The 144,179-nt window shown below is 45.9% G+C and overlaps 2 protein-coding genes across 2 annotated transcripts; one reads left to right on the top strand and one right to left on the bottom strand.

The window, feature by feature from the left end:
• Positions 1–24,204: 24,204 nt before the first annotated feature.
• On the bottom strand, positions 24,205–29,542 carry EIF2AK4 (eukaryotic translation initiation factor 2 alpha kinase 4). Its single transcript, XM_069653903.1, has one exon. It carries the CDS (start codon positions 29,412–29,414, stop codon positions 24,408–24,410), a length of 5,007 nt encoding a protein of 1,668 aa, XP_069510004.1. The 5' UTR covers positions 29,415–29,542; the 3' UTR covers positions 24,205–24,407.
• Positions 29,543–30,183: 641 nt separating this feature from the next.
• TTC1 (tetratricopeptide repeat domain 1) lies at positions 30,184–134,265 on the top strand. The gene is made up of 7 exons (XM_069653904.1): positions 30,184–30,527; positions 69,872–69,932; positions 87,584–87,696; positions 97,448–97,484; positions 97,966–98,114; positions 98,907–98,961; positions 133,691–134,265. Exons 1-7 carry the CDS (start codon positions 30,273–30,275, stop codon positions 133,825–133,827), a joined length of 807 nt encoding a protein of 268 aa, XP_069510005.1. The 5' UTR covers positions 30,184–30,272; the 3' UTR covers positions 133,828–134,265.
• The last annotated feature ends 9,914 nt before the right edge of the window (positions 134,266–144,179 follow it).

Raw genomic sequence — 144,179 nt, 5'->3', positions numbered from 1 at the left:
CCCGCTTGGCTGGCGCGTTCTAAGTGCCCCAATTTTGTCCCCGTTGTCTGCGAGCTTTGCAGCCCAAATTGAGACATTTAATTTTTGGCGGAAGGTCAGGGAAAGTATAAAGTACCACAGGAGTTGAGTTAAAAGTGAGATTTATTGTTTGTTTGTTTTATTATTTGCAATACGCAAGCCTCCCCTCCGTTAACAGTGCGCAGCATTTACATTTACATGAGATGAGACATGAGAAAAATATATACATACACATATGTGAGGTGAATAGAGAGAATTCAAAGATGACACCCAGCTTGTTCACCACCCATGATGGTGAAGGTAGGGGTTAGGTTTACAGGTACACTGTACAATAACATTTATTTACAAAAAGACAATCGTATTGCAATAATTTAAACCAGGATTTGTACTTCCCAATCGGCTGTGCTTCGGGTGGGCATGGCACAGTCGCAATGTTCGGTGGCAATGGATCACTGCTTTGCACAGAAACGTCCAAAATTCCATATCTGTGCTTCTCTAACACAGCAACAATAAGGCCTTTCACAAAGTCGAACTGCATTTCATCATAGACTGGTTTGATCACCCCTTGCTTACTTCGTTTTGAAAGCACCTTAGTGTAGCGAGGCATCCTTACTTTACCGCTAGTCCTAGATTGTTCACTTCCGACATTGCTGTTATGGGCCAAGACCGCTAGTAGAGTGCGATGTTTCATGCCCCGAAAGCTAAAATGCAAGCGCTTTGGCCTGTACTTTAGGCACATATTGTGGAACACCTCCAAATCTCCTGTGTGACAGAATTCTGTCAGTCCTCTCAAATCTCTTGATAGAGTTTTGTCGAAAACAATCTTCTCAATGGCTTTGTGTGTCGGTGAAGATGGAATCAACCACTTCTTCTTCCGTGCCTCCTCTGGGGACAAAGGGCCATGTTCACATTGGTGGATCAGTGACCGCCATTTTTCAAGTAGTATTTCCACTGACCCCTCACAAGTTTTTGAGCTCCACCAAAGATGGTTGGTGATAGAATGTGACCACTGCAAAATACTTTCAAAAACTTTTTTTTTCCCTGCAGCCCAGATTTTCTTATTGATTTATTTAGCAAGATGCCATATGTCAAATTGATGTTTAATATGTGGGAACTTCTCTCTCATTGTCTTGGCAATTGAAACGTGTCTATCCGTGGCTATGAGGTCGATGTGCATTCCCCTCGATTGTAGATATTCCACTGATTTTATAAAACCTAGTTTCTCCATGGCCACTGCGGATGTACATTGTGTTACCTGCACGACCACCGAACTCACAATTTTCTTACTATCCATGTCCTGAAAGTGGTAGGTGCAGTACTTGGCAGAAAATCCAGGGCTGTCGCACTGTCCATCGCCGGCTAGCCTGAATCGTTTGCCTTCGAATGTACTTGCTAGAGACAATTGTTCAATTTTCCAAGCATCACTAATGGCCGGAAACAGATAATCATGTTGGTATATGTAGTACAGCGCTTTAGAAATGAAATAGAGTCCCACAAACTGAAAGAAAGCCTCTAACTTTCTAAAACTGGAGCCACTAAAAAGTGATGCAGCTGCACAGAGTAGATTGCCTGCTGGCAGTTTCCCCAGCATCGGTTGTGCAGACCATGAGAACCTATGATTTAATCTACAGGCGGCATTTATTTTGACATTACTGCCTTTTATTTGACGAGTCACATTAATCATTGGCTTCCCACATACTTTCCCTCTAATGGAATGCACACATTTCAGCATACTTATAATTTCCATCAAACAACTGTCGAATACAATGTATTTGCTCTCTTTCATTAGACTGTCATCCTGCGTCAACGTTGTTTCGGCCTTTGACGTTGTGGAGATTTCAACACATTGGAAAGTACTATCGCTGATATCAAGTTCTGATGCGTTTATGGATGCTGCGGCTGGTTCATTCTCTGTCATTTCAACATCTATTACTTCAACATTGATGGGAGAACACAACAATGTCGACAGGTTTTTTGGTGGCAAATTTTTGGCGGGCGTAGATTGTGTAAATTGATCTGCAACTACTTCAGAGCTATCTTCAATACATTCAATAACATCTTCTTGTGGTGGTGCGGTCGCACTGTAGCTATGGTCCAATGCAACTTTGCTGTAGTCTCCAAACACAGTTAATTCATGTTCTGGCCATTGGACATGAGCATCTCGAGCCTGAACATGCCTCGCCTCAATTAATAGTTCATCCATAGTGTACACGGTCTGGCAAGCCACATCTCTCATTCGCTTCACTGTCTGTGTGTGTATAGTTCTGACACCCACGGGTAACTGTAGGAGAGATTGGAAAAGGGATGTTCAGTTTAAACACAAGATGGAGTGTAGTAGAATTGACTGGACAAAAACATAAAATAGTCCCCAGCACAAACATTTTTTTAAAGTTATGAACTGTTTGTAACTAACCTTTTTTTGTTTTTTTTCTTTGCAGCTTTTTTGACTCGACCTTCAACATCTGCACGCTGTAGCTCTGATTCGTTTCTGCATGTCCTCCATTCCTCTTGCGCTGCAACGACTATTTTCTGTATCCGCATAGACAGCATGGAATGAGGCTCCATCGTCTCCCTGAAACATAGTACTTTCATTACTATGTATCAAAATATTGTTGCCATAAAACACACGTGAGGACGAACACACAAGTACATCTCAATAGCCAAACACAATTTAAACATTGTGTGCAACAATCAAACGACAAGTATTCGACCTGTGATGATCTATTTCGATGGAACTGTCAGTATCCCTACCTCTGGCTCTGCATGGACTGCCATGAATGGTTGTATTGGAGAGGAGGCATCAGCATCTCCCTGAAACACAGTACTTGCATTAGTATGCTTTTCAATATTGGAAACACAACACACACTTGGGGTCGACGGCACAGGTACATATAAAGAGATCACCACAAATGATGCATTGTCCAAAAGAATCAAGGAAAATCCAAATATGATTGCATTTCATCGACTTATTTCAACGATTCCTTTACATCTGCATCATCTAAATGAGATGTTGTGATTGTGGTGGAAGCTCCGTCGTCTCCCTGAAACACAGTACTTGGATTAGTATGGTTTTCAATATTGGAAACCTAACACACTTGGGGTCGAACGCACAGGTACGTATAAAGAGATAACCGCAAATGATGGATTGTCCAAAAGAATCAAGGAAAATCTAAATATGATTGCATTTCATCGACTTATTTCAACGATTCCTTTACATCTGCATCATCTAAATGAGATGTTGTGATTGTGGTGGAAGCTCCGTCGTATCCCTGAAACACAGCACTTGCGTTAATAGGGAAGAAAGTATAGCAAATGGAATCACGTTATATGATCACGCATGATGGAGCTGTCATTATCCATACCTCGTGCTGCTGAAGAATATCTATGGATGTTGCAAATGTAGTGCGCACTTCCGAAAGCTGTTGCGCCGATTCGTATACGCATGGTCCCGCTTCCACTTCCCCTGGAATTACTTGAATGTCAGGCTCTGCATCAAGTGCAGGGGTTGACGCTCCATCAACTGCCTGAAACATAGTACTTGCATTAGTGAGGATTACAATAGTGAAAACATAACACACACCTGGGGTCGACAGCACAGGTACATATCAACGGCTAACCACGAATGAAACCTTGTGTAGAACAATCAAACGACAAGAATTCCAGCTCTGATGACGCTTGATGGAGCTGTCGGTATCCATGCCTCCTGCTGTTGAAGAACATCTAGAAATGTTGTAGATGTGGCGGACGCTTCAGCATCTCCCTGAAAGACAGTACTTGCATTAGTATGGATAACACTAATTATAACCGAAAAAAAACACCAGTGGACAATAACTAAGGTGTATATCAATTGGAAAGCACTAACGAAACATTCGGTAAAATGATTACACGATAAAATAAAAATATTACTTGACATGCATAAAACAGGTCTGTAGCGGATTAGCCTATTAAGATTACCTGATACGCGCTAGAAGTGGTTGATAACTGCGACCACGTCAAGGATGTAGAATGTTCTTGCTTCAGATTCAAGGGATAGTCAAGAAGTTGTAAAGGTAAATTAATGATTGATAATGAAATGCCAATATTAAAAATAGCCATGTAAGGCGACAGAATACTTGTAAAATGCTCAATACAGCACAGTTCCCTGTTCCCATATATATACATTGCGTTTGTGGGTTATGAAATCGAAAAAGAATATATTGGTAAATGTCATTATTCAAAAAACTATACAATCATATCAATATCGAAATTATTACAAGGGATAGAACACCTACAATATCAATTAATCCGTTCGGATACTTACACACTACCGCAAGGCCTAAAGCTAAATCCGGACACTTGACTCACCGGTGGCGGAATGTGGACGAAGAGAGTGGGAATAGCGTTTAAGCAATTTCCGTGTCGTTCGCCGTTTATTCTTCTTTGTTACCCAAGATGTTGTGTACATGTCCAAGGAAAAGTGCCGGCTGCAGATGCGGTATCGATCACCCCTCTTGTCCTGTAAGACTTGTTGGACTCTACTTTCCAACTCATCCAGTGGATATCCGCAATGTCTGACCCATTCTCTTATTCGATCAACAGTTTTCGGGAATACATGCATTGTAGTGCCTTCAGATTTCGCATGGGTCTTCGAAGGGCAACCGCTAATCGAACAGGCAGGCATTGTTGATAAATCTGAAAAGTAAATATCGACATTATTATACAATCTGCAAGAATAAAGATTTGATACAAAAGTAAATGAATCATACAATGATCAATGCAAGGTTTGTTTTGGTTGCAGGAACTATACCAGTTCATTATGTGCGGCTTAGTATTTGCATAAGTTGCAGAAATGTATAAATGATGTGACTAAAAACTGAACATGTGACTCATCCCTTGGATGTTCTGTATTGCACGAGAAGGAAACATGCTTACATCATAGACTGGACCCCCGAAGGATGCAATTCGATGACAATTGACACAGATGAAAATAAATAGATCTATTCTTAGCATAGCAATGGAAATTCAAGTCAATAGCAATGAGACCAATGAACATAGCACTTTTGGGTACTCTACTCGCAAATAGATAGAAATTTAAAAATCTGCGAAATATGACCAGGATACATGGCCTTACCTTGACCAACAAACAGTTGGATTCAGCAAGCAGAGCAGTATGTTGCGGGAGAAAAGGTGGATGGCCACAGGTAGCGCACTGATGGGTATGCTCGAAGCGGTCACAGAAGTTCACGGATAGCACGACGACGAGCAGATTAGCATAGATCTCAGTGGTTCCCAGGTAGCACGTTCAGGAGTTGACTTGCAAAGCACAAAGATGTTCTCATGAGACATATTGAGTGGTTTTTAAAGTATTAGAAACTGGGGTGTGTTTGTGAATGAATGACGTATGTATGTCGTGGTATTAGGGGGGCGGCCTGCTTCAAGGGGAGGCCTGCCTGGAGACACGGGGTCTGAGGAGACCATGTGAACAAAGGCCCCTTGGCGTGGGACACCTTTTGAAGTGTACATGTAGTTTGGCACCTTGGCCTTTCGCGCCCCTGACAGCCCCCCATTCCAGCGCGCATCCACCGGCGCAAATCGCCTTTGATACAGGGGGTGGGATGGATGGGCCTGGGGCGTGCAGATAAGGCACAGGAAGACTGCTGAATGGAGACACACTTATGTGGATTGCAGGGGGCGGCCTGCCTCAGGGGAGGCCTGGCTGGAGACACAGGGTCTGAGGAGGCCATGTGACCGATGGCCCCTTGGCGTGGGACACCTTTTGAAGTGTACACGTAGTTTGGCACCTTGGCCTTTCGCGCCCCTGACAGCCCCCCATGCCAGCACGCATCCACCGGCGCGAACCGCCTTTGATACAGGGGGGTGGGATGGATGGGCCTGGGGCGTGCAGATAAGGCACAGGAAGACTGCTGAATGGAGACACACTTATGTGGATTGCAGGGGGGCGGCCTGCCTCAGGGGAGGCCTGCCTGGAGACACGGGGTCTGAGGAGACCATGTGAACAATGGCCCCTTGGCGTGGGACACCTTTTGAAGTGTACATGTAGTTTGGCACCTTGGCCTTTCGCGCCCCTGACAGCCCTGCATGCCAGCGCGCATCCACCGGCGCGAACCACCTTTATATCAATATATAGTATATCGCCTTTATATCAATGATAGTATATCGTTGCTTATCAATAACAAATGCCACATACCGGAGATTCTTGTGAGCACAGACACACACTTCAACCGGTGTATTATAGTGGTCAAGACCCTAAGGCCTGTATAATCCAATGGTAATTGTTAGTATAGATATATGTGTGACTTTTATAGAGACATAACCCACTGAAAGACTTTGAACAAGTGTTATTTAGTGCATGCATTATCGAGAATATGTTATGTTAGCCTAGATAGATCGTGACCACCCTGCTTCACAGCGACCAGACCTTCACCCATTCGGAGCACAGATGCCTGACGTCCATCCTTGAATGGAGACACACTTGATTCATTTAAAAAATCGAAACAAACGTTGTTAAAATATATGTGGTGTTTTATTTTGTATCTTATTTTCATGACACAAAAATACAAGACTTTAAAGATTATACAGGTCAGGTTGCAGCACAGCGAGAGAAAATCCCCTGTACTGACCGCTGTCACTCGGGAACGTTTCTCTAATGGCACGAACGGCACAGGCGGTTATCACTCTTCGAACGCGGTGTCCAAGCCTCCCGTGGAGCCACCATGTAAAGGAACGATAGGCCACCAGCCTGTACCACCTGTGAAAAGGAATAAAACAAACTGTTTTTAAATGACCAAGATAAGTTTAATAAACGTTTGTTGTCAATGACAATTCTTGTAACTAATGGCATTCTGCACGGACAAATGCTATCTAGACAATGCACACTATTGAACGACTTACATGCGTTACAATGATATGTAGATGTAATTTTGGATATAGTAGAAGAACATGAAATAGGAGTGGCATGACAAGCAGAGTATACTTACTCGTTACTCGGATTACGAGGACGAACAGTTGCGCGAAGTTCGTGCATAAGCACCATCATTATTCTCAACACGGCCCGTGTGAGACAGGCTGCCCTGAAGTCTGGCAGCTCGGTGATGCACTGCGGTCGTGGCTCGCCTTCCGAAATATGGGCCAGGCATCCCGAGTTTTCTCGGCAGCAGCAGTTCTCGTCCTCAGTTGGCATTAGCTCGCACCGATTGCATGTGCACCAGGTGGAGATGCCGTCCATTCGACTAGGCCCAGGCTCTTCATCTGTTGATTTGTCCTGCCAACTGCCGTCCGAATCCCCATCGTTTTCGCGTGCTTCACTTTCCAGTAGTTCCTCCTCGGTATACTCGGGCTCGTACATGTAGGGCATTATTGTAGCCATTGTGTGTTAAAAAAACTAAAATAATTTATAGAGGTGGTACTGGTATCTGTTCACACGGGCTACAAGCGGCGAAGGTAGCTGACCAGAGCACTGAAACGAGTCACAGAATACTCAAAGTAACACAGAGAGAGGAATGGAATCAAAATTCTGCTGCTGTGTGTTGTGAAACGGTCTGTTTATACTTATTGAGGAAAGCAGCGCCCTGCCATTTCCATGGCGACACGTCATTAGCTGAAGCGCATCGAATGTTGACACGAGACGTGCTTTAGCGTTGGGAAATGGGCGGTACAAGTCTGCTGATGACAGGCTCAGGGGCAGGCAAATTGATCTAGTGCCGCAAAAGCAGGTCAGCCAGGGCGATCGGGGAAAAGATAGGATTATCAGAAAATGGCGGCTCCCTGGTGCTTGTTTTCGTGTGCGTTTAATGGACGAAAACTCGGGTAAGGTCCATAGGAAAGTTTTCTAAAATCGAGCCACTTAGGCTTAAAAAAACATGGCCGACCCATAGGGACAATAAACATTTTTACTAGACCATGCCTTTAATGGCCAGCAATTGAGTTCTATCGATCAGACTCCAATGAAGATGAAGGGGGCTCTTGAATCCAGGTTTGCTCAGCAAGCTCTTTCATAGGTATTGGATGCCACACAAGATGCATAAGATTGAACTTATATACACAAATTGTCAGGCGCCCAAACGGCAATAGATATATGTCGGAGTACACACTATGGTTTTGGGGTGATTCGGGAGGGAACAGCATATAAGAGAAACAGGGTACATACCAGGCTGATTTCTGCAGAGACAGTCATAGGAACTGTGGGGGCAGGAGCTGGCCGAAAGCAAAGAGAGAAAGAGAAGGCATGCACGTATACTGGGTGAAACAGATTGATCAGAATAAAGGGTGTACTGGAATATGATAAGGGGTCTCCAGGGGGATTAGGGAAAGCCCTTGGGTTTGGTACGAGCAGTTTACTCTTAACAACAATAATTCAGCAATGTCATGGGAAGGACGTGCTGATGAGATGGTTGTGCTCAGTGTAAGGTTAAAGCTGGAGACCATATGCTGAGACAGGTAAGACTCCAGCGGACTAGAATAAGGAAACAGAAGTCTTTCTCTTATCTGATATTAACAGAGACAAGCCCATGGGCCACACAGTATAGGGATACAGAGCTGAGACACAGTGGACCAATTTGTAATCAAGACGGAAAAGCAGAGTGGATAGAAATAACCAAGTACAGGATAGGCAGAGAAAGGAAGCAAAGAGCAGAAACTGTAGACAGAGGCTGTAGAGGTGTCCCGCCAAAGTTTCAAAAAATAGTTTCGAAATACAATAGTTTCGAAACAAAAGCATAAAAAGAAAATTAGAATGCATTTTATTATGGAAATTGTTTTTTTTTTTGTTTCGTATAGTAAGATTAGTGGTTTTTCCCAAAAAAAACAGGGGATTGGGGGTGGGGGGTCCCTCCAAAAAAATGCATTTGAAAAAAAAGAATCCGATGCTTTTGAGTCGAAACTGTGACTGTCGAAAAAATAACTATAAACCGCTGTAGACAGAAGCTACATAAGCACTACTTAGAAGGCACACATGAAGGCTGGCATAGAGGAAATCATGGACCAAGAACCAGGACAGGTATCAGGGATTTAGGCAAGGAAAGTTTCCACAAAGAAATTTGGAAACCTAGAGTTGTAGGAATATCATGAAACAACACATTAGTCATTGAAAAGGCAGTAGGTTACTGCCAACTCCGTGAATACATGTTTCAGGAAACTCAGTGCACTAGTCACAGGCAAGACAAGAGGTTGCTGAAAACTCATCAAAATACGTGGATCAGAAAACTATGTACACTAAAGAGCAGATGCTTCCACTATGGACAGAAGTCTAGTAAAACAGCAAAGAAGAAATAAACAGGAAAGCTTATTCACTCCAGGATGCTGCTAACTTCGCAATTACGTGGAATTGCAAACAGGTGAAATTGACATTAAAGCAGGACATTTGTATTGCATAGAGAAAGGGGGGGTTGCTCACAGGAAAACAAAGTCTGAAGAAAGCTAAAAAGGCAGCACAAATACTGTCAGATATATAGCTTTAACAGCAAACAGGCCGGACGCAGAAGAGCAGCTACAGCAGGCAGGATTCTGTGGTCAAAAGCAAGATAGCATGGAAAGGTTAAGAAACCACATAAAACAGGAACTCCCAGTAAATGAAGTTGATAAAACACTTGCTACTCCTCTGAGTGAGCTTATGAAAGCCCTCCCAGCCCACAGCCCAGCTGTGAGCTAACTGCAGTCTGAGGCAGCTGTGTCCAATTAAGCCCAGTCCAGGTTTCAGTAGATTGCAGCAATGGATTGTAATTAAGGCCTCTCCAGCTCTTGGTAGCCTAGCCTGCAGTAGATCTCAACAGGTAAATGTAGCCAGGGTCTCTCCAGCTTGTTGCAAGTGAATGTATTTAGTATGCCTCCACTAGTCCTCTGCCTCTTAGACAGCATACATCTACCAGAATGCATCAGCTGGTTTAACCCAAAACCCAGAATGGAACATGAGTCATAAACAATGCCCAGCGGAAAGTTGTATAATCTTTCAATTTAGTGCTTTGATCAGGAAATGCAGGGGGATGATTGAGGGGACTGTAAAGATCTATCCATTCACAAGATACATCAAAAGGACCGACAGGTGCACTGGAAAGCAGAACTGTATACTGTGGTGTCTCAGTAAATTTGTTTGTAGAGGATTGCACAGACAGTGTTTCTTCTTAGGATAATGAAGTTGTGAAGGCAACTCCAAATGAAAGCAACATGTTAATTTCAGGTGGCTGTGGCAAACCGGTGCCGGGTTCAAGGATTTCAGGAAAGTACAGGTAATTTCGTCACCACTAAACTCTGCTGTTTGGATGGCATCGCTTCAGCTTGTGTGGCGGTTTCATTAGGCAGAATGTGGTGTTGTACCCAGATAGCACACTCATGCAGTCTTTGCCGACAGGATCAGAGTCTTCATGTACCCAGGCAGAAGGTACAGCCAAATGCAACGATTGAGGGAAATAAGCCAAACCTTTTCACAGTCAATGAGTGCAACTACTTCTTTCTACTAATTCAGATGGTCAAACAAAAGAACACGAGTAATAGTACTGATCATAAGGGTCTTCAAACAAAGAGGGGGTCATCACGGGTTAGGCAGAGTGGTAAAATTTCAGGTGTAACTATTACTACTGCATTACCGCTCTGCCCAATCCAGAGTTTGGCCGGAAAGTTGGTTTACCTCCAGCTTTCTCCCTGTTCAAATCTTCCTCAATCTGCCCAGAGTCAATCTAAAGCCTTCTTCCCCTTCCAGGAAGTGTATGTGCAGGAAGCTAAGCCCCACCCACTCTAGCCACATGGATCTCCACAATGACCAAGGCAGGCGCCCAGTCTCCCCGGACCTGTGTCTGAAGGTAGGTTTGCATTTGGAGTTTTGGCTCCCTTTCTGGGTTTCTTGAGGTCCTGTGATGTATAATGTGACTCACAGTGCCTCGCTGCCTAAGTATTTGTATTTTTGTATTTGTATTTTGTATCTGTTTATTATTTGTATCGCGCACCAAACCCTGGGGTAACTGGGCGCTGGAGAAACTTGGTGGTTACATACAGAGAAGTGCAATACATTCATGTTACAGTCAAATATAGAAGACAGAGAGGGACCCTGGTTACAGGTGGATCCGGTATGAGATCAGAGGCATACAGTTTGGTATGACAGATAAATGATTGACAGATCAGAAGTCATGACAAACAAGGAGTGGCAAGTCATAGATAAGCAGTGGTAAGTTTACGTGGTGAGGTCTCTTAGTGGAGAGACGTCTTGCTCAGCTGAGGAAGGAAGGTTCCTGTCTGAGGGGGATGGGAATGGAATTCCAACATTTGGCGGCCTGTACTGGGAAGCTAGCCCCTCTGGTTGTTTTGAGATTGAATCTCGGTACCATCAGGTTGTGGGAATGAGATGATCTGGTAGTGCATGTAGGTTGGTGTTTGCAGACTTTGTCCGCCAGGTATTTCGGAGCTGAGTTTGTGAGGCATGTGTGTGTGATGGCCAATGTGCGTAGTGTGATTCTGTCACGGATTGATAGCCAATTGGCGTTCTGTCTGTGAGAGGAAAAGTGGCAGGATCTGGGAAATCTGGGAAGGTCAGGGGCTGCCCTCAGAGATTTATTCTGAAGTATCTGGAGTTTATTTAGGTTGTGTTTAGAGGAGCCCAGGAAGAAAATGTTGCAATAGTCGGGTTTAGATAGAGCAAGTGCTCTAGCCAGGGTTACAAAGCTGCTTGTGGAGAGGTAAGCTTTGCAGCTATAGATCAATTTGTTGGTGTAGGCCGTGGAGGTGGCCAAGCTGTTCACCTGTTTTTTTAGAGAGAGTTGAGTCAAGGTAGACCCCCAATGTTTTTATTTCTTTGGACACATTGATAATATTGCCATCAATGACGAAAGATGAGTATTTGATGTTTAGTTTATTCAAGCGTGCTCGAGTCCCCACGATCATCAACTCTGTTTTGTCGTCATTGAGACAAAGACCATTTGTAGCCATCCAGGCCTGGATTTCGAGGTAGATGGTGTTTACTACTTTGTAATCATGGTCGTAGCAGCCAGTGAGTGGGATGAGAACTTGAGTGTCATCTGCATAGTTAGTGTAGATGACACCCAAGTTGTCTAATCGGTCGAAGAGTAGCTTCGTAAATATATTGCAGAGTGTGGGCGATACACAGGATCCCTGTGGGTCACCACAGAGTTTCGTGTGGGGTTGGCTGAAGCTGACGGGGAGATGACTCTAGTGGTCCTGTTTGATAGGAATTATTTAACCCAGTCGGATGCATTGGCAGAGGAGGCTGCTACAGTGTTAAGATGTTTGGTGAGGATTTGGTGGTCGATGAGGTTGAGGCAGCGAATAAATCTAGGAGTAGGAGGATTGCTAGCTTACCATTGTCTTTGTCTTTCACCTCGTCCATTTGAATCTTAAGATACAGGAGGACTGTCTCAGTCCTAGTAGTTCATTTTCCTCTAGGTGTTTCTGTATTTGCAGATAGGCCACCCGATCCAATATTTTTAAAAGGAATGGGATGGTGGTGAAGGGCCTGTAGTTGGTGGGGACATTCGGATCAAGGTTGTTTTTTTTTTTTAGTAGGGGCATAACCCAGGCTTCCTTAAGGTTGTTGGGTACTTGGTTGGTGGCGAATGAGGAGTTAATTAGTGCGGTGATGAAAGGGGCTAGGTTTTTGGCACCTTCTTTAATCTAGGTGGCAGTGCAAATATCTCCATGGCAGTGAGAAGGTTTCAGGCTTTTTATAATGTCCTCAACTTGCTTTGGGGTGACTTGAGAGAAACTGAAGGGAGTGCACGGGAGAGGCGTTTTCTCTGGGTCAGAGGCATGTTGGGCTCCCTTGGAAAAGCTTGCTTTTTTTAGCGCTGATTTTATTTTGGAGCATGGTGATTTTATCAGCGAGTGCTTGTTGGATTTTAGTGCACCACTCTGTATCCTTGATGCAGTCTTGTGTAGGCGGTGCAGGGGATTTGAGCTCTTTTAGGATGCTGAATAGTTCCTTGGAGCTGGAATTTGCATTCTGGATTCTGGAATTGTGTGTTTCTTTTTTGGCTGCGAGGATAGCTGCTTTGTAGGTAGCAGACGCCGACATAAGTGCAGTTTTGTTTATGATGGAGGGGGATTTGCGCCAGGTGGATTCAGATGATCTTTTAATATTTCTGAGACTTATTAGTTCGGGGGTGAGCCAGAGGTTTGGCTTTCCTGAGTTTAAGAGGGGCTGCAAGATCCAGTGCAGATTTGAGAGTGTTATTGTATAAATCTACCAAATTTGGTGGATCAAGGTTGCTGAATTTGGTCTCAGTAAGGATGTCACTGATAAGACACTGGTTATGTTGCAACAGTTTCTGGCTAGCGTCGGAGGTGCTAAAGTGGTTTTGGTTGGAGAAGGTCCACGGATGGAGAATAGGATGAGATGATGGTCTGACGAGGCTACGGGTTCATTTAGGGTAATGGATATAGAGCAATTCAGGTCGGCGACCCAGTCCAGCGTTCTACCTTTGGGGTGGGTGGGTGTTATGACTATGTATAAAGCCAAAGTTAGAGATCAAGTTGTCCACAGCTAGGGCATGATGATCATTAGGGTCAAGGAGGCCAAGGTTCATAGCTCCTAAAAGGATCGTTTGGGATCCAAGTTTGGTATGAATAGAAAGGAGGGTCAGGATGTCCTCCTCAAAGAAGGGAGAAGGGCTGGGGGGGGGGGCGGTAGATGAGATGCAAGTGAATTGTTTCGAGGATGCGAGGGTAAAGTACAGGGTTAGGCTGCATCAACATTGGCACAGTGGGCAGTTTATAGGCAGTGGTGTAATTTGAGATATGGCTTAATATGTAGGGTACACACAATATGCTGGGTTGAAGATAGTGCGATTTGCCAGATCAGTTCTGTGGTGCTACTACAATAGAGTGTAGCCCTGTTAGCTAGATAACCAGGAAATCAGTGGTGGTAGTACTACAATAATGATGATCGGTACATAGTGCTGTCTGGCTTTTTACAAACTGCTATTTAGAATTGTGAGCCGTGGTACAGGACAGTGTTGACATTTGTTAGGCGACAAATACAGGTAAGTCAATAACGTGGTTTGGATTAGGTTGGAACAGGGAAGAAGTGAGTTCAAAGAGAGATGGTACCTTTGGTGGAAGTATGGAACAGGCAGTAAGCGGAGAACAAGGCCTTTTTCCTTCTGGCCTTCTTCCTGTCTGGCTTTTTACAAACTGCTATTTAGAATTGTGAGCCGTGGTACAGGACAGTGTTGACATTTGTTAGGCGACAAATACAGGTAAGTCAATAACGTGGTTTGGATTAGGTTGGAACAGGGAAGAAGTGAGTTCAAAGAGAGATGGTACCTTTGGTGGAAGTATGGGACAGGCAGTAAGCGGAGAACAAGGCCTTTTTCCTTCTGGCCTTCTTCCTGGGGCCGGCTTCCTTCCGCCTGCCAGCAGCTTTCCAGTAAAATAAACACAGAGGTTGCTTAGCAATCAAAGCGAGCTTCGCTTTCGGGCCGCGTTGCGCTGGCCATTTTGTGGCCAGGCGCGGGTTTTTGAATAAAAGAAGCAGCCGATTTCTGGATCGCGGCGTCGGCTGCAGGGGAGGCACACAAGCTGGGCAGCAGGGCGCTCACCTTGGAGGTCAGTTGCTGGATAGATGGTGGGGGATTCCAGGCCCAAACGTGGGGATCGATGTGCCTCGTAGCATGTGGCTCGTGGTCTGGCTGCGATGTGCTGCAGTTGCAGCAGGACATGGGCTCCTGCCCTCTCTACTCCAGGTGGATGGAAGGGGAAAGGAAAGTCACTGAACGCTACACTGGGAGCTGTGATGCTACATAGTGTCTGTTCTGCTGTCTCGGTTTCATCCCTTCTCCGTTACCCTGATCTCTCCTCACAATGGCGCTTGACGTGCTGGATGGCTTGTCCTCACCACAATTTAAGAGAGATGGACAAGCATTCCTGCCAGTGAGTTGAATGACCAAAGCCTGTGACCAATCTTCTAGGCACAATTGAGGGCAATGGACCATGGGCTTCTCTGGGGTACCCTTCCCACCTGCCAAGGCCACAGGGCTGGCCTGGTCACATTGGGTAGGGACTACTTTTTCCAGGATTTTGCCAATAAACATGAGGTTCTTAGGTAGTTGGCCAGGTCTAGGGTTGGTTTTTTTTAAAAGGTCCCTTGAGACCATTCTTGAGGGTATCCATGAGTGACCCTTTGGTGATGAAGGCATATATGATGCTGAGGTGTAAGTGGAGTGCCAGGCCTGTAAATTGTTTATTGATGGATGCCATTTTCAGAGTAGGCGGTAGATTTGAGGAAGGCAAGCAGTTTTAGGAGGTTCAAGAGAGGAGAGTTCAGTCCAGAGTGGCAGTGTGCACGCTGGCGTCCAGGAGTGGCTAACACTGGAAAGCTTTATTTGATGATCTGTTGGATTTTGCATATTTTTCATTAAAAAAAGTTGTTAATTCAGTCGGATGGCACCTAGGGGTCAGGTGAGCAATTGGTGCAATGCTTTACTACTTTGAAGAGGGCTTTGCTCCTGTTAAGAGGCTGCCACAATGGTGGTGTAGTATGCAACGTGGGCCTCACTGGCCAGAATCATATAGTTGGCGCAGAGATTTGAGGTTGGACAGATCCCTGGGGTTAGTTTCTGCAATACCATTTTCTAGGGCTCAGATAGAGCCTTTGTTGGAGACAAGCTCTGGGGTGTACCAGGGGGCAGATGGCTTGGTTAATTGGTTAGATTTTCACTCTTCCTTGCATTGCTTACCTTACTTTAATGTTCCATTCTTTAATGTGGCTTGTTTTGACCATAATGGTACTTTTCACACGGAACCCTACCACAATGATACTTTTCACACGGAACCCTTTGCAGACGATGAGCCACAGATGACAGTGTCCTTCTCCCACGTTAATGAAACTGAAGCCTTTTCTGCCAATTAGCCTTACCTTAGATCTCCTCTGTCTGAGCATATTTCTCTAAAATATGCACTATGTGCGGAGAGCTGGAGAAGGGACGCTGGGGGCCTTATCCAGACAGTCTGCCTTATGTTTAATTCCTCTGCCCCAGGTGGATCTAAAGTCACCAACTATTACCAACACTGCATGTACGGTCAGAAAGTAAGACGATTTTAAAGCTCAACTGAACCATTCTTATTTCAAGTGAACCAGGGCTTTCCCTTTCCACATCAGAGAGCTCGTTTCATTCAAGAAGTTGTTTGATACTGGGTTGAACACACAATCAGTTGTGGACGAATATAAAGATGGTAATGAACAAGGGATCAGAGTGGTTGTGCCAGGAATGGTGAGTATTCCCAGGTCAGTGGGTGAAATGCATGTTGGGTTACAGGAAATGGGCAAGGAAGATTTTCAGAAAGTCAGTACCCTTTTGAGATTATTCTGCACACACACAGTGTGAAGAGGGCCCACTGCCATGCAATCCTGTAGATATTGGTGGCAATAAAATAATTGAGGTTTAGGAGTAAAAGGGGGAATTTGGGTAGGTCCTCTGTGTCTATGTACGACTCACTAGCAATATAGGAATGTGTATTGGAAGGGCAATTAGGCCAAACTGGCCATGGTTTCCTACATGGTTTACATTACTTTTAGTTATTAGTGAACGTCATGTCCAGTTTTTTCAAGGGCGAGCAAAGTGACGAATACCCATGGGAGTAGAAGGAGGACAATGGCAGGGGCAGCAGGGTATTTGACAATGTTCTTAGGACAAAGTTATAACTTATCCAGAACTACTGCGAGTCACACGGGTGAAATGAGACACTATGTAATTGTACATATCACATAAGGAACTGGAATAGCACGTTTGCTTTGTTTCTCATCTACAACACTCATAAAAGTTTTTAAAAAAGAAGAAAAAAAACAATTTACTGGTATACCTGTTCCCAATTAAGGAAAATGATTGTCTGCTCAATCCTAGCATATCCGTATGGATTTCAGGAAAGGTTCACACCCATTTTGAGAAATCAACTACAATTTATTTTCAATGAAATTCTCTCCTCCAGAGTTTGACAGTTATTTACACCCTTTTCACTGGCATGTCAATTCGCAAGCTTTAGATAACTCGTCAAATGTTCAAATGGGGAATCCTTGATACCATCAGAAAACCACTCACACTCTGCTCCAGAGACCTAACAAATAACCCTGCAGTAGAAGGAAGACGCGGCCTACGCCATGTGGGGGTTGATTAGTGCAGTGAGTCAATGCATGCCAGTTGGATACATGAAGAAGCAATGAATGTATTCAGAGCTAGCAGAGCACCATAGGAGGCATGGAGAGCAAATTGTGCCAGGTGTGAATGCTGGGAAGCCAGGAGTGGATACCATTTTAGAAGTGCCAAAGCAGAGAACTGAGTGCATGTGGTTCATGGAGCGCACAAGATGAGGCTGAAGTGCATGCTGTGTTAGGAGTGCGCCGGGAAGAGTTTCTGAAACATACCTAGGAGGCTGCTCAATGTCTTTGGGCCTTCGACTCCCACATTCTAGCACACTGTATCCCAGATTTCAGAAAAACACCTGGTCCATATACTTTTCCACCCCAGGATGTATCCCATTCTAATATGGCAAGGAAAAGATGCAGGAGGAGCGAGTGCATCAGGCTCTATTTTCTATGTGCCAAAGAAGATGCATGCATGGGCAACTCTGCGTCTCCCTGGAGGATCAGACTAAAAGAATAAACAGGGAAAATGCAGGTCACCTAAGGGTGAGGGGAGCGCAGAACCCACCCAATTGGATGGATTGGGGAGGGGAGATGTGCTAGTGGCTTGTTATGTATGGTTGTGGTGTTAGTGTAGGTATTTCCCATGCTACAACAAGTAATCCTCCCGAAATCCATTTAAATATATATTTGCTGGCTCCAAACAACACTTCCACAGCTGAACCGAGGGTATGGATCTTTTATGTAGATGCCATGGGGACTCAAGTGGCCCGACAGTGTAAACCCTAACAGGTGTTAGTTATTTGTTGCAGGTGGGACACTAGGACTGCTAACAACTTCAACAACAAGCAAGTGGAGATCCTGGGAGAAATGTTCTCCTGATTGGGGACGGCAGATGCACTTAACTTTCAATACACTACAAACAAAAAGACAGGACTACAGTTTGGTTACACAGTCATTGAGTGATCAAGTAGGGAGCAGCAGAATGTTCTGCAGAGGTTCCTAATCACAGCGTACAAGATGTTAAAGCAACAGAGAAGCAGAGCCTGGGTCCTTTAATCTGCAAAATCAGGAGGACTACACACTACTTCATTAAATTATGGTCATGCACAGACATTTTGTCCACTACCCCAGTCCTCGTGGTGTGTGCACTAGGCATTGATGGAGCATGTGTGGCATTAAGGAAGCTTCCTTGCAGATGCCATTCCATTACTCAGGGTATACGAGACATTCCACTTGCAAGGATTGCCATAAAACACAAACTCCTCGTCATACGTAATACTCCTTCTCTTTTAAGTGGGTGTCTTTCAGCAGGTATCTTCCAAACTAGTAAGTTAACTATTACTGACGGGACCCTGAATAACTACAAATGGATTCCTAAGGAACCCAAGTATATGGGACAGAAATAAGGCAGCTGGAGTCCAGCAGTTACAAGTCCTCCTTTTGCTAAAGGACCAGCTAAAATCATTGAAGAGGTTTGTAAGATACATAGCATTCTCTATGTATGCCATACCAGGTTACTCTGCCTGGTCAGATTTTGTATTTTATCTATAAAGGGTGACCTCATTATCAGTTCCTTGGTCTTCTCTAATTACAGGGATGCCGTCGATGAGATGTCTGGGTGGCAACTACTGTTGGTAAATGTATCCCACATGTGCTACCAATTCAGCTATGGACATCTTTAGCCAGTTTGGAGGGGAACATATAGCTTTTGTGTATAGAGGCCCGACAAGACTCCCAGACAATGTCCAGTAGTAACCGGACCCACAAGATAGCCCAGAAATTGGGCTGATCAATGGAGTGGGAGAGCAAAAGGTATGCCTGTAAGGGTTGCATGTGATAATGTCTCCTGCGAAAACGTCGCCAGGTATTCTAACTCCAGTCCTAGAATGTTTGGGGAAAGAGCTTGATTTTCATGGGAGTGCAAATTTGGGTGAATGTCAACCCCTTGTGATCTTTTCCCAGGCAGCATTACCACTGGATAGTCCTAAAAGTTGCCACTAAATCTCCCTACCAACCCCTTTAAAATTTGGTAAATGGTGCCTTGGATTCTTGTCAGCTGGCATACACTCCATTCCTCGTCTGCTCTTGACAAATTCAATAATTGAAACAGAACAGGAATCTTTTCCCAAAAGATTCAACACGATGTTGCAACCTTAACTCCACCAGAGTATTAGTTGCGAGGATACTATGACAATGAACTGTTACTGCATAGAGCCAGAGGTATTTACTACCAACTAGTGATCATTTTCCCTCAATGACATGGATTAAAATTGCTGAGTGGTCCACTCTACCAAGAACCTTTCTTCGGCACTGTGAAGTGAATCAATGACCTTTGGTGTCGTGTTTTGTGCTACGGGAAACACTAGGACAGTCAGCAGCAAAGATGAACTGGCAGAACAAGCTGAATAAAAAAGGAGATTCCCGGACACTAATTTTTTCCGAACGGCCTGTGACCAATGCAGGGTTCAAAACTGCCAAGAGCAGGAAGCCATTTAGCTCATGCTTGAATCCTAGAAGTGCCAAATTAGTTTGACCCCAACAGCTACCAGGAGATACTTTGACTGCCCAGGCTAACTGATGCAATACAAACATTGCCAGGTGATATTAATTATGGGTGTTTGGAAAGGCATCTAAAGAAGCATTATAATGAGTCATATGTAGTGGACGTAGGTTTATTCAGTTTGCCTTTCATGTAGAAGATAGATTTGCAACTCACTAGGTACTAGCTCTGTGTTCCCCAGAGATAGAGAGAGAGAGAACCTGCTAACTGGGTGGTGTGGGATACTCGGGAGCTACTTTTAGCTCCTGCTCAACAAGTCCCTTAGCCTTTATCCTCTACTCGCCAAAGTATTTGCTTGTGTCAGTCAAATATGGTCCATGCACGGGAAAAGCATTGTAACCGGGCCATTGCTATGGCAGGGCCCAAGATAAAGGGTAATCACGAGCACACAGGGTTCTTCTACTGAGGTGGTGTGGGCTCCTCGCCTAATTAAGGGGCAAAACATGGATACTTGTTCCCACTACAAGAGGTCGAATGCAAATCAAGGGGGTGTTTTCAAGTTGCAACAAGTTTCTCTGGAGCGCCCAGATTGGTCACATGTGCTAAATTGGTTTCTTAAGGGCCCAGAACCACATTGGGAACAAAAGAACACTGCATTCCTCACCATTCCAGCAATTCTCCAGCTGCAATCCCAAGATTTCATTGGCAGAAGAACTCTGTATATGCGAACTGCTATTTTGATTCTTCTACTATTTGATGTGTAACTGTGCACATATAGAGTGCTTCTTTGAATAGGCTCATGTAGAATGTATATTTCAGATTTGTTCTTTTGGCCAGATTTCATATGTAGCGCAGAAATGCACACACAAAGCTTGAATCACCCACCGACGATCAGAGGCATGCAGACTAGCCAGCAGAGTTCCACATATATAAGGGTTCACTCCTAAATTCGGTCTCTCGGATGCCTCTCAAGGGTCATAGTGCAAACAAATCCAACATAGGGAAACCAACATGTGACAAAAGTAGCTCTGTGTGCATCTAAGAAACATGTACCTATGAAGAGAGAAGTGTCCCCCCACCTTCTGAAAAAAGGTCTTCTTATCTGCAGGTGCTGTGGTATACAAGGTGGTGATGATATAGTGCAGGAAAGAATGATTAATCATGAGTGTTATTTGATGCTCGTCCTTCTAAACCTGTCCGGGACTTTCAATGTAGTGCCCTTTGAAAGGTGTAAATATATACATGGATTCAATAGACTACTTGATATAGACACATAGGTGTATACGAAGAAAAGGCTCATCATTTCATAAAAAATTGCCACCTAATAACTCAGTGACTGACAAGCACCTTTGTTAAGGCAACAGTTTACTGCTTGGTACTCACTGACACACCGCCTATGAGCCTATCTGATGAGGCAGACAAGACTTCTACTCCTGCCGATATGCCGTAGGCTTTACAAAGGGTATTGCAATTTACCATGCAACTGGAAATTAGGTGTACATCCCCATCGACACTGCAATAGCACCACATATAACTAACGTTAGAGAGCAATATTTTCCCACAATATTTGTGACCATTTTCTATACTATGGGAAGCATTCCATTCGTTAGAGCTCCTTGTTGCTTTTAACACCACTTCAGAGTGAGCGAGTTGGGTCAGCATGCGCAAGAGTCGTTCTCTTTTGATAATGGCTTTAATACAGGAGAGACATCTCCAAAATAAGGATTGGTGTAAAGCTTGGAAAAACTGGACTGTGAAAAACTCAGAAATAAAGCACCAGAAGTCAATCGATTTACTTTCTTCCGTGGCTTTCCTATTGTTTGGTTTTGTATTTGTGTTACCCAACACATTTGCATGTCTTCTTCTAAGGTAACATGGGGGTGTTTGTGCAAAACCTGCAAGCAGTCGTCATTATATGGTACATTTAGTTAGCGTCCCCCATTTAGAACGCAGTGTCCATTGACAGTGAACATGGCCACTTAGTGTTGCCTGTGTCAAAGTGAAGAAGGGAACGGTACTGAAGCAACAACACATCAGTGGGAATGTGGCAGAGAGAAAAAGAGCAAGAGAAAGACAGTGAGGCACCGTGAAAACATGATATAGCAGCTGTCTGTAGAGGCTAGGGGTAGGGCAGCCTCATATGATTGGTGAAGCCACCATAGCGTATGTACAGAAATAAGATCATTTATGAATCTCACAAATGGTGATTGGCATGGTTTAAAAGCCAGTAAGATAACATGAACAGCACATAAAACCATAGACGATGACATTTGTGAGATGCAAAACGAAGCCCCTCATTATCAGCCAAGTAGAGGGACGTGGAATGAGACCATTAAAGAGGGCTTGTGTGATGTTACAAATTCTTCAGATAAGCGGCTTAAACTCCACTTTTACTCCACAAAAAAGTCATATACTCTCCTAACAATAAGTATAAGGAGTAAGGATACAAAACAATTAACATATGGTAATAAGATATCCATTCCAAAGTTAAAACATATTTTACATGTCCAGAACAATACTCTGATTTTAAGTGCTGTTTTTTGAATCCCTAAAGAATCATTGTTACTGCCAACTAAAAACAAATAGGAAGTAAAATACTCCCATTTCAAAATCTTATCTAGAATCGATTGCGCCTGATCTGCCATCTACCATACACATGCACTGCTACTTAGAAGCTCATAATCCCTCTACCACAATCCCATTGTATCTTCCCAATGCGCTAGCTATGTGCTTACCTATTCTAATCCAGTTTCTCCCTGCCCCCACTTTTTGCCTCGTTTTCCTTTCTTCTTCCTCCACAGACCTGTCTCGTTGCTCTGGGAGGTGGAACAACGTCATTTTCTAGGACAAGGTACTGTAATACCATTACAGTGGTGAATGGTGCCATATAAAAGTTTCATAAAGCCATTGGCTACGGGTTAACCGTTAGGGGAATAGAAAATACACAATCTATGACCTATGTGATGCAACACTTCCAAGGGCATGCTGGTTCCAGGGACACAACCACCCAATATATTTAGAAAACAGAAATGGGTACGGGGGACTCCATTTTTCATATCCTGTGGATATTTCTCTTAGCCAAAGAGCCAATGCCACCCACAACCTAATTTTTATCTTTATATTAGATAAGAAATCAGTATTCTTGTTCACTTGTCACAAAACGTAGGTTCGGTATCCTTCCACTTAAAGCCCTTAGAAGTAGCTGGAAAGACACCCCAATGATTGACGATAAAAGGTATATGTGGATCTGGTGCAATTGAAGACCTAATGCTTTTATGTCTCCTATATAAATCTTTAAGGAACAGAACCTTTTAGTGGTACTTCGGTCAATGCACTTCAGGCCATGTGGCACTGCGTTGATGTTTTTAGCAATGTGCAATACTCCATTGGAGTGTTAGTCTATGGAAAGTTTTTAACCAATGTTTTTAAAATAAGGGCAAGATCAGAAACCTTACGGATGGAACATTTATATTGATTTTCATGTTTTACTTTATTTTGTATACGGATTCTGCTGAGGTATGTACTTTTAGTTGATATTTATTAATATTGTCAAGAATTTTCTATGTATTGCTTTTATGGAAATGTTATAATTTCTTTCTGAAATAAAGCTTACGTTAAAACACATCAACAAACCTAAAATGGAAAATAATCTCTGCAAACACACCATGACTACGTGATGTACAAGATTCCGCAATCATACAAGATCAGTGCCCCAAGTGTTTGTAGCTGAAGGAGGTGCACATGTAACATTACATAACATCAATATTAGATAAGTGTGAGTCATATTTTACAATGCATCTCTGAGCTCTTTGGCAATTGATGCAAGATGTACAGCTTCTGAATGTTACTCAAAACTCTTATTCAAGCGAGATTGTTTAAAAGGTGGAATGATTCTGCAGAAGGCAAGAAATTGGTGGGTGGAGGGGCAACGACAAGGCAGGGACAGAAGTAATGGTTAAATACTTGAACTACATCATTTGACAGTTCAAACAGATCAAAGGAAATCCAAATTAAGTGCAAAAAGACTGGTTTTGCCACAACCAATGCCGTACAAGTGTGTGGAGGCATCTATTCTCTTTTCCACCATATTTATAAACACCAGAAGACTGCCCCTCTATGAGCCAATATGTCAGCGATATAGCATCATTCGAGACTGCCTTATTTAGAGAAAAAATGAAGTTCAAGGGCTTGTGAATGGAACATGTTTTACCCCGTGCATACTTTCGGTAACATTTATTGAACACTTTTGTAAGAAATGACCAACAAAAATCAGTTCTTTTTGAACATCCAAGGCAATACCTCATGGCCTACTAGGACAATGTTTAGCCCCCCACATCTGCTAGGCAATTTAGTCATTGATTTGTTTTTTTTTTTTTTTTAAGTAATTTAACAATACAAAAATATTTTGTACTAAAATAAAGGAGCAGCTCTAAATCAATATTCTGCATATCTGCATTCAAAAGTTAAATGTGGGCTCAAAGGCTTATTTACACTGCGTGAAGCCCTCACCTGCTTGTGAAATGTTATTTAAACTACTAGTCTTCAAATTGCCCAAATGAGAACACTGAGCAGCCAGGTTCGGAGAACAGATTGTTCCCGCCACAATGCAGTCAGTACATAAAAATGGGATATAAAAGTAACCTCTTTGTAGGAGTATAAGCGGGTGCCTGTAAGTGGGCCATTTTAACAACTGTCGAAAAAAATGAAGGAAAGTAAGCATGAATGTGCATTTTCTGACATGGTCATAGCTTACATTTTAAAAAAGTAACTTAAATCGAGGCTATCTTATGAATGTGTTTCAAAGCCTGACAACTAAAATAAGACTTTGTATGCGTCATCTCTGTAACTGTACAGAACAAGCATTGGCACACGCTTCTCCATTTTGATAGTAAAAATCTCATCACAAACGGATTTCAAGTATCTCTGTTTTGGCAATCCTGATAATAAATGTTTCACAGAAGCATAAAAAACGTTCTCGTCTTTTTCGCATTCCAAAGATAACAAAGTCAGGATAGTTTCCTTTGGAAGGTCAAGTGCTAAAATTTCTATTTCAGTGTTCTTCTGGAGAAAATTTGTGAGGAAATTCTGAAGTTTTGAAAGTACTTGCATTTCTGTCCGCCGCCGCAAATTCGAAGACAGCTTTTCAGGAGCTATGACAGTCACATTTGGTGTTACAGCCACAGCTCCGTGTTGCTCAGACATGCCTAAAGTGCTGACAAATGATCCCTTGGAGTTGAGCAGTGAAGGATTCTCAGAAAGGTCTCTTGAATTTTTTTCATCACAGACTTTGGTCCTGAGTTTCTGAGCAAGGTGATCCACTAGATCGGACTCTAAAACACGCTTCTCGCTCTGTCGTTCTTTCTCAAAGGATTTTATCTTTACATGGCTTCCTTCTTTATCTGAGACAAAGGCAATAATGGCAATCCCAGCAAACCTGCAATACTCCTGGAGTTCTTCCTGGGACTGAGACCAGTCGTACATGATCTCGGCAGCGATTCCAGAAATCCACAGCTTCTGAATGATACCAATTGCTCTTCCCATTGATACCTGCCCTACGCTCACAACCAGCACATCACAAGTGCTCAAGGGGCAAGGTTCCTCTGCACTGGAAAAGGCCACACATATCTTATCCAAAGCAATACTGACACCAACTGCCAAGGGGCAATTCAATGGTCCCGTTTGCGGCCCCCTATACAGCGGAATCAGTTGATCATATCTTCCACCAGCTGCAAGAATTTCTGGAACAATCTTTTGTCTACGCTTGATAGATGCTACAAATTGAAAGATGATTCCATTATGTTGCTCGATCTTGTAGACAAGTCCAAGATTTACAACCACTTGCTGTTTTATGCAAAGCTTCTTTAAGATGCCCAAAACTTCCTCAAGGTCCTTCACACCCTGCTTAGCTAAGAAGCAGACTCCCGTTTTCTGTTTGGTCAAGGTGTTAATCATTGGCCCAATGTCTTGCAAATCTCCTTTTTGTTCCATAAAGCGATAAAGTCGAGATAATTGGAAACTACTGGGAGAAAGCGATAAGTTACAAAATTTTGCCTCAACTTCTCTTCTGCTTAGTTTTTCTGTCATGGCATCATAGAGTATGCTATAAACTTGATGAAGTTTGTCCTCGGGTACCCCACAGTGCAAGAGGATGGCTTTGAGTATTGCTGTATGATTAAGATAAACACTGTAGTTTCTATCCTGCAACACTGGAAATTCCTGAATAATCTCAGATATTAGATATATTGTCTCAGCTATTGGCATGTAGCTGTTTGTAGTTGGGGTGACCACATCAAACGCACATTCTATGAGCTCCTTTGGATGATATCTGTGCAGTTTCCTTGGCCTAAAAACTCGCTCAATACAATACCTCTTTAAATTTGAGACATTATTTCTGGCAACAAACCTTGCAAATGGAGTCCGTAGATCGTATGGAAGAGTCACTAACATTCCACTATGGTCCATAAAGCATGTAGTTTCATTACTTTCGTCCATTTTCTTGTTTCTGGGCATCAGTAAAGGTGTGTGCAACTTAACAGCCCCATGCCTTTTAAAGATCCGGCTAACTACTTCGCAGACATACTGCTGTGTCTTAACCAGATGAGGCGAGAAAAACCCCTTCAAGATATCACTGTCATATGTATAATCCATGGCTGGAGAGACGCGCTGGGAAAATATTTGACCCATCATTGTCCTGTAAGCTTTACCATCAATATTTGCTAGGGTGTGATGAAGCACTTCATGAAGCTCGGACTCTTCCATCTGTGGAGGGGGAAGGAGGTCACTTTTTAGCAGCTCCACTGCAGTTGGTCGGGCTGCAGGATCATGGTCCAAAAGCCAGGTGATAACCCTTTTCTGCTTTTCATTCTTTTCTATGGAAAAATCTTTTGGGAAGTTTAGAGTAGGCTGTCTTAAACTGCTAAGAACAGAGATCCTCTCAGAAGTTGTATCCATGGGATGATAACACATTTCAAAAAATATGATGCCCAAACTGAAGAGATCTACTTTTTGATTATATGTGGCCTTTGTGCTCCCTTGAACCTCTGGACTCACGTACAATGCAGTCCCAACCATGCCTGTCAAATGGACTTCCGGATCAGTTTGGACGGTGGATTCACCACACTGGTCTTCATCACCAGGTTTCGGATCGCCCGAGTAAGCTGGATGATCTGTAGCAAGGCCAAAATCTCCAATTTTCACATGATCTTCAGAATCCAAGAAAATATTCACAGGTTTCAAATCTCTGTGGATCATCCCTTGCTCGTGAATATATGCTAAGCCATCCAAAATTTCTCTGAAAAGTCTCCAAAGTCGACTTGTGTCCAGAAAAAGATTCTGATCGATTGTGTCCCGTAATGTGCTCTTTTCACAGTATTCCATCTGAATGTACAAATAATGTAGAGTAGGAACTGACTCAATCATTACTGCTTCATGGCTCTTTTCTGGATAAGGTTCATCATTACACTCTTTCCCTGAAATTTTTGGCGCAATTTCATCTTCATTTTCAAAAATAACTTCACTGTCCGAGTCGCTATCTGGCAAAAAGGACTGTGAAAACACATCCACATCATCATCATCCTCATCATCACTAGAATCTTTATTTGCTCCAACACAGCTTGCGCTTGAGGATCTTTCACAGGAGGTGCTCCACTCCACAGAACTTGTTAAAATGGGCGGTGGAGCATTTGCTTCAACATCATCAGATAACTCCAGCTTATTTTTTACATTTACCTGTGTCTTTGCACTATTTTTACTTTCAGGTGTTTCCATTTTGGATGGGCTAAGAGAGGGCCTTTCATGTTTTTCAATCCAAGCATTGTAGTAACGTACAATATTTTCATGGTTCAAACGTGAAAGTAAGGTCACTTCTCCTTTAATCCTTCGAAAGTGCTTGCTTGCAGGATTGATTTGAACACGTTTCACAGCATAGTAGCAGCCATCTAGCTTATTTTGGACTTTGAGAACAGCTCCGAAGGCCCCTTTCCCGAGTAACTGTAGCTCTTCAAACTCATTGAAATAACGTGAAAACTGGTGTTGCGTTTCCATGGGAAACGCAGATCCACTCACTTGAATGCGGGGCACAACTGTCTCAATGCAGTCTGCCCCAGAGTAATCATCAGGGCTGTCTGGGCCTAAGGGACTTTGCGGTGGAGGGTTAAGGAAGACATGAGCTAACAACTGTGAAGCACTCCACCTTTCATTGTCTTCCAAACAAACACATTTCCTCAAGAAATCTTGGAAATTACCTGGTAAGTCTGATGGAACAATTACTGGATATTCCTTGGTTAGCTCCCCCTGACACAGGGAAAGCAGGAGGAGACCCAACTTCCATATGTCACCCTTCTTTCCAGTCTTGTTCGGCAAAGCATCTCCACTGAATCGAACTTTTGTTTGCTCAAAAACATCTTCTTTACAAACATCTGCCAGTCGTTTTGAAATGCTATAGTCGGTTAGCCTAACCTTTCCTTCTGTGTCCACCAAGACACTCGATGAACAAAGCACTTTATGCACCACTGAGTTGCTATGCAAGTATTCAAGAGCAGACAGTATTTGAGAAGCATAATGGCGAAGTTGATCAAGTGGAACAGGTGTTTCTTTACTGAGGAAGCTGGAAAGGTTTGAGCCATTCACATGTTCAACTAAAATGTCAACCACAATAGACTCCTGCTGCTCGTGGGTGCTCATTGCTAGATAATGTACTACATTGGGATGGCTTAATTTAATGAGGGAATTGAATTCAGTTTCGGAACCGGAAATATGCTTTTTGCATTTGTCAACCTTGTCCTTTTCTTGACTGGTCAAGAACTTGCCCATTTTCTTCTTCCACTGAAGGACCCATTGATAAACGATGACAAAGTTACCCGAGTTCATATCTAAAGCATTGTAGGTTGACTTCCCAAGCTGTTCGCTCTGGCCAATGCATTTTCCCCTATGTACTGTAAGTTGACCTGCACATCCAGTGCTGAAGTGCAAAAGCCCATAGGATGCAGGTGCATCCTCGTTGCTAGACACTGAATACTGTCGGTCTCTCTTTGACCGCCCAGCAGAACTTGTCCGAGGCCTATTCACACCATGTTCTGTAAGTAGTCCTTGTGTAGTTGTGGGTGACTTCAAACCAACATGGTGGTCTCCAGCTGCCCCGTCTGAATTTGCAGTCCCTGAAATCTCTATGCTCTCCTGTTTGACCACCTCTTTCCTCTTGCGTTCTTCTCTTTTCTTCTCTGCCTCACGCCTCTGTATCTCGTCGAGGATTTCCTGCTTCATCTGTTCCTCTTTTTCTCTTATTTCTTGAATACGGCGTTGCTCCTCCTGCGCCTGCTTCTCCTGTTGCCTCTGCTGGTTATCCATCATCTCTTCGTGGAAAGATTTCGGCGGAGGCTTATTGCACTCACTGAGGAAGGACTTGGCATAGTCGGCAAGTTCGAATATCATGACCTCGCCCCGGCGCTGCTCAGCCAAGTGCTCAAGTCTGGTCTTCAGCAGTCTGACATTGTCATTGGACATGCCCCTCGCGTTGTGCAGCTCAATGAGGGGTGCCACATCAGGATAAGTGTGCGGGCATCGCACCTGCAAGTCCACGCCAACATAGACTTCACCTTGCCCCTGAGGGCGCAGAGCGAGGCAGATTTCAGGGGGGTTGTTCAACGTCCAGGGAGCCTCCCGTTTGAGATAAGTGAAATCCTCCCCGTAGATGGCCTCCAGTACCTGCAGCTCTGTCTGCTGCCTTTGGGAGTTCGGCTCCTTGGCTGGGCTGTCTGCAGGGTCCGTAGGTGGAACCTCTGGGCTGGGGGAGAGCATGGCAGAGCCTCTGCCCCCTGCCATCTCGGCATATCCACTACATGCCACCCTGTCGAGAAGACAAGCTACGAGACATGCAGTTAAACATCCCACAGCCACCTCACACGGGCAGCTTCCAACGGAGCAGCATAGACACGGTAGACGGACTAAGCGAGAACCCATAGGACAGGGAAACGGCCAAGAAGGCAGTAGAAAGAGAAAAGAGACAATCCGTCAACGGGGCAGTCGTTCGTTAATTAGAGAAAGTGTCATTGAAAGCAGAGAGCGTTCGACTTCTTCCGTTTTAGGTAGCGCATCGAACACCCTGAATAACACATTTGCTCATTCACTTAAAAAATACACGAAGGGAAATATTGAAACAAAGGAAACACGGCCTATCCCGGATTTGTCGGCCCGACTTAGATTCTGTACCGAGAAAGGCTGCTGGTTAAATTGTACCCCTCCGCTCCAACTCGCAGGTATTAAATGCATTCTGGGCTCCGACTATACGATGGCTGCCTGCTTACGTATCACTTTCGTTATAATTCGTTTATCTCCATAAAAAAAGAACGATCAGAAGAGCAGTAAGTCATAACAAACAAATTGATGACAATTGTGCATTTAATGCAGCCATCCTCATATTGTAATTCTTGTGAAATAGCATGACCGCGAACCTTCTATAATTCTGTCGTGGTCCTATTTATGCTGGCACGTTCCTCTCGATATGGTTATCTTTCATGCGTTAATATGGCGCTGGGATATAGTCTCCCCTGTCACGTTACTGTAGTCAAGTCTTTCTTCTGTTGCCTTTACAACGTCTGTCAAGCCGCTGTCTGTCTTGGAACGAAACTGGATTGTGCACACATCATTGCTCAGAAACATAGAGGCGGTTCACTGCTAATAATGGAAGGAGAGACAGCTACGGGGGATGAAAAAACAAACCCTGGGGCTGTGGAAGATCAGCTCCTGGAAGGAGAAACTCCCCTCGATCTTGCTCCCCTCGATCTTGGGGACACGGAGACAATTAACAGCGCTGCTGGACTTCCTGATCCCGGGGAGGGAGATGAAGAACCTGAAATATTCCATGACTGCAACCAAGAACCCGACGAAGAAACGCTGCAGGAGCTGGAAAAAGAGCTGAGTGCGGAGGAGCTGGAGGTGAGGGATCGAGAAAGAGTTCGACGGAAATAGGGGTGCAGGAGGGTAGCCCTACAGATAAGCGCTGTATCGGGCACTTTTACTCCCTAAAAGTTGTCAACTACCCCCCAAAAATAAAAGCAGGGAGTACATATACTCGCCAGAAAAAATCGGAAAAGACTAATAGGAACCTGCTCTCATCCACACAGCTCCAAGAATATGTTGGGCCAGTAGAAAACGTAGTTCCACAGAAAGCATTGTAACTGCCTGATGTGAAGAGGTAAAACTGTTTTCTAATGTGCAGGAATACCTTTTGTACGAAGAAATATTAGTTACAAAACAATTCTATTTTACAGTTAGAACCTATTTTAACCGCTTATAAAATACTGCTTTTGGGAATGTGACTTACTTTTTGACTCGCTAAAAATTATTTTACTTCCAATTCCCTAAAAAATGGGGAGTAAAATACTCTCACTACAAAATCTTATCTGCAGCTCTGGTGGAGGGCATAAACACTGCAGTGAGAAAGAAAATGTAGTTGAGATATGATTTGGGAGGATGTGAGAGCAGTTATGGCGAAGGGAGAGACGTAGGACACTGAAAGTGCGAGAAGAGTGACAAAATAATGGAACAAACGAGGAAGTGATAAATATTAGTAAAGCACGAGGGGTGGTCAGAGTAAATGCCATCTAGGTTTTATACACCACTTGTTATGGTGCATGTCTTCCTTTTGGAACCTGACCTGCAACAACAGGAACAGACAATCTGCTTTTCATGTTTGTTTGTTTATTTGTTTGTTAATGCGCACCAAGCCCTTAGGTAGACGGGCGCAACAGAAGCAAGAAATCATAAAACTTAGTTGCAGTATAAAGGTAGCAATACATAGAGCAGTAATTGCAGTAGGAACAGAATTCAGGTACAAGATACTTTAAATAGAAAAGCAGTAGTCTAGGTCAGTCAAAAAGGAGGCATTGTCGTAGTTAGGTGTCGTTAGTATGTAACCAATTGAGTATTTTATGTCTGAATATTGGGTAGGGTTGTTCTAGTCTGAGATCTCTTGGTTATTTGTTCCAGCATTGTGCCGCTTTAACAGGGAAACTGGTTCCTCCTGCAGTCGAGTGTTTATACCTAGGAGTCTCCAGCATAAATGAGTTGACAGATCTTGTGGGGCGAGTGGCTGATCTTCTAGTAATTTTATCCATCAGGTATGGAGGTGCTAGGTTATTCAGGCATTTGGAGTTGAAGGATGCTGTTTTGAGGAGAATTCTGTCCGTAATTTTCAGACAATTAACCTCCTTTCTGAATTCGGTAATATGTTCTCTGTAAGGGATGTTCAGTGCAGCCCTCAATGCGTTATCCTGCAGTCTTTGGATTTTGTCTGTAATGTATTTGTTGGCTCCTGAGTACAGGGCATTGCAGTAATCTAGTCTTGACATGATAAGAGCATTGGCTAGTGTGGTGCAGCTCGCTCTCGAGAGGTAGGGTCTGGCGGCTCTAATGAGTTTGCAGGTGTACGTTGTGGATGAGGCAAGGGAGTTAACTTGCTTTTTGAGATTGAGAGAGGAGTCCAAGTAGAATCCTAATGTTTTGACTACAGGCATCACCTTGATAGGGTTGTTATCAGTGTTGAAGGATGTGTAGTTTGGGGTTTGTTTTTGGATGTTGGCTTCAGAGCCTAGAATAAGTAACTGTTTTTTCATCGTTCCCAGGATTCTTTAAGATTAGCCGGTACTGTATTAGTTTTAAATGAGTTTATTAACTTGAAGATAAAAGGAGCTAGGTCTCTAGCTGCGTCCTTTATTATCTGTGCTGGGCATGTCGCCTTTGCAGTTAGGTTTGAGGGAGAGTATTATTTTTTTCTGTTTCAAGTATGCAGACCGTCTTGAATCTAAAGGGTGTGGTTGTCCTGGTCGCCAAAGGTTGGTTAGTTTGTTGGTCAGTGAGTGGTAGTGAAGCCTTTTTTTTGCAATTTTGCATTGTAAGGACAACATTTTATTTGATAGTGCGTTTTGAATGTTAGTGCACCATGCTTTGTCTTTTGGGGCATTGTCTACCGGTTGAATTGGGAATTCTAATTCGTGGAGGATGGAGAATAGTTCTTTTGTGTTAGATTTCGCTTTCTCGATCCTGTCATTGAAGGTGTTCTTTTTAGCTTTAGTTATTTCTTTTTTATACATTCTTGCGAATTCTGTTAGGTTGTTTTTGTTATTTTCAGAGGGGGACTGGCGCCAAATAGACTGGAGTTTTCTTTTTTGTGATCTTAATGATTTGAGTTGGGGGGGGGGGGGGGGGGTGAACCATGCATTCAGGTGCGCTACTTGCCTAGCTTTGCGCAGCTTGACGGGAGCAATTGTGTCTAAGCCCTTAGACATAGCATTGTTAAAGGTATTTACCAGTGCGTCAGGGTTGTTATTTTCCATTCCAGCAATGGCTGGGAGGAGAGGAGGGATACGTTTTTCAGCAGTGATATCTTTCTTACTTCTGGTGGGAAGAGGTGGTGCCACATCATTAGACTTGGGGCTGAGGAGGTCTAAGGTGGCAGAGAAATTTATTAAGTGATGATCTGTCCAGTTTTGTGGGACAATATCGGTAATGTTGATGTTACAGTTTAGTTCAGAAACCCAGTCTAGGGTTCTTCCTTTGATATGTGTAGGTGAGAGGACTTTTTGGGTAAGACCATAGTCATTTAATAAGGCAGCAATAGATTCAGCGTGTTTGTTGTCAATATCATTGAAGCCTAGATTGAGGTCTCTCATCAGTAGAGTTTGAGAGTGGTCTTGGGTGTTGTCGGCTAGCAGACTAGTTAGGTCGTCTTCAAAGGTGCCTAGAGGCCCAGGGGGTCTGTATATCAAGTGGATAGTTAGGGTCCGGTTATTAGAGAGGGGCAGTTTGGCGGTGAGTGTTTCACAGGATATGAGAGGGGCTGAGGTAAAAAGTCTAATAGGGTAGGTGGTTTTGAAAATAATGGCTAGGCCGCCACCTCTGGCATTGGGCCAGTCCACTCTAATAATTTGGTAATTGTCAGGAACTACTAGCATGAGTGTTGGTCCTGCGGCCTCATGTAACCAAGTCTCGGTTATGGCCAGTAAATCAAGATTGTCGTTATTTAAGATGTCTGAGATTTCAGTAGCATGGGCTACCATAGATCTAAAATTTATAAGGGCTCCTGTTAGCACTAGGGTGTTGTCGGGGTTGGTAGTTAGCAAAGTTTTGTGAGAGAAGGTGTCTCGGGAAGTATGATTTTTAGGGGGAGTTTTGTCCGTGGTAGTAGTAATTTGCTTTGGTGTAGAGGAGGGGTTCTTGGACTGAGAAGTAGTAATATTATTAGCGTTAATAGGTAAGATACTGTAAGGTTCATAGATAGGAGACCATCTAGATCTAAGTCTCCAGTTTCTGTCCTTGGGAGGGTTTATTGTGATGGCAGTGGTCATGATGGTTAAGATGGCACTGGTAAGTAGTGCCGTCTGGACTAGTGTGATCGAGTAGGCAGCGGTCATTGTCATGGCTATGCTAATGTCATGCTAACATCTAAGTGTTAGTTCAGTGTAGATGGAGGGGGGGTATTACCTCTATGCTATACCTATCGGTTAGTTGTAGTTGGAACACATCTCGGCTAGTCAATACAAAGTATACGTAGGCTAAATGCAAATTATAGGCAGAGGGCACACTAAATGCAAGTTATAGGCAGAGGGCACACCTGGCTAGTCAATACAAAGTATACATAGGCTAAATGCAAATTATAGGCAGAGGGCACACTAAATGCAAATTGTAGGCAGAGGGCTATTCAGTGTAGCCTAGTAGCAGTAATAGACTAAGATGCATATGAACATTTCGCTTAAATAATAGGCACATATACGTATAGTAGGCAGTGTGCGGCTTTAGGTAGATGTTACTGGTAACACCGTAATGCGTAGACTAATTGCCATGATCCCTGTGGGGGCTAGTGAAACCATAGCAGATGTAGCTGTTGTTAATACCATCTAGGACAGTAGTTACCAGTTAACTCTTAATACAGTAGATGTAACGCATTGGGTAGTCATGGTGCACTGTACAGGCACATGATGTATTACGCGCACTATTAGTGCATGTTGGGCAGTAGAGGATCGCAGTGCAGAGAGAGCAGTTCGTATCTTAGAGTTAGATGCGGATAATGTTAGAATGAGGGCTCACAGTAGATTACTGGCGATAGGGAGCGAGTTTCTTACGCTTACCATCTCAGCAGGAGCGGGCGGTGCGAGGATCGGGGAGCAAGGGATTCCTGCATAGCCTCTAGCCATTCTCTGGACAGGCTCAGGACAGGTCCTGCTCCTTTGTGTTTGGTCCTTCGTGGGCTGGTCCAGCGAATCGCCTTCCGGCGAGCGATTGGCTAGGATAAAGGCAGTGTGGGCCAATCAGTTACACGGTGTAGAGCAGGGGTAGGTCAGGCATCTGCACGGCAAAGCCCGGTGGCCATCTTGGATCGGGGGCAGCCTTGTGTAAGGCAATGGATGCACAATTTCTGTGCTCAGCTTTCTTCTGGGGGCAGTTTCTGGCCACGGCAGTAATTTTACATGCCTTGTTGTCACATGTATGCTATTGTAGGCAGCGTTTTTACTGCTTCAGAAAAAAAATGCTGGGGGAAGGCAGGTATGGTATGAAAGGCACATAGCCTACCTTGCACTGGCATTGGAGTCCCCGGCTCTAATCCGACACGGGTCCACTGCTCCGGCAGTGTAGGAGCTCCTGCTCCTTAGGAGGGGGTCAGGTGGGACAGACAGTGGGTGGGACAGACAGTGGTCGAAGTGTAAACAACAAAAAGTACTGGAACTATGTTCCCCTGCCCCACCTTCTACTCACGCTCCTCCAACTCTCACAATACAAACACCATACCTTCCTTTTCTCCACTGCACCCCACACTGCTATGTTTACAACAGTAAAGACAGACGAATTGCCACAAAAGAAAATGCAGCATTTAAATAACCACCATTAGTTGATCATTGTCCCCCACAGCATGCAGCTTTAAGCAGCCTCCCTCTTCAGTCACCCATCATTCCCACCTCTGAAGAAACACGCCTAGGGCTGTAGCCAGACACGCCTGCCATTACCTGTACAGACACTGTGGCTGTAGGAATCCATGATTAATCTCAGAAGGCACAAACCAGTGCGGATAACTGGGCTTTGTGACTGCTCGACAATTAACGTTATGTCCCAGGCAGTCGATACAAAGGAACAGCAACCCAGCATCTGCTAGATCGCTCAGCATGGTGTGCCACTGGAGTGTTGCCCGCACGACCCAGCTTCAAATCCCCAGCAGGGAAGATGTTACTAAATACATAAATGAAGGAATCCATCACTGCTGTCCTGGAATGGTGCTCTGGGTTAAATAAAGGGAATGATCACTGATTTACCAAAATAGTAGGTGAATGTCATACCCTTTAGTTCCTGCCCACTTTGACCTATGGCTATAGAAGGCCTACGTTTTGGAATATTACAGTACCAGACTGCCCCTGTATGTGCGGTTACAAGATAGGATCCCGTTGTTCCCCTTAATGTGTCACTCACTGGCCTCAATTAGCTATGACTAGTTGTGACATAATGGCTGCTAAAGTGACATAATTATACAGCCACACGCATGGTATCTCACATTATCAGCTTGGTGAGGTAACCTAATCACCGCAATGGCCCGAGGCCCCAATAGGTTTGTGGAGCCTGCCATCCCCTCCCCTACTGCTTTAAAGGTAGAGGGAGGCGACCGACAGGCAAAGCCACAGGGCGAAGGCCCAGGGAAAAGGCCACGTCGGGAGCTCTCGTCTGCTCTATGCTGCTCAAGGGGGCGCCTAACAACACAAGGTAAGAGCCCCTCCTCCCAGCGGCTCACCGTCCTATTAGCGGGGAGGCTATCTGGATTACGAGCCCGCACGACAGCCCTACCTGCCCGCACTGCTCCCTTGTCGTGGCGCTGCAGAAATGACCGCCTGTGCACCAGGCTAACCCTCCCCTCCGCTGCACGTCATGTTCCGACCACCCTATGGTGGACATCTGCCCCCTTCCCGACCTACCACCACCACCACCACCCGCCCCCTCTACATCATGGCCACCCGCTAATGGTAAGGCCCCCAGCACCCTTGTCCACGAAGGAGGCATCCCAGCACAGGAGCCTCCTCATGCATGACGCCGAGTAGGGATAAACTGTGTTTCCCTGCAGGGCGCCGGCCATCAGCACAGAACCTTGAAAAAACAGTACAACCTTCAAAACCCACAGGTATCACCGCCACCATGAACTCCTCCCCCCCGCCCCGGACTACAGCCACTATCACCGCCACTGCTGAGCATGATGTGTGCACCTCCACTACTGCCATTGTGAATCATATGCCCCACCATTATTGCCACCATGGCTACTATTGCTGTTCATGACATATATGCAGCCGCTATTGCCAATGATGTTGTACTTGTAGGCGCCTCCAGCATTGCTACTGTTGAACATGGTATATGCCTCCCTACTGCTAATGATAAACCTGATGTGTCCACCCCCAGCACTGCTACTGTTGAACGTGGTATATGCGCCACTACTGCTAATGATAATCCTGATGTGTGCACCCCCAAACCGGCTACTGTTAAACATGATGTGTCCGCCACCGCCATTCTCACCAAGGCTGCCGCCTTAACTGCTACTGCTGAACATGACCTGTGCGCTACCTCCAGTGCCTCCAAAACCACGTCTGACCACACTACCAGCCCAACCACTGTTGCTCATACTGTAAATACCAACTCTCCTAATGGATGTCCCCAGGCGGGTGTTGTCACTAACAACAAGCCCACCGCACCCTCCCCCCCACCCCCAACTCGGCGAGCCCAAGCAAGCCATCCACACTCAAGTGTGCCCTCATCAAAGCGCGATCCCTCTGTGCGCACGCTCTAGACATCCATGACCTTCTCTGTAAATCCAACGTGGCCCCACGAAGCCTCCAGCCCAGCACTGGCCCTTGCCCTGTCCAATGGTTACACAATGTTTAGACAAGACCGGAATTCACAAAAGGGAGGGGTGGTTGCACTGATTGCAAAGCAATCCATCCCCATCCTAAGAATCCAAGGAGACCTTTGACATAACTGCGACTACATGCTCATCAAAATCAACCCCTCGCCTAGCTGCACCATCACCGTCCACGTCACCTATCGCCCACCAGGACCAGCGGCAGAATTCCAAGAAGCACTCCTACCTGCCATCAGTGACAACCTCAAGAAAACCACCATGTCCATCCTCCTCTGTGACATGAACCTTGGTCTCAATGACCCTGCAGATGGGAATGCCGCCTCCCTCAATAACGCCCTCGCCACAAGTTGCTTCAAACAAGCAGTGTTAGAACCAACCCATAGCAAAGGTTGCATCCTGGACTGGATCAGCCAACACAACTGCCCGTTATCGATCCCAGTCATCACCCCCATTCCTTGGTCGGACCACTCCGTTATCCACTTCAATCTCAACGACGCCAGAACTCCTATCACCTCCCAAGAAACACTGCCGCCCGCCCTCACCAGGAGCGCTAAGCAACTCACCAAGTAAACACTACTTCCACACCTCCAGGTCCCCGAACTTGAACACCACCCTCGCAGCAACCTACAACTCCATTATCACCAAAGCCATAGACACCATTGCACCACTCGCGCAAAGGAAAGCCAAACCCACCAGAAAAACAAACTCGTGCTTCACCCAGGATCTCCTGAAACTACGCTTACAAAAACGATCAGCTCTCTCAGCATGGCAAACGAACCCCAGTGACACCACCAAACAAGCCTTTAAAAACATCTCTAAACAATACAAATCCGCAAACATCACAGCCAAAGGTAACTCCTTCAATGCCAGGATAGCCAACGACAAATCTGGATCCAGAGAAATCTTTGCAATCTTCAGAGAACTGGATACTCCTACTCCCCCCTTCTAACCCCTTGAATAAAGACAAAGAATGGTGTAACAACACGACATTCAAGATGCCATGCTCAATAAACTGAACACCCTACAAGAAAAAATCATCAGCCACCAAAAAGCCTTATCGCTACAACTATCTGACCTACACCAGAACATCCCATCTGAAATTCCAGCTTTCTCATTCCAGGAGATAACAGAAGAGGAAGTCCTACCCATACTCAACTCGATCAAGCCCTCCAACTGTAAGGGCGACTCATGGCCGGCCCAGCTAATCAAGGACAGCGCCCCCACACTGGTACCATTCTTCACGGCCTTCATCAACGCTTCTTTCAAATCAAACCAAGTGCCTTCCTGCCTCAAAGAAGCATGGGTGCGCCCACTCCTGAAAAAACCTACACTTGACCCAAAGTCACCAGGGATGTAAAGACCCATCACGACGGTTCCCTTCCTTCTGAAGATTTTGGACAAAGCTTCATACCTCCAAGTACATAAATACCTTGAAGCGCATCACCTGCTTGGTCTCCGGCAATCCGGCTTCCGCCCCAACCATGGTACAGAAACCGCACTATTGGATCTCAAGAACCAAATCGATGACCTCAGAGACGTAGGCAAACCGGCCCTCCTACTACTCCTTGACCTCTCCGCGGCTTTCGACCTGGTCGACCATGACACCCTCTGCCACCACCTCTCAACAGCAGGCAACTTCATCAGACACCACTGCATGTATCGCATCCTTCCTCAGGGTTAGAGAAATGAGTCTTTTCAGACCAAGCCTGTGCCCAACCTCATCTAATTAAGTGTGGGGTCCTGCAAGGGTCTTGTATATCTCCCACACTGTACAACCTATTCACAAGGTCACTATTCAAATATCTCGATTCACATAAACCAACTACACGGACGATACACAGGTCCTCATCCCTCTTACAGGCGATTACGAGGCTGACCAAAAAACTCTGAACTCCACCTACACCACCATCCAAACTTGGATGGCTGAAAACTGACTCTGCCTCAACAGTGAAAAGACAGAACTACTTATCATCGGGTCTCCGATCACAATCAAAAAAGTGGGATCCCAATATGACTCCTTTCTCATTGACAACTCCCGCATCTCGGTATCCCAGTCAGTCAAAACTCTGGGCGTATACCTGGACTCAAACCTCACCATGAATAGCCAGGTGAATGCAATCACTTCAGCAGCAGCCTACCACTCGAAACTTATCACTGCCGCAAGGCCCTTCCGGTCATAGCAAAACTCCCTCACCATCGCCAGAGCAATCATAGGTTCCCGCCTAGACTATTGCAACGCACTCTTACTAGGCACTTCAGCAAAAAACATCAAGAAACTTCAGACGGTGCAGAACAATGCCCTCAGAGCAGCCACCGGAGACTCAAAAAGAGACTACATCTCGGCCACCGGGAAATCCGTCCACTGGCTACCCGTCAAGGAATGTATCCTTTTTAAGTCACTGGCACTTGCCCACAAATGTTGCCACGACACAGCACCTCGCTACCTTGCGCAAAGATTCTCTGTGCCCCCCTCAAACAGACCCATCAGATCAGCCACACCAACCGACTAACCATTCCTAAAAGCATCAGGACTAGAGCAGGCAGCTCCAGCTTCCCAGTTCTTGCAGCTACCAACTGGAACCTGTTACCCCCCTCCATCAGAGGCATCGAGTCCCACTCGGTCTTCAGAAAAGCAATAAAAACCATGTTGTTCGTGTAAACCCCACGTTGGACCTGGTACCGAATGTATGTACTTCTCATAGCTCCTCTTCCTACCCATCTCAGGGGTAACTTTGGAGCGAAACTACTGCGTGTTCCAGGCCTACTGCAACTGAGGTCGTGGTACCCAAGACCCTGCCAATCAAAGTGACAGAACCACTGTAAGAGCCTTCCACAAATCTTCCTGGTTGAGAAGGGCAGAGGAAATTACTCCCCTGAAGCCCTGGACTGGGTTTCTCCGCAACTGCAAAGCCCAGGAAGCACCTCAAAGTCTGTCTTCCCATTTCAAGGCTATTTACATTCTGGTTCCACTATGCTCAGCTCACTTGCACTCCAAGTACTTTGAATTGCTTGCCTGTTCTAGACGTCAATTCGACCCATTGAGGCAGACCGCCTCAACTCAATTACTCGCTCGACACCAGTGAAAGCAACCAACTCTGTGTCCCCACCGCCGACTGGAAACCATGTCCTCGCCTAAGGCAGATGCTGGCTCGACTGGTTTAAAGATATCGACTCGCCATTTTCGAACGCCGACTAGATATGCAGGGAGTTGCATTTCAGGCCATCTCATCGCCTATTCACCTATGATTATGAACGACTTGACTGCCTCACCACCATTTAGACTGCAGTAAAGTACCTACAGGCCCAGCTTGTTGGGCAGAATCCTGGCAGGTCCCTTGGGGACCACTGCAAGAAGATTAAGACTACAGGAGTAAGCGGTAAACCCAATTGGTAGGAGTCTGTACCACCTAGGTTTACCTGGTAGCTGTGGCTGAGCAGTCAGACTTCTCTCAAGAAGAATAGGGCAGTATATAGAGTATACACAATAGGGCTAAAAACACAGTAGAGCAAACAAACACTGACCAGAGCTTTGTACCAAAAGTATATAATTATTTATTTAAAACACACTTTAGGCAATACTCTAGCACTGTAAATCAAAAGCAAGTTAAAACACAGTCAGGTAAAGTATACACACCTCCCTTGATAACTATTAGACAAGTCGGAGTTAAAACACCACGATTTGTTAAAACAGATGTGAGCGCGTAACCTAGATGGCACTCCAATAGTTAGAGGGAGAGAAAAAGGCAGAGCATAGAAATAAAACGGGACCCAACACTTTTAGGAGTTCTCAGCAAGGGACTAAAGGCAGTATACACTGTAGAGCCAAAGTTCATAGCCCAGGCCCACTTTAAATGGAGCAAAGCGAAATGTGCCCAGGATCACATGGTTTAAAATGCACTAAAAGTCTTTGCAGAATGTTCAAAAGAGGTTGGGGTGATTCAAGAAGGTAAAGTTAGAAGGTCTGGGGACAACCCAGTTGGAAAGCCAAGGATTTAAGGGTCACCTTGGGCAAACCGAAGAAAGGGAGGCCAGGCAGAACACAGTACCTTAAAGAGAGAGGAAGCTCCAGCGGTTGCAGTTGTTCCTGGCAGTGGTTGCAGTTCATTGTTTCGACCAGGGGAAGAGAGGATCTTGTCGAGGAGGAAACGTGGAGTCGATGCACTGCACAGGGATGAAACCAGCCGCGGAGTTCGTCGGTAAAAGGTGCGTTCCTTTTATTCGCAGTCAAAAGTGGTGAAGCTTGGCTATCCGGCCGCCGGGGTGCTTGGCATGGGTGATTCAACCAAGAGACATCTTTGGAAGGCGAAAGGGGCAAACTGGTTGGTCCCACCAGCTCAGAGGAAGAAGACTCGTCCAGCAGAAGATCTTCTCTCGTCGTTGGGAAAGTGGTGAGTTTGTTGCAGCAGGGCTCCACCGGTGGTGTCGTCGTTGCAGATGGCTCAGCTTCTCCCTCTTCGGATTCTTAGGTCCTGTGGCGACTTCTGAAGTTCCAGTCCCAAAGGCCCTGCTTTTATGCAGAAAACCCCCCATTCAACAGCCTAGCTGTCACTCACACATGCTAACTGGGCCAATCAGAATAGAGTGCGACTTGAGTTGCTAAGGCAACGCAGTCAAGGGTGCCAATTCCCCTCTCCACACATCCTGTGGAACCCAGACAGAGTGGCACCATTTGGAGGGCTTCTGTGGAGAAGCCCGCCAAAAAAGTAGAACAAAGGACTCAACCTTGGTTAGAGTTACAGAGACGGACACGAACGCCATTTTAGAAAAGAGTTCTGGCAAAAAGACCCAACCGTTGATTTAATATTAAATAACTAAAGCGGCGGTATCTTTAACATTGCACCAAAAAGTGGTGCGTTTAAAATCAATGGGAAAATCCCATAGGAAATATTCTGGTGGAATATTTTGCGTGGTAACCACTGCCACCAGCCAGAAACTCGACAAGGGGGGAGTGGACAGTGCCCCCTTGAAAACAGACCCAGGGGCAATCAAATTAACCCCTTCAGTACTTCAACAATATGATGGTTTGTACTGGTTCTGTTCACAATTTTGGACTAGTAAAGTCAATGGTGACTTTACATGGTCTGGGAGACAGTAGTCAGTCCCAGGGTATGGAGTCTATGTTTGGGGGTCATTATGACACCCCTGTGTTTCTGCACTGAGGGTGCTCTGTAACGCACATAAAAAAATAAATGATACCCTATGGAGTAAAAGACCCCATAGCCCATAAGCACACAAAGAGTCAGACATACCTCAAATCATGCCTAAGAGTGGGAGAAAAAGAGTCTCACTCTTGGTAGAAGAAAAAAAACAAACCCCAAAAATCCAGCAAAGCTGCTCGTGGACTCACTAGGTTTGGGAAATTAGCCTTATAAGAGAATTCTCCCTAACACTGCTCAATGCTGGTGAGCCCATAGGAGAAGAAACCAAAGGTATTTAAAGAGGCCCTTTCCCTGGGTTCGAACTAAAGGCCCCAAGTGACTTTTATGCCCTCTTTCTCTACCTTTTTTAAAGAAATCTTAATTAACTTGACATGTTGGTGCTGAAAGCTTCGCCTATTTGCCTCTTGTCCACAAACCCAGAGTACTCCGTTATTCTAAAGTCTGCTTTCTCTGTGTTTTCCTTTACAGGCATTGTCCAGTAGTGTTTTTATCGGTTGTGGGCATTTTTTTTAGGTTCAACAAATGTCCTGCAGATCGCAGTTTCAAATTCCAGCAAGGCCCACTCAGCCTTTCATACTTCCAACGTCGATAAATGACTACCAATTTTGATTGGGTAATCATATTATTATGACTTCAGAGTCATTGCTTGAAAGGGGCACTCTGGAGAGGCCATCTTCCGGCTTATCTGTCCGACTGGGACAGGGTGCACCGCATCTCACCCTCTAGTCTAACCACCTCGACGTACGGTTTACCCAAACTCTGTAATGAGATGCCTACACTGCAGAATCTGAGTAGAAGAAAAGAATTGGAAGCTGCCATTTATCATTCAACTAAAGACTTTAAAGGAATTCCGCTTTCTCACCTCAGGCGACCACTAATAGCCCTTATCTCTAGATATCTTCTGATACTGCCTCCTGATTAGCGCACGTTCTTTCTCCAGAAACTCCTGACATTTTTTTTTGTTTACCTGCTCTTCATCACAGAAACCTGTCTCTGGTCATCTCTATCCCATCAGACCACAAGATTATATGTGCAAATTGCAATAATAGGAGGCGGAGGGATAGCAACCTGTCTGTAGATCACCAACTTCAAACTATACTTCGAGATTTCTGGCTGGAGAATGAAGACGACTCTGCCTTGAAGTTGCTCAGAGCTAATCTCCCAATTGGTTAAAGGTCCCGTTCACATAGCTGGTCACGTTCTGGATGGCATGTTTTGCAACTAAAATATAATCTCAGTCTGCTCTTCAATACACCTTTCCAAAGGAGACAAACTAATCATACCATTCAGAATATTCAAACACCACCCTATGTTGAACTGTCAAAAGAGCCATCAACAATGACCAAATGCTGCAAAGAAATACAAATCAACCCTCTGCTAGACATTGTATGTGAACTCCACAACATTCATAACTGATCATTTCCGCCTTTTGTAAGTATCGCCCCTAGAAAACCTTTCAAAAACTCTCCCAAAAAAAGAAACTAGCTGAATGCTAAACTGGAAAAAATCTGGAGGAAAAACAAACTATAAACTTAATCATGTGCCCATCATCAACAGCTACGATGTATACAGAGCAAAAGTAATTGAAGCAAACCAAGCACACTACTTCACACACATAGAATCGGTACAACAATCCCAAAAAAATGTATAAGAACATCCAAGAATTAAAAAAGGCCAACAGCCTGCAACATTAATTCCTACTAGCAATGCTCCAAACCCAAATGATTCTCGACATCCAAGAATACCTTGACAATAAAGGACGCTCCAATTTGTATGTCTCAAATGACACTAGATTGATGCCTTGCACCACGTCCTCCACAACCTCTCTAACCTCCTTTTGCCTTGTCTCAGCAGAGAACTTGCTCGCTAACATCACCTAACCAAACTGGATCTCCACAGGATCTGTGTTCTCCCAATTAATACAAATCCATCATGCAATATCTTGAACTAATACCTATTTTCGCTACCCTTCCTTAATGACTCCATCAGCACAGGAAGCGTCACTGCTCTGTTGAAATCTGCATGCATCAGACCTCTGCACAAAAAGGCCATAGCAGACTCGAATGAACCAGGTAGCTACTGCCTAATCTCAAACACTCCTTTTATCGGGAAACATTTGGAAACATTGATGTACAGTCAACTCCTGGACTTTATCAAAACCAACAATCTGGATAAGGCACAGCATTTTAGATAATTCTTGGGCACAGAATCAGCTATGCGTTAGATCTGGGACACTGTTCAGACTTGATGGTCGTGCAGATTATAGAACCTCCGTCCCCAAGTACCACACGAGCAGATGGTAAATAACTGCTCGTGCAGTCCTTGAATCCACAGGTGTAGAGTGCTGTCGGGCTGGAACCAGGAACGCCGGAAGGACCCCCCCAGACCACTGCAAGGCAATCAATGAGGTTAGACAATGGCAAGACAAGCGGTTCAATAGGACAGTGGAGGAAAACAAGCAAGAGGCTTACCTAGTCAGAATGGTCAAACCGCCCTGATGGAATACTGGGGTGGGGGTCAACAGATAACCGACAGCAGCAGTATACAGGGTAGGAGTTTAAGCACTCTGGATGTAATGCACACATCTGTGCCGATGGATAACAATGGCCAGAATAGCAAAATAGGGAGATCCGTTAGCAATCCAATAAGCAGTCTGAGGTCAAAAGCTGGGAAGGTAGCGTAGTTTCCTAGGGTAATCCAAATTCAGTATCCAGGTGGGAAAGCCAAGTTCAAAAGTTCCAGGAAAATCAAGCAACAAGTCCAACAAGAGGTAAGGAGTCCGTGATACAGTCCGAGGTCAACGAAGTGCAGGAATCCAAAACGTAACGCCAAACAGATTTGCATGAAGCAGCTGTGAAGTGTTGTTTTCTTGTCCTTCCGGCCTTTTTGACTGGAAGGATCGCACACGTGACTGAGTCACGTGACGCGTGCTTCGTCGCATCTCTGCGTTGGCAATGGCATTCGTATCCTAGTCACATGATGCGGAAGCTTCCGCGTAACCAAACGATGCCGGTGTCTAAGGCAGAATGTCGGGGACCGCCACGGCAGCTGCCAATGGAGGAAGGGACGTAAGGAACCCAGACGGCTGCCCAGGCTCCTCCTCCTGGTATGCTGCTGCCGTCGGGTATGCGTGGGTGCTAGGGATCTAGAGGGGAGGAGATGGAACGGGCATAACCGGTAGGAGACATGACAGAGCCCCCCTCCTCCCTCCCCCCCCCCCCAAAGGCCCACGACCCAGTGGGCAAGAAGGGTAATCCTGATGGAAACGGGCAACCAACTGAGGGGCATGGACATCCCGAGAGGGAACCCAGGAGCGATCTTCGGGTCCATAACCTAGCGAGTCCACGAGATATTGCAACTGCCCCCTACAGAGACGAGATCCCAGAATGGCACTAACCTCAAACACATCCGGAGCCCCCACAGAGACCGGGACAGGGGAAGGAGTAAGACTGGTAGGAGCAGGACAAGGTTTGAGTAGAGCGGTATGAAAAACCAGATGGATGCGCCAGGTGGTCGGGATGGACAGGCGATAAGCCACCGGGTTCAGGACCTTGGAAATCCGGTAAGGACCAACAAAGCGGGGGAGTAATTTTCGGCATCCAGGGATGTGTAGATGACGGGAAGATGACCACACCCGCTCCCCCACATGGTAAACCGGGCCTCCACCCGCTTCCTGTCAGCAGCCGCTTTCATAGATAACTGGGCTTCCCGTAGATGGATGAGGGTCTGTGCATGGACCGTGACAAGATCGCGGGTGCAGGCATTAGCGGCAGGAGTACTGGAAGGGGGAAAATCAGGGAATGGCAGGGTACGAGTGTGCTGGCCATATAGGGAGTAAAATGGAGAAAAACCAGTGGAGGAGTGTAGGGTATTGTTATATGCAAACTCCGTAAGATGCAATAAACTAAGCCAGGATCTCTTGTACTGGAGGGAAAGGCAACGTAAGTATTGCTCCAACGCCTGGTTCATTCTCTCCGTCTGTCCATCACTCTCAGGATGGTAGGCCGAGGAGAATCGGGCATCGATACCAAGAAGTCTGGCAAGGGCCTGCCAGAAACGGTACGTGAATTGTGTTCCATGATCTGACACTATAACCTGTGGCAGCCCGAATAGACAAAAGATCGACTTGAAGAACATCTGGGCCAATGTGGGTGCAGAAGGAATCCCCTTACAGGGTATGAAGCGAGCCATTTTAGTATAGGAGTCTACCACTACCCAGATAGTGTCAAAACCCTGCATACGTGGCAAGTCCGTAATCAGATCCATGGAAACCGTATGCCAGGGTCTTGGGGGTATTGGTAGGGGTTGAAGCAGTCCTAATGTACAGCCCCTACGTGACTTACACTGGGCACAAACTGAACAGGTGTTCACATAGTTTTCCACATCGCGTCTCATCGACGGCCACCAGCACCAGCGTTTAAGGAGGTCTAAGGTACGTCGCTGCCCTGGGTGACAGTTGATGGCCGCATTATGAGACCAGTCTAATGCCTGGTTGCGCGTGTCGCTAGTAGGCGAACAGGACAGAGCATCCGCCTGTCCATGGACCACCCCCGGTCTGGTTTTGATCAAAAAGTCATAAGCGGCAAACAGATGCCAGCGTACTTGCCGGCTGTTCACACATTTGAGGGAAGCTAGATCTTGTAGGTTTTTATGATCAGAGTACACAATGGTTTGGTGTTTTGCACCCAGAAGGTGGTGCCTCCATACTTGAAAAGCATGCTTGATTGCAAGGAGCTCATTCTCGGTGACTGTATAATTATAATGGGCTTCCGTTGGCGTAAACTTGCGCGAATGATAAGCCACATGGTGTAGGTGGCCTGTAGTTGGGCAAGGCTGAGAAAGGACTGCACCCAGTGCATACGACGATGCGTCTGCTTCTACAATGAAAGGGAGCTCTGGATCTGGGTGTTGGAGGACTGGAGCCGTGGTGAAAGTTGTTTTGAGGGAATCAAAGGCAGCCTGATGGTCATGAGACCAGTGGAAGGGAACAAGAGGACTGGTTAGGGCTGTCAAGGGCGCAACAATAGAAGAGAAGTTGGCGATAAAACGCAAAATATAAATTAGCAAATCCTAAAAAGGATTGGAGTTGTTTTAGGTTTTCTGGTACAGACCAATCCATGATTGCACGGATCTTAGACTGATTCATTGCCAGTCCCCCTGGAGATATATGGAAACCCAGGAAATCTACTTCCTTTGTATGAAATTGACACTTTTCAGGTCTGGCAAACAATGCGTTTTTTCTGAGCCGGGATAACACTTCCCTGACGGTGATGATATGTTCCTCCAGGGAGGGGGAAAATGCAAGGATATCATCCAAGTATACGACAACATAGGTGTCCAAGATATCGCTGAACACGTCGTTTATGAAGCGTTGGAAGGTGGCAGGAGCGTTACATAAGCCGAAGGGCATTACAGTGAATTCAAACAATGCTTGGTGAGTGCAAAACGCTGTCTTTCACTCATCTCCCCCCCCCCTACGCATACGAATCAGGTTGTAAGCTCCCCGTAGATCCAGTTTGGTGTAGATGGATGCATGCGTTAGTTTGTCTAAGAGGGTGGAGATGAGGGGAATAGGGTAGCGGTTCTTGATCGCGACAGAATTCAACCGCCTGTAATCTGCACAGGGGCAGTGGTCCCCTTCCTTTTTGGGGACAAAATATATGGAGCTTGCCGCAGGTGACGAAGAGGGCCGGATATGGCCCCGAAGCAGAGCCTGTTGGATGTATTCCTTTAGGGCCAGTTCTTCCGAAGGTGACAGTGAATAGATACGCCCCCTTGGTATTGATGCTTCAGGTCTTGGGTCAATGGGACAGTCGTATGGCCTGTGTGGCGGTAGCCCCTCAGCCGAGGCTTTGTCAAAAACAGCTTGGAAATCGTGATATGCTGAGGGTATACCAGCGTGGATCGCACCTACCGTGTGTGGAGTTCCCAGAGGCACCAAATCCTCCTCGATGGACATAGAGGCCACCGCTCCAAGGGCTCTTGCAGGGTTGGGCATACCTTCGGGTTCAACCAGACAGTAGTGCTGACAGGTTTCTGACTCAAAAAACACTTGACCAGTACCCCAGTTAATCACTGGGTTGTGTTATTTCAGCCAAGGGAGCCTAATATGATCCCGAATTGCGGTGTGGAAATGAGGTCGAACTACAGTGTCTCTTTATGGTTGCCCTGAATGACAAGCTCCATAGGGCGGTTTGTTGTTTGATTGGGCCGGATGCAAGGGAAGTCCCATCAGCCTGTACTGGTTCGGGATCTTTCTTAGCAACCAGTGGTAGGTTTAGTGTATTGGCTAACATGTCTATGAAGCAACCCGTCGCCCCTGAGTCAATCACTATGTGTACGGAATGTGTGCAATCCCTAGAAGGATGTAGCAGGGCCTGCACTATGACTGGTCTGACAGGGCCAAAAGTTTGGATAATCTCTAAGGGGGTCTGTGAAGTGCTCGCACTTACCCCCGACCTCATGGGCGAGCCTTCTGAAAACCTGGATTTTTGTTCTTGAGGCGGCGTTGACATTCCTTAACATAGTGTCCATGGAGACCGCAGTAAAAACAGGCATTATCTGTTCTTCTGCATTCTCATTCAGCATGGGTTATGGGACTGCGTATTCCCCCTATTTGCATGGGTTCACTGGTCGTATCTGGCGGGGAAAGGGACTGACTGCTAGAAAGGACGGCTTCTGCCCGACGTTCATTTCTCCAGGCGTCTACCTGTAGGGCCAGATCGACCAAATCTGAATAGTCAGCTGGAAGCGATGGTACCACTGAGAGGGCGTCTTTCATTGCACCGCACAGAGTCCTTTAGAAGACTACGGCCTTTTTGTTTTCGGGCCAGGAAGGTTCAGCTGATAACTGGTTAAACCGTGTTATCTATTCTATGAGGGTCTATTTGCTCTGAGTGAGATCTAATAACTCCAAATCCCGAGACTGGGCCTTGTACCTAGTGTCAAAAACTTTGGCCATGTCACTCACTAAGAGGTCAAAGTGGGCTGGGTGATCGCTCTCTAGCAAAGGGTTCGCCCAGGTTGCTGCCACCCCTGTCGGATGGGAAAGCAGAAAGGCGGCCTTGGCAGTGGAATCAGGGAATGCCTGGGGCCAACAGAGAAAATGAAGTTTGCACTGATTCAAAAAGGTACGATACCGCCTAGGATCACCTTGGTATCTCTCCGGGGCTGCTAGTGGAAACGGGGTGGGGACCACCACAGGAACAGGAGGCGCGGGTGGGACGGAGGGACCTGGATTTTGGGGTGCAGCATCCGCGAATTCGGCATCTGCCGGTAATGGGCACTTTGGAGGGAGTCAAGGCGGTGGTGGATTGCAGTTGTGGCTGCGCCCATGTCTGTCCTAAGGGCTGCCACTGCTTGCATTAGAGCGGTCACAGGGTCCCCTGCTGAAGGCTCCATGACCTGGACGACCAGTAGGCTTCACAGTCTGCCCAGACTTGATGGTCGTGCAGATTATAGAACCTCCGTCCCCAAGTACCACACGAGCAGATAGTAAATAACTGCTCATGCAGTCCTTAAAGCCACAGGTGTAGAGTGCTGTAGGGCTAGAACCAGGAACGCCGGAAGGACCCCCCCAGACCACTGCAAGGCAAGCAATGAGGTTAGACACTGGCAAGGCAAGTGGTTCAATAGGACAGTGGAGGAAAACAAGCAAGTGGCTTACCTAGTCAGAATGGTCAAACCACCTTGATGGAATACTGGGGTGGGGGTCAACAGATAACCAACGGCAGCAGTATACAGGATAGGAGTTGAAGCACTCTGGATGTAATGCACACACCTGTGCCGATGGATAACAATGGCCGGAATACCAAAATGGGGAGATCCGTTAGCAATCCAATAAGCAGTCTGAGGTCAAAAGCTGGGAATGTAGCGTAGTTTCCTAGGGTAATCCAAATTCAATATCCAGGTGGGAAAGCAAAGTTCAAAAGTTCCAGGAAAATCAAGCAACAAGTCCAGCAAGAGGTCAGGAGTCTGTGATACAGTCTGAGGTCAACGAAGTGCAGGAATCCAAAACGTAACGCCAAGCAGATTTGCATGAAGCAGCTATGAAGCGTTGTTTTCGTGTCCTTCCGGCCTTTTTGACTGGAATGACCGCACACGTGACTGAGTCACGTGACGCATGCTTCGTCGCATCTCTGCGTTGGCAATGGGTTTCGTATCCTAGTCACATGATGCTGAAGCTTCCGCGTAACCAAACGATGCCGGTGTCTGAGGCAAAATGTCTGGGTCCGCCACATGGAGGAAGGGACGTAAGGAACCCAGACGGTTGCCCAGGCTCCTCCTCCTGGTATGCTGCTGCTGCCGTCAGGTATGCGTGGGTGCTAGGGATCTAGAGGGGAGGAGATGGGCACCGGAGGGGGTTTTGGAACGGGCATAACCGGCAGGAGACATGACGGACACACTTACAAAAAAAAAAAAAAAAAAGAAGTTTGAACACTTTGAAAAGGCTCTCGTCCTACTGGACAGTGCAGCTGCTTTTGATCATCAGTCGATTGTCCTAAAAGAACTTGAAGATATTAGTTAAAGAAACCCGTGTAGGACGGATCACCACCTAGGATGGTTCGCCGGGCCATAATGGTGGTTTTGGTTATGCTGGTGAGAAAGGTATCCTCGGCAGAACCAAAACCACCATCATGGACCGGCCCCTACAATATGGCAGCATTGCCCACTAACCTGCAGAGTACCACAGGGACCCACTCTCACTTCTCTTCAACATCTAAATAATACCCCTTCTGGATCTTCCATTAGTTCTAAAAGTATGCAGATCACACACAAGCTACAAACTTTGAGAACCACCCCTACACCATTGCCATGGGTATTGAAAGATGTCTAGATTGCACAAGTAGATGCAAGAATTGCAGCAAACTGGCTTAAACTCAACCCTACTAAAACTGAACTAATGCTCTGCAATGCAACAATTGCCAACACTACCACAGTCTCTTGGCCTGACGAGATGGGCCATTGCCCAGTATTGTCCACAACAGTAAGCAATAGCGGCACCCTCTCACTTGAACCGCAGGTCAGAGCCCTCAGCTGAAGGTGCTTTTGCAAATTCTCACTCACACAGCTTACCTTACTTAACATTTTCCCTAGGGCGGGCGATATATCGAGTTTTGAGATGAATCTATACATTTTCATAATCAATATAGGTTGAGACGATATCGTTAACATTGAAATATATACATATACTAGCTTAAGTACCCGGTTTCACTCGGGATATCCATTCTCAGATAATTTTCATATTTCACAGAAAAAGATGAACAAATATTGTTGTTTGCCACAAAAACACGAGGCATGTTAATTTCACAAATTAATTGAATACCACATTTTCATTTATCTATGATTTTAAATTCTCACATGAATATCATATTTGTATGCTTACGCTAATTATTTGCAGTGTTGTTAGCATTGGTGGCCATTGTCGCTGCTAAACACACACTGCAAATAATCAGTCGGCATACAAATATGATATTCATGTGAGAAATTAATTTGGAGTTAAATAAAAATATGTACAATTAATTTGTGAAATTAACATGTATCGAGTTTATTGCAAAAGAAATCAATGAAAAGCAAGACACTCCTAAAAAAAAAAAATAAAAAAATAATAATAATAATAATTAGAAAACAAAAAAAATGCAAGACTAGTTCAGCACAGATAGCGCGATGATGAGCACTTTCTACAAATGAAATTTAGGGGGTGCGCGGAACACCAGAAAATGTAATGCAGAAAAATGAAAATAATTATCTCAGGAACGGGATGACATATCGAGCAAGAAATAGTTGCATTAAATCGGCAGTGAAATAAAGAATATTCCATGAAAAATTCATGACGCCAGACCTCAGTTCATGAGGACTTACGTCCCCAAGATCAACGGCACGTACAAACCCACAAACAAACACGACTTTGTTTTTATATATATACATATACATTATTACATATGCTACAATTTTCTTGTTTGCATTTCGATATTTACACAGCTGCAGGGTTTGAAATTGAGGGGAGATGGCAGATATTTAGCTCCTGATTCTAGCATAGCAGATCCTGGTTAGCTTGAAACCAATAGCTACCAGTAGCTACCTTTTGGCTCCTAGGACCAACTGGTGCTTTCCAAACATGTAAATATGACATTAACTTTGAGTATTTGAAAATACTAATAAAGAAGAATTAGAACACATCTAATCTACATTTCAACTCAGTGATTCATACAAAATGGCAAAGAAATCTAGGAGGCTGCTTCCCTTGTTGTAGCTCTTCCAGACAAGGTGATGCCTGACACCCATAAGATGGATTTGGCTCCTGCGCAGCAAATCTCAATTTCGAACCTTGCAGCTGTGTGTATTCTCAAACAGGAAGAAGTACCCTGTGTTTGCACTTTAATTTGATCAATCTCTTATAAATGAAGATGTTTGTGACATCTCAAATGTAGTTGGTAGCTTACAACTGAGCATTTAACCCACATCAACAATATTAAGATATATATCGTATAATCACCATTTCAGTCAAGAAATATAGGGATATGACTTTTGGTCCTTATCGCCCAACCCTACACAGGACCATGACCACAATTGCACTATTACTATCCAGATAACGGCCTCTTTCTCAGACTCCTGGACTACCTGATGATGTAACTTCAAGTAGTCCAAAATGCATCAGCAAGACACTACTCCTTAGAATTAAGAGATTAAAGCATATCACGCCAACACTATGTATTCGCCACTGGCTTCCAGTCAAGAAAAGGTTTCATTAAAAATGTGCATTGCACATCACTCCTACCATGGAAGGCCCCCCCTCCTTTAGAAGGATGTTCCAGCACTACACTCCTTCACAAACCCTAAGGTCCAGAATTGCTGCATAAGTTCATACTTTAATTAGAAACGACAAGGGGGATCCTCCTCTATTTGACCACAAAACTCTGGAAAACCCTACCTTAACATCTATGCCTTGAAGTGAACAAACTGGAATTCAGGAAACTGCTTGAGTCTTAGCTCTTCAACCAACTTGAAAGATATGAATGAAAACTGCGACCAACCAAAAACCTTTCAAGAGATGCTCTCCCAAATATGGCACCATGCCAAATAAATAGGCATGCAGTGTATCGTGCCACAAAAACACATCCTTTTGTGAGAGCAACTCCCTTTTTTCCTGGTAGTGAGAAGCATTCAAACCCAGCTCCTCACTGTGTAATATGAATGTGCTATCTGCATAATAATACCTCAATAAAATACTCACATGGACTTTCAAACCATAATCCTCTTAGATTCTTGACTACCATTCGTGGGATACCCCAACCATTTTGTTGATTGCGTGATATTCAAGCACACTGGAATCTCTACAAGAGATCTATATTTAAGATCCAGTAAGTGACAATAGCTCAACCCCTCCCCCGCCACCCATCTCTCTCATGCCTTAACCCCTCTTTTACTAAAAAACTTGGAATCTCACACTTCACTCGCTTCATTGAGACAAATCTGCATGTCGAGCATACGTAATAGACCCTTACCCTATATGTCTTAGCCTATACTACTTCTATAAACAACCACTCTCTCAATCGATGCTTCGCCACTCAGGGGCTGCCCTTACAGCTAACTTGCCTTTGTCCATACCAATCACAAAGAACATATCAGCTCACATATAAAAGGTATATGATATGATGGGTTATTTATAACGCACTTAATACCCAGAGGTTTCTAAGCATGGACCTGGGGATTGAACCTGTGGTGCTCCGTGTCGTCTTTCTTCCAAGGCGAGCACTTTCCCTGAGCTATCCTCCCGAGACTTCCGGCTTGCACCCATCAACATTAAGGTTTTAATGCATCTTTCCAGCTACCAAACTAACGCCCCCCACCAGACTGTCTTACACAGCCTGGGCCAGCGCAGCAAGGCCAACATTATTGGCATCTGGGTTCTATATAAGACCGCTTACCTTAAGAAATGTCAGAATTAATTTCCTGTAGTTGTGGTAACATTTTAGTTAATCTGGTAGAAACGTTTTTGGATCCCATTAAGAATGTGGATCGGTGGCTTGTGTGCCATACATGGATGGAACCGTCTACCCCCTGTCAGAGGAAATCTCATTGGCCCATGCACAAGCGAGCATCTGCTACTCCATTACCGGATAGTTCTTACTGGTGCCCGTTAATGACTGGGATGAAAATGCAACTACATTTTCACCTACCTTTTGCTTTCTGTGACATGTACACCGAGATAGATAGAAGGCACTTCGGTCCACTGCCAGTGTGTTGAGAGCTTTAGGCTGCAAGAGATGTTGGCACAGTGCATCAGTATGTCGAGTTTCTAATCTAATGGAATGCAGACTGTGCAGGCAAGGTCCAATGAAATATGAAGTTTTTCATTAGCATGTAGTGGTTACGTTTTAGTGGAAAAGAAGTGCTGCACACATGTTGCACAATATTCTGTGAGACCCATGAACCATCAACTTTGATCTGTGGATAATGGGAAAGGTGCATCTTAAATGACTTTCACAAAGGTCAACTTTGGCAGTACTCCCTAGTGGTAAGCCAAATACTCAATTTTGTCATTGACGAATTCCCACTTTTCTGCTGAAAGAGACATTCCACTGCATTGTATTGTTTTGAGGACTAGTTTTAGTCTGCGATTGAACGTTTCTGATAACAGCCAGAAGAGACTCCTTAAAAAAGTGCAAAAGTCATATGAGTGTCTTGAAACACACTGGCCCTCATTACGACCCTGGCGGAAAGCGACTGACCGGAGCGCCACAGCGTAAATAGCGTTTCCGCCATTGCACGAAGGAGCAAAGTGCGGCCCATTCCGACCCATCGGGCACGAGCACCACGGCATGGCGGAAGTGCAAAGTCCGCGATGGCGGAAATGACCCCAAAACGGCCCACACCGCCGCCGTACGGCGCCCCAGGTGCAATACCGCCACCCCTCTTAGCGGTCACCGCAGTGTGCGCCTACCGGAAAGAACGGTGGCCGGAAATATACGGAAACGGAAGTTAAAACATGGGCCCGGAACGGGAACCATCCCGGCGTACACCTATAAATACACTAAAACCACACAACCACTAAAATCACTACCCTGAAACACACCCCAACCCGTCAACCACCCTAGCGAAACCAAGAAAAATGGGAAAAGTAGCGAAGAAAGCGTGCGACCGCAAGCGGCAGGTCCACTTCTCCCGTGAGGAACTCACCGTGCTAACAGAGACCCTCCAGGAGAATGCTGCCGTCGTCTTCTCCACGCAAATGACCAGGACGGCACTTGCAAACAAGAAGGCCATATGGGCTCTGGTGGCACAGCGGGTAAGTGCGGTGGGGACCGCACCCCACAGCAATGCCGCAAGCGATGGGACGACCTGCGGATACGCGTCCGCAGCATACTCTCTGCCAACCGCAACATTGCCACAGCCACCGGGGGAGGTCCTGAATCACCCATCAAGTTGACCCCCTGGGAAGAAATCTGTGCCTCCACCATCGGAATGGAGAGCATAGAGGGAGTCGGAGGGATGGAGAAAGGAGTGCAGACATCCGAAGATACAGGTAGGTGGGCCAGGAAAAACAATGCCAAATCCACACAGTCCATCCATGTGAAGTACCATGCGTCCACATAGTGCAACAGAAACACATCTCCAGGAGAACGTCCACACACATCGGCCTGATAGCGCACGTTAAAACCCACAATAAATACATAAATAATTAAAAACCCCTAATACACGCACTACACGTGCAGCAGGCACACCCTAACTGCAGGCTGCCAAACAACTGCACCCTCACTCCACACACAAATCAAAGCACCTCCAAGGGCCCGGCCCAAATCACCCTCAGGTACCACCCCAATGCATGTGACACAATGCAATTCCAATTCCCACAGACCCACCAATAACCCTCGCCCTCCTCTACTCCACCACAGGGTCCGATCCAAACGACGAGCTACAGGACAACCCTACCAGCACACCTGCAAAGAGGGCCAAGACCAACGGCCAGAGACCCTCCACCTCAGCTGCACGCATCAAGACACGGCAGCAGCACAAATCAGGTGGCAGCACAGAGGAGGGAACATCAACAGGCACCCCAGCAGCCAGCATGCCCACAACACCACCACCACAGGTCCCCCCAATGGATGCCACAGAAGGCACTGCCTCCGGTGGCAGCAGCACCATAGGTGACACCCCATTGATGGCAGCATGCTCCGACACAGAAGACGGGGATGCCGAAGTCAGATCCATCCATGACCTGTCCCAATCCCCCTGTCTGTCCCATCCCGTACAACATGAGGATACCACGCAGGGGCACCCACAAGACGACGACTGGCCATCCCCCACAAGCCCTGTGGCAATGCAACATGAGGACAACAGCCCCTCTGTGACACCCCCGCAAATGGCCTTGGCCCAGCAGAGGCAACAGTCCCTCGACCAGTTGATCGAACAACAGCAGCAACTGGCCACGCTCCTCAAGGACCATGCTGATGAATGTGGGGGCACTAAGGCAGACATAGAAACATCAACTGAGACACTTAGGGCACAAATCGAGAGTAGCACCGAGAGCCTGAGAGTCCAAATGGAGAGAAGCACCGAGAGCCTCAGGGGGGAACTGCATGCGACGGCCAAGGACGTATGTGCCGAACTTGCCGCAGTGCGCCGTGTGCTCACTGAGCTCTCGCAAACCCTTAGGGACATGCATGGACGTGAGCAGGCAGACACATCATCCGTTGCAAGCTCCGTCCAGGGCAGCCCCCAACGTAGATCTGGAAGGAACCTGCGCTCCACAGGCAGGGGTGCCCCTGATACCCGCAGAGGGGGCCTGCAATAGCGACAGCCCACTGACAATGAGCATCTTTGGACACTGGTTTTCGGGGGGGAGGTAGGGGGGTGGAGGGGGTGTGTTGGGCTCACTTGGGTGGCGGGTCGATAGGGTGTTCAACATGACATCACATATGCCATAAAAAGTGCACGATCAACCAATGAGATGTGTGGACATTGATCTTTGTGTACTAGGCCATCATAGGCGTACAGTCCATATTGTGCATGTCCCAGACACACGCAGTGCCACGAGTCCCGTGTCCATGTATCAGCCACCAGGCGTGAGTGCTAGAAGCATACATCAATGAGATGCTGACGAATGTCACGGGCCTCCGGTGCCTCGCAGACTCCATGAGGTGCTGCCACATCCCCACCCTCATCATGACCATCATCAGGTGCTTGCAGTTCTGCGTCAGGGGGCATGGGCACATTTCTACGTACGCACATGTTGTGGAGCATGACACATGCCATCACCATCTTTGCAACCTTCTCATGGCGGTACAGGAGTGCCCCGCCAGACCTGCTGAGGCAGCGGAAACGGCCCTTCAGTAGGCCGAATGCCTGTTCTATGACTACACGGGTACGTGAGTGGGCATGGTTGTAGTCCTCCTCATGCTGGTCCCGTGGGTTCCGGACTGGTGTGAGGAGCCATCTCTTCAGTGGATATCCAGCATCACCTGTATGTGGACGAGAAACGTATGATGTGGAATGCCATTGATACGTACGCACACCCCCCCCCCCCTTCCTGCCAGGTCATTGCCAATTCACATACCCCACATCATCATGCATGTAATGAGACTCACCGAGTAGCCAGGATCTGTTCCCTGCGTGTCGCTCCATGTAGCGTGGTATTGTAGAGTTCCTCAAGACCATAGAATCATGGGTTGATCCAGGGAATCGGGCACAACAATGTGTAATGATCCTGTTGGAGTCACACACCATTTGTACATTCAGGGAATGAAATTGTTTTCGGTTGCGGTACTGGGCCTCCATGGCATGTGGGACGACCAATTCCACATGGGTGCAGTCGATGGCACCAATGCAACCCGGTATGCCGCCAAGTGCATGGAATCCCACTTTCGTGTTTGTAATTTCCTGCTCCGAGCGTGGTAGGCAGATGTAGTCGTCTGCGTGCTGCAGGAGGGCATCGAGCACTTGCAATAGTGTCCGTGAGAACAGTGGCTGAGAAATGCCATGCAACTGTCCGACTGTGTGCTGGTAGGTGCGTGTGGCCAGGAAGTGGAGTACAGACACCACCTTCAGTAGGGGTGGGATGGCGGTTGGGCTATCTATCATGCTGACAAGGTCAGCCTGTGTCATGTCCACAATGGCGGCTATGGTGTCCCGGTCCAAACGGTAGAGGGTGTGGATCTGCTCATCAGTGAGGTTGAACGGATGTGCTCGGAGGCGTGGGATTGCGGGCTGCCTGCGTGGTGGTAGTGGCTGTGCTGGTGGGCCTTGCTGGCCCTGCCTTGCCCTCCTCCTCCTCCTGCGTCTCCTCCGTGCGGCCGGTTGTAGTTGGTGTTCGTCTTCCTCTTGGAGTTGGAGCACTTGCAGCGCTATCAGGTCCCCCAGGGCCAACATCGCGAGTCCTGCCGGTAGCATTTCGGTGTGGTTGTGGGAGGAGACTGGCTGTGCAATTCATGTGTTTTCAGGCTGTATGGCCTCCACCTGTGGTGATTCATTCCACCTGTGCAAACTGCTCTCCCCTTTGGCCGAGCACGTCACGCGCACAACGCTGCAATTCGGGGAATGGTATCTTGCTATTGCTATCATGTATTTGTACCCGATGGGCGTGTTGGATTGGTTGTTATGTTCATTCGGCTATGGTCCCATTGTTTCCCATTCCATCTGTGCAGTCGCGAACAGACTTGTGAAGGGTCAGTGGAACGTAGTACTCGAGTAACGGTGGGCCCTCATGCATCACTGTACCGAGTTGCAACGACGGGCGGGGCGTCCCATTCGTGGGTGAAGGCAGTTGCCATTTTCACACACAGCCGCACTCGATGGAATAATTAGTGATTTCAAACGGCCACAGATGCCTTTTCGACGTGATGTTGCAAATGAGGAATTCGAAGGGCGGCGCTTTCGGTTATCAGCTGGCGGCGAGGAGATGCCCACAGGTCTGACTGCAAATATAACGTTCTATTGTTCAATGTCCTTGAGACAGGGCCCATGGCGAGGGAGCAATGATTGATATGAATAGTTTGGGATGCGCATTAGCTACGTGGGCGATGAGGCCGGCCGTTCCAATATACATGTTACTTCACAACACTGGAAATACGGGCTGGGGCACTGTGGATTTTGCAGGCTGCATAACGCACAGACTCCATGGATGTTTCTAATGTCATGTGAGTAATTATTCAGGCGTTTTGATCCCGGGATGAGGGAATGATGAATGGATGCATGGGCAGGTGATTTGATACAGAGTTTGCCATGTACAGGGCTTCTTGGGATCTATCCGCCTCCCCTACGCTATGTGATGCAGGCCTGCCATAGTGGGACCATCGTCTATCTGGCCTTGTTGAGCCCTCCCTGTCTCGAGGCGCCCTCAGACACTTGTGTCCATGCACGTTGACATTCCCATCTGATGGATTCTGTTTTGACAGACGCATGCACAGGTACACTCGTTAGTGATGGTGTTTGCACCTCGATATAGATGGTTATGAGTCGCAAGTGGTTTTGGGGTGGTGATGATCCTTTTGAGTGGGCTAGCATGCATATGGCTGTGGATTTCGTGTGATCATTGAAGTGAGTTGTTCGAATGTAGTTCTGATGGCCATTCTGTTCTTTTTCTTTTCTTTTGGTTGACAGGTATCTCCTCCCCTTTTGCCACTGCCATCTGTATGCCACTCCTGCAGATGGATTTTACTCCCGACACCTGCTGCTTCGTGTTAATCGGTGGAGCAGCATTACGATCTTATGGGACGATCGCCAATGGCCCACATGCCCTTACGCAGTACTGGTGTCTCGGAGCAACATTTCGGCCTTTCAGCTGGACTAGTGCCTCCCCATTGGGACAGCCCTGCGGTTCTGTGCGCTTCCATGTTGCCTTTTCGTACGTGAATGTGGCTCTGTGTACCATGGGGGTACAGGGCGACACACAAGTAGTGGCTGGTCATTTCTTGCGGATGCAGCCCACAATGGTGATTAGTGTTTTGGAGTTCATGGCCTGATGGCTGTATGGGCTTGGTGTCTTTGATGTGCATAAATTGCTATTCTGATTTGGCCCGTGTAGCGTTTTTCTTTGCAAGTGATGTGGCATATGCCTATTTGGGGGGCGATGTATTGTGAGGAGATCTGCATTGGGTTCCAGCTTCGGGGTTTAGTTGCGTGGTACTGTACTGGGCGCGTTTGCCTACTAAGCCCGTGAGGTCAGGGATGGGGGCTGCCTATATGACAGTTTGAATGTTGTCATGCTCAGGGGCGGGGGATTGGGTTTTGTGTAACAGATGCCGGTCAGCCAGGTGGACTGGTGGAATGATGTGATTTTCGGAATGTTGCTGGGCACAGGTGCCTGTGTTTGCGTGCGTTTCTTGGTGGGGGACTGTGGTCATGTCCATTGGGATGGCTTCTGTATTCGTGCCATCTGTGACCTGCAGCTCCCATTGGCCCCTCTTGTGTTGCTTTTGTTCGTTGGCATGCATGGGTGCTTTGTACATTTCAATGGTTGCATTGTGACTTCATTGCACCTACAGGGAGTTGTACTTTGTGGGCAGGGAGCGGTGTACAGGCACTCAGTGGGGCCGTTTACGGTTGATTCGCGATGCCGTACTTCTCGCCATGGCGGAATGGTACATTCCGCCATGCCTGATGGCGTTAGGTACATGTCCGCTAGGGTCGGAATTGGCGTACCGTTGCACCATGGTGGTGTTTGCGGTTTGGCATGGCGCGCGCGCGCGTGCTTGGTGCAGTTAGCGTTGGCGTTCACTACGGTGTCGCTAATGGCTTCGTACTTTGCGGTGGCGGGTCATAGTCGCACCGAGCGCTATTCGATGGCGGTATTGCATTTCCGCCATCGTTTTTCGATTTCCGCCAGGGTCGTAATGAGGGCCACTGTCTGGCGTAGCAAAACAAGTGAACACTTTCATTTCAGAATGTGAGCGAACTTGGAGGTATGCACTCATGAGATTTAGTTTTGTGAAGTGCTTGTGAAGTCACAAAGTGCAATTCCTTCAGAATCAGGCAGAATGCAGAACAGTGTCAAGACCACACACACTTAAATGTAAGAAAGAAGATGGCATCATAGGTAGTACTGAGCTCCAAGCAACATTTACCTAGCAAACTACCTCTACAATAGATCACACAGCCGCCATCCACACCCACCATTCAGTAGTAGTAGTAGTAGTACAAGCTCAGTGAAGATGTGATTGTATTACTGTGTAGTCTCTGAAGATCAACACACAAACTGAGACCCTTTCAGTTTGGCTTGATAATGAAAGTATGGGGCTGGGCCACTGCATGGCTTCTGTGGTGAACCAGAAAAAGTAGTCGGACTAGGACTCTGCATGGTCAAAAGATTTTATTTAAATAAAAAATAAATCTGCCTTTCTAGCCCTATTGCTATAATGGCGTTTCCGTACCTAGCAAACAAAATGTCAAATGTCCAAATGAATATTGTCCTCTGTCCAAAACCTACTTGTTTTCTGGCCCTCAACTTAGAAAAAACATAACAAAAAATAGACCAGACAAATAGCCTCTCCACTTCGGCTTTGCTTGGCCAAACTACTTGTGTTTCCTCCCAAAGAAGGGGTTTTCAAATTGTCAAAGTTCAAAATATAGTTCTCCAGCCTTTTTGCAGGTTTTTCAGGTCAAGTCATAAGTCTTCACACACATCAAACACTTTTTTTTTCTTAAAGGGTTATGATTTATTTTATTCATTAGCTGGCAACCCGTGCAAAGAAGTATTAAAGCATTTGGTTTGTTTTGCACTATGTCAGAGAAATAGGCATAGCTTTTTTCTTTCAGGAAGGCGATAGGAATTGTGGGCTCTTTAAAGAATTTCTTTATTTAAAAAAGCGTTATTTTAATTAGTTTGCACCATGTACAATATTTGAGCATCATCAGTTTTTTCTCTGCACACCCTTCAGAGACAGTTAACCCAATCGCCATTCCATATCTCTGTCACCCTCCCACATAGCCTAATTATTTGGGACGATTTGATTAAACCCCTCCTCCTGTAATGGACAGGTTAGCCTTATTACAATTGGTGTCTTCTTAATTGTTGCGTTCAGGTACATTTGCATTCTGTAAATAGTTTTTAAAGTCGCCCCATATGTCCTTGGGCCTACAAGAAACGGGCATCGTGCCCACATACAGTTTCTCATTGTTATTGGCCCATGTAATGTCTCGCGGCCAGCTTTCCATTGTAGGGGGTCTCCTCGATTTCCAGTGTTGCAATATACATCTCTTTGCGAGCAAGCATCCCAAGTTAATAATCTGCCTCTTGACTTGAGGCTTATACTTAAGCAGGCCAAACAGACAACCCCCAGGGTCGGGCTACGCCCGTTCACATGTCATCGCTGATAGCTTCCCACATATGGTGACCCGGAAGTCTCATTGTTCTGGGCATTGCCAGTTCATATTCATATCATCTGCTTCCTCACTCTAGCACCTACGGCATCTCCCATTATCTGCATGAAACATCTTAAGTTTCACTGGGGTGTAGTGCACTCTATGCAGCATTTTGTACTGGATCAGCTTACATTTTTGCCTCCTGCGAAACTTGTTTCGTCAGGCTACACTTGTCTCCATACGTCCTTAGATATGTTCCTTCCCAGGTCCTCTCCCCATTCTTTTGGACCCCGGGTTATCGTGCTGCTCAAGTGTTCTTGAAGCGATGTATAAAGTGATCAACTACCCTGCGACACCCAAAGGATTTGGATATGTATGCGGCACAGTGGTCTTCAGGGGGTTCCCATGGGAAGGAGGGTCATTTTTCCTTAAGCAATGTACTGTAATGCGCCCCAGTGTCTTTGAATTGCCCTATCTTGAGCCGAGAGTATGTCCGGGAATCCCCACAGGGGCCTTTCTTTATAGTAGAGTACATCTCTCCCCGACCTGCTGAATATTTTCTGCCACGCAAGTAGTACTCAATCAGATCGAACTGACAGTCAGCCTTGAATGTCTCACTTCCAGTGTCCTTTGGTCTGCTTCGCCTGCCGCTACTGTTGCTAATCTCACATATTGGGGTGCATGCGCTGCGTCGAACCAGTGGGAGTCAAACTGCGCCTAGGCAGCTAGCCAGTACAGCTCCAAGTCTGAAGCAGCCATGCCCCTTTTTGTAAGGCCTAGCAAGCACCTTCCATTTTGTCTGTACTGTCCCTGTGTGCCAGAGGAATCGGGGCAGTTTTATGTGCAGTTCCCCAAACAACCACTTCAATCACAGATCGGGTTGTTAGTAAAGATATACAGCATCTTGGGTAGAACTATCATTTTAATTGGAGCGAGCCGCCCTGCCAGTGATAATGGGATATGTTTCCATTTTTGAAACCTATGTTCTAATTGGTCCACATAGACCACATATTTATATGTATAGAGGAACGCTTTCGATCAAGGTATCTGATCCCATCCAGGGACCACTTTAAACTATAGTTGTTTAAGTTTAGCTGTACCTACTGTGAGGGGGTAAAGCTCGGATTTAGTGTAAATTACTGTGACTCCTGAATGCTTCCCAAACCAAGTTACATCCTGCATTATCTGGTCAACGTTGCCCGCCGGATTCTTGACAAATATTAAAATGTCGTTATGCCCCTGCCAGCATGCTGGGCCCGGAGCAAGTCCGCTAGCGGCTCGATCGCAATTACAAAGAGAAGAGGCGAAAATGGACATTTCTTTCAAGTGCGCCTACCCAAGGTTAATGGATTGTATACTTGCCCATCTTCAGCATGACGGTGGGCTCCTATATATTAATCGCACACATTTCACAAAGCTAGGACTGAACACACTGCCCCAGCAGGTCAAATTAAAATTGCCACGACACCTTGTCGAAAGCTTTTTGAGCATCCAGAGAGATCGCCACCAGCATGATCTCAGACATTATATTGAATAACCCTGCTTGGTCCTGTTGTATTATACTACTAATTAACGGTAGAAGTCTGTTCCCTAGTATTTTTGTATATATCTCAGTCTGTATCCATAAGTGATAAGAGTATATAAGAGCCCCATTCAGAGGCCAGTTTGTCAGACATTAGGATAACTTTTATTGTTGCTTCTCTCAAGGTCATTCAGAGAATCCTGGTATTAACCGATTCATCCCATACTTGCAACATATACAGGGCTAGTATTGTTGCTCGGGACACCAGCCTTCTGGCGTCTTGCTAGTGATCTGCTCGCTCTCCATGCTACTGCCTTCTCCCCATCAGAGGCTCGCCTCTGCGTAGGAGTCTTTCTCCTCCGTTCAAGTATTTTCAGTTTTTTTTATATAAGTTACTAATAACGAAAGGAGTGTGTTGTTCCTCTTTGTTGGTTGCAGGGGGAATCCAGCATTACCTGAAGCCAAAGAGATTGAAATAATGGCACAGCTATTTGAATCCCAAACAGAAGTAACATCAGTCCTTTTGATTCCCATATGCAGACAATGTGTTCTTTATGGGGAGTTCCTCATAGGAATGGGAGTCCTTGTCCCCTAGAGGGGAGCTGCTCTTTAAAAACCTTCAAAGGTGGTGGCTCTAATCTGGGGAGAAGGGAAAATAGTCCAGATTCATCACATACCTCTCCTGTTAAGCAAGTGGCTCCCCCTTCAATGGGAAGAGGGAAACTGTGTTATTTAACTTTGTGATGTTTCACCCAAAATAAAAGGATTGAAGATATAAAAACCATCCCCTAACCCGGGCATTGGATTCTTTCCTTCGACTCATCCAGGTTAGCGGTAAATTGTCTGTCACAAGCCGGAATCGTCTTCCTGTTAGATAGTAATGCAGGCTTGTTATTCTCCATTTGATGGCTAGGGTTTTTCCAATTCAACTATTGCATAGGTTCTTTAGAGAACCGCTTCCGGCTTATATACTAAATCGGGTGTTCCTTGCCATAATTTTCTTGTGACAACAAGACTCCCAACCCAACCTTCGAGGCATCGGTCTGAAGGATGAATTCACTGCATTTTCAAGACAAGCTCTTGACACAGTATTTGTATTAGACCCCCAAAGCTTTGTTGATCTTCTTTTTCCCACACAAGCTTTTATGGGTGAGAGTTATTTCGTTTGTCTGTAGGATTGGTGGAATAGTTGGGTATAAATGGTGGTAATAGCCTGTCAATCCGAGGACAGCTTGAAGGTCTCGTTTTGTCTTGGGTACAGGTGTTTGTTGTGGCGCCTTAACATTTTCAGTAAGGTTTAATCTGTCTGTTTACCACAAAAAAAAAACACATCCTTTACAGCCGGCTGGGCCAGATGACATTTCTTCGGGTTGGCTATCGACCTGCTCTCCTGAGGGCTCTTGCAAAATTATATAGATGGTGCATGTTTTTGGGCCAGGTCTTGCTCTGGATGATATCATCCACGTTTGCTCCATTTTTAAGATCGTGTCCATTAACCTCTGCAATGCAGCAAGAGCTCTGTGTAAACCAAATTTAAAGTACTTCTGTTTGAACAGTCCTTGTGGAGTGAAGGAGGTCCTTTCCCTATCGGTGGGGTTTAGAGGTGCCTGCCAGGACCCTCTGGTTGGGTCAAGAGTGGAGATATACTTGAATGACCCTAGCTTCTCAATAAGTTCATCGATTCGTGGCATGGAGTAGTTATCAAATGTAGAGGTGCAGTTCAGTTTCCTGAAATCTATACAGCTTCTCCAAGTCTTGTCAATTTTGGCCACTAAAACAATGGGGGAATACCATGGGCTCTCTGAGGGATCAACGATGATAGTCTTGAGCATTTAGTTGAGCTCAATTTCAATGATTTTTCTCCTTGCCTGCGAGATCTGGTAAGGTTTTAGTTTATCGTCTGCCTGGCTGGTGTTCATATATAATGAACAAAACTGACTCGCTCTACCTGGCTGTTCTGAGAAGACCTCAGGAACTTGTCTAACAAATCCTGAAGGTTATCTTGTTGGGAGAGTGGTATGTGGTAAGGGATTGAATGGTTTTCTAGATCTTGGTCTGTAGGGAGGGTGGCCATGCTCATTGTAGTTTCCTCTACTGGGTCGAATTTCCACTCTTTAACACGTTTACATGGTATATCTGGGTCTTCTGCCTTCTATCTGGTTAGGCCACTACATAATTATGGGGACCATTTCTTTCCAGAATGTTATACCATTTAGAAATCATCTTATTCTCTCAGGTGGGAAGGAGAACTAAGACGGATTCACTTATGGAGAAAGATCTGTCTACCGCATGTTAATCATGCATAGCCTTCTGATGTTCTTGGACTCTGCCTAAATGGTTTTCACAATTTCTCTAACAGCAGCCATATGACTTTGAGTTTTTGGGCTGTTTTGGAGACGGGTAGGGTAGCCTGTTTCTTCCCATGTCTCTTTCAGCGTGTCGAGTTCATCTCAAGATTCCCTTCCATTCAATAATTCGGTGAGTATTCTAGAGATTTCTAAGAGGTGTTTTTCTAACTGCGAAGAGAGCCCAGGGAATTATTACGTCCCAATTACGGCCATCAGTCTCTTAATTTGTGGCCGATTCTTGTTTAAGGTTTCATTGAAACTTTCCATAAGTCCATCGATCTGAGGGTGCTGTAACGATGTATGTAAAGTTTTGCTGTGTAATATTTCTTGACGTCCTGCAAAATCTAGGGCATAAAGATGGTGCCTTGGTCTGTAAGGATTTCCCCAAGGAAATCAATTGTGAGAAAGGAAGGAAAGTAGATGTTTTAATACTTGTTGACTGGTGTTGTTCCTAATATGTCCATTGCTATGGGCGAAAAGGGTACCTCAATGATTGGTGGAGGTTGTAATGGGGCCTGGGGTACCGGAGTAGATGTGTTTTCTTTTAAGAAGAATAAGGGCTGGCTTGACTTCCGCCATGTTCTTCCAACATTACACTTCCAAAGGCCTCTATAAGAGCTGGGTCAATCGTTTGGGCAAAGGCAAGGTTGTGTAGTTGTGCGATGTTCTCAGTTTCTCCTGGGTCTAGTTATCAGATTTGTCACACTTCGATTGGCTCAAATATTTCGTCCTTGATGAGCATCTTCAGGAGTACAGAGAATTCTTGGCAGTACTTCAGTGGCACAGGTCCTAAGGTGTTTTTTGAGCTGGGATGCATTGTGACTTAGCACTATTTTATGTACGATTCGTGGCTCAAAATTGGCATTCATCACAAGCCGCTGGCTAGTCGCTTTTGGCTATTGGCATGTCGAAAATGTTGTGCTATGTACCCATGGAGAATTGTGGTGGCAAGTGACTTTTTTATTCCTGGCGAATAGATTACAACGTGCCTGGCTTCTCCTGTGAAATAGACATATTTTGGATTATTTTTTAAGCAGATGTTCATAAGAAAGTGAGTCGACCAGTAAGACCTGTTCTGGTGAAATTGCATCTAGTCTGATTTTAAGTGAACACTGGTTCTTCCAGCCAAATACGGATGGTCATTTTTTCATATGTAGTCCTTCCCTCTTGGTTGGTCTGCCTTGAATGTCACGGTGAAGCACTTGGCCCCAATAAGTGTATTTTATGACTTTCATGTGCATCTCTGGGGAAATGTTGGGATGTAGCAGTGCTTTGGTGCCACTGGAGAAAAGATAATGGCAGGATGCAAAATGTTCACCGGCCGCTAGTGTCAATTTACTCTTGGCGGGTAACAATGTATATATGAGGTGGTGAGTGACTTTTTATTGTTGTCTTGTAGCTTGCCACTTTAAATGTTTACCCCTGCTGATGGTATAGTGTTAATGATCGTGTTCTCCGATCCAGAGTCAGCTAATAATTGCATCTTTCTTATTGAGCAGAAGACACGGCCGAACACGGCATTATATGTATTGTCACTAATAAGAAGAATAAGGGAAATGTGCACTGGCATAGAAGTAAACTATCAGCTGAGAAGAATATATCAAACACATGCCCGAATAGGGTCATGTGGAAACTATCGCGCTCTGAATCAATAGAGATTTGAATACCCTGGAAACTATACTAAATAGCCTTGAGAAAGACCACCGGGTCAAAAAATGTGTTGGCTTTTATGTTGCACATAACTTCAATAGCACTACTAAACGTAAATGGACAAAATGTGTTTTTGAGAACTATAATGAAAGGTCAATCCTGAGAGTAAAGGGGACATGAGCGCATATGAGGCATACACTCGTACCCTTTAGTGATAGTTTTATCTCTTTGCCATACAATGTCCTATGCAGTATGGTGTACTCCACTTTGTGGAACCTCAGCGGGGACGTTCTGTTCAGCACGAACTGCTCAATTGATTCAGTGCAGTCGTCGTGGGAGTTCGACTCCACCGTTGCTTATGGCTTTAGCATCGGGACGTAATGGATTTGCAAAATTACCCACTTTTATAAAACACTGAGCATTCAGCCGACCTCACTGGACACGTGCTGTGATTTGCATTAAGATTGCTGCAGCCACATCAAAAACATGCCAGTTTGAGCTCGATTTGTTATCTTTATCAGTAGCGGTAGAATACTGTTTATTTTGTCAATTTGAGTATGATTTCAGATTACACACACTCCATCTTTAATATCCTTCTTTACTGCCTTTCTCATTCACCGGTTGCAATGCTCCATATTTTTCGAAACTATGATGGCTATTTGTAATGAGATTCTCGTGCATCCCTAAAGTCACTTGTACTTTGGGATGATGAGAATGTAATATCAAATGGTCCCTAACGAGTTTGTCTTTCCTGTCTGTATGTAGATGGTGGGTGTTGGTATGGGGAGCAGTTTCTACCTGTATGGGAGGATTCATTTAGGTGCCCTGGGGAAATATGTCCTGTCAGTATGCACAAGTGTCATGATGGTAACACTTCTTTTCTGTTTACAGAGGAATCCCGCAGATGCACCATCATATTCTCTCTTCATTCACACTGAAAAAGCTGGTACCCTAGGGAATGTCCTCTCTGAAAACATACCGTACATCTGGGCGCATTACAGACGATTCATTGTTGCACCTGGGAGCATTTCCTCTCATGCACCCCCCTAGCCCCCTACAATACAATATCATACCGTGGTGATGCATGCAGACTAATCCTGTCTTGGAGCCTCTCCCCTTTCTCTTTTTTTGTGTGTCGAGGATTTGTGCACTTATCAAAAGCGCTACCTTAATGCATACGATGTATGCAGCAGGTTCCGTTGCACATTTTCTGCCAGTCTGTATACAGAGGGTTCATGCCACTAATTCGTGTCTTATCTTGTTTGTGTACTTCAGTATTTATGCTGATTACAGTAAGTATTTCATGTCTATATACCCATAATTCACACTGATATCTAAGATAATCTCTGCTGAGTTGTGTGTTTGGGGAGAATAGGCTTACATACAGTGTTAATAACTGTTTCTCTGTGGTGTTGCAGAAGCGGAAGGAGGAGAGTGGAAGGTTAAAGGAGGAAGGAAACACAGAGTTTAAAAACGCAGGTTTGTATTTTTTCTTTAGTATTCCTCTGTATGGCCTGTACACCTGCACTATCTTCCCTGGGTCTGGCCAAACTCTGCTATATGTAGCACATCTCATTCTTTGAATGCTTGCTTGTTATATCGATCAGGTAATGTAAACCCCGACAATTTTCCCCCAAACTGAGATGAGTAAAACTTTTCACTCCTCACAGATAAATGTTAGGAAATTAATTAAAATTGTATTAATTGGTATCTGCATCTGATATCAGGAAATTATGTGCACGGCCTATGGAGGGTTCAGGAGAACTTGTTTAGTTGCACACTATTGTCTTCATGGTTTCGGCTATAGCAACAGACGTGCCTGAGGTCCATGGCTTGTGATCCACTCATGTGGACAGTGGGGGAAAAAAGTACAGGCTTTAAAAAAAAATGTTTTAACCCGGCCAATCCAACATCCCAGCGCTAGTTTGAAACAATTTGCAAAGCCACCTAAGTCTGTGTTCCCCATATGGCCAACATGACACTACTTGATGTTCGGGGGCACTATAAGGAAGGGGAATAGCACCTCATTATAGAAGAAATTCATCCCATCACATAATGTAAAGGTGACTCCCCTGCCTAAACCTAAATCTATGATGTTGTTTGCTTATATAAGACTTCATGGAAATGGATGAAAAGATCGAATCTAAAATGCCGAATGCACGTTTAGTGTGCATTCTGTGTAGATTAGATCGAAGCCCATATTACCAAACAGGGGAGCAGGGGTGTCCCCCTCTCTCCCAGTTTGGTATTATGGGCTGTGGGGGTGTCTCCCGCATACATTGTCAGTGCGGGGGCAAACAGGCAAAATCCCAAAAGATCGAATTTCAAAATGCGGGCAAGTGGGCTCTGTAAATTTGTAATTCGAGAATGAGAAGTTGTCCTTCCAAAACGTCCTATCTTGGCCATTACACTAACAAATAAAACAACAAAAGGTGCAAGGAAATGTCTTTGTCTTGATGTTAGCAGAAAGTGTTCAAAAATCAAAAATATCAGAATAACTCCAATGAAAATGTTCTCCAAGGAAAAGTTCCTTGGATCCAGAGGGTGTTTCCCTTCCCCTTCATTCTTTAAAGGGGATAGCAAAAAGTGTCTCTTGAAATTACAGTTCCTTTTGGGCCTTCTCTGAGCCCACAACGTTCTGGTTTAAGCAATAAAAGTTCTGTAGCAGTCTTTCTGTAGACTTCTTGTCAAATAACTGATCTTGCTGCACTTGTCGGAACGCTCGGTGGACTCCAGCTGCTTTGGGCAGACACACTTTGCTGTTCGAGCGTTTCTGATCGTGATTGCGGATATGCAGTACTGCTTATTCACCCACTTTCCTCCAGCTCCGCGATATCACACCGACTTCCCCTCTTGTTCCGGACTGAAGATCGCAGCCTCTGCGAGTGGTCTGACCTCCAGGAGCACCTTAGCGGCTCCCTGTGTCTCTGTGACCCTCTTTGCTTGCCCGCGTCTCCTCCTCAGTTCCAGCGGCCTACTCTGTGCCTGCCAGCCTTCTTGTTCGCGTGTTTCAGCCGGGAATGGGGCGTTCACTTCTGCATTGCAACTCCTCACAGTGCAGTAACCATTTTTAAATGTCCTGCATACTGGAAGTTTGGAACAACAACTAGTCTGTGTTGTAGTTTGGGCTCCTGTCACTTGCATACACTCCTTCGTCCTCCTCCTCCTCGTCTCAGTACCTAAGTGATTATGGGAGTTGGAGTCCAGAGTAATTATTGGACTTAACTCCTGCATGAAGGAATTCTACATAATGGCATATTGGAAACAAAAAGTGTGTGCATGTGTTAACTCTTAAGTGGTTTTTCTTGGGGATTTTACATAAGAGTATACCTGAAACAAAGGGTGCCGGTTGTGGGTAATTGGGTCAAAGTTGGGTTTCTGACCTTCTCTATGCGGGGGGCGGTTAGGACGTTAACTGACAACAGACCGTTAAGGTCTTGGGTATTGTATTAGTCTTCGAAATGGGGGAATACTGTGTCTTCTCCAGCAAAGTCCCCATATCTTCGTGGTAATTGTCTCCTGCCATGTGGTCCTCCCTCATATAACCGCGCCCAGGATCAGGATCAGGTAGCGGAAGCCTTCCCCTGGCCACATGGGAGAAGGTCATCGCCGGGGAAACATTGATGACTCCACTGGATTCATCACAGTACCCAACACTCTACATCCTCCATCTAAAGCTTCAAGACATGAACTGTCTCAGCAACAGAGTACATGCTGAACCAGTAAGCTTGTATTACACAGGGAACATGTATGAAACATACTTCAAAATGTAACGGACAAATAGCCAAAATTCAAACCAACGTGCTTATTAGAAACAGTCAGATAAGCAACTGCCTCAAACTCTGACCGCCGGTCTGTTTCTGGGATTTAACTATTCTAGCTGAACACAAAGTCAATATCATTAGGAAACTTAATGTTTCAGCTGAACATTGTGTTCCATGCCCAGCCGCTTAGATCAGGGAGGATATAACCAGTCTTGCAGTACCACATACTGAGTTCTGGAACATTTAACTAGCATATGCTAGCATTCATACGTTCCTTAAAACTGTCAAAATAACGCCTCTCCTAAAAAAGGAGGTTGCTGACCTGGAGCTACTAAGAAAATTGCAGGCCAATATCTAACAGCCTTCCGTTGCTCAGTACTGGAAAGGATAAGTGCCACACAGCCTATCCATCACAGTAAAGAGAATCTTCTACTTCATTTTGTCCAGATGGATAAGTCCCCTTTTCATGAAAGAAGAAATTCTGAAAGCACTTGCCAGCAAAATACCAACAGCCCTTGTGCCCTTGAGCCTATTAGATGCCTGTGATATAGTCAATTGTCAAATACAGATGAGAATAGGCTGGATTGGATCACCAACTAGCTAGACAATCGCACAATGTGGGTCAAGCAAGGGATTTCAATTTAGCCAACTTTGCTTTAACATGCACTGTCCCCCAATATTCTATCTACACCCCATGGCTATTTAATGTTTATTTAAACATTTCTTCCAGCTATACGCTGATGATTCACAGGTACTACTGCACGTGGAACCTGATAACCTTCATTTCACTGAGTTCCCTCTGAAAATCCACCATTGGACTATAGAGGATACTCTCTAATGCCTCTAAGATTGACTCTTTTGTGGGATCCCTTCCACCACAAAGTTATCTTTCAAATGAACCACCCCTTATGGGTATAGCACCTACCCCAACAGACCAGTTCCTCATTGCAACCACAGATAAACTGACAATTCAGACTTTCAGCTCTACATCCTTAGAATAATGGTTCCCTAATTGGAAATGCAGAAACAATCAAGGTTACTTGAGCACGCAACCTCTCACGCCTGGACTATTGTAACAGCCTCTGCCTAGGGAATAGTAAGATCAATTGCACCTCATCCAAAACAAATGAGCAAGGGTTGTTATGGGATTCAAACCCTGGGACTATATCTCACAAGGTCTGAAATCTCTTAATTGGCTCAGCTTTACGAAAAGAATCGCGCAATCAACATCTACTCACTTGTTCACCCAGGCGTTCAATCATCCACACAGCATACATGGAGGTGATACGAGCCTGGAGAAGTAATCGGTGTAGTTCCTTCACAGTAGAAGAAATGTAGTCCATGAAACACCTGTGTATAGGCGCGTTACAAATACCATATCATATCATATATCATAGTCAAATTTCTTCAATCTTGCAATGAGACGTGCTGTGGCGTGCTTGACAGCTTTCAAGGGGGCCAGAGTAGTGGTTGGAACACGTCAGGAGGGTGTTGCCACCATCAGAGTGGGAGTGCGCCAGGTCCTGGACGACGAATCTGAAGTCTGAGGCAGGGATGAAGGGTTTGATTTGCTGCAGGAGTGGGAGCTGTACCGTGCTAAGTGTGTCTTTTTGCTGATTGGTGCTTTGAAGGACTGGTCGCAATTGATGTCAAAGATTTGGTACTTTGCACTAGGCGCGAGTTAGGGGGAGAAGTCATCAAGATCCATCTTTGTCATCCAGTTTTTAATTTGGGTGCATTTGGTGGCAACCCTGGGGAGGATCAATGCCATTTTGCTAGGGAAGATAGTCACTGTAGTACAGGACACCAAGGCTTGAATAGTGGAGTGTCAGTTTTTCAATTGATGTAGTCGAGAAAGGTGACTTTAGGGAGGCGCTGTTGGGCGGCATCAAGATGGCCGCAGCCTGAAAGAGCTCTGGCTCTTAAATCCTAGTTTGATAGGATGGAGGCTGCACCTCCTGCCCCATCTGTGCAGCCCAGACACTCACAGCTGAACGTTGCAGCATTACCCCAGACCCTCCTTGCTCTCAAGACTAGCACGGACTCCCTGGGCACAAAGATAGACGCCTTAACAAATAAAGTTGCTGATATAGCTATGATTCAAATCGACAAGCTGTCCGGGCGGATGTCGCAAGCCGAGGCCAGGATAGGCGAGGGAGAGGACAAAGTGTCGACCTTACAGCGAGAAGTTGCCCTTTTACAGCAAACGGTTAAGAACATATCTGCAAAAAATGATGATTTATAGAGTCGCTCTCACCGGAATAATCTGCAGATTCTTGGTGTGCCAGAGTCTACTATGGAGCAGTTTGTTGACACTTTTGAAGAAGGTGCTGGTGACCCTCTGGTTTCTAAGATGCTCCTTGTAAGGGCGCACCGCTCCCTGGCTGCTAGACCACCTGCAGGGGGGCCAGGAGCGCCCAATAATTGCCCGGATCTTTAACTACCGCAACGGGGATGTCCTACTGAAAGCTGCCAGGGAGATGGAAGAATTGTTATGACAATCCGCTACGATACGCCGGTTTCCTGATTTCAACCCTCTGTGCAGGAGCAAAGGAGGTCCTTTCAAACAGCCAAGAACATTCTCTGCCGTAAAAGCATTCGTTATGCAAGGATTTTTCCAGCTAAGCTTTGTGTAATTCATATCGGGACGACATTCTTCTTCACAGCTCCCGACGCAGCAGAAATGTTTGCACAAGGAGCTGCCTGATCAGCGACGTTCCCCAGACTGCGATACGTGAATGTATGCTCTCTCCCCATTATGGTTGACGCCGGGGATCTTCCCATGCCATCTTTTAGTTTGGTCTTGGCCTGAGAGGACCCACATTGTTAAGGAAGGAGGCAGAGCCACTGGAGCCTGTCCGCCACCAGCGGCTCCTTGTTTCTACAGTCACTGCATGCTTTGTTTTATTTTCTGGTTGTTATTGGGTATCTAGTTGTATATTAGGATCCAAGGGATGGGTGTATCTGCCGGTATGTTTAGGTTGTGGGCGTGGGTGGGGGTGGGAAACAGTTGGCTCGACTGTCCCTACTATGGGTACTACTGGGGGTATTTCCCCTGCAGTCACTCTAATCCGATCCTGGGTAGCAGGGCCACTTGTTCATGGCAGTGATCATGATGGGAACAAAGGATGATATCTCAATGCTCACTTGGAATATCTGGGGGTTCACTAACAAGAAGAAAAGGCTCATAGCCAACTATGCACGGAATCCTAATATTCTGTGTCTCCAAGAGACTCGCCTACCACACGACTCACCTACCACGCAATGCTAATCCACTGACAATGCCGTCTTGGGGAGGGTCCACAGATATGGTTCTTCCTTCACCACACACGCTAGAGGGGTAACTACTTGCATGCACCGCACATTGGCCTTTAAGTTACATGAACAACTGGGGGACGCTGAGGGTTGGTTCCTTTTTCTGGCAGGAGGAACTAGGGGACTGAGACTCCTCATTATAAATGTGCATGCTCCCAGCATCGACGACCCTGAATTATTCTGGCAATGCGCCTCCCACCTTCACAGATACCCCCCCCCCCCACTACCAAATAATATGGGCAGGTGATTTTAATGTTGCTCTTTCTCTGGGCATGGACAGGTCCTCAATGACTCAAGTCTCTTCCCAAGGCGGCTCAGACCTGGCTGGACATAGCTGAATACCATTCACTCCACAACGCTTGGCGGTTTATGCGTCCAAATGTCAGAGAATGTACTTTTCATTCCAGAGTCTGCAGTAGTTAATCTAGAATCGATTATGTTTTGCTATCGTCAGAATTTCTCCACATTCTCCTGTGTGGCTCTCCCTGACGGCCCCCTATTACCCCTCCCCCACACAGCTTCGCTGGAGGTTTCTGGCCCGCGCGGTTCAAGGTGTTGCGTTTTGGACTGGCATTGCCCAGGATATTGACACTCTTTTTTCCGGGTTAATGTAGGATCCGAGGATCTGTCCCCGATAACGGGATAATATGGGAAACCTTTAAGGGATACATCAGGGGGGGGGGGGGTCCTTAAAGCTTCCAGCTCCTCCATGTCCTCCCTTGAGAGTGAAATGAAGGACCTTGAACGACAACAGGGGACAGCCGACTCACCGTTGCAGCATGAACTTGGGGGGGGGGGGGCCAAGGGGGAGCAATGCTCCACATATTAATGGAGAGAGAGGAGAGGTTTCTTGGGGATCCGATCGCAGCTGCAGCTTATGGGGAGGAGGACCACCCCAGCCACACACTGGCTTGGGCCATTAGACGGAGCAGCATTTGGAAGACATCGCCGAGATTGACACCCCATCGGGTGGCACAACCCGGATTCTAGGGCGTTTAATGAAGCCTTTTGGGATTATTACGACTCGCTGTATACTTCAAGGTCCACAGTCGGCCCGATGCAATTGAGCAATATCTCAACCAGGTTGCCCATGGTTGGGTGGGAGTCTGAATGTACCCCCCCTCTGAATAAGAAATTGTAGCCGCAATCCGCTCTCTTCCTGGTGGGAAGGCCCCCAAGTTGGACAGTATCACTGCATAATTTTATAAGGAACACTGTGATTTAGTGGTCCTGCATTTGAGAAGCATGTTTGAATCCTCATTCTCTTCAGGGGTCCTGCCCGGATCTATTAGGACTGTGTTAATCACGGTCCTGTTGTAACCCGGAAAAGACCCCGGCAAGTGATCAACTCGGATAACAGGATTTTCGCGAAAATTCTAGCAGACCGCCTATTGCCCCATATGTCGGCTCTCGTCCTCCCTGACCAGGCCGGTTTCATACCAGGTAGGTCCACGCAAAATAACCTAAGACGTCTATTTATGCTGCGGCATAATGTCAATCCTGGGTCCCTCTGGCTGTTGCCGCCTTGGATGCCAAAAAGGCTTTCGATTTGAGGTTCTTAGGATATCTGAGCTCGGTCTAGTTTAGCTGCAATGGCCCAGGCTGCCCTATACAGCCCCCAGTGCAGCAATATATACCAACCAGCTGCAATCCGCGTACATCTTTCCCACTCGGGGGACCAGCCAAGTGTGCCCTCTTTCCCCTATCCTGTTCGCTCTAGCTATGGTTGCATTCTTAGGGAGTACCACGTACACCGTGGAATTAAATTGTACACACATCTCCATCGTGTCCCTGTACACGAACGACATGTTACTTTACCTCAAACACCCACCTGACAATCTACAACCATTAGTACAAGCAATCACACATTTTGGTGATCTGTCACGCCTCAGAATAAATTGGTCGAAATCCGAGGTAATGCCTCTGACGCTGTGTGTGCTCCAGAGTGACATCCCCGGGGACTTCAGATGGTGCCTGCAGGGGATTCGTTACCTGGGTCACCAGTTGCTCTCTACACTGAGAATTATTTGAAAACTCTGGTATCTCTAGAGGGTATTACCCAAATTGGTCGTTTACAATTGTTCGAATGAACAATTGACCGAATTTAAAGGGTCATAATTGACCTTTTCACAATTGACCGAATATATGTATATATATTATATGGGTTTTGGGGGGTTTGGCGTTGGGTGGGGAGATGTGGGGGGTTTCCCCCCACATATATGGTACAATTGACCTTCACAATTCGGTCAATTGTGAAAAGGTCAATTGTCATTTGAGCAGTTGTAAAACGATCAATTCGTATACAACCTCTCTAGAGGGCAGGGTCAAAGGGTGGATACTACTCCCGCTGTTCCAGGCGGCCAGGATCTTGTTGGCTAAATTGGTCCTCCTACCAAAATTATTGTACCTATTTAATAACGCCCCAGCCTGGCCCCCAGCAGAATTCTGGTCCAGACTCTGGACACTGTAGATCCGTTTGCGTGGGCAGGCAGACAGGCCAGGGTTGCTTACGATACTCTGTGCCTTCCGTACGCTGATGGTGCGATGGGATACCCCGAATTGTACTGCTACTTTTTGGCAGCCCAGATGCAATACTCTGCATGGTGGTGGCCCCCTCCCCCAATCTGCCCCACAATGCAATAGAGAGAGCATTAATGTCATCTTATGATCTGAGGGGGCTGGTGTGGGTGGGCGCGGTGGGCCCCCACCCCACCTCCCGCTCTCAAATATAGCCAGTTGAAAATACTTGCAGAGCTTGGCAGTGTTTGGGTAAACTGAAGGATTTAGCAGTGTCTCCGCCGCTATCCCAGTATATTCTGTACGAGGGGTACCCGTTACACAGGAGTGGATCTTTCACCAGCACTTGGAGCGACTGGGGGTTTATACACTAGGAGACCTGCTCAATTCGTCACCTGGGATACCCTAAAAGGGAGGGGTGCCTGGAATGCAATCACAATGTTGCTGTACTATTGGCTCCGCACTGACCTTCACTCTAAATGGCTCACTTTCTCCCATGCCCCACTCCCCCTCCTTGCTTCTTCAACATGTAGCCTCTCCTGGGCACACCTCGAAACCTGTCTCCTCTATATATAAAAACATCAACTCTCCAAACCCCCCTCCCCACCCACCAATATCCTCAAGTGTAGATCCCAATGGGAGACAGCCCTAGCTAGGGGCTTCACTGATTCCCAGTGGAAACTGATTTGTATGCAGACAAAAGACCTGTCCCTCAATAACCGGTAACGACTGACCCACTCCAAATTCCTCCATCAGGTACACTAGTCCCCAGGCAGGCGGCACTGCTTTTATCCAGATCGTCCCTCGTCTTGTTGTAGGTGTTCAATGGAAGAGGTTGATTTCCCCGTGGTCTGAGCGTGCCCTGTTATACGGCGGTTTTGGAAAGCGGTGAGGAATGCGGTTGATGAAATGCTACTAACCCTGCGGGAACTCCCGCCAGAGTTATGGTTGTTAGCCCTGATTGAGGATGGCCCCCGGACTGCGAGGCGGTTTCTCGGCATGGCCTCGGTGGTGGCCAGATCTCTGGTTGCCAGGTCCTGGGGTAAACGGAGTGCCCCTGGCATCCAGGCCTGGCTAAAGAAAATGAATATGTGCGATTTGAGAGAGACTGCATACGCTGCCTCTGTCCCACCGAGTGGCAGACCGCTGGTTATTGGGCCCCCCTCAGAATGTTGTAGTTCATGATCCCATGTGAGTGGACCCTGTATGAACAATCTGTATAAGCCTGACTAGGTTGATATGCAAATCTTCTACCACCATTTTGAATGCTACTGTGCCAATTGCTACTCCATGTGTGTCCACCACCACTGAAAATGAGCCCCCAATGCAAAATCTGTGTTATGCAAATCTTCTACCCCCATTCTGAATGCAACTGTACCAAACGTGCTTCGACATGCGCCCACCACCTCACCCTCTCTCCCCTTTGTCCCCCCCCCTTAGCTGTTACACAACCCCATCTCAAATGCGCCATGATCAACGCCAGGTCCGTCAATGCCCACGCTCTGGACATCCATGACCTCATAATCGCCCATGATCTTGATCTGCTCATGATCTCAGAAACCTGGCTACATTAGGCCTCCGGTCCTGCACTCTCCCTTGCACTGCCTTCTGGCTACTCCATCACGAGACAAGATCGCCTTTCTAAAGGTGGAGGTGTAGCAATCATTGCCAGAGACTCCCTCTCCATTAGAAAGATAGAGAAATCCCTGCACAACAACAGTGACTACCTCCAAGTCAAAATCAACCTCTCACTGCACCATTGCTGTTCACATTGTCTATCGCCCTCCAGGCCCAACAGGAGACTCCAGCCTCTCTCATCCACCTCCTTTCTGACAACCTTAAAAAACACTCTAAAGCCATTCTCCTTGGGGACGTCAACCTAGGTCTCCTTGACTGCAAGGACTCAGCAGCTAAATCCCTTGACTCAGCCCTCAAGGCATTAGGCTACAAAAACACCATCTTCAGCCCTACCCACACCCAGGGCCGAACTCTCGACTGGATTGCACAGCATAACTGTCCACTCGTCATCACTGGTAACACGCCCACCCCGTGGTCTGACCACTATATCACCTTTAGCATCCCCACCACCAGCCCCGACACCCCAACCCCTGCCACCCTGCCTCGCAAGAAGTTCCCGTCAGCTGACTAAGGAAAGGCTACTGCCCTTCCTCCAAGGCCCAGCCTTCAGACCTCCTTTCTCCAGACCCAGAAATACTTGCAACAACATATGACAGTGCCATCAAAGCAGCTATCAACTCCATTGCCCCACTCAAACCTTGCAAATCCAAACCCACCACCCACTCCAACTCCTGGTTCACCCCGGACCTTCTCACACTCCACAACAAGAAAAAGGTTGCACTCACACAATGGCAAACATCCCACTCGGACACAGATAAGATGATCTTTAAAGCCCTCTCTACCAAATACAAAAAGGCAATCACCCAAGCAAAGGCTAAATCCTTTGAATCCAGAATATCGCAAGCCCAGTCTAGCACTAAAGAAATGTTTGCCATCTTCAGGGAGCTAGAGACTCCCACTTCCGCCCCCCAGAATTTCACCAACGACAAAGCCTGGTGCGACGAAATACGAACTGCCATGCAAGCCAAACTGAACCTTCTCCAAAACGAAATATTAGCCACTAAACAAGCCACGCCTAATACACACATCCATGTCCCTCCTCCAGCCTCCGACCCCCCCCCAAACCTTTCTCCTTCAAACCCATACAGCAAAAAGACATCATCAACATAATGTGGAATATCAAACCCTCTAACTGTAAAGGTGATGCATGCCCAGCTACCATCATCAAGGACTGTACTGAAGCGCTAGCTCCTTTCCTGACTGCCTTTGTCAATGCCTCCTTTGCCACAGGGAAAGTCCCCGCCTCCCTCAAGGAAGCCTGGGTTCAACCTCTATTAAAAAAAACAACTCTTGATCCCACCTCCCCTAACAACTATAGACCCATCACCACTGTCCCATTCCTTCTCAAAATACTGGACAAAGCAGCCTATCTGCAGGTTCAGCATTTCATTGAAGAGAACAAACTCTTAGGTCTCCGACAATCTGGGTTCCGCCCCAAACACGGGACTGAAACCGCCTTCCTTGATTTGAAATATCAGATGGACGACGCCAGAGACATGGGCAAACCAGCACTTCTCCTACTTCTTGACCTTTCAGTGGCCTTCAACCTCGTAGACCAAGACCACCTCTCCTCCACTGCTAAATTCTCCCCGGACGCCACGGCATGGATCACCTCCTTCCTACAAGACAGAACCATGCAAGTATTCTCCGACATAGCCTCTGCCTCACCCACCATCATCCTCTGTGGTGTGCCCCAAGGCTCCTGCCTCTCCCCCACCCTCTACAACATCTTCACACGACCCCTCTTCTTCATCCTCGACACCATGGATATCTCCTACACCAATAAGATGACGATACCCAGATCCTCCTCACCCTCACTGGCAACTATGATACTGACTCCTTGACCCTCAACAACCTCTACAACACCATCCAAGCCTGGATGGCAGACAATGGACTATGCCTCAATTCCGACAAGACCAAACTCCTCCTGGTAGGTTCCCCCGACATGCTAAAAAAATCTAGACTCCCAATTCAGTCATTTCACCATTGACTCCATTAAAATACCTGTCTCAGACTTGGTCAAAGCTCTTGGTGTCTACCTGGATTCCAACCTTTCCATGGACAGACAAGTCAATGCAATAGCCTCCTCAGCTGCGTACCATGCCAAACTAATCAACGCAGTCAGACCCTTTCTCTCCAAAGAGAATTGCACAAACATAGCCAGAGTAATCACCGGCTCCAGGCTAGGTTACTGCAATGTACTCTTCTTAGGAACTTCCAACAAAAACCTGGAAAGGCTACAAATCATACAGAACAGTGCCCTCCGCGCTGCCCAAGGCATTGCTAAAATAGAACACATGTCTGAAGCCAGAAAATTAGCCCACTGGGTACCAATAAAGGAAAGAATCGTCTTCAGAGCTCTGACACTGACCCACAAGTGCATCCACCTCACTGCCCCGGTCTACCTCTCACAAAGGATCCACCCCGTCTCCTCCACAAGGCCAACCAGATCACTGTATACCAACATGCTCTGTGTGCCACTAGTAAAAAGAGCCAGAGCAGGCAGATCCAGCTTCCCTTATCTCGCACCAACACACTGGAATGCCCTACCTCCCACAGTCCAAGGTGAGCCCTCCCTCATTGCCTTCCGTAAAGCTATGAAAACCATCCTCTTCACATAAGGTCCCTCGGAGCACCATGATTGCCAATCAAATGTCTGTAATGTAATGACCAAAGATGCATGAGCTGTAATGACTACTATGTAGCAATCATAATGTGCCAACGACTGCTACCATTCCTATACCCCCTGTAACTAAGCTCCTGCAAGTAACAGCGCCACAATGCCCCTGGGCTGTCTGCACGCTATATAAATATACATTTTTAAAAAAATTGATCACACACCAGTGATGTTCATACTGTTTTCCCTATTGTGGCCAATGCACAGTAGTGATAGTATGGTTCTTCTTGCCCCTTTTGTTCCCCGTTGAGCCCAAGGAATGCACAGTTCGAGTTTGGGGGGCGGTTGAATGGTTGAAAGGGCCGGTTGGCCCCTGGGTGAGCGTGTTGTATTTCTAGTTGTATTTACAACCAATAAAAAACAAGTTTAAAAAAAAAAAAAGCTGACTTTAGATATAGCTGCATGTCATTGTTCTACTGGTGGTCAAATTCCATGTGGGATGACAGCATGTTGAGTAACACTTTTAGGTTAACTGTGTCAAATGTATCGGAGAAATCAGGCAGGACCGGGAGGCATGGGTCATCTTTGTCCATGATGAGGAGTGCCTTGGCAAAGACCTGGATGGCAGTCTTGGTGCTGCATCTTGGTCACAAGTGAGACTGGTATTCATGAAGTAGGTTGTGTTGGGTGACCTTTTCATGTTGTTGGAGTCTGATTTTCTTGATAATCTTGTCAATGATGGAAAGATGAGTGATCGGGCTAGTAGTTTGCTAGGTTGTCTGGGTCGAGTGTGGGCTACTTTAGTAGGGTTAGGCGTAGGATCTAGCCAGTTTTCAATGCGTTCTGAAAGAGGTCTTTCCTGAGGACTTGATGGTGTGGAGGGGATGAGTGAGTTTTCTGTGAAGTACTTCAGAATGGAGGCTGGAATGACGACCTCATAGGAGGTGGCCTTGAGTGATGATGATAGTTCTTCTGACCATCTTGGGACATGACATGGTGGTATGGCGGGATGGGTAGGGTGGTGTTCATGTGACAACAGAGCTTGCTGAGAGTTCATTGCATCTCATTGAATTCAGGTACTTCAGGAGCTGATGTAATGTTTGACAGCCTTGAAGATGGCTCTGCTCTTGTTGGAGGCTTCGGCTATGATGCTCAGTACTTTGGCTGAGAGGAGGCTTTTTGAGGTTACGAGATCTCTTGTAGTTGTATTTTTCTCCAGATCCTTTCTTGTTTGCTGGTGGCTTGTTTACTGTCTGCGAGTTCTATTGTATACCGGTGCCTGCAGAGGACTAGCTTTTGTTTCATAGTTCCAATGGTGCATGGATGTTGGCCAGGTCAGAGTGCAGATGAGGTGGTTTGAAAGCATGTTGATGTCGGAGGATGGTGTCTGGAAGCCAGCTTGGTTAGGTTTTCTTTTAAGGCATTCAAGATCAGGTTTTTAAATGAACGCCAGTGTCTTTGCTGGTTTCAGTTGTCCTGCATGGGTGAGCTTTGACTAACTGTCCTTTGAACCTGGGTACTGTTGGTTGTTGCAGTGCGATGATCAACAGTCCAATCCTCATGGGATAAATGTGAACATATAATATTTAGCTAAATCTCACTGTGCACAAGTCTCATTATGTTCTACTGTACTCAGTGAAAGGAATTAACTAATGTAACACTGCTAGTACTCACTTTTAGGGAACTATTCTGGCCGGATTATGGGGGAAAACTAATCGCACTCCCTTATATGTGAAAATGCCATACTGTACTCCAGTGAAATGAATCCAGTACAGGGACTGCTACCTCAAAGAGATGCCCCTTCGATATTTTCATTTATCGCCGTTTGGTCACCTTTCTCACGGTATATCATTTTTTTGTTACAATTGCTGTACAGTATCAATTTATGTTGTTTTGTTTGTCACTGCCTTTTGATTTGTTGTAAAACCACACTTTGGAACTCGGGGGCCGTGTGCTCTGCTTCTAGGAAATGCTTGGCCATGGGAGCCATCAGGATATATTTCTTTATACATGATGCATGTTCTATCATGCATGTTTTCAGTCTTTTCTGTTTTTTCTGTGTATCTGAATCCGCAGACAGTGAATTAGTTATTACAGAGGTGGCGATCTGTATGGCTATGCAGATGAGGTAGGGCTAAAGCATACATATAATCGGTGACGCAGACTGTATCAATGAAGTATTTATAGCGATGGTGCCGACTACAGTGGGGATCGCTCAGGGAACGTTACCATTACAGTTTAGACACAGTGCCGACTTTTTATTTTTCTTTTCTTTTTTTTTGTACATCTATTTTATTAACAATTCGTTACCAGCGACCTCACCTACTATGCTCTAATGTTCAGGAAAGAATTAAAAAAGGAGAAACCAAGGCAGCAGTTGCTTAGATCTTGACCGTTCCATTTCTTACATAAAGACAACCTGCCTAGCAATATTCTAATTTCCCAACATAATCCGTTTATTGTAACCATGACCTCAATTCGTAGCCTATCGGTTCGATATATGTATAATGTGTCTGGGGTGAGGGCAGGGTCTTCTTACTAGATGGCTCCTATATGGTGTCCAAAAAGCCCTTGGTCTGGTTGATGCCTAAGTTCTAGCCCGATATGAATCTTCCATTTCATAACAATACGTAATATCTCGCACCCAGGCATGTTTAGGAGGACTACGTTCCTGCGCTTTCCCAATACATCTTCTAGCAAGAAGAATTACAATCTGGCCATTTAATATCTCTAGTATATCGCATTAAGCCAGTTATTGGATTTATTGCAACGTTTTCTTTCCAAATTATACTAACCATAGCAAAAAAACGTCTAACCAGAATATATAAATTCCTTTACATTAAGCTAGAAAAAAAAAAAAGTCAGTTGGCCAAGCCCAAATCTCTCTGTCCTGTGAGATCTCAGGGTAATATGTATTATTATTATTATTTTTTGTATTTGGTTAGTTCACACCTTTACAAAACACATAAGATCAATGACAAACAGAGAACTACATAATAACAAATAAAAATCAGCAACTACTGTTTCATAACACACATAAAAAGATCAACAACTACTGTTTCATAACACAGATAAAAAAAGGAAATGCCACCATAATAAAAAAGAGAGCCAAAAATTGCATCAGTTCTGCATCCTGTTGTAAGGCGATGTGCTTGCGTGATTTACAACGGTTCCTGTAGGCCTGTCTCACCTTTCTAATTAGGACATTGCATATATCTTGCTCAGGGTGATTGTTCCTAATCATACGGATCTCTCTCCTCATAGATTTCTTTTCGTCAGCAGCTACTGAATTGAAGACATGAGTGTGTCTAATCGGCGACATACATCTACTCCCCTGAGCCTCCCCAATATCAGTGACTATGCCCTCCACAAGGTTTTGGAACTCAATAGAGTTAAAACATCCCATATTCCATTCATAAGAGGACTGGTCCAGGGCACTCCTTACCCTTGAATTGAGCTGGAGTATATTCCGATTAGACCACTTGACTGCATTCCCAGCCACATTAGACGTTACAAGAGGCTGGGTCATGGAGACCCCAGTGGTATGGAAGCAGTCGAATGTGGCCGTCGGAATAGAATGGTCGCTCCAGACAGTAGACATTACCTCAAAAGAGAAACAGTGATTCATTAGGAAGGAGTCAACAAAGATGTAATCTATCATAGAGGTGCTGGGGCCTCTATGCCATGTATTCCAATCCACTGTGACGTTTCGGTTAGAGTTGACTCCTACAAGCGGATGGAGACCACGCCCCTCCAACCCCAATCTCCATTTGCAGCCTTGTGATCTTTTTGCTGACACCCCCTCAATTATGTCATCCCCATTCCAAAGGGGTTCATGTTGGTCACAATCAGCATTAAGATCACCAAGCACCATAATTCTTCAGTTCAAGTTTCTCTCGGTCCAAAGATCAATAATATTCCCAATAGTTACCAGGAACTCAGCTAAGGGTGCTATCCCTTTATGCCAATAAATGTTGATAACTAGGACCTTACTCCTATTGTTGCCCTTACATAGTTAAATTCCCAGGACCACAAATGGCAGATTTTCAATATTAGCTCCCTTAAGCCCCCAAGAATTATCAATGGCTACCAGCAGTCCCCCGACGGTCTACCCCCAGGTCCTTGTTTACCAGGCTGAGCAAAAATAGTAAAACCATGTAGAGTAGGGGCAGAGATAAGCCAAGTCTCCTGTAAGCACACACAGTTGGCTGATCTTAGTTTGTTAACACAATCCTGATCAGTGAAGAGGTGTGAATTACCCTGAGAATTCCAAGATTTTACCAAAAAGTGTGGTTAAAGCACCTGGCAACTGAAAATGCGACCAATTTCTGCCACAGAGAGGAGATTATTGTTGCCCAATCCACATCATTCATTACTCCCGTGCCCCCTCTGTTCTGTAGGCCTACTTTACCCAATCAGTGTTTAATCGAGCGGGTGAGTAATGCATTCATTTGGTGGAAGAATTTAAGTGCATAAGCTTGAAAGGATGTATATCTCGTTTGTGCGCAAATATGTTCTCATTCTTTATCAGATATACTGCAATCTAGTGATGATTTCTTTTTTCTTCCATGTTTTCCTGCCACCATCCAAGCATCCCTCCTTATTTCCACCTATTAATTTTGCAACTAGCCCAGACACCAATCAACCTTACCCATTCATTAGGATAATTTACTGTAATAGGTAATTTGTTTGCGTTGTCTTGAAACAAGTCGAACATTAATTTAGTGTATTTTGTACCCTAAAGTACAGGAAGCTGTCTTAATGCTGTCATCCCGCCACTTTATTTATATTCGTTTAATGGGATTAGAAGGCCGCCCTTATAGAATCTTCCATCTGAACAATTCCCAGCTTAGCCATGGCTTGTATGTATAACTTTTTTTATTTTGTTATGTCAATGGCATATACATGTGTGGCACAGATTAGTGACTAGTAGAGGTCTAGCATTCCCACGTTAGATAAATGCAGGTCTATGCACAACAGGTGCATGCTAATATACTAATTTTGTTATATTTGATTTCTTGTCCCTCTCAGAATAACTGTTCTTAATAGTTCTGGGGCTGCTATAGCCCGCTCTGTCTGTACATATGGGTTTGGTGTGCTGTCTTTATGCATAGAATTGAGGTGGCGAGTGACGTTTTATGTTTGGCTTACAACTTGAAATTATGCTGCCTGACATTATCGATGTTAGTGTTAAATGGTGTGAGAAGGCCTTTGCGTGCAATGTGGCATTAACACAGTATGGTTACCAAGATTCATTGACCATTACTTCAACTTTTCAGATTACGTAGAGGCAGAAAACTCTTATTCAAAAGGGCTACAGATATGTCCTGCTTGCTACCAGAAGGAGAGGGCAATCCTTTTTTCGAACAGAGCAGCTGCCAGAATGAAACAGGTAAGATCTCTCTAATGTCTCCAACTAGCCGGTAAGATGGCTCAGCGGGTTAAAATATCGTTACTGTGATTTGTTTGATCTACAGGCCGCAGGGTCAACTCCCAGCGAGGCCAACTCAACTTTTCATCCTTCCGAGGTCGATACATATGTATAAATGTTGATTGATTGGGTAACAATAGTAATGTATGTAAATTGCTTTAGATTAAAGCGCTATAAAAAACCACATTTATTATTATTTTATTATTATTATTATTATTATTATTATTATTATTAATGTGCTCTGTCTTGATATTACTGACCCATAACACCCTGAACCAAGATTCTCAAATTTGTTTTCACATTCGGTCATACAGGTTTGCATCTAAATTGATACCCGAGGACTCTTTTGTGTCATTGCAATTGGGGGCTGCTTAGTTCACCTTTTCTTACAGCAAGGGGGACATTTCTAAAGACAATCTGTAATGAAATTTACAGGTGCTAGAACAAGGCGAGACATGTATGCCTTGTATCGAGAATCCACATATTTCCCGGATAAATACTACAATCCTTAATGCACTCTGCATTGAAAAAATGCAACTGACAGATCTGTTAACTGCAAATCATAGTTACTTAAACTGATACAAAAATCTCTAGTGGGGCTAGGATTGTTACCCGACACTGCTTGTGATGCCATTTCTCACACCAGCTGAATGATCCAGTGACTGGGTTGGTGGTGAAATCACTCGTCGTTTCCTGTAGACCCAAAGCCATTTGGTGGCATTGTTGAGGAGGTTTGAGGGGCTCTTTTTCCAGGCCCAGACTTGACAGTGATGTACTTGAGCGGGCGGTGGGGAAAGGAGCCAAGGTTTCCCCATGGGGAAGCTCCCTTACTTTGGAAGGGAGACCCCCAGTAATGGCAAGACTAGCCTGTTAATGCCCATTTTTGAGTAGCTGAGTGTGGTGCTGGTAAAAGTGGGGGCATTGGCAGGCTGATGACTTGGTGGGGGAAGGTGGATGGGTGGTGGTTGCATTTGCCAATCTACGCAGTAGTACAGGCCTTACAGAAATACACTTTCAGGCATAGTGGTGTGCTGGTCTACTTCAGAGTCTTAGCTTTTTTGTGCTTTACAATGCAGGATTTCATATTTTATATTGTTTAAATTGTCTCTGCTAAATCATTCCTACGTTGAGACTATTGGAAGCATGGGGAAAGCTGACAAGTCACACTCTGAAGTAATATCTGAGGGTAGAGGGAAGAATTCTTTAAGGCCCCTCCCCACCCCACAGTACCATTTGCAGGGGAGGCATGGTATCACAAGTATGACACTGATACAATAGGTACAATTTGTAAAAAACGTTTTTTAATTTTCTGGGGTTGGAAAACCCCCTACTTTGCCCAATAACTAAGATGGGAGTAGTCTCAACCATCAAGCGATAAACAAACCGGTCCTAGTGGAGTCCGTCAAATTAAAATGGCCTATACTAACAAAACTGAATGCCTTCCCTATGTCTTGTACAAAAGGTGTATAAAGGAGAAAAGTATGCAAAGGAAAAATCAGTGTTCCAAATAATCAATGTGGCTGAATCAGTTCCCCTCCCCACGTTAGACAACACAGAGTAAGACGGTCCCTGTAGGCAGGATGACACACTCTGCCTGGGATTTTCAACACAATAAACCGTTCCAAAACATGGATCGAGGCCCGTCTGTCCTGTCACGTTAAAATCTCTTTTCGCTTCCAAATAATGTTTCAACAAACCGTTCATATAGGTCCCCCTCTGTCGGGCTCAGACCTTTTCAGAACCAAGTTCAACAAAACCTGCCAGGGGACTCCCTTTCCCAAGCTTATTCCACTTCGGGTCTCCCTCAGTTGGGCTAAGACCGCTTTCGACCTGCTGCTCTAGTCCCTTGGTCCGTCGCTCTGCTCCAGTAGGTTTGCCTTCACCCCGGAAGTTGTGCTCATACTCATGTTTCACCTTGCTCAGAGTGTGTCTCTAGTTTAAGGAACGGAACTCATGGTAGCACTAGTAAGACAGACAAATGATCACAGTTCAAGGGTGTTTATTGAACTTTCACAAGGGTGTGATGACCGCCTATCTAAACCTAAATCTACAGATGGGAGCAAGCTACAACCATCTAATAATAATAATAATAATGCAGTCCTAGCAGAGTCTTGTCAAAATAAAAGGGCTTATACTAAAAAATAACTATTGCCAATCCTTACCGCTAATTTACAAATAGTGTAGGGTAGTGTTCATGGAAAAGAAAGAAGTGTTCACAAGATGATACGTCAGAATGTTCGGCCCGGTAGCCTCCCTTCTCCACGTTTTCAGCACAGGGCAAGGCAGTTTGTTTGTGCAAAGCACGCTCTTCCTTCTGCGGCACGAGAATACAGTTCCATTTTCACAGTTCAGGACCTACTGTGTCCAAGCCTCTTTACTTCTTGCAAGTCTCTTGACTCAGAGGGCCTGGTGTACAAAAATAATAATAACACACAAATGTTCCTTTCCTTTTTCCGTTTTCACCCTGGATCCCCCTCTTCCAGGCTCTGATCCCTTTCACTCACTCAATTAGTCTCCCTCAGCCGGGCTCGGACCAATTGTGATGTACATGAACTATCGATTTGCGAACGTGCACAGGGGTTGACTTGACCCGCTGTTTGGCCACTTCGATCTTAATATTCCTTTTTCTCACACTGTGCATCAGTTGGACCTAACAGACTTTTGAATGAGCGCCCACGCGGCGCAAGACCACTATGTGTATGCTAACTCTTCTTGGCCTCCCAAAGTTCAATTACAAAGTTCAGCTACTCCTTTTGGTTTCCAATTATTTGTGTTGCTCCTTACAAACGCCTCACACACTGTTCACTTTATACAATGTTACTGCTTGCAACCTTAGTTCAATAGACAAGCTGGCTTGATATCCGTCTCTCCGACTCACCGGCTGCGCTGTCTTTTCTGACACTGTTTTGTTGTAGGAGCCAGTGAGAGTACCACAACGAAAATCGTTCCTCCCTGCCTTGGTCATCGACTTAAAGGTCAAGGGTATTTCCCTCCTTGCAACCCTCTCCAGTCTTGCCGTCTTTCTCCTTGTATTAAACTGCCATCTTGGAACAGCTGTTTCCTCGTGTCTCGCCTCGCTCAGTGTGTGCTTTCGGGCTCCGCCTTTTATGCATGTGGGGAAGTGTGATGGAAGTCAGGTGTGTAATGATCCCTAATTGCCTGACCGTGGTGTTGGGACATGTCAGGTATGCGGCTCTGAAATTACTGTTGTCACTCACAGTGAACTGTCTGTAAGAAGGTGTTCTTGTCAGGAAAGGGGGTTGTGGGGAGGGTGGTTGTGGGGAGGAAGGGAGGGATTGAGTTGCTAGGTATCCTACCTGTTAGGATGGGGAAAAAGGTGTTAAAACGAAGGGGATACCGCGTCTCACCCTCTGGTGTCCCACTTCCACTCCCCGAAGACCCCTCATCCATGTGATCCTCACGCACTGGTCCACCCCCAGGAACTGGATCCAAAAACAATGGCCATGTCCTGGCCACCTGGATGACAGATCCCCGGGGACTAGCGGGTGAGACACCTTCAGGTTTCTCACACTAGGTTCTGCCTTTTATTCGTGTGAGGAAAGCTAATTGGTATCTGGTGTATGCACTTGAAGTCAAGTGTCTCAGTTTGCCTAACCCGGTTTGCGGTAAATGTCCAGTAAGATGTTTTGTTACTCTGTCACCCTCTTCCTCGGCCCACCGTTTGTGAAAAAAACTGTGGGGGTCGGGACCTCGGAAAATCCTAAAAAATAGGATGGGGTAGATGAACAAAAAAAGGGGGAATACAGCGTCTCACCATCGGCTGCCTCACCCACACTCCATGAAGACCCCTCACCCAGGTGTTCCTCCCGCACTGGTCCACCCCTAGGTCTGGATCCAAAGGCGATGGCCGGGCCCTGGCCACCCGAGAGCGAGATCCCCGGGTACTAGCGGGTGAGACAGCCTCTAGTTTCTCACACATTACAGGCCCTTACTACATCTCCAATCAACCTTACCTAGCCTTACCTTACCTAGTCAATGGCGAGGGATCAATGGAGTCCTAGTACAGAACCTCTGGGCAGCTGCAAGTTGTAGATCCACACCAGTGGGGTGGTGTCCTGGATTCTTAATGGAAAGGTAATACAGCATGAGTGTCCCCTGTCAGCAAAGCTGTTTGCACTTGTTGAGCCTTAGATGGTCCTCATAAGGAATAAGCACAAGGACAGGAGATTTTTCTATTTGCACAAGGATTCTTATACGCAAATTATATTTATTCTCTTTTTGTTCAGAATCCTATTCGGAAGCTTGCCATTTGTGACCGAATTCTAAGTAATTGGTTTGATATTCTAGGCTGAAAGTAAACCTTAGGAAGCCTACAATTCTGAGCTCATGCCTCTATCGGTTTCAGAGCGGGTTGATATGGGAGAAATTAAGTACTGGAGATTTGTCATTTGCCTATACTTGCATCCGGTGATTCATGTAAAATTTAGGGGTGACTTTGCATGAATTGGAAGACTAGGCCAGCTGCTGGGTCAAGCTTCCCTTTTGTATTATTTGTGTCACAGATGGCACAAGAACTGCTACTCTCAAGAGATGACTCAAGGGTTTTGATTGATGCTTTAATGGGCCTAGGGCTGTTCCTGTCTCATCGGTATGCACCTTCTACCTAGCCTAGATGTCTTTATCCCCACCGTAGTGCTAGCAATTGTTTTTCTTTGCATGTATTCTATTCTAGATGAGTTGCCTATACTTGCATCCGGTGATTCATGTAAAATTTAGGGGTGACTTTGCATGAATTGGAAGACTAGGCCAGCTGCTGGGTCAAGCTTCCCTTTTGTATTATTTGTGTCACAGATGGCACAAGAACTGCTACTCTCAAGAGATGACTCAAGGGTTTTGATTGATGCTTTAATGGGCCTAGGGCTGTTCCTGTCTCATCGGTATGCACCTTCTACCTAGCCTAGATGTCTTTATCCCCACCGTAGTGCTAGCAATTGTTTTTCTTTGCATGTATTCTATTCTAGATGAGTTGCAGTGAGAACCTAAAGGCACTTGGCCTTCTCTCTAAGCTCCTTCTGGGGCGTTTGAGCTTTACCCTACTGTAGCTGGTTGTTACTCGTCAAAATGGATTTTGGGAATTGTGCTTTTCAGACACCCTGTAAGATTCGAAATTACCTTTCACGCTCACTGCTGCCTTCTCGTTTGTACTTTAATCTCTCTACACTCGCTCTCCAGTCTTCCTCTCTGTGCTCTTCTCTCTCCCTCCAATGTCTTCTACATCTTCTAGGTTTCGTCTCCAGCCATTGATGTTACTCCTTCCTCCTACTTACCACCACTTGCTCCTCCACACTTCTCCACCCCTTCTGGGACTATGACTCCACCCCTTCTGGGACTATCACTCCACCCCTTCTGGGACTATGACTCCACCCCCTCTGGGACTATGACTCCACCCCGCCATTGTGCTAGGACTCCCTCGTCAGTACTATTACCCCACCTCCACACTACGACTCATCACATTCCACTCCCCATGCCCCTCACTACAACTACTCTATCCCCTTGGCACTACTACCAAATCCCCCCGACACAGGCTACAACTCGCCCTCGCCCACCACGCTATGATTCCCCCCTTCTCACTGCGACTCCCCATCCCACACTACTCATACACCCTCCTTTCTCTCTGTATCATCCAATTCACAAGCACCCCTTACACTAACTCACATGATCACACTCTCCACTCTAGCATGCACACTCGCACTTCCTAACCAATACCTAACCTTGCTCAAATCTCCAACGATCTGGCATGTCTTCCGCCTGCTGGTATCTTGGTCCACTAACCTCACCCACAACTTCCTGTTTCCTGTCTGCTCTTTTATGCTCCCACCTCCTTCTGCCATTGGCTCTCTTGTCCTGGCCAGTCTGGCCCTACCTTTCCCACCCCAGAGGTGTTACAATCAGCAAATTGATCATCAAAATAAAGGGATAAGCACAGTCCACTTTCTCCATGCGGGCCTACCATGGAATAGCTACGGCGTCCCGAGAAGGAGATTGACACAGTTCATGGTAGTTGCCCTTTGCCAGTTAAGCCCAGACCTGGTGGGGGTCTGTGCCCCTCTGTTTCCTCCATGGTGGTCTACGGGAATGGTATGGTGCAAGGGTGCGGGTCGCTGATACTTGGGAATGGTGCATGGTCTGCTTTGCAGCTGTGTAGACCTCATAGTAACATCTCTGCTCTCGGTGTGTTAGCTCTACCCATTAGGCTTTTAGTCAATGCAGGCCGCTGGAGGATTCTTCTCTTTAGGGCTGATGGAGGTCTCTGGTTTCTCAACACGGCTACAGAGTGGTGCTGAAGGTCTGCTCTCTTTCTAGAGGTTGACTAGAAGAGACTGGCAGGCATTTTGACTTGGAGGCATGGTGTGGGACATGGTTGTGCTGCAGAGCAGACGCATGCTGGTACAAGTGGGGGGCAGGAACTGGGCCCCTCCGAACTGCCACCATCCACCTTAGGGGTAGGACTGGCTCTGGGTTACTCCTTGGGAGGTCTCCCACCCCCATCCAGTCTCTTGACAAGGACAGAGTGCTAGCCTTGTAACGGTTGTTTCTACTTCATGAAAGCGTTGATGATTGCTTAATTTGTTTATATGTTCCTTTAGGTTCCAGTAGCACTTCCATGTTCCTTCTCATCTTAATGAGCCGTATTCAGAGTAGATTAGTGTGGTCGATAAGCAATTTGAAGTTAAATAGTAGAGATTCAGGATTCTTTATGCTTAGGGATGGAGGGCTGCAGCTGGCCTAGAGGTGTAGCACAGGCTCACTAAGCTTTGTATTGCTTCTCTCCTGGCTCTCTGCAGCAGCAGCATGCAAGAGTTGAGAAGCCATTTGTTTAAACTTCACATGGATAGATTTTTGGAGGAACCAGGATTTTACGGGTGAGGTCAAATCACAATGTCACAAAAGGCCTGTCTTCAGATATTGCACTTTGTGACTAGATGAGGGGTACATATCAGGCGTTCAGTACTGCTGCATCTCTTCACAGAATTTACAAAAACCGACAAAGGGGTACTCACACTCGAGACAGTCCTAGATTCTGTCCGACATTCAAATTAAATCTCCATAGTAATTTAAAGGCTAGTGTTTGCGAGGCAAATCACTGTGGATACACCAAGGGAGCAGTCTGAGAAGTGCTAACCATAAATTTATTGTTGAAAGCATATTTTTTTTGAGATTTTACACAATTTCTAAAGCAAAAAATAAGTAGAATAGAGCAATTGAAAAAATAAAGAAAAACAGAACATTCATCACAAATATATCAAGTGCAAAAGAAGGGATAACATATTAATCACATCAAGATAAAACAATTATTACAGGCTACCCATAGTTCCTGCAACATAAGGCCTACCAGGGTGTATAAAAAATTACCCTGGTAGGTATGTAAAAAGAATATTATTTTAGCTGAGTTTGTATATTTAATCTGCCAACGTGTGGGAAAGAATCAAAGGTTCGTTCCTAAAGGGAACAACATATATATAAATCACGTTTCGGCATGCCAAACTGGCATCAGTAGTCAGAGCCTTCCTCAGGGCAGGATGGAGGTGAGTTGATAGTATCACCCCAGTATAGATTAAAGAACGGAGTGCAGTCCGTAGAAGGCTACTTTTCCAAACCTATTGAACTTCGTACGCTGTGTAACAATGCAGCCAAGTAGAAAGAAAAAGGTAGAGCGCACCTGGGTCACGCTTCTGAAAATGCTTAGTAGTGAAATGCTCCGGGTAGAACTTGTGCGAAGAGTTAGGTGGAAAGGAAAACACGTCCGTCTTCAGTAAATAAAGCCAGATATATTTAGCTGCCTGTGGGTTTGTTTTTCCTGTTTTGATTGCAGCGGATCTTTGTGTCTCTTCTGGGCTGGTTAGGTGTGCTTGCTCATTATAGCACCCTTGGTGACTACTGACTCCATCTTTATTTACTGAAGACGGACGTGTTTTCCTTTCCACCTAACTCTTCGGACAAGTTCTACCCGGAGCATTTCACTACTAAGCATTTTCAGAAGCGTGACCCAGGTGCGCTCTACCTTTTTCTTTCTACTTGGCTGCATTGTTACACAGCGTACGAAGTTCAATAGGTTTGGAAAAGTAGACTTCTACGGACTGCACTCCGTTCTTTAATCTATACTGGGGTGATACTATCAACTCACCTCCATCTTGCCCTGAGGAAGGCTCTGACTACTGATGCCAGTTTGGCATGCCGAAACGTGATTTATATATATGTTGTTCCCTTTAGGAACGAACTTTTGATTCTTTCCCACACGTTGGCATATTAAATATACAAACTCAGCTAAAATAATATTCTTTTTACATACCTACCAGGGTAATTTGTTATACACCCTGGTAGGCCTTATGTTGCAGGAACTATGGGTAGCCTGTAATAATTGTTTTATCTTGATGTGATTAATATGTTAGCCCTTCTTTTGCACTTGATATATTTGTGATGAATGTTCTGTTTTTCTTTATTTTTTTAATTGCTCTATTCTACTTATTTTTTGCTTTAGAAATTGTGTAAAATCTCAAACTATGCTTTCAACAATACATTTATGGTTAGCACTTCTCAGACTGCTTCCTTGGTGTATCCCCAGTGATTTGCCTCGCAAACACTAGCCTTTAAATTACTATGGAGATTTAATTTGAATGTCGGACAGAATCTAGGACTGTCTCGAGTGTGAGTAACCCTTTGTCGGTTTTTGTAAATTCTACATACTTTGCCCCCACTCACACTTGCACACAGGGGCTCCCCTATTGTTTGTTGCATCTCTTCACAGAGACCTCTGGTCAGATATAAAGTATTTCTTATTTAGTGAGCTCTCCTCAGATATTATGTTGGTGGTGTATAATTCAATTCCAAGACATTAGGGGACCTCGAGGCTTGTTCCTCATGTCGGGACCGGTCCTTCTACGACCACATTGATGTTTTGCCGATATCCGGCACCCGTCTCATGTGGGAAGGTGCTGAAATCTGGGGAAAGAGGTGGGGTGTCCAAATGTTATGTAGCAGTAATGTCCGGAGGGTCCTAACGGGCAACTATTCCAAATTTGGTGCATATTTGGTGAAACAGTGTGGAATTGTATAAGGAACAACACTTCGCTACAAATCCCACCACCAGCAAACACATTTGGCTTTTAGATATATAGAGGGATTTATTATTAAATGGTATGCTTTGATGCCTTGATGAACTGTTTTGTGATTGTTTGCCATATTTAATATATTCTAAATGGCAGGACCTAATTACAAGTTTGTCGGTGTGCTAAACCAGTGGCAGTAATTCCGTTACTGCCACTTTTTTTTGGTGTTAACGGAATTAGCACCATTCTTACTGCACCGCCGAATTCAGAATTTGTAGGAAATAAGGAAAAGTGGAGAATGAACCTCCAGCAAAAGCTGAAGGTGAATCCTCCACTTTTCCTCTAAAAATCGGCAGATTTGCTGCCGTAGAATTACGGCTCAAAGTTAATACCCAAATGAAGTCCTATGGGCTCCAGAAAGGGGTAATGACTCTACCCTACCACCACACGTAATCCTATAATAAGCCCACGGGACCAAGTGTCGGTAGTGGTCAACGATTTTGGCAGTAATCCTACCAATGAGTTAAGGGTGTATTTTAACAATGCTTTTCATGAACTGTTAAAGAATATGATTGGATAAAAGAAGTTTTAAATACATTTTAATTGAATTATGAGAAAAATACCAGCATTGCTTTGTTTCACAGGACATGACGGAGTCTGCTATTAATGACTGCAGCAAAGGTAAGCCACCTATGTTTGATCAAAGACTGCAGCAAAGGTAAGCCACCTATGTTTGATCAAAGACGCAAATGGCTAAACATATTAATGCATTGCGGAGAGAAATGAATCATCTGGACAGCATGTTATAAATCTAATTGAACAATGGTCCTTAGTGCAATATGAAAAGGAACCAGTAATTGGGACACTTAAGTTCATATCTGTGAGCAAAATCACTGCTACAAGTGTGCTCTTTGGAAGCGATGAAGCTAGTCCATCAGTGGGGTATTGAGACTACTAACAGCCCTGGGGGTTTTATTGAAAGACTTAGCAAAGCAGAGAGAGAGGGCAAGAGAGAGAGAGAAAGGCTTATTGAATCTTGTATATCATTTATTTCAGCCCAATATAGTTTCGTAAAGAGATATGTCTACGCTTCAGGAAGCCCTGGAATAGTGTTCTATTAATAATGTAGCTGAAAATGTAACGTTTTTGTTTTATTTCATAGCAATTAAACTAAATCCTGATTACATCCGAGCGTTACTGCGAAGGGCAGAACTCTATGAGAAAACAGACAAGCTGGATGAAGCCCTGGAAGATTACAAATGTGTTCTGGAGAGAGATCCCTCTGTGCACCCAGCCAGGGCAGCTTGCATGGTAAACAATTGGTCCTTCCTTTGGTAACTCATCAATTCCTTGGTTCAGAGCAAGGCAGGTTTTTTTTTTCTTAAGAACAATCTGCTGTGTTCATTTGCTTCAAAGAATGTGGACAGACCCTTTTAACATGATGAAATATGATCATGTATTCCTAAAAAATAGTATCTGTTCACACCCGCGCCATTTTAAGCTTCCAATTCTAAAGCTGATCCCCAGTTCATTGATGTGACCCATCATATTCTTCTTCCTTTTTGCCTACGATTTTCTTTTCTTCATTTCTTCTTTTTTTGCTGCTTTGTATAAAACTCGTGCCACCGAAGCTACTGCAATTCATTCTTTCAGTAGGTTTTCTACTTTGCTTCCAAGTGGAGTTTCCTAAATGCCTCCTGGTTATTGGTCTGTTTTGAGGAATTAAGTTCAATTACGAACATAATTAATATTTAATATATATATTTTATTGATGACATTCGCTAAACGCCTCCTGTGAAATGGATCTCACCTGAAAGCGTTAAAATGCCAGCAAACACAGGGGATATCAGTTTTTGGCCTTGTTGAATCATCACCGGCATAAGAAACCTTTAATATCTGCAAACAGCAGATTGCTCAATACCCTGGCCTCCCCTTTCTACCACCAACTAAGTTTACGAAAAAACTCCCTGCATTCTTGAGCCTGATTCACTAGAATGAAAATGCCCAGTAGGTGCACCTTGTGGTTTAAGCATTTCTAATTGGCTTGTAAATGAACTTGTATCTGCCTATGGAGAACCTTTCTTTTTTTTTTCTTTTTCTCAGCGATTGCCGAAGCAAATTGAAGAGCGGAACGAGAAAATGAAAAAGGAAATGTTTAGTGAGTATCACCGTGGGTCATAATGTGCACTGTTCTGCCCCTAAGGAAAGGTTGCTGAAAGTCATGCAATGCACATTTTAGTCCCTAGGTTCTCAGAAATAACATATGTTTTAGTGCAGATATTGTGCTGTATGTGAAAGGTACAGTTTGATTGCCACCGGCATAGGTAGATTGCTGCACAGGAGAATACGTTGAATTCAATTTCACCAATTTTTTAAAATCGAATTTCACTAATAATTAAAGTGGGGAGGAAAGATGGGGATGCGGGAGTCATATTTGCGGCAAAAATGCTTAACAAAAAAAAAAAAGACATTTGTTGAAATCGAATTCCAAGAATTCTCCTCGACTAAATCACATGGAACCCTTGCCACCAACCATCTGTCTCCGTTCCAGAGATTATTGACTTGAGAAATCATTTAACTCCTGGCGCTAAGGTTGTATACGAATTGATCGTTTTACAACTGCTCGAATGACAATTGACCTTTTCCCAATTGACCGAATTGTGAAGGTCAATTGTACCATATATGTGGGGGGGAAACCCTTTGTTCATTCGAACAATTGTAAACGACCAATTTGGGTAATACCGGCGCTAACATGCATGTAGGGATGTGCGTATGCTACTGTAGTAGGCCTTTTCAAGTCCATGTTGGCAGTTGCCATCTACTTAAATATTATTCCACAAGCATGAACCCGTGGAATTTGACCTACTACACTGCATTTCATATGCTTGCCCTTAGAATTTGCCCACTTTTCTAAAAAAGTTTGCAGTTTCCCTGAGATTTGAGCAATGCTGCAAACCTTTGCTAGATTGATGCCACTCTGTTAGAAATGTGAACATCCCTCTCGAAACAAACCGTTTTCTTTGTCAGAAATTATCTCTATACGCAATGCCTCACTGGGGAATACCACTTTCTTTGTAACAGTGTTGCTATTCATGTAACTATAATTTCAGTCAATTTGACATGCAAGGTTTATTGAAGAAAATGCAAGACTTCAGCAATACAAAATATCAAGTACATACGGTAAAATAGCCTTCCGTAACATTTAACATCATTGCAAACCGTATGAAACCTATAAAAAGAAAATCAAAAAATCAATTAATGACCCGTTGCAGCACAGGCAATACGAAAACATAAGAAGACGACGAGCAATAATGTGGCACTTCATGAACATAACTCGGGGAGCGCGGGGAGGGGGGAGTAATAACTGAGATCAAGAGTCCGAACTCAGTACGCTAACTACTACTACTACTACATAAACCCTTCATATTACTCACACTTATTGGCTCCTTCGGCAGCCCCTGCCTGCTTCCTCTGCATGTCCACCGTTTGGAAATGCATATATGTAATTGTACTTTGACTACATTGCAACTGCAATTTCGACTATACCATCTATGTCTGTAACTATTCACCTGTGACCTAATTGTATTCTGTCCACATTGCCTGCAAAATGCTGTATTTTGACCACTCTGCCTGTAACAAATTACTTGTAACCACATGTGCCAGATACCTCAGGGTCAGGTGCGCTATAGAAATAAAAAAAACAACCAAAAGAAAAAGCAGTCCAACCAACATAATCGCCTTGCAGAGATCAACCCCAGAAAACCCAGGCTTCATATGTCATATCAGTGTAAAAGACATCATGAGATTTATAGTGGAGTCCCGGATTATAGTTCTGAGCAACTAACTGAATGAAGGATTTCTACACAACAAGAAATTGAGGCATGTCATCTTTCAGGGCAGCTTTGATTTTGAACATGGCCGCAATGAGCCACATTTTATCCCACCATTCCTTTGTCTGGTGCAGTGGGAGACCTCCTATTCCGTGCTATTACTATTCGAGCAGCCATTAAGAAGTGTATAAGCAATTGTGCAGCTTTAGTGGTCACCTTATAATGTCCCTCTGGGTCCTCACACTCAAAGACCACAACATGAGGCTTACTACAAAGAAATGGAAATAGCCAGTCACGAGGTTCAAATATGCATTTATTCACAACCCGGGTTGGGGTCTAAGCTGTTAGGGAGAATTCTCTCTTTAGGCTGAATTTCCTAACCTAGTGAGTCCCCCAGCAGCTTTGCTGAATTTCTGGAGTTTGTTTTTTTTCTCCTGTCAAGAGTGAGACTCTTTTTCTCCCACTCTTGGACATGATTTATGGTATTCCTTTGACTGTTAATGTGTTTTATGGGCTATGGGGTCCTTTACTCCATAGGGTCTCATGTGTTTTTACTATGTGTGTTACACAGCACCCTCCGTGCAGTAACACAGGGGTGTCATAGTGACACCCCACCATAGACTCCATACCCTGGGACCGACTACTGTCTCCCAGGGCATGTAAAGTCACCATTGGCTTTACTAGTCCCAAATTATGAACAGAAACTAGTACAAACCATCATATTGTGGATGTACTGGTCGGGGCAATTCGATTGCCCCGGGGTCTGTTAGTCGAGGGGGCACGTCTCCGCCCCTCCTGATCCGAGTTTTGGCTGGTGGCAGTGGATACTACTTTTTATATTCGACTGCGAATATATCCCTATGGGATTTTCCCATTGTTCGAGCCTACCAACTTTAATTATTTAATTCTCATAGCCTCGAACATACCGCTGGTTTATTTATTTAATATTAATTCACCGGTTGGTATTTTTTGCTGCGACTCGATTGTAAAATGGCGTTTGTTCTCTTCTGTGACTCCAACCCAAGTCGAGCCCTTTGTTCCACTTTTTTGGAGGGCTTCTCCACAGAAGCCTCCAAAAGTGGTGCCACTCTGTCTGGGTACCACAGGGGATGTGGGGGGGGAGGGGGTTAGGCACCCTGGACTGAGTTACCTTGGTAACTCAAGTCGCACTCTTGTGTGATTGGCCCAGGCCGGCTCACCACTTAGCATGTTTGATTGACAGCTAGGCTGAGTGAATGGGGGTCTGCTGCATAAAAGCAGGGCTTTGGGGACTGGAACTTCAGAAGTCGCCACAGGACCTGAAAATATGACGAGGGCGAAGCTGAGCCGACCTAGCACGATGACACCACCGGTGGAGCCCTGCGGGACCGACTCGCCACTTCCCGACGACAGAGAAGATCTCCCGGCTGGAGAGGCTTCTTCCCCTGACTGGTGGGCACAACCAGTTTACCTTCTCTTTGCATCCCAGGCCGTCTTGTGGTCGAATTGCCCGTGCCAAGCACCCCGGCAACCAGATAGCCACTTACCACTGGACCGCGAATAAAAGGACCGCTCCTTTTACCTGAGAACTCCGCGGCTGGTTTCTTCCCTGGCAGTGCAACGGACTCCTGTCTTCCTCCCCGACAAGATCCTCTCTTCCCCCGGACGAAGCACCGACTTGCATCCGCTGCCAGGAACAACTGCCCCCGCTGGAGTATTCTCACCACTTTAAGGTACTGTGTCCGCCAGGCCTCCGTTTCTAAAGATTGCTATAAGGTAATAATAATCCCTTAACCTTCTGGACTGGGCTGGCGGCCTTGACCTTCTAACTGGTCCCTTTCTTTTGGTCCAACTCTTTTTGAACCTTTGCAAGACTCTTGTGCACTTCAACCATGTGACCTTGGACACATTTCGTTCTGATCCTCTTAAAGTGGATCCGGCCTTCTGAACTCTAACGTCACGGTTTTACTTGCCTTCCTCTCTTGTTTTGTTCTTATGAAAGTGTTGGGATCTGTTTCACATTATACTCTGCTTTTCTCTCCCTTTTAAAATGAATTATTAGAGTGCCATCTGCGTTAAGCGCTCACCGCTGTCTGAAAATAAGTGGGGCTTTACTTAAGACTTGTCTAAAATTCTTCTAAGGGAGTGTATATCTTTTAGTGACCGTGTTTTTGAATTGCTTACTAGTACCTGTGTGTTTTTCTAGATGTGGTTTTAAATAAATAATTATATCTCTTTTACACCAAGCTCTGGTCAGTGTTTACTTGTTCTATGTTCTTTCGACCTCTTGTGAATACTCTGTATACTGCCTAACTCTTCTTGAGGGAAGTCTGACTGCTCAGTCACAGCTACCAAGTGAATCTGTGTGGTACAGACTGCTACCAAGTGGGTTTACTGCCAAACACCTGTAGTCTTAAATCTTTTGCAGTGGTCCCAGAGAAAACTGCACAGGTTTCTGCCTAACATAAGCACCCCGCGATGTATGCGTACAAACACTGTGGCGGGAGAGAGCCCCGAACAGACAAAACCTCCTGCATGTATACAATACAGAAGCATAGCATACGATACTCTTGTCCAGCCCCCTCATTCAATAGGGTCCATCAGGTTCATGACCTTTCTACGTAGGTAGTGTTACTAAAGCAACGAGTATGCATTTTCCTGCGTCCTCCTATTGACAATTTACTGTGTAGGAGCGGGGCAAAGCAGTGCGTGCAGGCATATCGTGTTCGCTGGTACAAGGTAACATTTGCTGGCCAGCTTATCTGTGTTGCTCCTGGTGCATAAAGTCAGTCTGCTACTAAAACTTGGGAATAGCGTTTTCTTTAGAGGAACCCCTAGCAGCTGTACATTTATTAGAATTGATTGCTCGATGGGGAAAATAAGGTTGAAACAGGCGGGCACCTAACTCATAGATTAGCGATGCTTCTACAGACACTTCAAGGTTCTGCATAACAAGACACTCAGCAAAATGTGTATTCCTGCCGAGTAATTAGCTTTAGAGTTCTTGCGGCAGTCTTCCACCGCGTTCAGAGTGAGAAAGGCAGAATGAGCAAGGAACTGAACTGAACATTGCATCCAAGATGGCAAATAAAACAAAATGGCAGCATGGCTACCCTCAGTGTGGCAATGGGGTCACAGTGCGATGTGAATGTGCTTAGGCCAATATGCATTCCTACAAGACACTAAAATGAAACATATTTTCACAAACCCTCCTTTTTGGCCTAAGGCAAGAGCATCATCCATACATGGCATCCTCAGATGACCAGGTTGAAGAGTCATCATCAGAGCACCCTGAGTCATCGGCCATAAACTCTTTTATGGCCACTTCCTGAAAGAACAGTGCACTTGTGGTGTATAGTGGCAATTGTGGGTTTGGTTTCAACTTAACTAATGAACATGCGCAGCAGTCCCCCATCATGGAACCAGGACAGGCAGACATTGGATGCAGCAGCAACAGAATAGAACTATACCAAGGATTATAGCTAAGACAGAGAATATTTTCCAACCCCAAGTTTGTAGTAGATTCCCAAACCATGAATTAAGATCCCAATCCCCCCAGGGTATATGTACTTCCGAGCCCAGTATGTGCAATCTCTTTATCTCTTTGAAAATGGTGGGGGCGGAGTCAGGTACGTAAACGCAGCACGCGAACCTGACCATTTTGCATACACCACCACGCTCAGCCATTATGACATCTAACACCATCCTGTTCTGAAGGACCACTAGTCTTATGGCTTTTTGTTCTAAGGTTATATTGAATATAATGTCGGTAGTTTCATTGATAGTTTTCTCCAAAATCCTGGCCAGCTTCCTAATGTCTTGGGAGTTAATTATTTGTCCCCAGAATGGAATGAAAGATTTAGCAATGTCCCCCAGAACCTGCAAGGGGGTGTCACCCTTGATTTCTCTCCTAGGGCGGGTCTTCAATATATCGGCTGTAGAAGAGATCTAAACCGGGCAGGAGTATCCCCAAATAACCTGTTCCTTTCCAATCCTTTGGTAACCAAGGATAAGCCTCACTTCCACAAGTGAAATAGATAGAACCCCCTATATACGGAGGCCTATCCTCCTTTACTAAAACATCTGTGTTCATGCATTTATCGTACAAGCCCATAGGTTGGGAACCTTCTTTTCGCAAGCAGAATGGGACAGAATCAGGTTCATGATTGATAGTGTAGGGTGGAGGCGTGACTTCTTTGTTCCCCACAGGGGTCATTCTAAAAGAAACCATCGATTGATAAGGTCTGGAGTATTTATCAGCACATTTGGCAGTGGCAATATTGAGAGTACTTTGTTTACAAACACCAAACATCCCAAATGCAGCAATACCAGTCGATCAAATTCATTTATATCCGTTCCATCAAAATTACCAGTGGCACTGTTGTTCCATCGTCCAAAGAACAGTGCCCTAAATGTGGCATAACATGCAGTAGACAGGGAAAGTCGATGAATATATCAACCTATCCACGTCTCACCGTGCTGTGGCAAATGTGTGCAAACCCAGCAGTTGGTTTTATTCAAAATAGCATGAGTCGCATTCATAATCATCATGAGGTTGTTGTTATGGTAATCCCCTCTGTGACTGAGATCACGTGGGCAAAGAGTGTGTGCGTACACATTTAAGGGAGACATTGTGGATGCACTGACAGTTGGCAACAGAGTGTTAAGTGGATTCACACTTTCTAAATACCATAGCCCCGGTATCAATGTGATCATAATACAGGTTATCACTAAAACAATTATCCATTTGGTCCTCGGGGGACCATGGCCCTTGGTATACAGGCCCATCAAACTGCAAATGTACCATATCCTCATTTAGGCAATCAGCCCCAAACGCAGACAAAGTCCTTCAGCGTCTGTTAAGAAGCCTCACTGATGGGCTTTTAAAAGTTCATACATTGGTGGCACCTGACCACGTGGCCAATTTTGATTGTAGTTTTCTTGCCGCTCCATGCCCCTTTCGTTCTTCCAGAGGGGAATGACGAGGGAATGGCGTTGGTATCTTCATTGGTGCAGCAATCTTGCCACACTTTCCTAATCTATTACAAAGCGTAATGTCAGTCGCTCACTAAATCCTACTCTGTGGTCAAAGGTTGTACCTCAAAGCTCCAGGTACTGAATGGTCGATGAACAAGGGATCATCCAAAGAAACAATGTTAGACGATTCAGAAGAAGAGGAAAGATCTTTTCCCCCAGTCCCCACAGACCCGGGAAGTGGTTTTTTATCACACTTGATATCAAAGCTGGTACATGGTGATCGATTTCCTTCTTGTCGTTCTGACCAAGAGGCAAAGGCAATGGCACCCGTTTCATGTGCGTCCCGTTTTTCCAATGTTTCTTGCTGGACACACGTACCGCTGTCTGTGTAGCCAACAGGACTTGATAAGACGTGGTGCAAGGCACATTTTCCTCTCGAAATATTTCAGTAGGAAATACTCTCCAGGCCGAATTTGATGGCCTGGGCCCGCGTATTTCTCTGGCAGGGCTGCTCGAACCTGTTGGTGAGTCAAAAGCAAATTTTGAGGCAACTGGTCACAATAATCAGACAGTAACGGGTATTGAATATTGGCCAACTTTTTAGGTCTCGGTGCATTCCATACGTTTTCAGTCCTCCCCATTATGATCTTGTATGGGGAAGAGTCCTTTTTTTGACTGTGCGGATGTCCGCATTGAAAGCAAGGCCACTTCAGATTACTGTGTGCACACACCTTCGGCAGTTTATTCTTCAAAATACCATTGTGGCGTTCCACCAAACCAGCACTCTGAGGATGTCTCGCTGAGTGAAATTGTTTATTGATCTGTAATCCCGCACAGATTTGCAGAATAACGTCCGCGATAAAGTGTGGTCCATTGTCGTACCAAATGACTCTTGGCAGACCAAACCTAGGAAAATATGGCCGTCGACAGAGCAGTGTTGTCTGTCGGGGGGGAAAGCTTCAACCCATTTGCTAAAGGCGCAAATCACAACTAACACGTATCTGTAATTATGGCAGCGTTCCATCTCGATAAATGAATCCCTTCAAATGGCATGGAGAGAGGTCCAAAACTTCACTTTGGTGTTGCTGTGCCCTTCCCAATGTTGTGTTGTAAACATACAATTCTGAAGTAAATGTTCAGCAATTTTCAGGATATTATCATTGTACCAGACGTGATCTAAATGCTGGCATATCTTTTTCGCACATATGCACGCTGCACCATGAGCCATAGTGACTACGGCAGTGACATAAGCATTGGGCAGCATGCATCTTTGCTTCTCATTGTCCACCCAACACCCCTCGGCATCCAACCCCGCCAGACCATTCCCCCATTTTTGATTTCTTCTGCTGTTGCTTCAACCTGTATTTCTTTCACAACGTTAACCCCTTCTTCCATCGAATTAGTGTCAGCAACCCATCTAGCCGAGTTTAACACATACATTCCCGAGTGTGGATCGGTGGCAATCTGTTTAGCGATTCTGTCGGCAAAAGCGTTTCCTTTTCCTACATCTTCCGTCACTTTCTGGTGTGCGAAGCATTTCATTATCGCTAACTGTGTAGGAAGCGTTGATGCTGAAAACAATTGTACTATCAGAGTACCGTGTTTGTTGAATGTTGGTGCCAGTTATCAGAAATCCCCTTTCCGCCTATAATTGACCAAAATTGTGTACCACTCCGAAAACGTACTGGCTATCGGTATATATGTTCACACTTAGCCCCTCTGAGAGTTCGTACGCCCTAGTCAATGCAACAATCTCAGCAGCCTGGGCAGAGTTATGCAGTATTTTTCTGCTCTCAATGATGGTGTCTAATGTGGTGATTGCATAGGCAGCAGTGGAGGTACCATCAGGTAGCTTAAAACAAGAATCGTCACAAAATAGTTCTCCATCCGGAGACTTCAAAGGTGTATAGCTCAAATCAATTCTGCCCTTAGTTTCTTGTTCTATAACCTATAGGCAATCATGGAACATGTCATTGGTGCGGACATCTTCTTGTGGAGACAGCAAAAGTAATCCGAATTCAAAGTACAGCATCTCTTAATTTGGATGTGTGGTGCAAATAGAATCGACTCGTAGCTTGTCAATCGAGCAGAAGTGAGATGCTATGTTTGTGTTCTGTTTAATAGAACATTAACAGAGTGAGGTACCATCACGGTCAAAGAGTGACCTAAAAACCATACCCTCACTTTGTTTTACTGACGAAGCAGCCGCAGCTTGAAAACATTTCGGCAAAGCGCATGCAACAGGGTCTAACGTGGAGGAAAAATAGCCGCTCTTTCCCCCATGTTCCTGTGTTAATACAGCCAAAGCACACCCCTCACGCTCATGCACATACAAAACAAAGTTCTTCTAATAATTTGGTGTGCCCCAAACTGGCGCTGATTACAACGCAGCCTTAAGCAGATCAAAAGCATTCTGTCAATCCATGTGCAAAGGCAAAGGAATATCTTTCTTTGTCAATACCAACATAGGTTTAATAAAAGTGAAAAATTAGGGATCCAGTGTCTACAATACGAAGCCATGCCAATCAGGGCTCTAACTTCTTTTTGAATGTTTGGAACAGACATGTCAGAGATGCTCTGTATACGTTCCTTTGTCAGCCGTCTTCCCTCCTTAGACAGGAGATAGCCCAAATAGGCGACCTCCTGTCTACAGTACTGAAATCTGTTCAGTGATGCTTTGTGTCCGTGTGTAGCTAAATGAACAAGCAATCAAATAGTACCCTCCTTGCAGGCGTCCTCCGAATCTGCGGCAACGAGCAAATCGTCAATATACTGCAGCAACGTGCAGGTTGACAGCAGCTCAAGCATATCAAGTTGTTCATTCAACGCCCTACTGTATATGCTAGGACTCTCAGTGTAACCTTGAGGTACGCATGTGAATGTAAAGGAGCGTCCACCTAAGGTCAACGAAAACAGGTACTTACTGTCTGGGTGTACAGGAATGCTAAAGAAAGCATTCTTCAAATCAATGACACTAAAGTGTGTGGCCGAAGCCTGAATCCTAGTCAAGATAGTCGTAACATCGGGGACAATTGGAAACTGAGGTGCAACAACCTTGTTAATTGCGCGCAAATCAATTATGAAAGGGTAGGGTAAGGCATTATCCTCTTTTTATATACAGGAAGAATCAGGCTATTACACACACTCCCAGAAATCTCTTCAATCACACCTCGGTGTCTAAAGTCTGAAACTATACTCTTCAATACACGCTCGCCCTCTACTGAAATGTTGTACTGTGGAATGCGGGGCAGCATAATACCTTCTTTCAAGATTATTCTAGAGCACCGGCTCAACGTTCAAAATACCAACATCATTATCGTTCACTGCCCATAAATGTGTTGACACCTCACTGAATTCACTTGGCAAAGGCATAGACAAAAATTGTGAAGCGGAACCTTGTTGGGGAGAAATCGTCAAGTACACCACCTGGAGAACAATAAATCACATCATTCAATTTCTTCACTAGATTTAAGCCCAACACATTTTCTCCACAATTCGTCGTCAACAAAAATGGACATGAATTAGGTAAATGGACCTAATGCAATTGGTACCGGCCGAGACACTGACTAACCACTGGTGCACCGGAGAACCCTACAGAAACGTTGCTCTGTCCTGACAGTGGGATATCTGGAACCCGCATATGATCAAGGGAGCACTTCTGATATCCACTAGGAAAACATGCTCGCTATTCCCCACCTTCATTTCAACATAGGGCCCCTTCTGATCTACGAGAATAGGTATTGGTTCCAGACTCTGCTTCCGGCTGTCCTAGCGAAACAGCACATCCGCAGATGTGAAATCTTCAGTGTGTAGGGGTTTCAAAAACTTTTCCACTATTCATATTGTGTGGCTGTACCCCTCCCTGATTGCCCACATTAGTATCTTGTGGTTGGCTCTGCTGATTCTGTGCAAATTGGTATCTACAAGGAGCCGTAATTCCAGGACGACCCCTCGATCATCTGCTCATGGTACCATGAGTTATTAGCGCGCTGTTGTAGAGACTGACACTGTGCCCTCCAATGGCCTTCCAGTCTACAATACGCACACTGATTCACGTGAGGAGGGACCCAATGGCGCTCCTGTTTGTGGCACAAACTGACCTCTCGTTGGGTGTTCCTACCCCTTGGGCCTCATACCATTAGCTGTAAAAGAACTCTGGTCTTCTTCAAATCACCCTTCTTCTTTTCTACCTTTTCCTTCTCTGTGTTTATCCTGTTCTCATAATACTGTGCCATGTGTAGTACCTCGGATTGCGATTTTGCTTGCCATGCGCTCTCAGACATCATGATCTGGGTTTGAATGTCAGGCAACAGTCCTTGTACAAATTTGTCGACAAATAGTCTTGTTCCCGGTTCGGTACTCCAATCTTGCCCACTGAAAGCTGAAAACACTTGTTCAAATCTGTTAAAGAGCTCCGTTGCACCCTCGGTTTTACCTTGCATGCATGCTGTCAATTTATCCCATATAATTCTCTTCTCGGGCACTAAAGTTTTCAGTTCGGTTACTATATTGTTTGGCAGCATCAATATAGGCTGACGCGGTTTCTCGCCTGCGTTCCTTCCCGCATCAGCTCGGGTCAAAGCATCCCAAGTATCGCCCATACTCGCTTGATCATCTACAGTTCTAATTTGCTTTCATAAATCTGCAGGCAGGATCACAGGAAACCGGTCAATATCCCCTAAGGTGAAAACTGATGAATTCAAAACTGATTCACTCTCTTTATAGAACCCTGTGGGATTTTTCCTAATGTCTGGGATAGACTGTTTAATTGTATTCACTTCCTGTCTCGGAAATGGGATGTGGACAAACTGTGGGATGTAGTGCGCTGCAATGGTGGAGGCAGGTACATTACCTACCGCTGGAATCTCTACTTTCGGTACTAGTGTCGGAGGAACCTCTCTAATAGCTAACAGTAGTGTAGGGAGTACTGAGCGCTTATTAAGCAATAGAGCCAAATCGAGTGACAGGGAGGCTATCGTGGTGTCAGGTGAAAATGCTCTTTTGTAAATTACCACCATGTCTGCAGGGCAACACAAATTTCTCTTCATGAATTAATGTTGTAAATACTCAACCATCACTTGTAACGCCTTCCATTGCATATATGGCGTATACTGGCTAAATGTATTATGCACTTCAATAGGGGGAATAGAAGCGTCTGAAATCCATCTAAGCGTACAGATGCACATTTCTTCACTAACCGGTTTCAAAGGAGGCAAAAATCGTTTCTGTACGTACGAGGTATGTTGCTTATCTTTGCTCAATTCATCCCTATGCAGACGATCAAGTTCTCTTTTATACACAAACATTTTTGTTACATGTGCACCTATTTTAGTCGTGGCATCCCTCGAACGAGACAAAAATATAAAATCCTGCAGTTCTTGTGGAATAGCTGAATTGGTCAAATCACTCCATATTTCAGCAATATACACTCCGATTTGTTCTATCAACACTTTTTTGTTCAGGGATACCCCCATGATCAGACATTGCACTTACCGTAGCATTTTGGTCATCCCCCCTCCCCCTCCATATACGTTTCAGCCTAATCTCACAGCTCCTTCTTTCTGTCTGCAGATATCGTACTACGCGTCACTATTCTCGATTCAGTATCGTGACTGGTAGTGGAGTGGAAGAGGAGGCAGCCGGTAGAGAAAGTACAAATAAATCCTGCGCACTCTGTGTTGGGGGGGAAATGCTGGTGCAGTGGGAACAACAATGGGTGTAGCGGCAGCTGTTAAAGTTGGACTGGGTGCAGATGCAGGGGGGGGGGTACAAAAGGAGGCGGTGCAGTTGAATCGGCTCCTGAATTGGATCTCTGCTCATTCAGTAATTTATTCAACAACTCATCTGACACATGCAAATCTTACAATGGATATATTTTCTGTGCATCTAATTGAAGGGCCCTGTCTATGCTTCTAATGGCTTTGCTCTGTTTCTGCTGGTCGTGTACCAAAGCCTTTTTGGCATTTGTCATATGTCTACATGCATGCTTCCCTTGACTTTTGAGTCGCTTATTCACTTCCTTCTTCCAATCTCTAGCAGCGTCAAATGCAGCTGGCCTAGCTTTCTTGCGTAACAATACGGATTCGAAATATTCTATTCTCGCCAATTCAAAACAACCCAGGACTGTGTTACGCTCACCTGGTATCAACGGGGACGCCCTTATGCCCTGGTTGCCGGATTCACCCTGGAACCTTCTCGATTCCGGATGGTGCCTTCTGTGGAGGTAGGGCCTGAAAACACAGGAGGACTGGACGCGTCCGATGATGCTGCCAGCTGGATGGAAGACCGCAAGCAGCAGAAAGATAGATAATCGACGGATGGAAAGTTGCAGGTAAGCAGAGACTGCTAACGATGTTCTTTTGTCTCCTCTGCAGGTCCGCTGTTCAAGGATCGCCGGATTCTGGTCTCTGGACACGATGAGCGCCACGCTACTGGCTGCAGAATAACGCGAAGCACGTTCTGTAACTTGGGTGTGTTTTATATAGCCCTCCAGTAAAGTAGTTCAGGTAAAGTAATCTGGGCTACCACAGCCAAAACACTGCACAGCACAGTCTGGTTTTAGGAACTAGGCTGTGTGGGTGCCTCCATGTTGGCTACAGGGCTCCAAATGAAAAAGTAGTCCCTTCAAGACAGTGTTCCAATCTGAACATGAGCCTGGCGCCAAAGGACTCCATGAGGATAGTGCAAGGCCCTTGGGGCCCCAAGTGAACCTTGGGTCACGGGTTGTGACAGTACTCCACCCCCACCCCCCCCCCCCCCCCTTCCTCCCAAGGACTCTCCTAAAGTGATTCTCCTGCCTGTTTCAGGTTTGGCTAGAAAGTTTTGATGAAATATTCTAATCAAGCACAGTGCATGAATGTTCTCACTAGGTTCCCAAGGGTTCCCAAGACCTGTCTTGAGGGCCGTAACCCTTCCAATCGACTAGATAGTATAGTTTGGATCTGGTATATTTGGAATCCAGGATTTCTTTCACTTCGAATTCGGGTTCTCCATCGAAAATTATGGGTTCAGGTGGTGGCTTAACTCTTGTACCGGGTTGTACTGGTTTTAGAAGTGAGACGTGGAATACAGGGTGAATTTGCATGTTGGCTGGTAATGCTAGTTTAACAGCTGCTGGGTTGATGATGGCTTAAACAGAATAAGGTCCCAAATAGCGAGGACGAAAAGTCTGGGTTCCTCATAGAGGTACATATTTTGCGGCTAACCAAACCTTGTCTCCTACCTGATAGTCGGGGGGGCCTTTTTCCGATGTTGGTCAGCAAACCTTTTTTGCTTGTTTTTGTCTTGGATTAACTGTTCAGTTGCCTTTTTAAAGGCCCGAGTGATGTTTGCATGAAGAATCTTTACTGCTGGCATTTCTAGACTGGGAGGGCTTTCTAGTTCGGAAGTACGTGGATGTCTGCCATTGAGGGTTTAGAAAGGTGTTTCACCAGTACTTGAATGCAATGAATTGTAAGCATATTCGGCTATCCATAATAGATCTCTCCAGGTTCCTTGGACTTGGTGCAGCATGCACCGTAGGTATTGCTCGAGAGTCTGGTTGGTCCTCTCTGTTTGACCATCCATTTGGGGGTGATGGCTGGTAGATAGTCGGATGTCGATTTGAGCCATAGAGCAGCACTTTTTCCAGAAGTTAGATACGAATTGGCTGCCTCGATCAGAGACTAGGGCTGAAGGGAATCCATGCAGTTTGATTATGTTTTCCAGGAAGGCTTTTGCCAGATGGATGCATCCGCGAGGCCTTTGAAAGGGATAAAAGGTGCCATTTTAGAAAATAAGTCCACTACTACTAAAATGGTGTTGAACCCTTAGCTGGGAGGCAAATCAGTAATAAAGTCGAGAGAAAGTGTGTGCCATGGTGCAGGAGGAATTTCTAATGGTTGCAGGAGGCCAGCTAGTTTTTGTTTTAGTGACTTGTTTTGTGCACACCACGTGACTGAACATATTGGATGACGTCTCGATGCCAAGTGGGCCACCAATAATTGCATTTCACTTTGGCTAGGGTTTTGCCCATTCCGGGATGACCTTCTATCAGAGAATCGTGATAGTCCGAAATTATTTGTTGTTGTAGCTCTGTTTTAGGCACATACAGGCGTTCATCAAAATATGGCAGTTGATTTTTAACGGTGTATTGTTTTCCTTTGGTATGCCATTCCAGTAATTCGTTAGGGGTTATTTCACGTTGGATCACGTTTCCAAGCTCAGTTTGTATTAAAGCTGTGGTGAGGCCTAAAAACTTGTCCTCAGGAATAATGGCTACTGGATCTGGGGTTGCATATACTTCCTCATCGATGCCCATGCGAGATAGTGCGTCAGCTTTCCCGTTTCTTACGCCTGGTCGATAAGTGATCACGTAGTCCTACTCGGCGAAGAAAAGGGCCCATCGTCATTGGCGTGAGGATTGTGCTTTTGCTGTTTTTAAATATTGTAGGTTCCGATAATTGTGATTACCGTGACCATATGCCTGGCCCCCAAGAGGTAACGTCGCCATGCCTTGAAGGCAGAGTTTATAGCAAGTAGTTCCTTATCGGTGATGCCTAATTGAGTTCAGGGGGTGTGTATTTTCGCTACCAGAAGGCCACGGGGTGCAATTGGCCAGTTTCAGGGTCCCTCTGAGAAAGAACCGCCCCCATAGCCATCCTGGAAGCATCCGTTTCCACGATTTAACGAAGATCCGGGCGTGGATGTTGTGAAATCGGGGCTGAGGTGAACTTTTTCTTAGTTCTTGGAAGGCCTTTTCGGCGTCTTCTGTCCCCATGAATTTTTGATTGTTTTTTCGTAGAAGTAACGTGATCGGATGCACAATCTGAGAGAAGTCTGGAATGAACCGACGGTAGAAGTTTGCAAAGCCCAGCATGCTCTGGACCCCTTTTAACGAGGTCAGAGAAGGCCATTTAAGAATGGCATCCACTTTGTGTACATCCATTCGGATGCCTTTCGGAGTAAGAATGAAACCAAGAAATTCTATTTCGGTTACATGGAAAAAGCATTTTTCAAGTTTTGAATATAGTTGATGTTGGCGCATTTTGGCAAGGACAGCGCGGACATGCTTGACATGGTCTTGTTTCGAGGTTGAATACACCAGGATGTCATCTATGTAGACAAGGACGCAAACATCAATCAATTCCCTTAGGATTTCGTTCATAAAGTATTGGAACGCCGCCGGGGCATTACAAAGTCCAAAAGGCATTACCTGGTACTCAAACAAACAACCCATATTTGGTACGGAAGGCTGTTTTCCATTCATCTCCTTTTTTTAACTCGGACCAGGTGGTACGCTCCTCTGAGGTCTAACTTAGTATAAATCTGGGCATCTTTGTCTTGATCCAGCATCTCGGGAATAAGTGGCAGGGGGTAACGGTTCTTCACAGTGATCTGGTTCAATGCGCGATAGTCAATACAGGTTCTCAAGTCCCCTTCCTTCTTTGGTACGAAGAATAGGGGACTGGCTGCCGGTGATTTAGATGGGCGAATGAACCCATTTGCCAAGTACTGGTCCAGATAGGATTTTAGATGCTGGTTTTCTGGTTCTGTGAGCGCATAGATTCTGCCACAAGGGCGTCTGTACACCAGGTATGAGGACAATATGACAGTCATAGGACCTATGCGGCGGTAGTGTGTTAGCTTGTTCCTTCTGGAACACATCCTGGAAATCTTGGTATTCTTCAGGGAGAGTACTAGTTGCGCCAAGTGTAGATATACCGATTCTAGGACTCGTAGGAACATTGGAACTGGATTTGTTTTCTTGGAAATAACAGGTGGAAGCGCAATCACGAGGAAAAGTCCATTTTCTTGCACGCCAATCTAGCCGAGGGTTATGCGCAACTAACCATGGCATCCCTAATATTAGCTGAAACTGAGGTGCCTTGATGAGATCAAAGGAAATTGATTCCCGATGTCCATCCTGGCACAGCAGGGTTATTCCTGTTGTACATTGGGTTACTGGTCCGGAAGCAGTTTCTATCCCATCCACCGTGGTTACCTTTTCTGTGTTTGGCTTAAAACATAAGGGAAGCCCCATCCGTGCGGCCAGATCTCGATCAATGTAATTCCCAACTTTTCCGCTGTCTATGTAAGCTTCAACGGTATGCATCCTTGAAGGTTGTTGGTGATTGATTAGGATCACTGGTATTGCAAAATGTGAGGTTGGTGGCTCATTCTTCTCACTCGACAAACTGACCTCTACTTTTGTCGAGCGAGGCAGTTTTCCGACTCCTTACTCTCATCCTTTTCTGTAGCTCACACAATCCGCTTGGGGGGGTTTATCGGACAGTCTTTTAGGAAGTGCCCTGATTGTCCGCATTACAAACATAACTGCTGTTGCCCTCTCTTGTCCCTTTCAGCTTTTGTTAACGGTGGTCGTATGCCTCCGATTTGCATTGGTTCTGTGGTATTCTCTGACGTGCGTGAAGTTGCATCCTTGGTTCGAAGATACACGGCCTGTGTATCTGATCTGGACCAATCTGCTTTCCGATCTTGTAGTCGATGATCTAGTTGCATCACCAGGTTGATAAATTCACTACAGTCTCTAGGTGGATCAATCACCTGAGCCAAGACGTCCTTCAATTCCCCTCGAAGGCCTCGGTGAAACAATGTGGTTCTCTTGTCTTCAGGCCACCTGGTTTCAGCCACTAACCTATAGAAGTTTGCTATGTATGTTAGTAAGTCCTGATTCCCCTACTGGAGGGATAAGTTTGTTGTCTACAGCTTGTTCATGGGATGGGTGTGTCGAGCAAAGAGCTTTTCCATTTCCCTTTGGAAACCCCCAAAGTCACGTAGTAACGGATCATCATAGCTCACAAGCGGCACTGACAAGTCTGCTGCACTACCGCTCAGAAATGACAAAGTGAATGCTACTCGTGCCTGGTCGTTGGGGAATGCGCCCGGTCTGCAGTGGAAGTGAAGACGACATTGATTCATAAATGCAGCATACTTCCTTGGGTCACCTGAAAACCGTTCTGGCGGTGCTAATGGTATTGTTCCGGGTAAGGTGATCTGTACTGGAGCGGCAGATGACGTGGTTGGCTGTGCCGGTGGATTATTCCCGGGTAATGGAGTTTGTCCGGCCTGTGATTGCAGTAATTGCCTGCTGATTTCTTCAGTGCGATCTTTGGTGACAAGATCCCTTTGCAGGGTATTAGCCTCTTGCCGAGCCGAATGCACTTTGGCACGTAGTAGTCCTAATAAATGGGCCAGCTGGTCCATTTCTGAAGTCTCCATGGCGCCCAGGTGGATAATGTTTATAGAGGCTTTGCGTTCTGTTACGCTCACCTGGTATTCACGGGGATGCCCTTAATGCCCTGGTTGCCGGATTCACCCTGGACCCTTCTTGATTCCGGATGGTGCCTTCTATGGAGGTTGGGCCTGAAAACACTGGAGGACTGGTCTTAGGAACAGATTTCGTTTCCTCCCCCTTGCACCAGGGATTCGATCTGATGGCGCACTCCTCACCTTGTTGTGATGTCTGGCGTGCTCTCCGTCCTGCCTTCTGTGCAGGGGCGCATTGTTTCCTGCGGGTTTGAGCAACCGAGTTAACTTCACTGGTGCTAACACATTCAAGTGTCTTTAAGGAGGTAAGTCTGTATAGCATTCTTAAGAGGTCCTTGCTTTCCTTTCTTGCGATTTATGTCTTTGCCTTATTTTTTTCCCCCCCTTAGGGTGCACAGAGGTTCGGTGGATGCGCAGCTTGGATCGAGCTCCTACCAGGATGATGGACGCAGGAGCGTATGATGGATGGATGGTAGGTTAAGCGGGAAGTGCGGCACAGTAATGTCTTCTTTTGCTAACCTGTATTCGTTATTCCTTTTCAGGTCGCGAAGGTCTTTCTGGGCGTGTGAAGATTTCCGGAGTGGAGCCGGCCAAGAAATGCCGAGCCAGGTGAGGTTCTCGTGATTACTGCCGTAAATGCCATGAGTAACCTATTTTAACGTTGTCCTTCTTTCTCTCTCCCTCCAGGTGCTTCGTTCCGGTGCGCGCGTGGTGTCCCGATGATGATGATGATGATGATGATGATGATGATGATGATGATGATGATGATGATGATGATGATGCTAGCTGGATGGAAGACCGCGAGCAGCAGGAAGATGGATAATCGACGGATGGAAAGTTGCAGGTAAGCAGAGACTGCTAACAATGTTCTTTTGTCTCCTCTGCAGTTCTGCTGTTCAAGGATCGCCGGATTCTGGTCTCTGGACACGATGAGTGTCACGCTGCTGGCTGCAGAATAATGCGAAGCACATTCTGTTACTTGGGTGTGGTTTATATAGCCCTCCAGTAAAGTAGTCCAGGCTACCACACCCAAAACACTGCACCGCACAGTCTAGTTCTAGGAACTAGGCTGTGTGGGTGCCTCCATGTTGGCTACAGGCCTCCAAAAGAAAAAGTAGTCCCTTCAAGACAGTGTTCCAATCTGAATATGAGCCTGGCGCCAAAGGACTCCATGAGGATAGTGCAAGGCCCTAGGGGCCCCAAGAGAACCTTGAGTCTTAACCCTACCTGCCATGTGACCGTGCCAGTGGGGTTTTGGATCACGGGTCGTGACAGCCTGGCCACTGAAGGTCGGGTGCATGTCTGGTTTGTCGATGCCAAACATCATTGAGTACAATCGCGCCTAGGCCATAGGATATATGTACATGTCATACGCTGCCGACCCCGTGGGTGATGCAGGTTGACTGTTTCAAATTCCTAGATTGTCTTCCTCAGCAACAAAACATTGCAAAACAGGATGACAACTTCCCAGGCATACTAAAATCACAGTCTTACCTGTTCAACAATATTTGCGCAAATATTCTATCAAATTCAAAATCAAACCAGGCCGGTTCCTCACTGAAGCAGGCTTACCTGATTTCTAAGTCCAATGGACAGATCGTCATGGCCGGCAATTTCCCCCAAGCAGCGAAACGAGCCTCGATTCCTGAACCCTCACCGTGATGGCCCTTCTAGATGCTGCGATCGGCCGGAGATCAGGTGTAGCAGTCTGCGTGGAAACGCGTCTCTTGTGCAGTGGCCCCTTTTACTCACTGATCTCGATCGGACAGCCTCGACCTCGTCCAACACAAACGGAACATCAACGGGAGGGTCCCTATTCAGGCACCATCTGAAAGACCACAAAATGAGGCTTACTACAAAGAAATTGAAATGGCCAGTCACGAGGTTCAAATATGCACTTATTCACAACCCAGGTTGGGGTCTCGGCACCCTGCGATGCATGCGTACAAACACCGTGGCGGGGGAGAGCCCCGAACAGACAAATCCTCCTGCATATATACAATACAGAAACACAGAAATAGCATATGATACTCTTGTCCAGCCCCCTCATTCAATAGGGTCCAGCAGGCTCATGACCTTTCCACGTAGGTAGTGTTACTAAAGCAACCAGTATGCATTTTCCGAGGGTATTATGTCCTCCGACGTATTCCACATCTTTGACATTGATTACCACAGCTGTGCTGCTTCGGAAAACTTTGTTGGCGTAGGTGTCCTGCGTCGATGATGTTGATACGCTCCTTCGAGGACCTCCTCCGATGGTCGACGTCACCGGATGTTATATGTAGGACGCACGACGCCCGTAGCCTCAGTTCCGTTTTTACTGCGAATGTGTTCGCTTCGAAACCTCGGCGTGCCTCAGTTCTCTCTTGTTGAATCGGTTCTACTATTGTTGTTACGAGAAAGATGTCTTTGTCTTCTGCTACCCCGAAGTCGGGCTTCAAGAAGTGTTGGGACTGCGGTTCCAATATGTCGCTTACAGACCCGCGCAACGTCTGCCTCTGGTGCCTCGGCGAGAGCCACGCCACTGATGACTGCGACGAAGCCAGTCTTTGATGTCAAAGGCCTTGCGGGAGCAGAAGAAGCTGTCGGTAGGCAGGGTTTCCAAACCATCTAAGTCGAAATCCGCGGGACTTTCGACCGATGATTCGAGGGGCGACTCACCGCGTCGGCATAAGTCCAGGGGGGTCTTGTTCTAGGAGTGGGTCCCGGCATTCCTCGGCCTCTTCGAGGCATTCAAAGAAGCGCCGTCACTGGTTGCCTTCCCCGTCCTCGTCAGAGGACTCCGCCAGACGGCGGGTGGCTTCTCCCACAAAACACTTGTCGCCGGCCGAATGGGATGAATTGCGTCGGCAGATGATGGCGATTTTCGAATCGCAGGGCACCGTTCCGTCCGCACCTTCGAGTGAAGCCGGCAGGGAACGCACTAGGGCCACCGCTCGCACGCCTTCAGGCTCGGGCTGTCGGCGCAGTCATCGGGAACCGTTGAGGTCCCGATCGGACAAGTATGATCACCACCGTGCCCGATCCAGGTCCCGGTCCTTGACGCCATCGAGACCGTTGGAGCCTGTGAGGCCTTCGAAGAAGGCACCGACTCTGTCGGTGCCATGTCCGTCGAGGGACTTGCTCGAGGCTCCGGCTCCGAGGAAGTCGCCGAGGCCGTCGAAGGACACGCCACTCCCATCGGTGCCCTCGACGCCTTTTGAGCAAATTTTGCCAGAGGTGCCCCAGAGAGCTGTGGAAGCTCCAAGAAAGGCGCTAAGCAAGTCTGCGCGGCCTATATTTGACCCATACTCTGTTCCTCCTCTGTTCCTCCTCCCAGGGTGGACTTGTTCCAATCCTTGGAGTACATTTCAGAGGTAGAGGAAGGGTCTGATGAAGAGGGGGTGGTGCCTCCTGAGGTTCCTGATGACCTGTTGTCTGGTCATAGCCAACTGGAAGACCTTCATCAATCTTTACATGACGCAAGTGGTCTTGTTACCTCCCCGGGGGTTGAGTTTGGCAGGCCTGAGCCTGGTACACATGCTGACTCCTCGTACAGGCGCCTCATGTCGAGGGTGACGGAGTATCTGGGGTGGTCTGCTCCACCTGTGGATTTTCTGCAGGATGACCTGACAGATATCTTGGACCAAGGTCCACCCACTGACCCGGTGTTACCATTTCATATGGCCTTACAAAGAAGGGTGGCGACGGCTTGGACTGCTCTGGAGAGTCTCCCGGCAGTGAATAAGTCGTTGCCGAAAGAAATACTGCCCAGCCAGTGGTGACCCCTGCTACTTGTCTACGCACCCTACTCCGGAGAGTTTGGTGGTGCAGGCGGCTACGGCCCCAGCAAAGCAGGCTGCGTACCCTACAATCCCTCCTGATGGGGACGACAGATCTTTGATGGTTGGGCAAAGAAGGTATTTTCTTCTGGGGGTATGGCTTTAAAGGCAAACAACTCAGTTTGTGCCCTTGCAAGATTCACGCACACTCTATGGAATTGTGTGTCGTGTGTCGTTGGCAGCTGAACATATTCCCGAAGGGGAGGAATGGGATGGTTTTCTTGCCCTCGTTCAAGATGGCAAGGATGCCATGTGTGAAACGGTTCAGTCGGGTCTGGACATGGCAGACTGTGTCAGCCGGTCCATGGCGGCGAGCACCGTGATGCGCAGATTTGCGTGGTTGCGGAAGTCGGGGTTTACTCCTGATGTACAGTCCTGGCTTCTCAATTTGCCTTTTGATGGTGTCCATCTTTTTGGCAGCAAGGCTGACGAGAGCCTTGAGAGGTTGCAGACCTCCAAAGCTGCAGCAAAGTCCTTGAGCGCTGTCGTGCGTCAACCTCCGCCTTTTCGGCCTAGGGGACAGCAATGGAGGGGAGGTTCCTTTCGATACTACTCTTCTTTTGGTAGATAGAGGAGAGCTGACAGTCAAAGGGTCCACCGTAGGAGTACCAGAGGTGGAAAGCAAGGTACTCGAGGTGCCAAAGCTGCTGGGGCAGTTGCCTCCTTGCCCTCAGGCACTGCCGCAGCCGCTTCCGCTAAGTCATAAGTCCCATGGTTCGCCGGTTGGGGGAAGGCTGGTGCAACATCTTGTAGAATGGCGTGCCATTACTTCAGATGTGTGGGTTCTAGAGATCATAGCCCACGGCTACTGTCTTCCTTTCCGGCAGAGGCCTCACGACAATCCCCCGGGGAAGCTCTCTTTAAAGCATCCAGATCCGCTCCTTGCGCAGGGAATCCTATCCCTGCTATAGAAAGGTGCCATAGAACTGGTACCTGTAGCGGAGAGGAACAAGGGATGGTATTCCCCATATTTTTTGATCCTGAAAAAAGACGGGGGATTGAGACCCATCATGGACTTGCATGGTTTGAACAAGCTCCTCAGGAAGGACACGTTCAAGATGGTTACTCTTTCTCAAGTCCTCCAGGCCCTTCAACTTCAGGATTGATTGGTGTCTCTCGACCTCAAGGATGCTTACTTTCATGTGCCGATTCATCCCAAGCACAGGAAGTACCTCAGGTACGCGGCTGGCGACTCGCATTTTCAGTTTCGGGTCCTGCCGTTCGGATTGACCCCTGCCCCGAGGGTCTTCACCAAGCTGATGGTGGTGGTGGCAGCGCATCTCAGGAAAGGGGGGATTCATGTCAACCCCTACCTGGACGATTGGTTGATCAGGGCGTGCTCTCCAGAGCAAGTCCTGGATCATCTGTACATCACCTGCCACTCCCTTCACAAGCTGGGCTTCTCCCTCAATTTAAAGAAGTCTCATGTGACACCTACCCAGCGGCTCCAGTACATCGGGGCAGTGCTAGACACATCCCTGGGGCAGTGTTCGCCTCCCCAGGTGTGGGCTCGCCACATTCTGCGGATGATGGACAAGTTTCAACGTGCCCAGAGTCTCCCGGGGTTCGAGTTCTTGAGATTGCTCGGTCTCATGGCATCCTGCATTTTACTGGTGCCAGAGGCCAGGCTGTGGATGTGATCTCTGCAGTGGGCACTCAAGATGCAGTGGTCGTAGTTCTCCGGCAGGATGTCGGACCCGTTCAGATTCCGCCCTCGGAAGCCCAGGACCTTCTGTGGTAGGCCGTCAAAGGAAATCTGTTCAAAGGGGCTCCGTTTTGGCAACCATGGCCGGAGGTGACGATCGTGACGGAAGCATCCTTCACGGGTTGGGGAGCTCATGGCAACGAGCTGACAGCCAACGGTTGTTGGTCTCTGTCGGAATCCAGACTCCACATCAATCTGTTAGAGCTGCGGGCTGTCAGGCTAGCCCTGAAGGCTTTTCTGCCATCTGTGCGGGGGAAGAATGCCCTGATTATGACGGACAATACAGTGGCCATGCACTACCTCAACAAAAAGGGGGGGGCAGGGTCACTCCCACTGTGCAGAGAGGCGATGCAGCTCTGGTTCTGGGCCATCCAGCAGGAAATTTCGATCTCAGCAGTTCATCTGGCCGGAGACGAAAACGCGGCGCTGGACGCTCTGAGCAGGCAGAGCACGGTCTCTCACGAGTGGGAGCTGGCTCGGGAAGTTCTTTTGGAGATCTTTGCCCTTTGGGGAACCTCACAAGTGGATCTCTTCGCCACCAGTGTCAACTGGAAGTGCAAGAGATTCTGCTCGCAGGAATTTCCTCCAAGAGGAGCCTTGGGGGACGCGTTCGTAGTGGAGTGGTCCTTCCCACTGCTGTACGCGTTCCCTAGTCCCCGTCATTCCGCAGGTGTTTCAGAGGTTTGGTTCCCGGATGATCCTCATTGCTCCGGCATGGGCCAGGAGAGCGTGGTGCCCGGACCTTCTAGACATGTCCATCTGCCCTCCACGTCATCTTCCATACCGAGACGATCTGCTCTCACGGGAGGGGGGTCGAGTTCTCCATCCAGAGGTCAAGTCTCTCAGCCTTCATGCTTGGTATCTGAAATGCTGAGATATAAGGATTGGGGCCTCCCTGAAGACGTGATGGAGGTGTTGCTTTCGGCCAGAAGGCTGCATCGAAATCCCTGTACCGTTGCCGCTGGAAGAAGTTCTGCGACTGGTGCAGGGTACAGAATGTGGATCCTTTCCAATGTTCCATTCCTTTGGTTTTGTCTTTTTTGCTTTCTTTAGCCCACAAGGGCCTGCATGTGGGTACCATTAAGGGTTACCTGGCGGCGCTGTCTATATTTAAGCGCTCGTCTGAGGAATGTTCTTATTTTAACATCCCTTTGATTTCTCAGTTCCTAAAAGGGCTAACTCATGTGTTTCCACCGTCGCCTTTCCAGGTGCCGGGATGGGTTTTGAATTTGGTTTTAAAGTTCCTAATGGGAGCTCCGTTTGAGCTCTTGCATTCTTGTCCATTGAGACTATTGTCCTTTAAAACTATTTTTAGTTGCGGTTAGTTCTGCCCGCAGAGTGAGTGAGTTGCAGGCACTTTCCGCCAAACCACCCTTCGCTGTGTTCCATAAGGACAGGGTTGTCCTTAGGGTACGGCCTTCCTTTCTTCCGAAGGTTGTGTCGGAATTCCATCTGAGCCAGAAGGTAATTCTTCCGGCATTCTCTCCACCTCCACATCCTGGTAAGGAAGAGGAGAGGCGCCATAGGTTGGACCCTAGGAGAGCTTTGAGTTTCTATCTCTCACGGATGTCCCGGGTCAGAGTGGAAGATCAGCTTTATTGGTTACACTGGAAGGCATTTAGGTCAGGCTGTTTTCTAAGGAGACCTTGTCTAGATGGATCATTTTGACGATCTCTGAGTGTTATCGTTTGCCGGGAAAGGACCCTCCAGTAGGCTTACGGGCTCATTATACTAGGGGTATGGCTGCCTCCACAGCACTACAGAGGGGTGTTCCGATTCGCAATATTTGCAAAGCAGCCACATGGGCCTCTGTCCATACTTTTGTCAAACATTATTCCCTGGACTCTATCCATGGGCAAGATTTGACCTTTGGCAAGGCAGTCCTCTATTCTGCAATTTGATTGGGCTTTCTAAATAATCCTAAATTCTTTTCCCACCTCCTTACGTTGGTACTGCTTTAGGAGTCTGTCAAAGATGTGGAATACAGCGGAGGACACAATTCCCTTGAAGAACAAGTTACTTTCTTACCTGGTAACGTTCTTTCGATGGGATGTTCCTCTGACGTATTCTACATCGTACCCTCCCTACCTGCCCCGCTACAGAATTTCTTATGTGATTACAGCTTCCGTTTCCGCAAGGCTTTCTGTAGTAATACTGGCAGAACATTGGTGCCACACGGTCTGGGGAAAAAAAAACAACTGAGGCTACGGGCGCCGTGCGTCCTACATGTAACATCCGGTGACGTCGACCGTCGTAGGAGGTCCAAGAAAGGGGCGTATCGACGTCATCGACGCAGGACGCCGAAAAAGTTTGCCGAAGCAGCACATCTGTGGTAATCGATGTCGAAGATGTGGAATACGTATGAGGAACATCCCATCGAAAGAACGTTGCCCGGTAAGAAAGTAACTTGTTCTCCCCCATCGTCCGATTGACAATTTACTGTCTGGGAGCGGGGCAAAGCAGTGCGTGGGGGCATATTGTGTTCGCTGGTACAAGGTAACATTTGCTGCACAGCTTCTCTGTGTTGCTCCTGGCGCATAAGGTCAGTCTGCTCCTAAAGCTTGGGAATAGGGTTTTTAGAAGAACCCGTAGCAGCTGCACATTTATTACAATTGATGGCTCGATGGGGAAAACAAGGTTGAGACAGGCGGGCACCTAACTCCTAGGTTAGCAATGCTTCTACAGTGTAAGACAAACAAGATGCTCAGCAGAATGTGCATTCCTACCAAGTAATTAGCTTTAGAGTTCATGCGGCGGTCTTCCACCGCGTTCGTAGTGAGAAAGGCAGAATGAGCAAGGAACTGAACTGAACATTGCATCTAAGATGGCGAATAAAACAAAATGGCAGTTTGGCTACCATCAGTTTGGCTACCATCAGTGTGGCAATGGGTTCACAGTGTGATGCAAATGTGCTTAGGCCAATATGCATTCCTACAAGATACTAAAACGAAACATATTTTCACAATACCCCAAAAGCAGCACCAAAGGTTCCAGGGGGAAGTTCTACCTAGTAATCCCCTTAATATGAGCCGAGACCTCCTTCCAATAAGATTGCATTACTGCACAAGACCACCAGATATGGTAAAGAGTACCTGGGGCCTGAGCAGATCACCAACAGCAATCTGGGACAGTGGCATCCAGCTTATGAAGCCGCGATGGGGTAACATACCAGCGAAATAGCAGTTTATAACTGTTTTCTTTTAATAACGCGCATCTAGAGGACTTAGTGGCTCTACTCCACACATTTGTACTATTTAAGATCTCCTATGGGGGTGTTCAACTCCTCCTCCCACTGTGACATGTAAGCATGCATCGGCTTAAAACTACTAGCATTAAGCACACGGTACAATGCGGAAAGATCCTCAAACTGTGTCGTAGCACGTTTCGCATGCTGGGATACCCTCCCACTGGAGATCCAGTGACGCAGTTGTATGTAGGTATATTTATCAATGTCCCGAACCAGAAAAACCTGTTTACATTTATCAAAGGTTAGGGGCTGTTCTGAGTCAAAGAACTGCCCTAAATGTTCCAAGCCTCTTCTTACCCATCTGGCAAACCTAGCCGGTCGACAACCTGGCAGAAATTCTGTGGTAATTCCATATGCGAGTAAGAGGCGATGGAAATGTAGTCTCCTGGTACTTGCAGGCTGCATTGTCCCAGTATTCAATCAACACTCGGGTTGATGGGAGAAGATCAATCCATTTCCTGCAAACCCCAGGTGATCTCCAGTGTTTGGGTTACGGGCCATATTCATACTATCAAATAGAGGGGTCAACTGAGCTGCATAAAGATAACTGTCTACATTTGGAACTCACAACCCCCCCTTTATCCTTCGCTGCCATCAGCGTACGTCAGGTGACCCTCGGGGTACTCTTGGCCCAAATAAACTTAAAGATGGAAGTTTGCAAATCTTTAGGGGCCTGCTTTGGGAACCAAACTGGGTGGGGCCTGGAAAACATATAATAATCATGGAACTAGCATCCTTTTAAGAGCTGCAACCCGCCCTAGCCATGAGATATCAGTCTGTGCCCAACGGCCCATAAGGTGCAATCTGAACTCCTAGATATTGAAGTGAAGTCGCAGTCCAACTGAATTCAGACACCCTCTGAAGTCCTCGCTTTGTCTCTGGGCTTTCAGTAACATTCAAGGTAGTGGATTTAGAATAATTAATTTTGAAGCCATAGACTTGATAAAACAACTCTAGTAAGGAGGCTATCTGAAGCATATAAAAAAGATCTGCATAACGTGCAACCTTATGTGGATAACCCAGCTATAGTAATGCCATGGATGTTGTTCGCTAATCTATTTTTATTTGCTAAGGGCTCCATTGATAATCGAAATGCATGGGGGACAATGGACACCCTTGGCAAGTTCCCCTAGTCAAGGCCGGTGACTCACGCAAAGCTCTGTTCAATTTTATACGGGTGGTCGGATGTGCAAAGTTAGCTTGCATCATTTTAACAAACACAGGCCCAAATCCCTTGAGCACCCTGCAAAGGTATGTCCAGTCCATGCGGTCAAACACTTTTTCCATGCGGTCAAATGCTTTTTCCGCATCTATGGATAAAACTGCTCAAACCTGCCCGTGCTTCATCTCATATTCAACCACGTTGAGTTCTACGGACGTTAATCCGAGGTCTGACGCCCAGAAACAAAGCCTGTCTGATCCATCTGGACAATGCCCGGGAGAACGTCCGCTAACCAAGCTGCAAGAACTTTAGAGTACATTTGTGAGTCGTAAATAAGAACGGCAATGGGGCGGTAGGACGTCCCGAGGGTGAGATCCTTATCCGACTTGCCAATAACTGAGAGCAAGGATTCCCCCATAGAAGGTGAAACAGCTGCAGTGTCTGCAAAATTATCAAATAAGGTAACCAAGCGGGTAGATCAATACATTTCTATATATAAAACAAAATCGTGTTTGTATGTGGCGTTGATCTTGGGGACGTAACTCCTCATGAACGGTGAGGTCTGGCGTCATGCATTTTGTATGGGATATTCTTTATTTAATTACCGAATTAACACAACTATTTCTAGCTCAATAGGTCATTCTGTTCCCAAGACAATTACATTTTTTGTTTCTCGCCATTACGTGTTGTAGTGTTCCGTGGCCATCTACAGGTCATTTATAGAAAGTGCTCATCATTGTGCTGTCTGTGCTGAACTGGTCTTGTATTTGTTTTGTTTTCTTCTTTTTATTTTTAGAAGAGTGTGAGTGTGTCTTCCTTTTCATTGATTTGTTTTGCAATAAACCAATACATGTTAATTTCACTAATGAGTTGAACACCACATTTTTATTTATATTTATTTTCCTTTGTGGTAAACAGCAATATTTGTAAATCTTTTTCAGTGAAATATGAAAAATAATCTGAGACTGGACATACTGTGCGAAGGCTAGTACTTTAAGCCAGTTTCTTATAAAAGCGGGTGGTAAAACCATCCGGCTCCGGGGCTTTGTTATTAGGAAGAGAACGTATGGGTGACTTCCTGTAGTGTAATTGGGCTCTCAAGCTTCTGCCGATCATCGTCAGAAATAGAAGGTAACTTTGCCTCACTAATAAACGCCTCCTGGGCCACCGCATCCCAGCTATCTGCATTAAAAAGGGATTTATAGTACTCTAAGATACGCATTTTAGAGTCCTCATTCTCTTTCAGGCACCCTGTGCGATCTCTCAATGTAACAATAGCATTTTTTGCTCTCTGACCTTTCAACTTCTATGCAAGGAGATGCAAAGCCTTATTAGAGGTGCTAAAGTAAAATTGTTTTGTCTGAAGCAGCTTATGAGATGTCTGATGCCCTTGGGGTTTTGAGTTCCGCCCTAGCCACCTGGAGTTGTCTATAGGCCCTTTTGGTAAACCCTCTTGTACAAAGAATCCGGTTCTCCCACCCGTTTCCCAGCCGCCTCTCTGAGACCGCAAGTGTGGTTTCCTAGCAGAGGCCAGGCTAATGATTTCTCCTCGCAATGTGGGCTTTAGGGTGTCCCAGACCAGCGCAACAGGTACATCCCTGGGAAGGGTCTCCTGAAAATATAAAGCTCTCCTCTCTGAAACTGCGTTATTAAAGGCCATATCAGTAAGCAGGGAATCATTCCCTTTCCATCACAAGGTCTTCTTAGCCCCTAGCGCTAGTCTATCCACCTGAAGCATAATCAGAGCATGGTCCGAAACTACGTCCAACCCTATAGCAGTATCTGCTATCTTTGGGATCAGGGAGACGGATCAGGAAGAAGTCGGAAGTGACTATGGTGCACATGGGAGAAGTAAGGATAATCCATTTCCTTGAGGTGTTGCAGTCTCCAAACATCAGCCAGCTGTAAATCTTCAATAACTTTCTTTAGGGAATCTGATCTATTGACATCCCACCCCCGAGTCAGGGCAGATCTATCCATTCCCCCATCAATCACCTAAATCCCCTTCCACATTAAGTTCCCCCTTCAGAAACTGGGAGATCTGTGGAAACAAGTGAGCATAAAATGCGCCCTGGGACGGATTGGGACTAATAATAGAAAATATAGTGAGATCTGCCTCTCGGAGACGAATATGAAGACCTAACTATCACCCCTGCGGATCCTTAGTGGATAAACTAAAGTAAAATACTGGGAGTGGGCAAATAAACTAGCCACCCCAGCCCGTTTAGTTGGGGGAGATGCAAAGTATTGGCGAGGGAACCATTTAGATCTGAGCCTGGGCCAATCTGCCTTTAGTTAGTGCATTTCTTGTAACGGGACATCTGCTTTCAGTTCCAGCAGTTTAGCTATCATGCTTTTCCTTGGGGAATTTATCTCTTGCACATTTAACAAGATCACTTTTTGATCACCCATTCACATCCACCACTTACACTTCATCGCTATTCATAATTACATCCCAGCATCCAAGACCGTCACTCCTATAGAACAGTAGTAACCCCTAGATGTAAAATGACTTCAAAGTCAACACCCCAGCTTTTTAGAAAACACAAAATGCAAAACAGAACCAACAGAGAAACAAACAACTCATCTGGGAATGTGGAAAGATAGGGTGATGTGGGAAGAAATGATCCTTCTTACATATGCTATGGGAATGCCCAAAGGTTTTCTCATTCTGGCAGATCATGTTTCAAGTAATGGACCTAACATTAGATACTCTGCTAGAGAAATTGGCTCCATAGCAATAGTAATGCCGTGTCCGATAGACCACGGATGGAGCCTGATAAATCAGCAGACCAAGAGGGTTTCTTTGGCTCTGGCTACAACCGGAAAGGTGATTGAGGCAATGTAAATTAATTACGGTAGGTTTGTATAAATGTTTGAAGGAACCTGCTAATAATTGCAGGATTCAAATCTTAAATTGTTGAAAGGTTCTGGTTGTGAAGCAAGAGTTGTTGGTATATGGGAGGCTTTTCCAATATTTGTCTAAATGTATGTTTTGGACAAGTGGGATTGGGTGGAGGGTGAGGGGAGGGAGGAGAAAGAGATCATGTTTTATGTATTTAACTTTAATTTGACAATAAAAAAAAGTTATTAAAAAGACATTACAGGGATATGCATGCTTGTAGAACACAATATGCATTATCTCCAAAAACTGAAGAGCGTGTGACGTGCAATTACAAGAAAACGAAGAATTTGGAAAACTCCCAAAAAACGAAAAATTCAATTTTGTTACAAAATAGAAACTGGGAACTGTACGGGTGCAGAAGTAATCTGACACAGTAATGGTATATATTTGTTGGCAAACGATTTTATTTTTATATAAAAGTAAAGAAAAGGAAAACCTATCTGGCCCTATTTCTAAGAGGGGTTGCCCTACCGCAACAAAAAGACTAAGCACTCTGTCACAATGTCTAATATAGTAACATGTCCACCGTCCTGTGTCCAAACTTATTTCTGTGCCTTACACTCTACATTTAACTAAGGAAAAACTGTCTCTCTTCTGGATCCAGAAGGAGGCTTCTCTTGTTCTGGGTGCCAACTCAAATGTTCAATTCTTGATGAAAAAACACAAGGAGTAATTCTTTAACTTAAAAGTTCTTGATGTTGGATGCTCTTCCAAACGTATACAAACCCCCAATGGAATTAACAGGGAATCGTCTTCCCTCTTCTCCCCTTTCTAATATTAATCTTATTTCACAAAAACACAGTTCCCAAGTATCCGAGTCTCTTGCCCAGTTCTTTCTCCAGTTCACAAATGTAACACCAAGTCTGGTTCACTATCCTGACTTGACTGTAGCTCTTAGTGTTCCAGAAAATGTCCCTACTTTTTAGGCAATGGGTCCTTGACCGCCTGTCTTCACTTCTCACACCTCTCTTTCTCTTGTGTGGGTACCAGACCCTCCTGGTATGTCTCGGGTTCTCCCTGACTTATTGTGTAGCGTCTCTCTGTGTTGTGTGGTTCTCAGACCCCTCTATGCTGTCTCGGGACCTCCCTGACTTTCTGTGGGTCCCAGCCCCTTGGTTGCGTGCTTCTCTGAATTGGTGTGGGTCCTGGACCCCTGTGTGCTGTTCTTGCGGGTCTTCCCTGACTTTGTGTGGGTCCCAGATACTGGTGTGCTGCTCTTGCGGGACTTGCCCAAATTCATATGGGTCCCAGACCCCTCTCTCAGGTTTATCACATGTCGTACGGAGGCCTGGTTCACCAACCTGCCAGGCACTACTTTTATATGTCCGTTTCTTAGAATTCCCTAAATACTGGTACAAGGGAGATGTGTTCTTCTGCCTTCCCATTATCTTTACCACCCTCTATGGTAACCCAGGTACCTTTTTGTGGTGTTACCGGCTTGCTCGGGTGGCTTCACGGAACTGCTTCTTCCTGCTGCAGGCTTCCGCACGTCTTCGAGCAGTCTATGCATGTCCTCGCAGAATTCCCAGGTCTAGTCCCTTTTGACGTGCGCTTCTCGACTCTCCAGGCAACAGTGAACACGGTGTGTGTTCGGTGAGGCTCTGTCTGCCTTTCCAGTTCTCCACAGCAAGCCTCCAGCCGGTTCTCGGTTCCTCCAGGGAGAATCCGACCTAGTACAGAGTCCTTCTTCCCTTTTTATGTTTAGGGCTGACTCAGTTGACTGCACCGCATCTGTTGATTCCACGGTGGGTTTTTTCCTCCTTGCCTGATCTTCATGTCCGTAAGTAAAGGTAAGCCATCTGGGTAGCCCTCACTCTTTCTCATTCCAGTATGGTCTGTGTGGATGAGGTCATCTATGCTACAGACATACATAGGTGTGCGGGGGACCACAAAGTACTGAGTGGAGTGAGAGGAAAGAGGGGACAGAGACGGGGGGTTGTGGGGGGTGCAAACGGGGTTCTCACAGGATAGTAGTCACTGGTACCCATAGAGGGTCCCCCCCCAAATGAGATCCACCCACTGAGTACCACCCCTAGGGGTACTATCGGGTAGTGACATCACCTCCCTGGCCCCATGAAGGGGCTCTCCCCATGGGAGCAGTGACAATACCCTGGAATTCATCACAGAAAAGAGAGTTAATAATTAGGATGGAACACAGGGTTAGTTAAGGTGCAATGATGGTGGAAGTCTAAAAGCAGTGGGTGCTTGTGGGGGGGGGCACGAGGTGGTGGCGAAACCCATAAAAACAAAAGGAGCGTGCCGTCTAAAAAGCACACTTCAGGCAAAGATGCATTTAGGAACAAAACACATAGATCTTAGTAGACCAGCATTTCCTAACATGTCACAACTCTCACACACTCCTTTCTCCAGACTCGCCCCTTCCAGATGAATTAGTATACGCATCTGCAGTTTGGCTGGAAAATGAGAATAAAGAGCTCCAGTGAAGAGGAGACTACACTCATCAGCTCTGCTGCATTCCGCCCTCAGTAAAATGGATCTTGCCTTCATTTAAGGGTGTTGAGTCCCGTCTACGGGAGAACATTTGGGTTCCCCTATTTGCTGCTGCTAGGCATGGCCAGCTGGCAACTGGGCAATGCATGATCATTTGGAAACAACGTTTCCACTATATGGAATTATTTGATTGGTTTCATATTTGGCAACAGTTTACTACAATAGCCATAATCTCAAGGTAACCATGAATTATATCTCCAACAGTGTGTGCTAAAGGGAACAATAAAACACAGCTGTCTAATATTTGGGGAAATTCCCTTTTACTGCCTAAGAAGCTAATTTCTTTGGATTCTGTTTGACACCTTTTCGTCCTGACATGAAACATCTGTTTGTAGATTTGGTAGAAGGTTCAAAGTTAAGGTTCTCTTTAAAGTAAGTGTACTTTGATGGGTGGAGGAGGTTCAAAAAGTAGGATAACAATCTGATGGTGTACGACAACACAATCCACAAGTGGTAAGGTTGCTATTGTGACCTACATAGTGAACGTTCCTATGCAGAATATCTCTGCATGTTTGTCAATTGTGATTCCATACACGCATATGAAGACCATAAGTGTTTGTTTCAGATTTCGGCCAACATGTGCTTAAGAATAGTCCACCCTCTAAAGCAGGGCAAGTCTTGGTATTCGGCACTGTATTACATCGTAATGAATTCACATAGCAAAAGAAACCAGTTACTTTCAGGTAGCAATAGTTGTGCAGCCTTATTGCAGTTAAGATTTGCTTGTGACTCGCTCATCCACTACATGAGGTTCAGATAGCTTTGAAACCGGTATAAAAATAAGGTTGTATACTAATTGACCTTTTCACAATTGACCTCGGGAGAATTTACCTAATTTAGAAGGTCAACTAGGACATATATGCGGGAGAAGCCCCCGGTAACCTCCCTCCCAATCCAAAAAACACCACCCAATCCCCTTATATTATTTGTAAGCCAACCCAATACATACATAAAATAACGAAACTAATATGAAGGTCAATTGTGCAGAAGGTCAATTAGGATCACTATAATTGGGTCAATTGTGCAAAAGGTCAATTTGGGTAATACCAAAAGTAATACTATACATAGGACTTAACGTGCAAACCATGGAAAGTGTATGAACCAGCATGGGCACTGTTGGGTTATGGTGAGCTTCATAAGGAAGTCTCGTCAGGCATACTAATGGTCCACATCCTCTGTTTTAAATCTTTTACTGAGAAACACAGCTCTGTACCTAACCACCAGGTGGTGAAAGAATGCATGGCCTGTGAATATAGAACAGAGCTCAAGATGACAAAAGTATACTGTTAAGCAATTGGTTTCTTTCCACTGAGACTGTCATACAAGTCTTTTGGGATATTTAATGTTGATTCTAAACTGCCCAGCTTCTCCACCCGCCTGTTTTTCGTCTGTTAAGTGTTGGTTAATATTGTGCAGACCTGTGTTTCCTTTGCACAGTAGTCCACCTCTCACTTGCTGTCTTTTTTCTTTCTTTCCATGTAGGTAAACTAAAAGACCTAGGGAATCTGGTCCTCCGTCCATTTGGATTGTCTACAGAGAACTTTCAGGTGAATCAGGATTCAAACAGCGGTTCCTACTCTATCAACTTTGTGCAAAACCCCAATAACAACAACAGATAGCAAACAAGCGCTGCTTGGAGGCAGACCGTCTTGAGTGAACTGCTAAATCTGTGTTAATAGGTCATCCATTCCCACCCGAAGGCTGTGCTGTTAGGACTATATTTAACTGAGCGTGGATGCTTTGGAATCGTAAATGCACTGAAGGTTTGAATACGTCGACTAACTGAAAACCAATTCCACTTTTCTCTTGTGAACTCTAGAACATGTTTGAGATGCATTTTCCTGCTACACCTAATGTATAATAAGGGTTGGAGAGGGAGGAACAACCTGGTTCCACCATGGAATCTAGCCCATTATTGATTTCTTGCCTTATAACATTTCCAACAAAAGTCATTTTGATATCTGCTAAAGTATACAACCGGTTCAATGTGCCATGCAAATTACAACTAAACCAACCTGTTTTGTGATGCTGAAATAAACACCACCATATGTCTCCAATTACTCAGTGTGGCTGGATGTGTTTGTAGGTGCCTGCAATGGGGAGTGGGAATGTTATTGCTTTCTATGTATGACTAGTACATCAATCTGCCCTTTGTAGTGGTAGGGCTTTTGCTGTTTACTCCTTGTTTAAGTGGCAGCCATTGCCTGTTATTGCATCGTGTGTGTTGTGTATGTTATTGGTGTATGTTATTGGTGTATGTTATTGGTGTAGGATGCAGCTGTCCTCTGCAGCAGCTGTGGTTGTTGTAGGTTATATTTTCTCTGTTTATTTGGTTGGACTGTGCTGTAGCTCTACCGGATGATTAGTTGTGTGGGCTGCAGGTCTCCTGTATCGTTGGATGGTGTGAGTTTAAAGCCTCCTGTCCTTCTGTTTGAACATTGGTGTAGCACCTGACTTTGGTAGAATTGGTAATATTCATTCTTAATCCATAGGTATATGGGATATCTGCAACTAGTAATCATCGTCTAGTGTTCTAAGATTTCACCATGCAAGGATCTAGATGACCAAAGGGAGACCAAACTCACTGACGTGGGCTTGGGGAGATGCTACCCTAAAGAACGAAACCAATGAATTAATGTGTTGTAACTTTACAATGCATTCTTTGCAAAACCTTGGCTAAAATCCACGCGTTGTACAATTCGTTCTGTATGAAAATAAATTCAATAGATGCCAGGTTACCAACAGTCCAGCAGCCTTTAACAACACGTTGTCATGATGCTTCTGCCCACTAAATGCCAATACTGCCACTGTAAAACACATGCTCATGATGCATGGCACTTGCACTGAAATAGGACAAGAATTCAGTACAAGTATCATCACAGCAGTCAGACACAAGCTTTCCCTGAGCCATCACACTTATTGTCTACTATAAATGCTTTATTCTTCTTCTCGCAGCAGAATAGCCACACTTGAGACCCACCAGACACGATACAAAGTCTTAACTGAAACTTTTCTCTTCTTTTATGCCTGTTTACCCTAAGAAAAAACAAATGCTAGTTAAGGTAACATGGCTCTTCTCACCACCTTCTTCCAACCTTGCACAGTTACTAATCCGTCCTTTGACACTTATATTTTGCTTTTGTCTGTTTCTCCTTTAGCTTCAACGCGCTGATGGTCCTTAAGAAAAAGAAATGCACAACACAAAACATACAACCCTCTGAAGTAAATTAAGTTTTTCATTAATATTAGTGAGGACGACTCTTCATTGATGCACTTTGCTCAAAGATTAAACAGTGGCATGTTCAAACGAAACTATAGGAGAAATACATAAACACTATATAGATCTATAGTTTCTATCTTGCATTTGTCATATACCATATCCTAATACAGAAGGGATAGCTATTGTCAAGTCTAGCTGCACATTTTCTTAGAAACATTAGCACAACTTTATTTTTCTGTGTGCAACGTTTACACCCTCTAAATGCTATCCCATGCACTTTGTGTTCGGATATCCGGAAACCGTTTGCATGTTGTCAGCCCATGTGTGTATGTATGTGCTCCCATACACGTGTGAGACGCGAGACCCTTGTACCCTGCATTCACAGGTGGCCAAACGCACGCTCACGCGTCCACATGCATGCTCCCACGCAAGGGCCTTCTACTGTGTAGTGCAATGGTGCAATGTGGCCCATTGCTTACTTGGAGGCAGGATGTAGTAGCAGAAGTGGAAGAATGTCAGGCTGCCAGTCAGTCTATTCTTGTTACTCTAACGTTTGCTTCAGACTGGCAAATGTAGCCTCTGGTTTTTCTGGCCATGGCCTGGGCGAGTGCACACTTTAAACTTAGCCCGGGCCCGCAAAGCGACACACTAGAACCATCCCAAACCAGCTGGCAGTGAGGCACTGAGTAACCTGCAATTAAAGATGTTCATGCAGGAGATCGGCCACACACACACCTGGGTTTCTGGTCTTAGTTAGGGAACAGTACACCGGAGGGGAGGTTTAACCCTTATGGGTGATTATATTATAAAGCACATAATCTGTTTGGGAAACTGAAAGAGATGTGAAGAATGCCAATCACTGGTTGTTTTATTTATGAGTAAAAGATACCCTTCTAAATCCAACCCTACTCCATATGAACCTTTCACAAGTTCCTTCACCCTTCCCCTGGGCTCCCATCCCTTCACCTTCAAGCCAATATTTTCCTCTTTCCCCCAGTACATTTTTCGATTTCTTAATTTTAACAACATTGGCAGCTACAGTCTGTCCTTAAGTATCACTCCAAGTCCTGAACGTGGTAGTCATGGTTTATATACAAGTACAGTACGTTCAGGGTATTTTCCTTTTCCCCTGTCTGGTCTTCCCTGCTCTGGAGACCCCTGCTTTGCACCGGGTGGCTGCCATGGGTTGATCTCTCTCCCTACAAGCCGGGGCTTGACTGTAAATGTCAACCTAGCTTTTTTACGTGGCACTGTTATTTTATCTTCAAGGCTAAGTAAGGTAGACTATTTCCCCCATGACAATGCTGCTTATTTTTTTCCCTCTGTGACCGTGCCCTTACTGTTTTTCCTCTGTGGTGGTGCAGTTATTTTCCCTCTCTGGAGGTGCTTCTTTTCCATTTAGACCCAGCCCTTTGCTTGGCTAGGGCAGGACAGACTGACAACCCGGGTGGAGCCTGTATCAAACTGCCTCATTCTTCTGCTGTGCCCCAGCCACATTCCCTCGCATGTGCCGCTCTCCCCATCTGGCCCGAGAAAGGTGTAAGCCTGCAGGCCGCTTGGCCGTGCATGTGGCCCCCACAAATGCTGCTCGGCTGCCGAGGTAATGATTTCCTCATCGCCAGCCCTGTCTGGGACGGGACGGGCAGTCTTGCCCCAACAGGCAGCGAGGCACTCTTCACGTGGGCCACCATACGGGCCGGTCAGCCCATGCACCATTCGGACCTTGCCCCAGTTGGGGACTCCAGATCTCACGCCCCTAGGCTAGTGTGCTTCTTCACCTGGGCATCACTCCTCACGACGGATGGGGCTGGCTTCTTTCCCGGTCCACCCGGAAAGGCCCCCAGGTGGTTGTTGTCCCCCAGGCCACGCAACTCACCTTGGGTCGCCCTGCTAATGCAGCCCGGGGCTTTGATCTCTGCTGGGCTGCAGCTGGCCAGCCAAATCCTTGGGGTGCTGTTCAAGTCTGCCCTCCTCCCCACCCTGTCCTCCGAGCGCTATTCTTCGACCTTTTCTTTTCTCTCTCCTTCTTTCCCTGTATCGGTCTTCCTCTACCCCCTGGGCCCCCACGCCCCTCTTCTTTGAACTCACTTTGAACAGTCCTCTCCAGGATTGGCATCTTCACTCCGCTCAGGTAAGTGGGGTTAGCAGGGGTGTCCTGCCCACTGTCCTAAGGTTCTGTGTCCCCCTTGATGGGGAAACTTGGTGCAGTCAGTTAAGTTTCTTTTGTGCGGTCAGAACGCATACACTTTTAGACTGTTTTAAAACGGAATCGTACCAAAATGTCGCCCTCGCAATTACGACGGCCGAAAATGCCGACTTTTTTGTTTTGTTTACCCCCCTTACACTACATATATATGTGGGAGGGGTATAGAATAGAATATTAATATAGGGGGTTGCGGGGGTCTCCCCCCCCCCATAAATATGTAGTGTAAAGGAGTTTTTTTTTTTTTTTAGAAAAGTAGGCATTTCTCGGCCGTCGCAATAATCACATAGATCAGTTTAAAACCCTTCCTTTCTGTGAGTTTTTTCTTTTTTCTTTTTTTTTTTCTTTCCATCCTATATCCTTCCCCTATGCCTAACTATAACCCCCACCCGAAAAGGCCCCATTTGGGCGGGGGGATAGGGGTGTTACACAAAGATTCACGTTAAAGTGGCTGCACTCAGCACCCCACAGAGTCCATTTGAGGGCTAATGTACACATAGCCATATAGCCAACTGCAATTCTTCAAGGCTCCCCCGATTACTATTTTGGAATTGCATTCCTTCAACTACTGCGAATTTCCCTACATCATTTCATGTGTTGCAATGGTTTATTGGCTCATTCAGAACATGGGTCTAGATTGGAACTTGGTTCGTAAAATGAGAGATTCTTGTGCTTGGAATGACATTGATCTTTTTAGATCAGCCTGAAGTCAGCAAGATCATTTGTATGAGACGGAGAAACAAGAGAAATGACATTAAGTAAAGGGCTCCTGCATTCACCTGAACTCGCAAGAAGGGGCCCCCGTTTTGTTTCTTCAGTGCATATATCCTTCCATCATACAATCTGTGAGAAGGGAATGCAATGTAAATACGCTCTTGTTCTGGGACAAATTGATAGTAGGAAGGCAGAAGAGGAAAGCATATTATACCTCTCCATTGGATGGCCACCACCTTGCGCCTTTCCAAAAGTCCGTTTTGCTAAACCCATCCGTTCCCTCTCGTAAGCCCTCCCAGATGTCTTAACTAAGGAGGGCGGCTTTTGGTAGGCCTAGTATATCTGCAGAGGCCGCTGTTTAAGTTCTGGGGGCGTGAGGGGTGTCTTCTGAGTGCAAGAAAGGTCAATCTGGGATAAGATGGCATGTGTAGTATATTGTGTCTGGCCAGCTGAGGGTGGAAGAGTGTGGGAGGTGGTACTGCGCTAGAGAGCTAATGTAATTTCACCCACAAAGCCGTCATCAAAAGTCTTATTTTGCACTTTCAAGATAAAAACACTATGCCCTACAATATACTGGTCTACTTCAAGCCCTGGGACCATAATGTGTTCTTTTAATCGCTAGACCCTCATAATGCACTATATGTTAGTCTAATCGGCGACGTTAATTTGCACTTTCAGCTTCATTGAGAGGCAGCACCTGTAAATGTGTGAGGCATTCATGAGTAAACATGCGTACATTTACTGACCGCATTAAGGAAAAACATGTTAATGGTCGTACTGACTTTGGCACACACTGCTTTATAACGGGACGGGGCCTTCTTTCACTGCCATATCTCCGACGGATTCCATTTTGCCTGCTCACAGCTGCCCACACCACTATTTGATCAAGAACCTGCAATCCGTGCAAATAAGCACCCACTCTACACTCTCTCACCTTCCCAGTGACATTCCCACAATGCCTTTTACGCCAGAATCTTGCACAAAGCAATACGGCTGTGGGTGAAAATATCCACACACCCAGAAGATCTGCATGGAGATATGGAGAAAATATTTGTGAGACATGCTGAGAACATTTGAGAGAGCAATATGGGGACTGTCGAGGCACTTCCATGAGATTTATTTGGAAGGCACATTGGGGAAATGTAAGGAGAGCCTTGAAGAGGTAAGAGCACAAAGACTGCAACTCCATCTGCTGCTGCGAGTGGGGCCTGGTCCATTCAGTCCTACTGGGGCCAGACCAGGGCCCCAGCATCCTTTCCCAGCACTTGCCCTCGGGCACCCTTTCCCAGACTAGTGCAACTTGGTCCTACCTGTCCACTGCGCACATGCGCCGCCCCCCTTCCCCTGGCATTTGCCGCCTTGCCCCACCCAGCACTTGCCGCCCGCCACCGTCCCACCCATGGGGGTACTCAGCTCCTGCACTTCTGCCTTTACCATCTCACCCTCGCTTACCACCTTGTCATGCACTTGCACAGTAGGATTGTCGCAAAGGCCAATATAAAACATTCTGTTCTACTTTTTTTGTTTCCCATGTCTCTTCTCCTTAGCACCGGACGTGTTGCGTTTGGGAAATCCCAATATGTCTGCTTGTGGTTAACAATTTTGGGCACGAGTTTTTCTGTAAATTTGCAAGTAGCCACGAGAGCAATCTTTCTATTTGTCCTTCTTCTGTTTCTTTGCTGTGAGCAGGGTGTCCAGGGATAAACGCAAAACTAAACTGAGATGGTACAGTAAAGTAAACCACCCAGATGATCCACCTCTAAAACATTTTTTAATATAAAAACGGTGGTTGGTTTTCAACGCATTATAGTAAAGGTACACTCTCCTTCAAGACTGGTGTCTGCTTGCAACACGGTTGCCGCATCCTTGCAGACTCCACTCCTAAGGGGCAACAGCTGACCGAGACGTTGAATTCAATTTCCTGCCGCCCTGCACTCGGGCCGCAGCGTTCTACACAAGAGATGGCGAGTGCAGTGCCATTGCAGAAAGAAAGGTGACCTAGCACGAATGGAAGCAGGCCAATGCAGTTGCTGTTATCTGAGGGTTACCAGGCCTCCCAAGGCTTGCGGTTATCCAATACCTGTCACCTAAGCCTAGTAGGAAACGCCATTTCTGAGCAAGAAGTGCGAAGGAGTGCATACTGAGGCATGTAGCTATTTGGAGGTTTGGGGGATTTTGGGGCTGGCATTCCAAACGGAGCGAGACTGTGTATATGGACAGGTAATCTTATCAGGCACCAGTACCTATTAATTGAAAGTGCATTCTGGGGCATGCAGTACTTAGAAGGCGCCTGTACTTTGTGAGAAGTGCAGTTCTGTGGGCACTTCTATACTGAGTGAGTAATGTGTGGTCCTTGACATATAGTCCTGTATGTGTTGGGGACAGCTGAGCCCTGTGAAGCTGAGTGCCTGTGTGACACGTGCTGCTCCTGTTGAGTGTCTGCACTGAGGGAGGCCGGATGGTTTATAGGACAGTTTAGTGGAGGCATTTCTGCTGAGTCACGATGGATTTGCTGACTATGAGAGGGAAAGGCCATTCCGGGATATAGTGTTCACTATGTGGGCTTCTATACTGTGTAAGATAATGCATTCTGGGAAATGTAGCACTATATGGAATTTAAACTGTAGGTGTCAAATTGCTATGAGACGGGGTCACGCTGCTACACAAAAAATAAAGTTCATATATTTATTTAAGAAATAACCCAGGGTTGAGTCAGTGTTTTCCCCCAGCTTGCACTTCATGACCCATTTCTCCTTGTTCAGATTCATTCTTTTTCTTTGCCTGGTTTAATTTCTTCACCTGACTGTAATAACTTCATTTACTAATTCTAATGGGTTCTTTCCTTCCACGGAATCCTCATCTATGATATCCCTATCCCAGGCAGCTGTTCTGCAGAAACCTTTCCGCTACCAGGGGGCACATCGCGGCTCCACATCTGCTCCGTCCAACACCTCTACGCCAGGTCCAGTAGAAATAGCAGTGCTGCGCACTGTCTTCAGTTCCTTTTTTCCGTGCACTCTTGTTTGCTAATCTGGAACACACTCGCCGAGCTGAACTTTTTTTTCTCCAAAGCCATGCCTACTCCAGTGAAGACCTCTGGATTCAAGCCATTTGCGTATTGCGGCCGACAGGTGTTGGTCTTGGCTCCGCAGCAGACTTGTTTATATTGCTTTGGAGAGGACCACGACACCCAGTACTGCGGGTTGTGCCAGTCCATGGATCCAAAGGCCCTCTGTGAAAGGGCAGCAAAGATATTCACCTTCGTACACAAGGCGAAAGGTGAGGCTCTGCGATCGTGGTCACAAGGCGCAAATCGGCGCTCCAAAGAATGGGTGGCTATGCACAAGGAGGAGAGGAACATTAAGGAAGATCAGAAGAGGCCCGCACTGCAAGTGAGTCCTCGCACTGACCTAGTCTTCCTCTTCAAAGAAGAATAGACACAGCTCCAGGATTCACCTTCGCGGCCACAGGACGAGAGTTTCCACCTGAAAATGCTAGACATCTTTGCCAAGGCACTGATGGCTCCAGCCTCGGCGCCTCTGGTGCAGGCGGCTTCGGCTATGGTGTCGCAGGGTCCCACCATGTCTGTTGCACCTGGCAGGGTACATTCAGGTGACCACTTCCACACGCCTAAGAGCTCGGGCCTGGCCCAAGAAGAAGCCGAGGTCACTCAGTGTGACAGGCCTCGCCTTTGCGTTCCTGGGCGCCGACATAGTAATCGGAGCAGTGGACACTACGGCTCTGTAGGAATATGACCCCCTCCTTATGGATGCTTTTATGTCAAAGATGTACAGCATCTATGATGATGAGGGTGACCATGTCCCTTTTGAACTGGAAAGTCTTTGCTGTAGGGAAGTGAGGGATTTCCCAGAAGAATTTGACGGAGAAGGTGAGGATATGCTGGCACTGGCAGAGTACCTGCAAGGAGCCAGTGGCCTCGACACCTCCCTGGAGATGGATTTCTTGCAGCGTCCAGCGCTTGATGGGTAAAGTGGCCAGAACTCTGGGATGGTCTGCTCCTTCCAGGTCCAAGGTTCATAATGAACTCTGCGACATTCTGGATGAGGTACCCAAGAAAGAGATGCTCCTCTCCTTCAATGCAGCGGTGGAAACACCCATACTGGAGGCATGGGAGAAGCCTGCTATGTTCCAGCTGTGCAAACACACAAAGGTACCTGACCAGTGACCACTAGTAACCATTGTACCCACGCAGCTTATTTTAAGCACACTATTCCATGCGTTGCTACTACTGCGGATTCATGTTCACTGCCGTAATTCACTGTTGCTTGGATGAGTATTGCCATAACCTATTGTTGTATAGCCTACTACGCTTGCTCTTCCTAGCCCAATTATGCAAAACTAATGAGCATCATACGCTATCGTATTGCGGCCTTTTACTGTAACGATATCACTCCATGTACTATTTGCTCACTTTTGTACAGTCCCATCGTCGTTATAATTCAGATGTCTACATTTGGTAATGATCCACTAATACTAGATGGCCTAGTATCTTATAGTAAGTACCAAGCAATAGATACTTGGCCTCAGATAGTTAAAGTAATTGTCATAAGTCTAATTACGCTCAGTAGTGCTACACGCTACGGTGCAACCCCAATGATGATACTGATGATGTTACAGTGCCTAATCCTTAACCTGTTTCCGTTGTGCATCAGACCAAACAATATATTATGCACAGGAGGTCCATTCATCCCATACCTCAACAGATCTACTAAACTATGGTGCCCCTGCCACCACCCCATACCCTGCCCCACTCCATTCCGCCCCACCACTACCCCATTTCAGCCCACTCAGCACGGTAATGCTACCAATAGTCCCAAAAGCCAGAACTTGCCACACCCAGGATAGTTTCAACACACCCTCAAGAAAATTCCGAGCACCTACCATCCTTCCCAGCACTAAGGTACTATTCTCGACTCCTACACCCCAGCACAAACCAACTCTGTGCCTGCAAAGGGCCCTATCAGGTTCCAACGACTCAGGACTCGCACCAACCCCAGCACTCACAACCACAAATTCCTTATAGTTAATGCCACTGCCATAACAAACCAAAGTGACCACTAAGACCCAAAACCCGACCACCACAGATGAACACAAAGGTAAACCCACCACCCTTATCAAAGCCACACTCATCAATGCCCGCTCAATAGGCGAAATTCAGGATCTTATCATTGACCATGAATTACACTTACTCATAGTCACTGAATCTTGGCTCCTCCAAGTCTCTGGACCCCTGCTCGCCATCGCCATCCCACCTAACTACACTATCCTTAGAACAGACAGACTTAATTCTATAGGTGGAGATGTAGCCATCATAGCCAAGTCAAATTTACAGCTAAAATCTTGTCTCATTGAAAACCCTGAAGGATACGAAATCCTGCTAGCCAAATTCACCGTCAACCACAAAAACCACCATCAATCTAGTAGTGATCTATAGGTCACCCAGTTCCAACACCCAGCCAGAAACGGACATACCACTCCTACTAGCACCCTTTATCAAACCTAAGACCAAATGTGTTATCCTTGGAGACCGCAACCTAGGCTTCAACGACCCGTTAGACCATAAAGCCAAAGCCCTCCACATGGCCCTAAAAGACATGCACTTCAACCAATTGGTGAACTCTCCCACCCACATAAAAGGGAGAACATTGGATTGGATACTCTTCCTCAATACCACTATAACTATTGACTCTGTTATACCAGTAGTCTGGTCAGACCATTATAGCGTAAACTTCAACCTCAACTGCAATGAAATCCTCACTCCTACAAACATAATCCTAGACACATACGAAACCAGGAACCACCGTAAGCTCACC

The sequence above is a fragment of the Ambystoma mexicanum genome, chromosome 3q (assembly GCF_040938575.1).
Source record: "Ambystoma mexicanum isolate Mex_15411 chromosome 3q, UKY_AmexF1_1, whole genome shotgun sequence".
NCBI lineage: Eukaryota > Metazoa > Chordata > Amphibia > Caudata > Ambystomatidae > Ambystoma > Ambystoma mexicanum.
The sequence above is the reverse complement of the archived record's forward strand: the minus strand, read 5'-3'. Positions and strand labels throughout refer to the sequence as shown.

Excerpts from the sequence above, each read along its gene's own strand:
- EIF2AK4 (XM_069653903.1), bottom strand. The coding sequence starts at position 29,414 with ATGGCAGGGGGCAGAGGCTCTGCCATGCTCTCCCCCAGCCCAGAGGTT.
- TTC1 (XM_069653904.1), top strand. The coding sequence starts at position 30,273 with ATGGAAGGAGAGACAGCTACGGGGGATGAAAAAACAAACCCTGGGGCT. Across the intron at positions 30,528-69,871 it reads TGAGTGCGGAGGAGCTGGAG|AAGCGGAAGGAGGAGAGTGG; the intron begins GTGAGGGATCGA and ends GTGGTGTTGCAG. Across the intron at positions 98,962-133,690 it reads AATGAAAAAGGAAATGTTTA|GTAAACTAAAAGACCTAGGG; the intron begins GTGAGTATCACC and ends CTTTCCATGTAG.